Here is a 116589-nt window from a genome sequence, read left to right as displayed (position 1 = left end):
CATTTTGTATTCATGCCAAATATTCATTCAGTTTATCGATTGTAAATCAAGTACAAAAACATTGGCAAAATAAATATTTTAACATTAGAATATTATGGACAATTTTGTATTGATTTTATAAAGTAATTGGCAGATGAATGATATTCAAGTGAATTTAAAAAAAGATATTACAAAAAAAGGAGAATGAACTCGCCGGATGGATTGCAGCGTCAGCAATTGCTGTTCTCATCAATATGACGTCACGGGATGCCCAGCAATCCCGGTACTCGTCACTTATGTGTGAAAAAACATCCTCTCTTCTGCATTACCTAGCGCTACCAAGTGGTTCAAATATGTACTGCACCATGCTCGCTGGGTGCCATAAATTGATTCAGAATAAAAGTGTTGTTTAAAAATGACAAATAAGACGAATGGTACTTGAAATGTTGTTGTCTTTTTTGTTGTTCTATATTTTTCATACGAATTGATAGCAAGGTCCAATTTGTGGGCTACTGTTGTTTAGCGCTGCTGTGAGTTGAGCCTATAGGCTTTATTTTGGTAAGTGACCGGAAGTAGCCTCCGCTCTTCGAGGACAATTGGCTGGCTCCGCCAGTGGACGAGCGAAAAAGACAAGCACGGATGAACCAGAAGCATGAAAAACAAGCCAAATTAACTGCGGTAAGACGCATTATCTCACTTTTTACCGGAGCTCGACGACTAATTCGTTTCCGATCTCAACAAATGGCTAACTCGTGATGCTGACACTTGAGTGGAGGACGACACTTAAACTCGGCCCAATTTTAAACGTGTCCAATGTTGTCTCTTTTCTATACTTTTTGGAAGGCTTTTTTTTTTCTTTCGTTTGTAGAGTTTCTTTTGTTCCCGCCGCGTGCGGCTCGTTACCATGGAGAGCATCAGCCTCTCTCCCTCAAACACACACACACACACACACACACACACACACACGCATTCTTCATTGAAAAATCAGGAAAAAAGGCCACTTTTTTTCTTTTGAATTGCATTCAACTCAACTGTCAGGCATTTTTTGAATAGCACAACCATGAAACCAATCGATGAGACATTCATCACTCATCAGTGTTCAGTTACATTTTGACCTTATTGAGTTTTGGATCTGGCCATGTCTTGGTCTCGGATTGGCCCAGCCTGGTCTGGAGTGCAACACGACAAGTAGTTTGGATAATCGACAATTTGTGTGTGGTTAGCTGTGGAAAAAAAAAAAAAACAACCCAAAAAAACGATTCGACTCGGTAACTAGGTTTTGATTTGACCAAAATTGAGTTGCTAAATTTTAAAATGATTAGATCCCTAAAATTGTATTGCACCCCAAGTGTCAAGATTTGTATTGAATTGCCCTTCATGAGAGATGTGCATCAGATAGAAGCAGTTTGGCACCACTGAGGATTTGACATTTTTAAAAATTGAATGAACTAGATAGTTTGGGCTTTGGGCGGCCCGGTGGTCCAGTGGTTAGCACATCGGCTTCACAGTGCAGAGGTACCGGGTTCGATTCCAGCTCCGGCCTCCCTGTGTGGAGTTTGCATGTTCTCCCCGGGCCTGCGTGGGTTTTCTCCGGGTGCTCCGGTTTCCTCCCACATTCCAAAAACATGCGTGGCAGGCTGATTGGACGCTCTAAATTGTCCCTAGGTGTGAGTGTGAGTGCGAATGGTTGTTCGTTTCTGTGTGCCCTGCGATTGGCTGGCAACCGATTCAGGGTGTCCCCCGCCTACTGCCCGAAGACAGCTGGGATAGGCTCCAGCACCCCCCGCGACCCTCGTGAGGATCAAGCGGCTCGGAAGATGAATGAATGAGTTTGGGCTTTGAAAGAGGAAGTGGATACCTCACATTGCGTCATCTGCTCTCATCGCATTGCCAGCGAGATGCGGCGGCATGGAGGAGGCGGAGCAAAGCGTCTACGTGGCCCAGCTGAAGGCGGAGTTCGACAGCTGCGACACGGCCTCCTCGGGCTTCCTGGGGCCGCAGGAAGTGACGGCGCTGTGCAGGAAGTTGCATCTGGACGCTCACCTGCCGCTCATGCTGGACTCGCTGCTGGGACGAGGAGGAGGCGGGGCCTACGGCAGGGTGCGCTCACAGCACACCGACGCTCGTGACCTCGCGTCAAAGGCTTCACGGCCACCTGAAGGCTCGCAACCGGCAGACATGTTGATGGTTGTTTTCCAAAGCCTAAGCAGATGTTTGCAAATGTCTTATTTTGAAAAAAAAAAGGCTTCTTTGGAAGATTTACCGTCGTTCCAAAACATATTTGCAAATTGTCGTAAAGGACGACAAAATTGTAGAATATTGAGAGGCTGAAATGGCAAAGATTTGGCCGATCAAAATTTTTGTCAATGAATCACTGAACTTGTGGTCCTGTGAGGGGCGCTAACGGGGACCGACGTGCGTCTTGGACCCGCAGGTGGACTTTGAAGCGTTCAAAGACAGCTTTGTGGAGGTTCTGTCCCGCTCGCTGGACTTGACGTCCGACGACGACGGCAGCAGTTACCCGCAGCCAGGTGAGGAGCGCCGACGGCAATCGCCGCGCGTCACGTCACGGCTTCGTTGACCTTCTGCGCCCGCGTTTGCGTGCAGTTGCCGTCGACGACGACGAAGTGAAGCCAAAGTTCACCAAGGGCAAAAAACGTTACGGCCGCCGCTCGCGTCCCGACGTGACGCCGTCGCAAACGTCGGCCGGCTCGCCGGCGCCCGGCGGCGACGGCGCCCGGACCTCGCCGACGGGTCTGCGCGGGTCCAAAGTCCGCCGAGCCGCCTCTCTGGACAGTGTGGAGGTGAGGCGTTGTCATGACAACAAACACACAGCAGGTTACGTTTTTTTGGTTTGTTGCGGTTCAACACAACATGGCGGTGCCTTGAGATACGAGATGAATTCATTCCGTCAGCTTGCTTGTATCTCAAATCATTTCCCCACTGGAATGAATTCAAATGCCATTCAGCCCCTCCCCCCCAAAATTTTTCTTCACAACGTTCTTTAGAATGAAGAAAAATAGCACTTTGTGCTTGATGAAACAATTCCGTAACAACAGAAATCCTCCATTTTCTGAGCCGCTTCTCCTCACGGCGTACAGGAAACGGCGCGGCGAGGAAGGTCGGCGCCGGCGGTTCACGCCTCCCTTTTTGGCTTCGCTTCAAATCAAAAGCTTGCAGCTTTCGTGTTCGGCCCTCTTGACATTCCACACGTCGCATTCCTCAAGTTGCGCTGCAGATGTTTGGCTTTCCGCGCCGATTCGCCCCGCCCAAAAAAAAAAAAGGCTTTGGGATGGGGGCACAGCATTCCGCTCTTTGGACAACTTATTCAAAAAAAATCTCAAAAATGCGAAGAATCCCAAAAGTTGTTTCATCAGCTCTCATTCCACCGCTTTGACTCATCCAACCGGATGCAATTTTGAGCAGCTGGCAAAACGGGAGCATTTTGGCACGCAGTCGCACACAATGCGACACGGATGAATTCACTCGTGTTCAATGTCAACGTTCCCTTTCTAAAAGACACAAAAGAGGAATTTCCGCACCGCTTCGCTGCTCGTTCTTCCGATGGGCACATGAACGCGTGTTGAACATGTGACCTTTGACCTATTCCTCAAACGGGTGGATGAACTTGCAGCGATCGACGTGTGAACGTGCTCCGTTTTGTCTGCAGAGCTTGAAGTCGGATGAGGAGGCGGCAAGTCCCGAGCGCGGCTCCTCGGCAGACTTTCAGCCAAAAGGTGTTTCTCATTTTCTTCCCTTTTCACTTCCGGTGAGCGGCGAGGGGTCAAAATGTCCTTTTGTTCATTTTCGAGTCATTGACCACAAATGAATGGATGACAGATGACACAAATGCCGCTTCCGAGGAAGAAGCCGAGGAGTCGGGGTGTGATCACCTGATTGGTCGAGAGCCGGGCACTCAGGTCAGGCCGCGCCCACCGGCAGACGCGGGGGACGCTCCAGGCTAATGCTATGCTAACCTTTGAACCCTGTAGGTGCGCCACAACTCGGAGCAGGTCACACTTGCGCACTTCCAGAACCTTCTGTGTGGCTCCTCCCCCATCTGCTGCTCTACACCGCACAGGGTCAGTCAGTCACACCTCCTCGGATCAAATTAGAGAACTCGGTTCCGGACCGTGGCAGGGGCGAGCGGCGTATCGTCACTCAGTTTGACATCGCGTCGCAATTGACAGCTTTCAGTTTCAGGAAAGTCCAAATAACATACCAGCAACGAAATTCGTTCTAGATGAGACGGCGTCCTCCAAGAAATGCCACGGCTTAGTTTCCTCGGCACACCTGAAAACCGTCATCCAATCACAGCTGTCAGTCAAGCGGGCGATCGAGTGGGCGGGGCAGGCGGAGTGCACGGGCTCGGCAGGTGGACGGGCAGCTGCTCAAACGAGCCCTTTTGCGTCATGGCGGGCTGTGCTTTTTAAAAAAAAAAAAAAAAAGGTTCACCAGGACCTGGACCTCCTTCCGCTCATGTCAGGTGACCTGACGGCCAATCCTCTTAATCCGGGTCACGTGACACCAGGCGGGTAGAGGAACATGTCGTTAATCTGTCGTTAATCACGTGCTTGTCTCAGTGAAAGGTGTCGTGGTGATTTCTGACCGCCGTCTTCCGAATGCAGACGCCGGCAGCGCCGGAGGTCGGGTCGCGACCGGAGGATGGCTTGGCGCACCGCACCTCGCCGTCGCTGTTGACGGCCACGCCAGATCCTAAAGTCCTCAGCCGGCTGGATGACGGCTCGGGTTGCACCAGTCCCGAGAGATTGGTCGCTCTTTGGACCGACGAGGGCGTCCGCGACGCTCGTGATATCCTCCAGGTCAGTCCGGACGCCCTCACCGTCCGCTATCCGCGGCGCTGCCGTGACACACACACACACACACACACACACACACACACACACACACGAGTGACCCCCGCTTTGGACTTTTGTCAAGATGCGAGACAAAGTTCATTCGGGCAATTTCTTTCTTCTTTTTTTTTTTAAATTTGACTTGTGAGAGCAAACTTGAGGTCTGAACATATTTTCTTCATCCTCAGTGAGAAGTGACTCCTATTGGTGAGTTGAAGTTCATTAGCAGGAGGAGTCTAAATTCAGCCTGGCTCGTGTCTGTTATGCTGCCTCCCAGTGGCCAAGTTGGGCACAGCAACAACAAATTGAACGAAGGCATTCAAACTGTTGAATTCTTTACATTGGATTGAATTAGCTTGTTCCACTGTGTTTGGATAAAGTAGAATATGCCAGGGTTTTAGTTTTGTTTTAGTTTTAGTTTAGTTTTTGATTTTAAGGACAGTCTGGAGTGCACTCATTCATTCCAGTGATTTACTTGGGTGGACCCAGAACAAATTCAACTCCTACGCTAAGGTCAAGATGGTGAGAAAGGAAGGAAAATCTCAAGCCCGATTATTAAATCCTTGACGAGAATTCCTTAATCCGGATCAGCTGCAAATGGACGGCGGCACTTTGAACAGTGGGAAATGTGCAATTCTCCATTTTCTTCGGCTGAGGTCGATTTGTTTGCGCAGACGCTGGACTTCCCTGCGGAGGAGCGGGTGAGTTTGTGCGAGCTGACGCTGGCCCTCGACAACGAACTCCTGGGCAGCGGCAACGGAATCCACCGCGCGGCACTCATCAGCTACAAGAATGAAATCCAGCACCTACGGTCAGTCGGTCTGCCACCCGGTCGCCATCCCGGCGGCCTTCGCCGACGTGGTGGTCACGGCCGCGCCGCGTGCTTTCAGGGAGTGTTGGGAGCAGGCGCGCGGCGAGCGCGACAAGGCCAAAGCAGACCTGGACCGGGCCGAACGCAGGAACCTGCAGTTGCTGCGCGAGGCGGACGAGCGACTCGCAGGCACGGAGGCACTCAGCCGGACCAGGATCAGGTGAAGTAAAGTCGCACTGCTATTGGTCACACGTGCTTGACGTCGCTCCGTGATTGGCAGAGAGCTGGAGCAGGACTTTCGGGAGCGTCTGACGGCACAGCGCGGCCAAGCGGAGCAGGAGAGCGACGCTGCCGCGCAACAGCTGGAACAGGAACGCCGAGAACTGGGACGGCAACTGAGCGCGCTCGAGGCGCGGGAGGCGGACCTACGGGAGGAGCTCGCTGCCGCCGCGCAGGTATCAGTCATTGAGTTTTTAAAAAAGGCGTGCGCGGCGAGCTACAAATTGAGGTTTTCCAGCTATGAGGTTTGCTCTATTTTTATTTTCCGGTTTGTATCGAGAGCCCAAATTCCACCCGGGATTCCGATACGCCGCCACTTAAGTGAAGAGAAAATTCATTTTCACTTCGAAGTGACTTGAAGTGCCCCCACAAGTTCTTGTTCGGCATCCTTCAAAATCCAAGTGATCATTATTGTTCCTGTTCCGCTCAGGAGAAGGCTCATCTGGAGGAGGAGCTAGGGGACCTAAAGCACAGGCTGAGTGAGGCCGAAAACGGAGCCCAACGTCTGCGAGACGACTTGAAGCAGCTGCTGCACCACAAGGTGACGCAATAAATAAATAACGTTCCCAAAATAGAGAGAGGGGGGGGGGTCGTCAAGGACAGCGTACTGTGCAGTGCGACATATGGCACCTAATCTTGGTCTTCAACTCCAAAACTGTGCTGATCGCCAATCCAAAGTGACACAACGGCACCATCTACTGGCATGTGCTCGTCAATCGGGTTACACGAGTATGTTGTCGTCATCATGCGGCCTCTTTGTCCCTCCCCCCGGTAAACGTGACAGTGAGGTTGCCGATAAGTAAACGAGACTCACCCGCGGTATCGGGTGTCCTCTCATCAAAGATGGAGGAGGACTGGCCCAGATGACCTTTCATCTGCTCTCCCCTCCCATTGGCAGTTTGGCGGCTTGGACGACGTCGGCGTGGCACTCCACCCCGAAGACCAATTCGCGCGACTCCTGCAAGAGTCCGAGCGCCGGTGCAGAGTAAGAAAAGAAGTGCACGGTTTTTCTTACTCTCCTTGCCCTCGCTGACTTGAGCGTCCTTTTCGTGATGCGTTCAGGAGCTGCGGGACAAAAACGACGAGCTGTGCGTCGAGTTGGAGTTGCTAAGGAGTCACAAGAAGAGCCACGGGAAGTCAGTCGAGCGCGCCGTCACGCTAAGCCGAGCTGAACCGGCGTCTTCCGGCGAGTCCGAATCTGGTGAGTCCATTTCTTCGGAAAATTTGTGGCTGTCCCAAATGCGGCGGCCATTTTAGGGAAATCTCGTCCTATCGCTAATTCTACTGACTGAAGAGCAGTCGTCATTCCTGCTTCCACAAAAGGATTTTTAGCGGGCAGTATCTCGGGCCTCGGGTTGAAGTATCATTTTTTTTTTTGGGGGGGGGGCACCACAACTCGGCTCATCACTCAAAAAGACACCGACAACACACTTTGAATGCAACTAAGTGGCGTCATCAGAAACTGGATTCTAATTCCTGCTCAGCCAGTTGGATGGGATGCGCACACACTCACACACACACACATGCACACACACACACACACACACACACACACACACACACACACACACACAGAGACGTTGGCGTGATTGAGCGTCCTAGTTGCAAACAGTCTCTCGTGGCTTCTGTTGAGGATGACGTCCGATGAACAACATTTGACCTTTCCAGACGATCAAGACATGAAGCACCGCTCACCTTCTCCCGGTCGCGCCGCAGTCACTCCGGATGACGCGGGTCAGTTCTTCTCACCTCGTCTTTCCTTCACCATTTGCGTAGAAAGCAGAAAAATGAGTAAGCGCTTGACTTTTTGTGACCGCTCGCTTTGACAGTGGCGGCCGTCAGCATCGAGACGGAATTTGCGGTGGAGAAGCTGAAGGCCAAACACAAGCAGGAGATCCAGCAACTCAACGTCCAGATGGAGACGCAGGTAGGACGCAAGCGCTCGGGTCACGCGCTGGAGCTCCGTGTACAGCGGCGTTTGTTTCCTCTTCCTCAGGTCAACTACTACGAGCGCAGTCTGGACAGGATGAGGCGGAGCATGGAAGTGGAGCGCAAAGACATCGCTCAGGCCTTCAAGGTGAGCCGCATCTCCGTTCCTGCGACGCCTGAGCCGTCGCTCGATGTGTCCTCGACGCGTCCTTGACCTTCCAGATGGAAATCAGCGAGCTGGAGGATCAGAAGGCCGAGGCGGAGCGTCAGGCCAAGATTCTGAAGGAGGCGCTGGATAAACTTCACGATGGGCTCCAACATGGCAGCTGGTCTTCGGAGATGGAGCGCAGGTGAGGCAAGACGTCCGGGCGTCCGGCGCCGCGTTCTCGGATGCGACGCGTCAGGAAGCGGGCGGCTGGCTTTCCCAGGATGCAACGGGAGCGAGCCGACTCGGAGCAGAACTTTGCCCGAGAGATCGGAAACTTGGTCCAGAGGCTGAGCGCTGACAAGGACCAGTTGGAGGCGGAGCTTAAACTCAAGATGGACCAGGAAGTCATGAAAGTCAGGTGGGTGCTTTTCCAAAACGGCCATCTTTGTTTTGTTCTTCACTTTTTTGTTTTTCTTCCTTTCTTTTTTTTAAAAAAAGTGTGCTCCTTTGTTTCTTGTGTGCTCTGCTGTGTTTGTTTCTTCTGGGTTAAGCTCACGTTGTAGCATCGTGAGCAGGGAGGAGGCGGCGCTGGAGCTCTCGCAGATGAAGCTGCATCACGCCGAAGGTCAGCGACGCCTGCTGCACCTGCAGAGACAGCAGCAGCAGCTCCGGCAACAAAAGACCTGCCTGGAGCGGGAGAAGAAGAAGAAGAAGAAGATGGAGGAGAGAAGGCTGCAAGAGAAGGAACTTCTCCAGCAAGAAAAGAGAACGCTGGAGGAGGAAGAGAAGGAAATGATACGGATGGAGGACCAAATGAAGAAAAGGACCCTGGAGGAGCAGAAGCATGACCGGGAGGAGCCAATCTGGCCGCAGAAGCTCGAGGACCAGGAGGTCGTCCATCCGGAGGCCGGATCTTGTCCAGGGGAGCGGGCCGCAGAGCCCGACGTTCTCCGCGTGGGGCTCCTGCGGGAGGCTCTGAAGCGGGAGCGCGCCACCGTCTCGCTGCTGCGCTCCAGCCTGGCCCGGGAGAAGGAGGAGGTGGTACGTTTGAGCCTGGAGAAGCGCGGCTACATGACCATGGCGGACCAGCTCTCCGCTCAGATTGTGGAGATGGAAGAGGAGATGGAAGCCCTGCAGGAGGACGCCAAAGTCGGACTCGAAAGCTTTGACAAGCAGAAGATGAAGAAACAACTATTGGAGATGGAAAACCTGGTTGTTCTACTCCAGGACCTGGACCGAGACCGCGAGGCTCCCCCGAGGTTTGTGGAGCATCCATGCCGCTCCCTCCGATTGTAATCTCCATGATCATGCGATCACGCCATGGCTGCCCCCCCCCCAGAATGCACCTGGGCTCGCCGCATCTGCAACAGATTCATCGCCATCATGATCATCACTAACCCAATCGCCAGCATGGACATCTTCGAGCTTCATCTTACACATGCGTTTGCTAATTTGTTGCCGTACCTGCGTGCGTGCGTGCAGGACTCATCTGGAGGAGGCGCACTCTGACAACGCCGCCCTGCAGGAGCGTCTTTGTGCCCTGCAGCAGGAAGTTGACAAGCTGGACGACGAGGTTGCCAACAAAAGGCCGGTGACCTCCGAAGCTTGACAGACACCGCTCGCGGCTAATCGCGCGCCGTCTTTGACGAGGTGGTTTCTCGGCTAATGGGGTCCTTTGACGCGCTTGTTCCAGGAGGAAGTTGAAGGAGATGGAGCAGCATCGTGAGAGCAGCAGACAGGAAGTGGAGAGGCTACATCAAGAGGTGAGGAAAAAAGCGTCCCAGGAAGCTCTGAGCCACGATGACGCGTGATCTCTGCCCCTCGCGTGCATGTCAGACGGCGGCGTACCGACAGGAAGTGGTCAGTCTGAGCGGTAGAAACGCTGAGCTGAGCGCCGCCAACGCCGAGCTGAGCGCGCGCCTGCAAGAGCGCCAGGAAAGACACGAGGCCTTGGTGAGGGGAGAGCGATCCTCCAACGCTCAGGCACGCGGCCTGGGCACTCCTTTCACAATAAAACCCGCCGCTTCCTGTACTGTCTTCAGGTGCGGCAACTGCAGGAAGAGGCGCAGCTTCAGCGGGAGCAGACGCTACGGCTGGAGGAGGAGCTTCGCGGCTGCAAGCGCAAGGTTGGACGGCCAGCGTCTTATGGCATCTTTTGGTGGGCTGCCGAGGACCCCACATGCATGTCATCGAACGCCGTCCTACGTCTCAGGTGAGCGAGATGGAGGCGGAGCTTAGCGCGGCTGCGGCCGAGAGGCAGAGGGTGAAGGCGGAGCTCCGGAGAGAAGACGCACTTGGCGGTGACACGGCAGAGAGGAGGCGCGACGCTTCCGGTGTTTTCACATTTCAGGCGGGACATCCGCCCCGGGACGCGCCCTCGTCACGCCGGGACGACGAGAAGCTCGGCCACGCCCAGGAAGTGACCGACCTGCGCAGGAAGCTGCAAGATTCCCACAGGAAGGTCAGGATGCCCGAAACGCGTACTGCGCCATCGTGGAATGTTGGTGGCTTCGCTTTTCCCAACATCAAGTCAGCGGCATTTTCGCCCAAGTATTTCGAAGTCGGTGGTTTCAACGCACGCGTCCGGTTTGGTGGCAGGCGCAGGAGTCGGAGTCCAGCAACAGGAAGCTGATGAAGGACAACCAGGAGAAGGACGCGCACAATCGGCAGCTATTCCAGCAGGTTAGAGTGCGCGTTGGCGGGCGCGCGCATGCGCGACCGTCTGATGCGCGCGTGCCTGTTCAGGTGCAGCAGCTGCTCCAGGATCAGCAGAAGCTGAGCAAGCAAGTGTCGCGTGCACAAATGGCCCAGGCGCAGGCCGAGGGGCAGGTCAGACGACCGCCTTCATCATCGTCACCATGATCGTCATTGCCATGTTAACCCTTCCCCCCCCCAGGCTGATCTGGTGCGGCAGGAAGGGGCGGGGCTCGGCGAGAAGGCAGAGCAGCTGCAGGCTCAGCTGCAGGAGGAGCAGAGGCGGAGTCTGCGGCTGGAGGAGGAGCTACACCTCTGCGCTGGCCAGAGCTCCGCCCTCATCGGCCTCAAGGAGGTGAGCGGCTTTCCCCGAGAACTAACCGGCCAGCGAGTAGCCTAGCCACGTGCTAACTAACTAGCGGGTGTGCAACCTAGCCGTGTGCTAAGCGCTAACGGATGACCATTTTGCCGATTTTCTTGGGAACTGCATTGGCTTCGCACTCGGGACTACCTTGCGGTTGTGTTCAGGAGCAGCACGAGAAGGCGCTGGCGGCGGCGCAGCAGAAGACGCAGGAGCTGGAAGTCAAGCTGAAGGCATCTCGCGTCGTCCTCAACGAGAAGGTCCAGCAGCTCCAACAGCAGGTCAGTCGCTCGTCTTTCCAACGCAACGTGACGAGTGCTTGTGGGATTTTAAATAAACGTTCCAAGAGGTTTCGCGGCGGATATATATTTCTTTGCATACTACCAATCCGAAACACGTCGCCGTCCATGCGGTTTTCTGTGCTTCGCCCGCCCGCGCCTTAACATCATTCATCTCGTCCGCAGATGGCGAAGAACGTCAAGTCCAGCGTGATGTTAAAGGAGCTCTACGTGGAGAACTCGCAGTTGATGAAAACGCTGCAGCAGACTGAACGGCGTCACAAAAACGCCCAGCAAGACAAAATTGTGCTGGAGGAGAAGGTTGGCGCCCTCTACCGGCTGCTCGAGGAAATCGTGCCGGCCGCGCTCAACGTGTAGACGTGGATGGTGGTGGATTGGTGACCCGATGAGCCCTTTTTTTGTCGTTTCCGCATCGCAAAAAAGTTCTGATTTAGTCGTCACGTTGACAATGCCGTTCCAAGAAATTTGTTTTGGTGGTCAACGCCATGTAGGGCCTGCACCTGTATCAGGTGGCTTCCCAACGCCATCCCGGATATTCTTCTTATTCCTCAATTTGGGTTTCGACAGAATTCCACATTTGCTACTCTTTCATTCCTAATAAAACATTGAACAACAAGGAAAGTCTGCATCTATCCCTTTGCACCAAATATTTACGCCTAAGCCACAACTTGCTCGTTTAATTTCACATATGCTGGGTGGCCAGACAAGTTCATACAAACAGGATGGCAAACAGCTGCTGCACTTTGCTCGGCTACGCCCCCTTTTGGTCGCGGAAGAGAAGTGCAAGTGGTCGCTCAGTGGACGACGTGCTCCAGGATGCCTTGACGAATCAAGTGCTCGCATTTCCAGCGTGGCAGGAAGTGCTGTGGACAAAATGTGTCATGTGACTTGTCACTTCCTGCTACTGCCTTGACAGGAGGGAGGGGGGGAGGGGGGAGGAGCCGGGTTGTGACCTGACCTGACTGTTTTTCTTGAGAAGCACGAGCGTCCCGTCGTCGATCTCCAGCTCGCCGTGGTCCTTCACGCACCTGACCTGACGATCCAGGAAGACGTCAGCCGCGCTTGTGCAAGAACTCGCCGGAAACATGCGACTGGAGCCGTTTCTGAAGCCACAGGCTGCATCCTCCAAAGGCCTCGTTTCGGCCATAGGACCCACGCGAATTGTCTTTCTCAAATTTGGCGTCACGCGGCCGTCATAGGAAGCAGCCTGTGAATTTGGACGCGGTCTTTTTGTGCACGTGCTAACCTGGATGTAAAGACTCTTGGGCGGCCTCATGTCCTGCGTGACGTCCAGTCCGCCGCCTCCGCCCAGCGAGCGCATGAATGAGGCCAGCGATTTTTTATAGCGCGTGAACCACTGCAACTGCGCACACGAAAGCCACGGACGGGGGTCAGGAAACGGCGGTTGCAAAAGCCGCACGAGGCTCGCCGGCTCACCTCCTCGGCGCTCATGTGGAAGCGCACGTTGGCGGGAAGCACGCTGCCGTATTCCCAGCGCAGCGCTCGGATCCGCAGCAACCGGTCGTACCTGAGGACGCGCTCGTGTCACCGGGAGGGAAGATGCTCACTCACAGGCGGTCGTGGAGGACGACTTGGCACTTTTTGTTTACTAGTTTCGGCCACTTTTCAGATGAGCCGAGCGACACAATTGCTTACTTTGGCATTTTAAAACATTTGGCAACTTTTAGCCTCCAAACACCAAATTGTGAATCGTGTGAGTTGAAATAGGACAACTCCAGCTGGAGATGTGGAATATTTTTTTAGAAGCGATCATTCGAATTGATCATCCCATCGAAAAGTTATTTTGCATTCAAGGTTAATGACAAAAAATTTTTTCCACTACTCGACTACTGCGATGCTTACAAGTAGGCGCCGACGCAGCGTTGGTTCCTCAGCAGGCAGCAGTGACGCAGGCGGATGGAGGGCAGCAAGTCGGCTCTGTGCTCGCTTTTGGTCTCGTTTCTGCAACGCAAGCACGTCCGTCACACGCAAGTGGCACAAGTTGCCCGCGCCAAGAGCCGAGACGTACACGTCAGTCTGGTTGTGTTCGTAAAGTGCCTCCATCTCCTGCAGCACCTGTCGCACGCCGTCCTCCTGCTCACACGCACGCGGGACAACAGGGACCGAGTCACACACACACACACACACACACGCACACACTTCGACGCGGCGGCCTTATTTTGTCTCACGTTGAAGGCGGGAAGTTGTCCGTCGCTGATCCGCTGAAGCTCTCGAATGAGCTCGACGGCTTTCTCGCAGAACATCCTGGACGAGCGCAGGGTCACAGCACACGTCGGCCCACGAAAATAAACATAAATAACGAGGAGAAAGAAGACGGCAAGCAAGCAGAAACAGCTGACGTTTGCCTCTAGCGCCAAAAAATAGTACTTCCGGCCTGGTGGTCACGTGATGCGACGGATGCCGCTTCGGGACAAACTTTGCGAATTTGCAATAGAGGCTGTCATACGACACCAAACGTCATCCGAGATGATAACCGCCGTCTTCGTTCTAATTGTTTTAATATAAGGTGAGACTTCTTGCGAGTCCAAACACGCCCGATGAATGTAATAGGCACATTTTAAGAAAACACAAAAAGACACGTGACGACTGCCACCATCGGAGCTGCTTTTCCGTCTTGTGTCGCTATCTTCTTTGTTTTACTTGTTGTTGTTTACTTGTTTTACCTCGAACGCTTTGAGGTCGGAACAAAGACGATCCCACTGGGATTATCGTACTCCGACTTCCCACTTTTCACGAACGCAGCAGCGGTCGCGGTTTTTTTTTCTCCCCACTTTCCACCGAGACAGTGAATGCGGCAGCGGTGGTCGTTGATTGGCTGTCCCTCATCCGCTCGCTGCGCTCTTCAACGCCCGGACTCAGTCGCCCGCCGTCAGGCCAAGACGAGTGCCGGTCGCCCGGCGTCCGCCAGCCGCTCCTCCTCCCTTGGCCCCCCTCCCTCCCTCTCTCTCCGTCTGATGCTCGCTTTGCAGACATGCGGAAGCGGAGATCGTCGTCGACGACCGTGGAGCAAGAGGAGGGAGACGAGGCGCTCGAGGACGCCCCCGAGGAGACATCGCGGCCCGCGGCCTATTCGATGTCCGACATGAAGACATTCGCCGGGCCACGCAGGTTCCGTTCCCATTTTGCAATTTGCCGACGCTCGCTCGCCCGCTTTGCTGTGATTTGGCTTTCAAACTGCGCAACAAGATGGTTATGTAAAGGTCACGTATTCTATAGAAGAAGAAGTAAGAAGTCGAAAGAAATTGATCCGAGGTGGCCGCGCGTGTTAAACATTTCCAAACGGACGTTGAGTGGCTCTGGATGAGCTCCAGCACGGTGCTGTTCAGACTCGTTTGCTTTTATGGCCGAGCAGGTCGGACCAGCCCGCAGCCAGCGGCCTCTTCATCACATTGGCCACCTTTCAGCCAGCCGCGCGTGCAGGAAAACACAACTCAGTGAACCTCACGTGACAAATCCAATGAGCCCCGATCAAGCGCTTGCTCGCCACTTCTCGTCGACATCATCCCTTCATCGCCGCCGTCTGTCAAAAAGCACTTTTGTTTCGACCTTCTCTTTTGCTGTGTTCCAAGTCCAAGACCAGCATTACAGTACAGTAAGGTAGTAGGGCTAAGCGTTCATCCCAAAAAAATGACATTCGGGCGTTTATTGCGTCGTGCGAGCCACCATAATCGTAAATGTGGTTTGAAGGGTAACACTGTGCCCAAACATGGGGGGGGGGGCAACTCTTGACCAAATATTTCACCTTGAGGTGAAGACAAGTTGACAACTGCAGCATAGCTCCCTTGCAAACGTTCTTCATTTTAATCTCTCGTAGTCTGCAAAACTCTGGCGCTAATTGGATTTACCGTGCACGTGTCAAGTGGATGATGGGGGGGGGGGGGCGGGGGGGTATGAAGCAGTCAAGTAGACGCCAAAGGCTAATGGCTGTGATATTGCTCACTTTTCTTCAAAGCGGAGGGCCGTCATATCTGCATCATCCGTCGCCTTTTGAGAATCACAATGCTAACCGTTAGCACGTCGGCGCTGTTGTCTATGATAGGTTAGCATGAACTCGGCAGGCCCGTTCCGAGGGTCCAAAAATCTGTCAGGCGGCGGGCGTGTCTCAATTCCTTCTCGTGACAAAGACGCATCGCCGGCTGACCTTTTGACCCGCGCTCCGTCCCGTGACTTTGTAGGCGTGGCCCCGCGTCCAAGGTGAGGCGCGCGGCCAAGTGGCTGCTGATGCTCTACGTGTGCGTGCCCTTCGTGGTCAAGCTGTGCCCGTCCATTCAGGCCAAACTGGTCTTCCTCAACTTCGGTAAGTCCGCCGACGGCCGTCGTCGGAGGCCGCTCCGCGTCACCGCCCTCCCCTGCCCTGTCGTCCCCCCCCCCCCCCCCCTTCAGTGAGGGTCCCCTTCTTCCTCGATCTCAAACGACCTTCGGACGTGGGCCTCGACCACACGCTCAACTTCTACCTGCGGCCGCAACAGAAGCTCCGCATCGGAGTGTGGTGAGAACGCGCCTGCGACGTGATGCTTTATGTCTATCTCGGCCGACTGGTGGGCATGCGCAGGCGCACGCCGTAACGTACGAATCCACCTCACGCGTCCGTGTGTCAGGCACACCGTTCCAGCAGACATGTGGAGAGAAGCCGGCGGCCAAAGCCAAGAATGGTTTGAATCGGCACTAAGCTCCGCCCACCCAGCCATCCTCTATCTCCATGGAAACACAGGGACCAGGTTACGCAGGCGCAGGCGCAAACACACACACACACATACACTGTTGTTTGGGCGCCGGGGTGACACCTCACATGGTTTGTGTGTGCAGAGGCGGCGACCATCGAGTGGAGCTGTACAAGGTAAGCTGACCGTCGGCCGCCGTGGCTTTCGCCGGATGGAGGATAAGGCGCCCCCGCCTGTCTTCTTTCAGGTCCTCAGCTCATCCGGCTACCACGTGGTCACCTTCGATTATGGAGGTGAGAAAACTCCTAGCGCCATGTCCGTCGCTGGGGCCTTCCTTCACGCTCGGCGTTCGCACGCAGGCTGGGGCGACTCGGACGGGTCGCCGTCGGAGGGCGGCATGACGGCGGACGCTCTCTTCGTGTACCGCTGGCTGAAGGAGAGGCGGGGTCAAAGCCGAGTGTACATTTGGGGACACTCGCTGGGAACGGGGTAAACGGCGTGCTCCCAACAATGCCGCGCACCCACTGAAGCTGCCCCCCTCCCTCCTCACTTGTCGTGGCTTTTGTGTTCCAGCGTCGCCACCAACCTGGTCCGGCGATTGTGCGACGGAGGTAAGCCGCGCACGCGTCGCAGAGCCGTACCTGAGCCGGTTGAGACTTGCAAGCCAAAAGCGCTTCAATCCGTCCAATGAGGTGGCCACCTTTGCAGGAAGTCCTCCGGACGCTTTGATCCTGGAGAGTCCTTTCACCAACATCCGCGAGGAGGCCAGGAGTCACCCCTTCGCCACGGTAACAACGCCCCACGCGGCGCCACACCGCGCCCACGGGTCAAGCGGCGCGACGCTCACGCGAGCATCCGCCTTGTCGTCGTCAGGCGTACAGATACTTGCCGGGCTTTGACTGGTTCTTCCTGGACGCCATCACCGCCAACGACATCCGCTTCGCCAACGACGACAAGTCAGTCAACTCCAACCTTTCCGCGGGCACATCTTATCAAGCCGAATAGTAAAATGGATTCGGAAGTATTTGTCGATTAGTCGATGAATCGCAGAGCATTTCCTTGACGTGAGCAGCCTCTAGTGGACTCGGGAGGAAGTGCGGCTGAAGTGATCAGGCCAGATTGTTGGGATTTTTGTTTGTTCAGTGTGAATCACATCTCGTGCCCCGTGTTGATTCTCCACGCCGAGGACGACCACGTGGTTCCTTTCCACTTGGGCAAGCAGGTAGGACGGCGGCGGGCGGTGGGCGGAGTCACGCCCGTTTCCAATGTCACATGCGCTGCGTCCGCAGCTGTACGAGGTGGCGAAGCGCTCCAGAAGCCTGAGCGGACACAAAGTGGAGTTTGTGGCCTTCCCGGCGTCGTTGGCCTACAGGCACAAGCTCATCTACAGCAGCCCCCGACTGCCCCGCATCCTCAGGTAGCCGCGCTCGCAAAAGACAGTCAGGGTACGAAAAAAAAACATTTATTTGATCTAGGAAGATGATAACTTTGGGGTTCCAGAGAGACATTATACATTTGTGCAATTTTTTTCCTCACACAATTTAGACGGTGGAAATCTTTTCATCTTTTGCAATTTCTCATCAGCCGTTTGGCCAGACGGTTTTCGTTGTCCCTCCTGCAACACCCCCCCACACCCCGATTCAAAGAAGGGCCAACTGTGCTATGTTGCGCCGTGGCCAAAACTCTTCATTCATTCATCTTCCGAGCCGCTTATTCCTCACTAGGGTCGCGGGGGGTGCTGGAGCCTATCCCAGCTGTCTTCGGGCAGTAGGCGGGGGACACCCTGAATCGGTTGCCAGCCAATCACAGGGCACACAGAGACGAACAACCATTCGCACTCACACTCACACCTAGGGACAATTTAGAGTGTTCAATCAGCCTGCCACGCATGTTTTTGGAATGTGGGAGGAAACCGGAGCACCCGGAGAAAACCCACGCAGGCCCGGGGAGAACATGCAAACTCCACACAGGGAGGCCGGAGCTGGAATCGAACCCGGTACCTCTGCACTGTGAAGCCGACGTGCTAACCACTGCGCTACCGGGCCGCCCTGGCCAAAACTCAGTTAAGAATAAAGTTTTTAGTATTCACCTTTTTTTTTTTTGTCTTCCAGGGATTTCCTGGACACCCCCCCTCCCGAGAAAGACTAATCCACCCCCACCGCAGTCGCACACACACTGTTGAAGATTTGGCGTCGGCGTGGTTGCGGCGGCATCCGGTTTTGCTCAAGCGGCCGCGGCAAACGTCAACGTTTTAATGTGATGATGGTGTTTCACTTGAACGCTGAATAAAATGTTTCCCGTTTGCGGCGTGGCCTCCGTGACACCCCCACAACCTCACAAAATATTTTGTTTCGTGGCGCCAGCGTACGCTCGGCTCACTTGAACCCACTTGAACGTTCTCCCAGGCCGCTGCGTGGCATGCAACAAACCCGACAGGCAATCGCGTTGCCGAGCGCGCGAAGGTCAGGAGGATCCCGAGGCGGCTCGGGAGTTTTGGCCGCTGCGCGCCGGGTCTGCGGGGGTCCCCTGGTAGATGATCTTGTTTTTCATACCGTGCTGGATCATCCTCTGCTGCGCTCGCTGCCTGGCGTTGCTGACGCGGCAGTAGCACCTGCGCAGACAGGCGGCAGCGCGAGGCACTTCCTGTCAGCGGCGTCTGCCGACGAGCTTTCATCGCGACGGACGGGCCGACTCACCAGGAAGCAAAAGTGGCGAGCAGGAAGCCCCCCGCACCCACGTCGAACGACCTCTTCACGCGACCTGCACACATGCCGTTGGCGCATCATCATCATCATCGGCGGCGTACGGGCGGGCATGCGTGCGTGCACCTACTTGTGGCCAAAAAGTGCAGGAGGCCGGCAGCCAATGAGGCACCGGCACCGTGAAGAACTGCCTCCCGTGCGCAAGGCGTCTTTTCCACGTCGAGGATGCCCAGCAGACGGTAGCCCTGCGTACACACAAACGTTCATACAAAGAAAAATATACATGGAATGAATAAAATCACTTTTTTTGCTTTGGTCCCTCACAAGTAAAAAAAAATGGCCATTTTGGCCTTTTTTCAACTTCACAACACAAATAAAAAAACGGCACAAAGGCAACATTTTTTCCCTCATTTGTTTGAACGGAGATCTTTGAGATGCTGGATCCTAGTTTGAAACCCTACCTTCAAATACGAACCATTGTTTTGGATCATATCTCTAGTTTCAAAACTTAACTCTAGTTTGAAACCCTACCCTAAAAGTAAGCCCGCGTCCCCCATTTGAAACTGCATCCGAGTTTACAGTTCTACCAATAATTTAAAACTCAATCCCCACTTTCAAACCTTACTTCGGAAAGGTGAATGTGTTTGACGTTTGAAGAGAAGTGGAATGATGTTGAGATGTTTGTCCTATCAGGATGCCAATGCTAAAGAGCTAGCTACGAGAATGAGGCTAATGCTGACCTTTTGCGTGCTCGTCCCTTGCTCGTCTTCGTCTTGGGACATTTCAACTGACGCGCGCTACCTGCTTGCTGAACAGAACTTCCTTCAAGCCGACACGTTGAGCGGAAAGAAGACAATAAAAAAATCCTCGGACTGAGACTCGACCTTTGCAGGCGTTACGCAGAGGCGCCATTAGTTTTCAGGTCCGACTCGTCTGTCGGCCGACAAGGAACGCTATAAGCAACTTTTGGTTCCGCTTCACGTCTCAACGTCTCAACATTTCGACCTGACTTCATTGATTTACTTCTTGTTTGAAAACTATCGTTTTGCCACGTCACGAGATGATGTCATCGTAGGATACGTTCGTACATTTTCGTCGATTTAAGGAGAAAATTTGTCCAGGCGTTACGCAGAGGCGCCATTAGTTTTCAGGTCCGACTCGTCTGTCGGCCGACAAGGAACGCTATAAGCAGCTTTTGGTTCCGCTTCACGTCTCAACATTTCGAGCTGACTTCATTGATTTACTTCTTGTTTGAAAACTATCGTTTTGCCACGTCACGACATGATGTCATCGTAGGATACGTTCGTACATTTTCGTCGATTTAAGGAGAAAATCTGTCCGTCCATACGCAGGTGGCCGTCCCATCACTTTTCATTACAGAATTATCGTGGGCTGCTTTTGGCTCCGTCGCAGCAAAATTCGCACAGTTCAACGCTTTTTAATTCCTTGTTGCCACAAATCATTTACACGCCAATGAGTAATGACTATCACGATGTTGTGCTAATACGTAGAAACATCTTTTTTGTTGATTTGGTGAGAATAATCGTCCGGATTCAGAAATAATTATTTCCTGTTTGTTTTGGGTGTCACGGTGAGCATTCATCAGTTTTCATACACGGACACACGCACGCGATAAAATGAGGTGACGATGGTCCAGATAAAGAAAAAGACACGTTCCCATACCGGGAGTCGAACCCGGGCCGCCTGGGTGAAAACCAGGAATCCTAACCGCTAGACCATATGGGACATACGTCGAGATCATAAAATAGTTATAATAATTATTATTTAGTATTAAATTGCGCAGCAGTTACTTGGTGGCGTCCCCTGCGTCTTACATTTGTGATGATAGAAAATGTAATCGCGACGTCATATATCACATCTGCTCCAAACCCGTTCAAACACTTCGGTTGCTTCCGGACCAGTCAACAGTGCGCAGTGACCCAAAACAACAACAAAAAAAGGCGGTGTGCCACTCTTGTGTGCCACAAATGGTGTATTTTGTCCGCTCCTTGGCTGGAGTGCCCCCCTAAATAGACACTAATGTCATGATGACGAAGAACGACAAAGTCGAGTTACCTTGCAAACAAGCCCGCTTCCTGCTTTTCCTTTTATGTCTTTTTGGCTAGCAAGACAATTTCAACGTCAATGTGGTTCGCTGTTTTGGGGGATTTTGAACGTTATTTGGTGTGTCTCACGGTTTAGGTATTGGTGTTAATTGGGTTGTCTCTTCTTGACGTCATTTTTAGTGTTCGTCGACGTCATCTTCGTGTCAGTCAGATTTCGTGGCACGGTGGACAAGGGGTAAGTGTTTTTTTTTTCTTTTTCTGGGTAGCTTCTGTTGTTTTTGAATGTCGTTGACCGGGGAGAGCAGGTGGGGGTTCTAAGATATGACATATTTGATTTCATTGAATGTTCTTTGAAGGTCCCCCGACGGGAGCCGCGCCGGTGGCATCGACCCCCTCAGCGGGAAAGACCGGCGGGTGCGGGCCGTGGAGGAGCCGGGGGCTGGGCGGCGGATCGGCGTCGTCAGCGCTGCCGGCACTGGCGGCTCTTGCGATCCTGCTGAGGGCGCCCTCGTACGGCGAGGGCAGGTAGACCATCAGGAAGACGCCGTCGTCGGAAGCGGAGCTGGGCAGCTGGCTGCGAATCGACGACAGCAGGCGGCATTTACTCTCGGGGTCGCGCAGGTCTTCCAGCGCGATGACGTCGCCCAATCTCAGGCCCCGCCTTCGCCGCCACAAGGCCACGCCCACCAAGGTGAGGAAGAACACCAGGGAGGAGACGGTTGCCAGGACGACGGTGCCCGCAGGGCCCCAGCCGGAGGCGCGCGAGTCCTCGCCCGAACTATGCTGGGCCTGCACACACGTGATTTCATTTGGTCAGGTGACGTCATCGGTAGATGGGAAGCTTCCGTGAATTCATTCATTCGATCAGTAATTGTCACATCAATGAATGGAGTCATTATACTCTTTTTTTCACCCCTCGCCCTAAAAAAACCGTAATGGCTCAACTTTCTTATTGTGGTTGTTTTGTTTGTTTGTTTTTCATTGTCCAATTTCAAGAAAGTTCGTCAAAAATATGCGCTAAAACGGCCTGCAATCACTTGGTGAAGTGTTTCTTCTTGTCAGAGTCAGTGGCGGCTGTTGTCCCGCAGAGGGCGCTGCGAGTCCACTCGAATAGACGAAGTGCTAAATCAACGTCAATTACATGAAGCTCAATAATCAGTTAAATATTTCCAGAGTCATGATGTCTTCATAGTAAATGTTAAAAAACGACTCCAATAGACAGTGGGCATGCGTATATCGTGTAATGTAGCTCGTTTTTTTTTAACACATTTGGAATGTTATGACTCGTATATTTTTATTGACCAGCAAGCAAACCGGCGCCACGGTGAGCGACTGGAAAGCACGTTTGCCTCGCGGTGCAGAGGTCTTGGGTTTGACTCCAGCCCACCCGGGCCATCCTGTGTCATGTTTACATGTTCTCTCCGAGCCTGCGTAGGTTTTTATCCGCGAATGGTTGTTTGTCTATATGTGAGCTGCAATTGGCTGGCAACCAAAGATGACTGGGATGGGCTCCAGCACGCCCGCGAGCCCACCGAGGATAAAGCGGATTACAAAATGGATGGATGGATCAAGTTTAATTTATATAATATTATATATATATATATATATATATATATATAATATTATATAAAACGAGTCTCCACATTTCTTATACTTTTATGCTTTATTTGGAATAAAGGAATATTGATATTTTCATTTTTTATGTTGACCTACCAAAGCTTGGGTAAACTAATAAAGATTTTATCATGCGTTTTATCGGTCTGATGTCGTTCCACTTGTGACCGAATCTAACCCTTGAAAAAGCTGGCGTGCTTGAGGGGAAAAAGAGGAAGAATCGGAATCAGTGCAAAACAATCGAGAAAAGTTTTCTTGCATCTTTTGCATCTTTTTTGAAATTACGTACATTTTTCACCAACGCGTTTAAAACATTCAAACTACTTCGTGGTATCAAGCAAACGGTCCTCCCAAAAGGAGTGAGCAAATTCATTTTTCGAATGTTCCTCGTCATTTCCTACGTTTACATTTTAATGTCGTTTCGTTAGCCTAAGAGCAAGACTGCCCGAGTCACGTTTGCGACTTCTCAAAACTCAAACAACGTACTCGGCCGCCTCGATTTCACTTTTGCGGATGACTTACAAGACAAAAAAAAAAAAAAACAAGTGTGGGCCGAATTTAGTGCCGCGACGAGGTTTGGCATCTTTCTTGAATTGCGACACATTCGGGAAGAGTTGCCCTACTCACGTCGCTGTTCGCCTCAGTGGACGTTCCGCTCGACCAGTCCAGGGAATCTCGCCCGGCGGGTCCGAACTTGGTCCAGCTGCTATCCAGAAGATTCCTCATGGGGCCCGATTGCTGGCCGGCGGCCGCCGCTGGCGTGGTCGTGGAGCCGTCGACGCTTCAACGCGTGCGTGTGAGCTGCGCCCCGCCGGCGGCCAGCATATGTATGAACACTCCTGTGCGCGCGCGCGCGTGCGCGTGCCAACCCTAGTCCGGATGGGGGGGGGGGGGGTGTGAGTCTGTGCCTTGCCGTCGACGTGCAGCTTTGACTCCGGTGGTGCCTCGAGATACGAGTCACTTCATTTATTCTAGTTTGCGTGACTTTTGGATGAAATGAATGTGTGTGTGTGGGCGCATTGGAGCCACGCCCACGATTTAAGACTCTAATTGTGTTGGTCGTCATGATGACGTCATCCACCTGGTGCTGTGTGATTGCTTTGGAAAATTTACTTTTTAGTTTTTTTCCGCGTTTCGCATCGTAAAACAAAAAAAAAAGACGAATGAGGTTTTTTTCCCCCTCCCTTTGCGCCTTTCGTTTAATCCCGACGAGCGAAATAAAAGGAAAACAAGCAAAAGAATGGGAAGCGGCGAGCCGCCTCAAAGCTGCTTAACGTCCAAGATGAGAAACTTTTGAGATGATCCACTCGTGTGGAAATCTCCAATCCCACAAAGTCAAGGGAGGATTGCCGGCGGCGGCGGCGACTGTACGCGCACACGCGCGCTTTGCGTGGCCTACTTCGTGCCACGCAAACACGGCGGACGGGCGCATGGAGATGAATATTGAGGGCGAGTTGAGTGGAGTTGATTAGCGAAGGTCATCGCCGCTCAGCTCTCTCGCTCCGTTCCAATAACATCGACATTCAACGGAGCGAGGGGGGAGGGGGGGGGGCGAGCTGCGGTTGCTGCTGGGTGCTTCATCACAAGACCTTTAATAGCACAAATAAAAGAACTTGACGCAAATCCATCAAGAAGAAATAAAATAAATAGGTGGATACGGATCGATATTGATCAATTAGCAACAAACACACTGCGCAGATTGTAGTCTTCATCGTCCTCATCAACATCTTTGGCTGATTTTGGGGCCTGGCGGGCAGGCTTCACACTGCGGGCTGTCGCGTTGGCGGGAAGCTAGCAGGACGTTAGCCGCATGGCGCGAAAGCCGGCGCGGCGTCGGGCTAGACGAGTTCACGCCACGATGTCATAGAGTCTTCCCACGCGTCCCAGCCAATCGCAGAGGGCCTGGCGGACGGCGCCGTCGGTGATGTGCAACGCCAGCTGGCACACGCTTGGGTAGAGCGCCGGCTGAAGCGCCACGAAGGCCGCGTCCGAAAGCTGCAGGACCTGATGCAGCGCCGTCGCCACCATGTTGCTCCACGCCTGACGGACGGACAGACATACACACGGCATCGGGAACGCATTTATTACGTTAAGACGTCACAAGATTTCACACGTTGGACAAGAAACAAGATGTGAAATCACAACATGTCACGTAGCGTCTGAGAAGTCGGGATCTCGCATGACGGCGGCCACGTGACATGCTGCCCGCCCCCCGCGCGGCGCCGCTAACCTGTATCTGCGCATGCGCGTCACTCGCGGCGACGTGCCCGTGAGAGCTGACGGCCGAGCCCGATCTGGACCTGAGGACTTCGGCGCCGGCGCTGTGCGAGTGTCTGAGGGGCGTGGCCTGCGTCTGCTGGTTCCACGCGTGGCCACGCCCCCCTTGCCATCTGTCATGCTGCTGCTGCTGTTTCCTGTGTTTGTACTGGTTCAGCAGCTTGGCCAGGCTTTTGTCGGTCGCCATGGAGACCAGCTTGGTCCCGGTGCTCTCCCACCAGTCCTTCCCGCCGCCGGGGAAGCTGGCGGGAACGCTTCCCGTGCAGCTGAACGACCAAGAAAATCCATTTGCAGAAAACGCAAGGGAGGCGGGGCATGACAATTCTCACGTCTCGGTTTGAGGCGGGAAAAGCCACGCGACACGATCAAGTCTCACCTGAATGCCAGACTGCGTGCGGGCGTGTCCGCCGGTGAGGGCGCCGCACTGGTGCCGAGGCGGCCCGTGTGACACGTGACCGCGCCTTCCTCCGAGGGCGTGTCCCCCCCCGCCGACGTGGGCGTGGACGATTCGGACGGGAAGAGCGGCAGGAAGAAGGTGTGGCGCTCGCCCGCCTGCGAGGACGGCGGCGGCGGCGGGGGCGGGGTCGGGGCGGCGCTGGCCGCGTCCTCCTCCAGGTCTCGATGCATCTGGATGTAACTGGCGCACACGTCGGCAATCAGCTTGTGAAGACGCTTCACCAGCCACGCCCACTCCGCCACGCCGCTACTGCCCAGCGCTGCCGGGGCCACGCTCAGGGACGACATGGCGGCTCGCCACTGATGCCGGTGGTCGCGCCCGCGTGGGGGGCTCACCTGCGTGTGGGTTTGCAAACGCCGTACTTGGTTTGAAGCAATTTTTTTTAATGTGTGTGTGTGTGTGTGTGTGTGTGTGTGTGTAGCACCTGCGCCGTCTCTTCAAAGATGTCTTCGTCCTCCGAGGACGCCGACCCGGGTCGGGAGGAATCCGAGCTTCCGTCGTCATCCTCGTAGAGGATCTTCTTGACCTGCCGCAAAAGGCACAACGTGTTTAACGGGAAGAGGAGGCGTGGCCTAATTAAAAAAAAAAAGGGGCGGTACCTGCTGGGCCGTCATGCCCTCGGCCTGACTCAGGACGGCGGCGAGCAGCGCCTGCACGTAAAGTTTGAAGCTCATGGCCGCCTGGCGGTACAGATTGGCCGCGCCGCACACGCCCGACACCTTCATCAGCAGGTACTTCAGACCCGGACGGGTGTCAAAGTCGCGCGCCGTCCTATGCGCAGAAGTAACACCGAAGAAGAAAATAACACGTACGTAAATAAACGGCTCGCGAAAAGAGCCGTCACGTCACATGGCGTGAAGCCCCGCCCACCTGTAGGAGTCAAGCAGCAGGTCGAGGATGATTGACAGGTTGGTCATAGACACGTAGCGCAGGAAGCCTGCCACCGGACGCGCGGCTGGTTCAGAGGTCACCGGGGTCACCCTCTCATGCCCGTCGGGCTGCATGATAAACTCCTTGGATCGGCGGAGGGAGCGATCGATCGATCAATCAATTCATCAGTGTGTGTTGTTGTTGTTGCGCCTGCTGCGTGTTAAAGGGTTGGGCATCGTTTGAATTTGGGTGATCCCGGTTCCTCGATTGGACGCCGTTTCTGAATGATACTCGGGACGTCAGTTCAGCAAAGCCACTTGAAAATGTCAACGATTCCAACTTGGATCCCGATTCCAATCGATTATCGCTGCCCAACCCTTTTGCGTGTACACTCCGTACCTCCAGCAAGATGTCCGAAAGGTTCTGCAGAAGAACCTGATGTGACAACAGGCTCACCACCACGTTACGGAACGGCACACTGGAACAGGCAGTCAAAGGACAGCACGATTAGTTCGGGGCCTTTGGTGGCGTAAAATGAAAAAAAATAAAATAAAATTTTTAAAAAAGCTTACCCAACTTTCCTAAAAGCAGCAGAAGGAAAAGTCAAATATTTAGACAATCATGTCGGATTTCATTCATACAGAGTGGGGGGACCAAAGTGCGCCGCCACACGCAACCAAGCACACGCAGCTTCGCGAGCGTAAACTTGAGCGACGAGTGCCGGGCGTTGGTGGGGAACTCGAGCCAACCCGGCTACAACAAAGTCAACGCTACTCACAGCCATATATTCTTTATCATCTGCATAGAGCAGATGATATCAGCGGCGTATTGATGAGCTGAAATGTGCGGCGATGCGTGAGCTGGAGGGCACACGTCCCCTGACACCGCCCCCCGGTGGACAAGGTGCGCGTGCGCATGAAGTCACCTATTGCGAGCGTGTCCGTTGGCGTGACGCTCCGGCGGCGGCTCGATGATCAAAACGCAGGACTGGGCGTGCTCAAAACCGTCCTTGTTGCTGGGCGTCTTGGGCGAACATTGGCCGTCCAACATGAACACCTGCCGTGGAGATTTGAACACGCGTCGCATCAGCGGCAATCCGGTGGGCCTGACGTCGGCTTTCAAGTTCTTTCCGAGACGACGGAAGCATACTACTGCCGCACCGGGAAAAAAAAAAATACCCCATAAGCATCACGTTAAAAGACAGAAGACGGAGAGAGAAAGAAAGAGAGAGAGAAAAATAGGACAGAGGCAGGGCCGGGTCTAGGCTTGGGCAAAAGGGGGCCTGAGCCCTCCCAAATAAATCTTGTGCCCCGCCCACCCCCACCAAACGACATATTTTTTATGATCTCAAGCCTTCCTCCTCCACTTGTCACTGTGTTAACGTCTCGGTTATTACGATTTTTTCAGTTGACGCGACGGCAGGATCCCTGGGACTTTGTTTTGGACCTGTTTTTACAACAGTCTTATCTCGCAGACCTAAGCAACTGGTCGCAGTAACCTCCTCGGGCAATTAAAAATAATATCTAAAAAAAAAATTCAAGCGTATTGTAGTTTGTTGTAGTTTAAAAATATTAAATATTAAATTAATATTAAATATTAAAAGGTTTGTGCGCCTGAGTGACCCAAAGGATGCTGTTGAGGGCAGGAGAATTTGTGACCTGCTGCGCCATGGCTCGGATCCTCCAGTACTCGGCCTCCGCCGAGGGCGACGAGGAAGGAGCGGCCACCTTCACTTCGCAGGCGTCGCCGCAGAAACTGTCCGAGCCGCTCCGGAAACACGACACGAGCTTCTGCAAGCACACGTCGCATATCGAGTTACGTCGCAAAGACGCGCCAGCGCGCCGCCCTGCGTTTCGTCGACGCAAAGCGATAACAAGACGCCGCCCGCTTGTGTCAACGTGGCCTCATTCCGAAATGGCGTGCGCGTCGGGGCAGATGTAAAACACGTAAGCGGCTTTACGGCTTAGAGCCACATCTGTGTGTGTGTGTGTGACCTCACAAATACAGTCTTACAGGAATGTGTGTGTGTGTGTGTGTGTGTGTGTGTGTGCGGGCGGGGTGTGGGGTTGTTCACACGATGCTTTTGACCTCGTCCTTGGGGATAGACGCGCGTGTTGGCAGGCCGCACACGCAGGCGGTGAAAAATGGTAATGTCAAGTGCTCTTCAAATCAAACTCCATCACCCACAATGCTTTGCTTCTCTTCACTTTGTGTGTGTGTGTGTGTACCTTGACAGGCTGCAAGGTAGCAGAGAAGGCATCCTGCAGGGCACAGCAGGCCAACCTCCACATTTCCTCGGTGAAAAGCGGACCCACCGTCACCAGCACGTACCTACGGCCGACACGCCGTCAATGTCCAGGCACGTCCGTCCGTCCGTGTGTGTGTGTGTGTGTGCGTGCTTGTATGACTGTTCTTGTGAGGACCACTGTGATTATAAGACCAACGTAGTGAGGACATTTTTGACAAGTGAGGACATTTAGGCCAGTCCTCACAAGTTTTTCATTCTAAAGTGTGTGTGTTGAGACCTGATGCAGGAGCAGCCCACTCTGGAGATGGTCTCCGCCGCTTGCGACACGCACGACACCAACAGCCCGAAGAGCTCCTTCAACATCACGTTGATCCAAAACTCGCAACCGACGTCTGACAAGGCGACGCGACAAGAGTTAATTTCGAAGGCTCCCGTGAGAGCGTGAGTGTCTCCAAAAACTTTTTGTTTGGAATTTGCAATCTTCAGGAACAGTAGCGGAGGCAGCGACGTGTCATGTCGCCGTGCGTCACCTGCGTTTATGAAGGTGGCCACGTGCTCCACCACCAGCTCGCAGCAGAGGCCGATGGCGTGTTTGAAGTTGGCGGCGGCCACGTCCCAGTAGGAGTGGTCGCCGCGGCTACGCTGCAGCCACAGCGACATGACGGGTAGCAGCAGCTGCACCACGGCCGAGATGGCAAAGCCCGGACCTGCCGGAAACAAAACTTGGGATGTCAAACGTCACCTTTGTTTACAGCCGTGACAGCGTGAAAGCGTTTTCCTTTTTTAGGGAGGAAAAGCCCTGAGCAAAGGTCACCTGGCACGACGGCGACCTCTCGCAGCAGCAGGAACAGCGTCTCCAGGGTGGGCGGCTGATGCTGGCGGGGACAGTTGGACACGGCGGCCGTCAGCTGCTCCAGAAGAAGAATCCACACCTGGATCAGACCTGAGGGATGGCGGCTGCGTGTTAGGCGGGACGGAGGGGGCGTACGGGGAGGGGGGGGCCCTCGCCGACGCTCACCCGTGCCGTCGTCAAAGTCCCGCAGGACGCCGTCCAGCACGTCCTGAGCGCCAGCCGACAGCTCGTGCGACACGACGGGCAGGCTGGCGAGCCGCGCCCCCAGGAAGACGGGCTTGGAGGGCATCTTGTAGATGGTGGCCAGCAGCTGCCACCAAGGAAGAGTGAGGTGGGGGGCCAGGGGGCGGGAGTCACCTGACCGACAGGCCAACGGGAAGCCGCTCACCTGGGAACATCTGCGCAGGTAACCGAGTGCCGGCAGGCACAGGTCCAGGGAGCTCCGAGACGATGCAGGCGCACACTCGCCAATCTCCTTGTCGTCGCACTCACCTGCCCCCCACCCCCAACCCCCAAAATTAACTACGCACGCGCGGATCGTACGCCCGCTCGAGAACATTTGCGAGTCGGCGTGTACGTCGGCCTACCTAAACCTTTGACGAACTTCATGAGGCACATGATGTAGTCGGTGGCGGCGTTAGCGAACACCTGGATGTTGTCCGTGTTGATGAAGGCCTCAAAGACGTCAAAGACGGGCGCGCGGCGCTTGCCTGCCGACCACACGAGACACGCCGTGGGGGACGCCGTCCTGCGGGCACAACCCTCACAGGGATGGGGGGTGGGGGGCAAGGCTACGTACCCGCTTCATATTCTGCCAGCAGGTAGTCTTTGGCCTCCATCTTGGCGCCGTGGGCGGTCCTGAGAGCGCTGAACAGCGGGCGCCAGCCGGACAGGATGCGAGGAGAGCACATCTCCACCAGCTCGCCGATTGACGTCACCACCTGGACGCCGCCAAAGCAATCATCGCGACGCATCCACAAATGCGGCGTAGCGTAGCCTTCCCGATAAAAAGTGCCCCCCAATCAAGTTACGAGCCAGCTAACATGGCTAGTAGCCCGGTCCTGTCGCTAGTACGGTCTGCCATAATCTTAAAAAAATGTCAATATTCAAACTGGGAAAACTCAATGTAAAGAATATTTTCTTCTTCTTTTGGACTTTTTGAAATTGTGCCTTAGCTGGTAATAAATACTTCACCTTCTCTGGCATGTCTGTGCTTTATTTGAGTCACCTAGGAAGCTAACTAGCCTGCTAGCCAGGCAGTAAGAACGCTAACTAGCCTGCCCGGTAACCAACTGCTTTGCTAACAGGCTTTCCAATTAGCCTTCTAACCAGGCAGCAAGAATGCTAACCAGCATGCTAGGTAATCAACTGGTCTGCTAACAGGCTTTCCAACTAGCCCGCTAACCAGGCAGTATGAACGCTAAACAACCTGCTAGGTAAGCAACTGGTCTGCTAACAGGCTTTCCAACTAGCCCGCTAACCAGGCAGCAATAAGGGCAAAACAGGCTTTCCAACTAGCCCGCTAACCTGGCAGTATGAACGCTAAACAACCTGCTAGGTAAGCAACTGGTCTGCTAACAGGCTTTCCAACTAGCCCGCTAACCAGGCAGCAATAAGGGCAAAACAGGCTTTCCAACTAGCCCGCTAACCAGGCAGTATGAACGCCAAACAACCTGCTAGGTAAGCAACTGGTCTGCTAACAGGCTTTCTAACTAGCCCGCTAACCAGGCCGCGCTTGGGGTCACCTGATCCTGGACGTCGTCGTCGCACAGCTCCAGCTGCATGATGTGCTCAAATGGTCTGAAGAGCGCCTCGTTGAAGTGGAAGTGAGAAGGCTCCGTCCAGCCGCTCAGAACCTCGGTCAGGACGTCGTGGATGAAGGAAACCGCCTTCTGGGACACGCGCCGCTCTTTGTGACACGCCGCCTGAAGAGGGGGGGCAACGCACCCACACGCAGACATGCGTGCACATACACGTCGATGAAAATATTCTGCGTGCTAATGTGTCCCTGAGCAACGTTACCACGGCAACAATGTGGCGGAGGTTCCCTTTTACCTCGACCAGGTGCGGCGCCACCACACTCCAAGCCCTCATCTTGTGCAGCAGCGGCCTGCTGTCGTTCCGGACGATTCTCAGCATGGCCTCGCCCAGACGGAAGAGGTGCAGGGAGCTCGGAAGCTCCAGCGTCGACTTGGCTTCTCCTGTAAAAACAACTCCACACTTAAAACAACAAAATCACGTCGTGGATTAAAAAAATCCAATGATCCGTTTGTATCAATCAATTTGTGGAGAAAGCAAATGAAATGACACCGACGACATGATGACATTTTGTCTGCTTGAGGGATTTGCTTGTCTTTTTTTCTCCTGATGGCAAAAAAGTTAGTTTTTCCCCCAGAATTTACTTTCACCAAAATATTTTTGCGGCGCTTTATCTCCTACTAGCTGGTGCGCAGCCCTCCGGGCGGCTCATCAGCTAGTTCCTGCGGAAGGCTGGTAAGGTGGGCCTTCGGCCCACAAAAGTGTTGTTGCTTGGTTCAACTTTTTGTTCATCTTCATTGCTTATCGCGAAAATAAAGAGATGTTTATTCATTCATTCATTCATCTTCCGTACCGCTTGATCCTCACTAGGGTCGCGGGGGGTGCTGGAGCCCATCCCAGCCGTCCCCGGGCAGTAGGCGGGGGACACCCTGAATCGGTTGCCAGCCAATCGCAGGGCACACAGAAACAAACAACCATTCGCACTCACACTCACACCTATGGACAATTTAGAGTGTTCAATCAGCCTGCCACGCATGTTTTTGGAATGTGGGAGGAAACCGGAGCACCCGGAGAAAACCCACGCAGGCCCGGGGAGAACATGCAAACTCCACACAGGGAGGCCGGAGCTGGAATCGAACCCGGTACCTCTGCACTGTGAAGCCGACGTGCTAACCACTGGACTACCGGGCCGCCCGAGATGTTTAGCTCTACTAAATAACTAACAATTTCATTGCAATGCTTGTGGGTAGACAACATTTTTTCGCTAAGATGCCCGCGCGATCGTAGTGAGCCACTGCCTGAGCAGCGCAGTGGCGGCGCGGTGAAGTAGGTACGTTTTGAAAAGGGACAGACGGAAGGACAGACCGCGTGCGGGACGACGCGCAATATATATATATACACATAGAAGAAGATAAAGCGGCGCGAAATTTATTTATTTATTTATTTTTAAATCAAAATGTGTGCAAAGAGTCAGAGTGTGTGAGCACGCAAGCGAGCGCACGCATACCGGGCATGGCGAGCGAGTAGTCCCCCGTGTCGGTGACGGAGTGGAAGAGTTGACACTGAGATGCTTTCCTCAGCTCCTGCAAGAAGCCCACCAGGGACGCCAGGTTCAGTTTGTGCGCCGCTTCTTCAAACAACCTGAAACGCGCACACGCGGAGACACGAGATGAGGCCCGCCCGCACGGCCCTGTCATGCGCAGGAGGAAAAGCAGGAGGCGCTGTGAGCCCAAAGGAGCGAGACGCTACACCTAATATCGGAAGGAGTTCCTGGTTTGAACCCCGAAATTTCAGATTCTTTCTCGACGGTGTCTTTGGACTCAACTTCAATTGCATGCATGTCATTTATTGACGGAATTATGTGGAATTCACAGAGAAGATGTAGTTAGGTTTACTGACAAACCCCGCACACAAATGCCACGAGTCACGTCGCGGGTGCGAGGAAAAACGACCCGCTAGATGATATTCGAAATGATAGTTGCGGACAGGCAGAAGAACAATGTCGTTTGGGATGTCTTCAATCATCTGCGACACATATCCAGTCCAGCTGTTATGTGTCAAGAGGACAGCACACACGACCCATCGGGGACGCACGCCATGAGGGGGGCCGCACATTAGGCCTTGTGTTTGCTCCATCTGCTCCGAACGAGCAGAGCCGGTTTTTTTTTTGCTTTGCAATCACTTCCAAAACAAACACACACACACACACACACGGAATGATTAGAAATCTCTGTCCGTGTGTGAGCGCGCGTGCGTGTGTGTGTGTGGGAGGGGGGGGGGTGGTTGTCACTGTTGGCGGGAGAACACAAATCAGAGCTCCGCAAAGCAAATCCTGCGCTCTTGTGCTGCCATCTGGCGGAATTGAAGCGCCATTGCAAGTGAACGCGCTCATATCAGGATGTTTTTTTTTTTTTTTTTGCATTTTGCTTTGTTTTGATATTGGGAAAAATGGTTTGGGGGAGAGGGCGAAAACGCGGGGGCGCAACGCCTCACCTGTCGGCCTGCGTGGACAGCATGCAGACGGCCTTGGCGGCGCTGGGTCCGGTCAGCAGGCTGCCCCCTTTGAGGTCCAGAGCGCACCCGCCTCCTCCGCCGCCTTGGACCACAAGCTCCCGGATGGTGGAGGGGCGCGTGAGAGGCGGCGTCGGGTCAGGCTGCGGGGCGTCGCCTTCCGCTCGGGCCTGGCCGACAGGCTCCGGGAACCGACCCGTGAGCGCCCCCTGCCGGCACCGCTGGGCAATGCTGGCCCGCGACGGCCCATGTTTCGTGGCGCTGAAGTGCGTGTGCTCCAGAGAACTGACGTACTCCGTCACCCTGACACACAGAAACACACCCAAACACGTGTGGCCCATGTGACACGGTGTCACACGACCGGGGTCAGAGGTCATTCGGCATCACCTGAAGACGTGCGTCCAGCACTCGTGGTTGTGGCTGCCCATCTCCAAGCCCACATTCAAGATGGCGTCCATGCACAGCACGTGCGCCGTGTGCAGGCGAACGCCCGCCGGCCGCGACATCTGCTCCAGACGCTGTTTCACTACACACGCACGCACGTTTAGTCGCCGTTGCTGCTGCTGTGTGATGGGTGCTGGGTGATCACCTTGCGAAATGGCGTCCCCCGTTTCAGGCCCCTCCCTCTCATCGCGGTCTTCCTGCACGCAGGAGGCGGCGGCCATTTGGGCCAAGGCTGAGGCGCAGTTGGCGGCCACACCTGAGCCCACACAAAAACATCTTGGTGATTGATGGCTTTTGATGCGGCGCGTGCGCCCGGACGCCATTTGCGCCCGCGAGCGCAAATGGCGAGAACGCGGCGGCCCTCACCCAGCGCGCAGCTGAGCGCGGCCGCCTGCCTCAGTCCGTCCAGACTGAGACAGATGGCGTCTCGCTCGCGCTGGCCGTTCTCTCTGGCGAAGACCAGCGGCATCTTGGAGCTGCCGGCGGCGCGGCCCGTCAGCGGCGTGGACAGGACCTCCATCAGCTGGCTCCACACGCCCGTCAGCAGGAAGCGCGACAGCACGGCGCCTTGAGGAGAACACCGACGATGACGCGCTGTGACCACGGACAATGTCAGCGACCCGTCAATCAGTTGACCCGTCCCGGGTACGCACCCGCCATGACGGCATCGCCGCCTGCTCTGTCGCAGGAGGGAGGCGATTGGTTGAATCTCCTCATCAGCTGACCGCCAATCGCGCTGCTGCCCAGACCGTCCATATCTGAGGGGAGGGTTGGAAATTAGATTTTGTGTGTGTGTGTGTGTGTGTGTAGGGACGGCTGACTTATGTCGTGTGCGCTACCGTTCAACATGTTGATGAATGGCGGCATTCTCCCGTCGGGCGCCAACCCATAGCCTGCCTGAGCCAGCAGGTCGAGTTCCAGAATCTGATGGTAGACCTCCTCGATCCACACCTGAGACAAGACCACCAGCACGCCGCTGCTCTGGATCGCACGCGCAAACTCCTTCTGCCCCCCCGGAAAGGAAACAGGAAAGGGACATGCAAAAAAATAACAAATAAAAATCAAGCGGGGCGGCCCGGTAGTCCAGTGGTTAGCACGTCGGCTTCACGGTGCAGAGGTACCGGGTTCGATTCCAGCTCCGGCCTCCCTGTGTGGAGTTTGCATGTTCTCCCCGGGCCTGCGTGGGTTTTCTCCGGGTGCTCCGGTTTCCTCCCACATTCCAAAAACATGCATGGCAGGGCTGGTTGAACACTCTAAATTGTCCCTAGGTGTGAGTGTGAGTGCGAATGGTTGTTCGTCTCTGTGTGCCCTGCGATTGGCTGGCAACCGGTTCAGGGTGTCCCCCGCCTACTGCCCGGAGACGGCTGGGATGGGCTCCAGCACCCCCCGCGACCCTAGTGAGGATCAAGCGGCTCGGAAGGTGAATGAATGAATGAAAAATCAAGCGGTAGTCGCAAAAAGGAAGTGGAGGAAGTGCGCGGCGACCCTCACCAGGCCCAGAGCAGGAGGCAGCGCCCTCCGCTGGTAGAAGTTGCACTTGCACAGTTTGAGGTTGAGCAGCAGCGCGTAGAAGGACAACAGGTAGATGCCGTCGGCGTTCATCAGTGACTGACAGCTCAGCGTCAGCCCCGCCTCCACGGCCGCTGAGGGGATCCTGCCTATCAAGCGCACGCTTGGTTCAGTGCCAATCTTGACCGCGCGCGCGTGGTACATCAAGCGGAAAACGGGAAGCGGACGCACAAGCCACGTCGGCGCACAGTCCGGCGCAGAAGGTGCGCGCAAAGTCCTGCAGGAGTCGGTCGACTTGGGCGGCGTCGGCGTCCGGGGCGAGGAGTCCCGGCAGCAGTGAGGCCAGCGAGCGCACAAAGAGGCGGGCGCCGCGCTGGTCGGCTTCCCGGTGGCGCAGCAGCTTGAGCGAGAGCGCGGCCGCCGTGCGCAGCGAGCGGCCGGCCGGCGCGTCCGACGGACTGGGCTCGTCGTCCTCGTCGCCCGGCGACACGTTGTCGGAACCCACGTCCGACACGTCGGAACGGCACGAGTCCTTCTCGGCCGCCATGGAGTAGTGGTCGCACGAGTCCAACTCTGTTCGAGACAAGTCCTGCTCCTCCACGCTGAAGATCCGAGAACAGGTTTTCATTTGAACCTCAAAGACGCTTCACACGCACGCGGATGTCGAGAGCTTCACCTGAAGTTGCTCTCGCTATAGCGCGAGGCGGGCGCCTGGTGCGTTCTGATTCTGGACTCCACCGACAGGAAGTTGGTGATGTCAGGATATACGAGGGCGTGGCTTCTTTGGACCACATCGGGCGGGACCACGCCCGCCTCCTGCCGCAGGCGCGCCTCCTCCTCGTCTTGCTCCGCCTCCTCCTGATCAGGGGCCGCGCGGGGCCGCGAGTCCGACGCGGTGCAGCCCGTGTCGGTGGTGATGCTAATGCTCACGCTAACGTCGGGGCTGCGCTCCGCCGCGGCATCCGAAGGCTCCCCCTCGGAGGAGAGGATGTGTCTCTGCCACAGGAAGTCGGCCTCGTTCACTTCCATGGACGCGCGAGACGACTCCGTGCCGTCCTTCAGCTCGTCCATGCGGCCGACCACCAGACGGACCTGAACGCGGGGGCGACATCGGCGGCGTGACGTGGCGAGCCTCACGGAGATATTCGTCCATCATCCATCTCATCCCGCGCCGCACCTGCTCCGGCGTGAGGCCGCGTCCCTGCGACAGCTCCTCCAGCGCTCGCAGCAGAGCGCAGGCACACGACACGCTCCAGTAACACGCTTCCATGCCGCCCTTCGCGCACGCCTCCGTCATGCCGTCCATCACGCTGAAACCAGGCAACCAATCGGCGGACTTTGAGAAGATAAAGGCGGAGCTCGATCACGTGATGTCATTGTGGAATGTCATGTCGGTCATGTGACGCGGCCGCTAGGGCACGGGCCGGTTACCGCCGTGAAAAAGTTTCAATCGGCGCTAAAAGCAGGGAATGTTTAAAATTGAAATGAAAATTGAAATGATGAATTCTAAATCCTACTGACAGTCGCAGCAGGTCCAGGTGCGACTTCCTTTTGGAGAAGGATCGCTTCCTGCTCTCGGGCTCGGCCAGGCCCGGCCCGGCCAGGTCGAAGAGCCGCTGAGGACTTCCCACAATCTGAAAGCCGGCACGCCACGCATGATTTCACATGCTGACCTTCCAAGAAATTTGACGTCCCGTCACGCGACGTGCCCCACCTCCTTCATGATGCGTATGGCCTCCGTGCGGTGCTGCGGCGGCGGGTAGAGCAGGATCCGGTGGTAGAGCGACTGCAGCACGGGTTTCATGGACTCCACGCAGCTCACCAGGCGAACCAGCTCGGCCGCCACGTAGCACACGCTCCGCACCACCGGCGCGATCCTGGCGGGGGCGCCGGACGAGCAGCCCGAGCCTCGACCCTGGTCGGACACCAGTGCCGCGGCGGACTCCGTTTCCTGGCTGGCGCCTGTAAAAGGCGCCGATATCGTCAGACCGACAAACGGGACCCCCGATCGCTCACGGCGGGAACTTACCCGAATGGAGTCGCTCCGCATCTGGCGCCCCCGTGTGGCCGTGGTAGGAAGTGATGGTTTTGTCGTTGACCGGGTTTCCCATGATGGACACCAGGGACGGACACAGCTGCTTCCTGTTGGGGGGTGGCGAGGGGGCGGAGTCTCCGTCACGATGATACTTCCATGAGCCTCTGACATCACGGAAGTGTGTGAGTAAGCATGCGTTTGCGTATGCTCGTGAGCGCGTGTCTACCAGACGAGGTCGGTGAAGCGTCTGGACAGGTGCATTGTGGGAGGACAGGAGCTGAGCATGGACAAGATGCTTTCCAGGTAAAGAAGCTGCAGCAGCTGCTTGTCACTGACGGTCAACGCACAACATCAGTCGCACGCAATCGCAGTCCCTGAAAGCATCGTGGCTCCAAAGCCGCCACGCTGAAGACATTGCGCCGCTCCTCACTTACCAGTCCACCGACTCCAACTTGTCACAGAAGAGCGTCAAGACCATCACGACGTCGTCGCACAGTGCCTGGCTGGTGGGCGACACGTCTGCATGCATGCACAAACGCGCGCATAGACACACACACACACACACACACACACACACACAAAAACATGTCCGGGCCACACAAGTTATTCTTTAGAATGATTGGTGTATTGAGAATGTGGTTTGGGGGACAGGGTGGTACGTACCCCGTTTCTGCAGAGGCGGGGCACTCAGCTCTTCTCCATCTGCTCCCTGTAGACGATGCATCACATTTTTTAATTGGAGCTGCTTTCCCAACAACCCTAAACGCACCACAGTGGGCCCCTTCACAGTGTTTTTTTTTTTTAGGGGGGGGGGCATCAATACTTTTGTAAAAGATGGAGCGACAATTATTATTATTGCCTTCAAACTCTGTGACACGATATGCGTGTGTGTGTGCTTGTATGACTATTCTTGTGAGGACCACTGTGATTATAAGACCAACGTAGTGAGGACATTTAGGCCAGTCCTCACAAGTTTTTCATTCTAAAGTGTGTGTGTGTGTGTGTGTGTGTGTGTGTGTGTGTGTGTGTGTGTGTGTGAAACGACATGACCTCTTGTCTGTGTCGCAGCTGCAGTGTCAAATCTCCAAGAATCTGACTGAGGGTGGCTCGGACTGCCGTGTTGATGCTGCGCTGATGACAGTTGGATGCGTATGTATCCATGCACACCTACGTGCACAACCATTCACAGTTCACACACACACACGCACACACACACAATGTGTTTAGAGTTTCCATGGCGTCACAAGCTACCATGGTGAACACATTAAGTTGAGCAGGGCGCTCCATTGTCAAGCTACAGAGGAAAAAAAAACACACACACACAGAATCACATCAAAGCCACATCCTCAGCCACACACACTCACCCACACACACACACACGCACACGCACGCACGCACACGCACAGCTCACCTGTTAGCACAGCACATGAAGTGTGTGGTTGGTTACCTGAGCGATGCGTAGGATGGAGTCTCCATTGATGTCAAAGTTTGGCGAGTAGGTGACGCACAGGAGAACCTGCAGGGGGCGCAGCAAGAAAATTATAAGATGGAGGAACGGCGGTGGGCGGCAGCGTTGGGGCGAGGGAACATTCCCACCTTCATGACCTCCACTTGCAGGTCCTCGTGCAGCGCTGGCGTCACTCGCAGCGCCGCCAACATCTGACTCACCAGCTGACTTTCCACGGGCTCCGCCTCCTCGGCCTTCCCGCTCACAAAGCGGTCCTCGCACAGGAGGTTCTGATGGAAAGATGCAACCGTCAATCGCGACGCTTTCAAGGCGGGGGGGATGGACACGTGACGCCTAAACAGGAAGCACCTGCATGCCGCTCAGCGCCGTCTGGCCCAGTTTGACGTTCTTGGACTCGAGCGCAATCTGGAGCGGCAGAAGACAGCGCGCCCTGCAGGCCAAACCCGACAACAACATGAGCACCTCATCCATCACAGAATGAACATGACAACATCTGACAGTCACGTGTCAGGAATTATGTGACATCACGTGATATGTGATAGCATGGAAGGTGAATCTACAATCCGGTGTTGTGAATTCACCACATGGTGTGATGTCACGGAAGATCACGTGACAGCAAGTGAAGCGGATTTTGTCTGTCGGTTTTGTCACCGGGGACCCGCAATCAATAATTCCTGTTTGATGACATCAAATGAGTTCAAGTGTTCTTACCGCAGCTCTGCAAGCGATAGCTTGGCTGATGCATTGTGGCACTGGAGACTTTCTGTGGGGGGGTGGGACAAAGAAAGAAAATTCTATGTCTTTGTACTGTATTTACAGGTGCAACAATACATCTATTTGTTGGCAACTGATCAATTACAAACTCAACAACTATTTGGACAATCGAGTCATTGTTTTTTTTTTTTTTTTCAAAATAAACCAGCCCAGTTTGGTTTACACCATTTGTCTATTGGTACATCCGACAAAAATATGACCATTTTAGATGATGATCTCTTTTGTGAATAAATACAGAACTATACGCTTTATACAATTTTAATAGGCCCAAATAGTTCTTTTGCCGTCCGTCATGGCGGAGGGGGCGATCCTACGGATCTACATTGTAATATTGAACTGTTTTGTTTTTCCTGGTGTGGTATTAATACGCCTTGCAACTAATACCCATTTTAGGTATCTAGCTAATGGAGAGCCGGAGGAAGCACCCAAGCCATCACTAAACAAACAGTGAAATAATATAAATTCATTTAAAAAACAATTTGGGGTGGGGGGGGCACATTTAAATGTCAGATTTTCGATATCGTCTGTATGTACATAGCAGGTCTCCCAGTAATCCGCGACATTGCCATCAGCAAACAGCAGCAGGTGGATGCGCGTCAACCCACCCCCCCCCCCCCCCCCCCCCACACACACACACACAAAGCTAGAGGCTAGTTGGGGGCGGTCGTCACTCACCGGAGGCGAGCACGCAGGCGTCGCGGAGGCTTTTGTACTTGTGTCCGGCTGCGTCTTTGTGGAGCCTCTGTAGGATGTCCTCCATGGTGGCGTTGGTGTCACGCGGGGGGGCGGTGGGGGTCACACGGGGGTCGCTCGGTGGTCGCGCGCGGTGCGCAGCGCGGCTGTCAGCATCCCCCAGCAGGCAGCAGCAACCGAGGATGAGTCACGTTCACGTAGACGTCATAGGGCTGAAACCAGGAAGTGCTTTGTCCACTGGTTGGCCGCCTCGTCGACGTTTTCGAATTCTTTTTGTAATTTATATGGTTGTTACACCTTTCACGTCAAAGACGAACATGATGAACAGCATTAATTAAAGTCTCTATGTCCGCGAAATTCACACTGCTAACGCTCGACGATAAATTCCGACCAACCGGATGACGCGTCATTTGAGCGGAAGTGTGATTTTCTGTCCAAAGATATACTTTCGCAGTAAAGTATACTATACAATACAATACAATACAATACATGCTGATTTATATAGCGCTTTCACAACCGCGGCAGCTGTATACTGCAAAGATATACTTCGTTGGCGACGTCAATCAATGTCCCCAAATTCCAACGTTGGAATTTGACGTTGACAATGGCTGGCGATAAACCTCGTAGAGATTAGACCCGCAACTCGGATTTGTGTTGCAATGTGCTGAGAGGCCGCTTGGTGTCGCCGTGTCACCGCTAGACACGTTTCGGTTTGACAGCTCGAGAACTTCCCTCAAGTGGAGGGGGGGGGGGGTATTTTAATTGACTTAATGTGAACGCGTACATCGTCGTACGCGATTACAAAGTGACTTGATTTTTCAGGAATCGCGTGCATCCAATGTAGATGTTCACAGTAACTAAATGAAAAGGACTGTTTTTTTTAGTGCACAAATAAAATTGTGAAACGAAAAACCCACAATCGTTACTAAAATAACCGGAAGGTCAAGCGATGACGAGAACGCAAATCGTCTATGTAGGCGATTGTGTGTGTGTGTTACATCAAGAAAAGCGGAGAAGTCCTTTCATGATAAGACAAAAGTGTAGAAGAACAACGCAAGCATTTTTAAAAATTGTGAAGGACTTTTCCTTCTTGATGATTTTGCCTGAAACTCTGCTTGGTAAGCGAGTATTTGTCGTTCGTTACGCAGCAGCAGAGGACGAGGTGCGCGCACGCGTGCGCGCGGGTGCCACCGGCGCGTCCCGCCGTTCCCGCGCGCATTCTTCCTCCGCGCGCCTAAATGAGGAGGCTCGCGATGGCAGCGAGCAACTGGAGCAGCGCGATGATGGACGAGCGCCTCAACCCCGCCGCTGCCGCTGACCCGGGCGAGCCTCTGGCGGCGGGCGAGCCGAGCAACGGCAGCGGCTGCGCGCCGCTGACGACGGCGAGCCACGGGCGCGCCGGCAAGCTGCTGCTCGGCTCGGTACTGACGCTGATGACGCTGGGCACCATTGGGGGTAACCTGCTGGTGGTGGTGTCCGTGTGCGCCGTCAAGAAGTTGCGGCAGCCCGCCAACTACCTGATCGTGTCTCTGGCCGCCGCCGACCTGAGCGTGGCCGTGGCCGTCATGCCCTTCGTCAGCGTCACCGACTTGACCGGCGGGCGCTGGCGCTTCGGACGCTGGTTCTGCAACGTCTTCGTCGCCATGGACGTCATGTGCTGCACCGCCTCCATCCTCACCCTGTGCGCCATCAGCATCGACAGGTAAGAATCAGAATCAGAATCATCTTTATTGGCCAAGTATGTACAACACACAAGGAATTTGTCTCCGGTATAACACGCTGCAGGGCGGCCCGGTAGTCCAGTGGTTAGCACGTCGGCTTCACAGTGCAAAGGTACCGGGTTCGATTCCAGCTCCGGCCTCCCTGTGTGGAGTTTGCATGTTCTCCCCGGGCCTGCGTGGGTTTTCTCCGGGTGCTCCGGTTTCCTCCCACATTCCAAAAATATGCATGGCAGGCTGATTGAACACTCTAAATTGTCCCTAGGTGTGGGTGTGAGTGCGAATGGTTGTTCGTCTCTGTGTGCCCTGCGATTGGCTGGCAACCGATTCAGGGTGTCCCCCGCCTACTGCCCGGAGACAGCTGGGATAGGCTCCAGCACCCCCCGCGACCCTAGTGAGGATCAAGCGGCTCGGAAGATGAATGAATGAATAACACGCTGCACTAGCATCATCGTAAACAACAACAACAAGTAAGCGCCGCGTCAACGCTTGCCACGAGTTTGCCGCCGTCCAAAACGCAGGACGAGCAAGACAAGCTTGTTGCCATCTTCTATTCGAAGGGATCAGAGCCACGCTTATTTACATTTGGAATATTGGCGAGCAACCCACTTCACAACAATCGGATGACTGTTAAAACGAAGTCGCTTGAAAACGGCTTTCGGGCTGTTTGGCAGCCAAATGTTCTTGGAGGACATCAAAGATTGTGAAATTGACAAACAAGGCGTGAGTGTGTGTGTGTGTGTGTGTGCGCACGATGGGAACTTTCGTCGGCCTCGTGACGGAAGCGGTGGCTGACGCTGGGCTATTTTTGCGGCATTCAGGTACCTGGGCATCACCAAGCCGCTGACGTATCCGATGCGGCAGGACGGCCGCTGCATGGCCAAGATGATCGCGTGGGTGTGGCTGCTGTCGGCGTCCATCACGCTGCCGCCGCTCTTCGGCTGGGCCAAGAACGTCAACGACGGCCGCGTCTGCCTCATCAGCCAGGACCGGGGCTACACCGTCTACTCCACCGCCGTGGCCTTCTACATCCCCGTGTCCGTCATGCTCTTCACCTACTCGCGCATCTACCGCGCCGCCAAGATCAGCGCCGCCAAGCACGCCGTCGCCGCCTTCCCCCTTCGAGGCGACCACGGGTCCGCCGACTCGGCCAGCGTCAAGGACACCGAGGAGGATGAGGCCGATGAGGAGGTGAGGAATGGCCCGCCGGCTCAGCTAAAATTCCCAAAGGCTCTGGACACACCACTGGTCCATTCCGATTGGCTTGATGAATGAGTGGCAACGTAAGATGGCCGCCCCCAACCCCCGATGGCTTTGCGTCTCCTGATGGCAAGTAAGCGGCTTCGTTAGCCCATTCATATACCGTCCAAGTCGGTGGTTGGAGACTCACTCATTAAAAAGCGACAAACGGCAGAAAACGGGCGGTGGCTCCAAAAGGAGTCCTTCCCGACTGGCCTCGGTCACTTTGTTCGCATTAAAAGTCGCGTCTGCTTTTGTAATGGGGACATGAAACGATCGCATTTGAATCAGAAATCCAGATTGGGCATCATACAGTTAAGGAAAAAAAAAAAAACAACAACTTGCAAAGCGGTCCGACCAGAGGCAAGGTGTCGACAAACCCAGTGGATTTGGCTCCATTTTGGAGGCTCGGTCGTTTTGGGAGTCATCTCTGCGCCGTGTCAAATTTCCTGTCACAGAACACAAATGAAATATAAACGAGCACCTTGTTGTTCATTCCCGGTTTCTCCAAGACGAACCTCCAGCATCACGATCACCATCATCACCACGATAATGATGATCCTCAGCAGCAGCCGCCGCGGCGCCCGAGGAAGAACCAGGGTTCCATCTTCAGGCGTGAGCAAAAGGCGGCGGCCACGCTGGGCCTGGTGGTGGGCGCCTTCAGCGTGTGCTGGCTGCCTTTCTTCCTGCTATCCACGGCGCGGCCTTTCGCCTGCGGGGGGGCGTCGGCGGCGTGCGGCTGCGTGCCGCTGTGGCTGGAGCGCACGCTGCTGTGGCTGGGCTACGCCAACTCGCTCATCAACCCCTTCATCTACGCCTTCTTCAACCGCGACCTGCGCGCCACCTATGCTAACCTGCTGCGCTGCCGCTTCCGCAACATCAACCGCAAGCTGTCGGCGGCCGGCGTGCACGAGGCGCTCAAGATGGTGCGCGCTCGGCCGCCGGGCCCCACCCGCGCCCACCCGCTGCCCGTCACCTGACGACCGGCGATTGTCTTTTGGACGCGCAGAGGAACGTGTGACGACGACGGGCAACTTGGGACTCCTTGCCTACACGCTTGTCTTTTTTCCCCCTTTCAAAAAAAAAAAAAAAAAGGGAGCTACCGTCCCCAAAATGTCGGTTGTTTGTATTCTTTTGGTCCAATACACTCAGCTGAAAACGACGTCCTGTTCCTAAACTGTAAAATGTACTGAATTGTTCAAAACAAGGTCAACCGGCGCTAATCATCGTCCGACACTTCTTTCCTACCGATTTAATGTACTACATTGTACAATACATTACAATTAAATGTAATGTAATGTACTGGAGGAGGTGGGCAACAGAAGGATGCTAACTAAGCTAAAAGCTATGATGGCCAGTCCCCCCCAACCCCCTCCAGCCCACCCTGACAGCACTTGGTAGCTCCTTCAGCCAGAGACTGTTACACCCGCGCTGCAAGAAGGAGAGATACCGACGCTCATTCCTACCGACTGCTGTCAGGCTGATGAATAAAAAATAACAATCATAATACTAATAATAATTCAATGATGTGAAGGAAAATTGTAAATAGTACTGCGATTTATCCATTTGTGTTCATATTGCATTTAATTGAAAGATGTTTGTTGTTTTTTTTTCCCTCTTTCTCCTTTCTTCTTTCTACATACATTCTTGCTGCTGGAGGCTGTAAATTTCCCCAGTGTGGGACGAATAAAGGATATCTTATCTTATCAATAATAAAAAGGTGAAGAAAATTTCCAATCATTTGAGCGCCCCAACTTTTACGACGACGTCACGTAGTAAAACGCGTCCAAAAAGTTGACGACTGGCGCTATTCCTCCTTGTATTTCGACCGTGACGAAAACGAGTACAGTCGCAACAACAGGTTGCGGCGCGACCTTGCCCGCCCGGCTCAAGTTTGATGTGACCCGGGCTAAGTTAAACGAGGCCACCGTTGGGATTCCGATGTTTGGCAAAAACATGATTAAAAAAAAAAAATCACATCCTCTCTCAGCGGCGGCCCGGTAGTCCAGCGGTTAGCACGTGGGCTTCACAGTGCAGAGGTACCGGGTTCGATTCCAGCTCCGGCCTCCCTGTGTGGAGTTTGCATGTTCTCCCCGGGCCTGCGTGGGTTTTCTCCGGGTGCTCCGGTTTCCTCCCACATTCCAAAAACATGCATGGCAGGCTGATTGGACGCTCTAAATTGTCCCGAGGTGTGAGTGTGAGCGTGGATGGTTGTTCGTCTCTGTGTGCCCTGCGATTGGCTGGCAACCGATTCAGGGTGTCCCCCGCCTACTGCCCGGAGACGGCTGGGATAGGCTCCAGCACCCCCCGCGACCCTCGTGAGGATCAAGCGGTACGGAAAATGAATGAATGAATGAATGAACATCCTCTAACCAATTCATTTGAAAAATCAAATCAATAAAATGCATTTGTTTTAGTTTTTTTGGTATCCTGTAACACTCAAACAACAAACGTCTGAATGACAAGGAAACATCCTGTCCGTGCACGCCCACATGCGCCAGCCAGGCTTAGTTGGTGCTTTCCACCGCCAAAGAGCCAAGTAGGAGTGATGTCATGACATCATCGTAAAGCACTAAAAATATCAGCGCTTACGTCGACGTTTACTCACAACAGCGCCTGCGCTATTCATAATCATAATGGACGATTAGTATCTGCTATTGCGGTGGTGGAAAAAGAAAGAACTGCTGCGATCCTGGAAAAAGGGCCGTACGAGTACACAATTTAACCCGACCCCTGACTGGTAACTCTGATTTCCAGCTTAAGCCCGTTCTTTGTTTACCTATCAAAGTCCTCGATTAATTCAATTTCTTCAGGTGTGAGGAATGCAAACGTTCACTGGAATCTCTTACGTTCACGGCTGCTAGACGAGCGCGAGCGCGCAGGAGCAGCCACATTAGGGGAGTCAAAGGAGGAGCCAAGTGGTGAATTTTAATCGAACATTTTAATCCTCAAAACAAGCGTTCGTCAAAAACAAACCGGACGTGTTTAAAGTGCACAACCATTCAGCGATGCCATGAAAACCAAAACCGCTAATGAGTTAGCATCGTTTCGCGCTCAAACGACGAGTCAAATTGCACATCGACAATGAAATAAAGTGAACGGGCGCGTTAGCGTCAACGGTCGGACAGCGATCAAATCGGAAACGACTTCCGCGAAGTTCCTCTCGTGCGACGTTAGCTTAGCCTGGCTTAGCATGGAAGACTGCAAGACGGCGCTACGAACGTCGCCGCGCTCCTCCAGGGTGGCTAGCGAGGCGAGACCGACAACATGACGCGCAACTTGGTCAAGCGCAAACAACGGCATTATGGTGCCTTGACGCAATCATCCAACAGAACATGAACAAGCATACAAACGTGTGTGTGTGTGTTAGTTGCCAATTCTGGAACGAAGTCGTCTTTTGATGATGAGATGATCGCTTTGTTTGTCCTGGGTCACCAGGCTGGTACCGACCATCTGGAACGACAAGCAAGCAAACTCTTCAATGTAAGAGCACAAAAAGCCCCCCCCCCCGGTGCCCCCACATAAATATTTACGATGATGTGGGTGGTGTTTTGTGGGTTGTTCAGATATTTTGTCAATTCAAATATGTGCATTGGCTCTATTTGGGGGAAACGAGAAGAGTCATCCAAGTCCACAGGCGGTGGACCGTAACGTGCGGTATCTGGCAACATAACGTGTCGACGAACGCCGCGCGTGTGGAGTGAAAGGCTTGCGCGGGTATACCGGGTGCGCGGGGACGGCCATGGGGGAGGAGATGTCGGCGCTGAACAACTTCCTTTTGCTCTTCTTGCTTCTCAGGCCAATGGAGGACGAGGACGACGAGGCGCTCACCAGGCCCATCATCTTCTTGGCTGCCATCCCAAACCAAACGCAGCGTTACTTTAACGCAGGCATGTCCAAAGTCCGGCCCGCGGGCCAAATCCGGCCCGCGGTCGAATTTCATCCGGCCCTCGGCCCCCGTCATAAAATCAGTGCCGTCTGGCCCGCAGGTTGGGCGCAATGGAACACGTGTTGCATTGACTGAGGTCTCGTAGACTGGTGAGTGATGTTTCATAGAGTACTGCTTCCCTCTAGTGGCTAAATGAGTAATAGCATTCACTAAATGAGTAATAGCATTTTGACACTAGAGGGCATCACTCACGAGTTAACAAGACATCACTCCGTGTTTATATTGACTGATGTCATATGATTGTTGAAATTAAAATAAAAATGGAAATGTGAAACAGACTGTCTTACTAAAATTTGTTGAACAATATTGTTGTTCAATGTAAAGAATGTCAGCCAAGGTCGGCCCCCCGACATTTTACCACATAAAATCTGGCCCCCTTGGCAAAAGGTTTGGACACCCCTGCTTTAACGTCTCGTTTGGCACGTTGCGCGATGATGGACCGAGACGGTAGCGGAAAACGGAGGCGGAAGAGGAGGATAACGAAGATGAACGAGCGCAACAAGGGGAACGGATCATCCGGGGAGGAAAACCATCCCACGCGGAAGACCTCGAAATGGAAGACGGATGGAGGACGAGAAGCACTTTGAGGCGGAACGGAGAGAGGACGCGGTGGGCGTCGACTGACCTTTGGACCCGATGAGAGTGGGCGAACTTTGCAAGAAATCGCCGATCTTCTGCAGCGTTGCGTCTTTCCGAGTGCGGGCCATGCGGGAGCCGGAGGGCGCCAACGAACGAGACTGCTACACACACACACACACACGAAAACTTTGGGATTAAAACCTTAGAAGGGATGTTTCGCCATCAGAATGAATTGAGTTTTTTCCTCTTTGCTACTAGCTTCTGCCGTTGACGCCGCGCGCCGCTTGCGCTAACGACGCGGCTTCGAACCGAGAGCAGCTAGTTGGGCGCTGACAACATTTTCAAGTGGCCACTCTTCCAAAAAAAACAACTGGCAAAGAAACGGACGCAATCGGTGGCGCAATCGTCGGCAGATTGTTTTGCATGCGGAAGGCAAAGCACGAGTCGCAAAACAAGTCGGCCATTTTGTTTTTCTTTCCACACATCGGGAAACGTTTGACCCCGGAGGTACGTGCTTCCGAGCGGCAAACGTTTGGCCTGTGCAACTCAACATGAGAGGGCGCCTTCGAAAAACTGAAGGGAGCCAATTTTGACAAGACAATGACATTTGTGATGTCACGTGACGGAAATGTGATCATCCGCACAAGCAAAAGCGTGCGTGCGTCCGTCTGCTCATCACCTCCTCTTGGTGCTCGCTCAGTGTCGGCGTCACTTTAGCGTTTCTTCGATTCTCTGCCTCCACTTCATCCTGCGAACACACACACACACACACACGTTTTGTTGGCGCACATGCTGAAGGCAGCGAAGCTTCCAGTGACATGATCATGAATGGGGTGCATGGATGGGGCATGGGGGTGCAGGTGGGTGCGTGGGGGGGTCTTCCTACCTTCTTTAATCGAGTACGCAATATTGTCAAAGTGTGCCGCGGGTACCCAGAATGTGCAACGCTCTTCCGCGCACATCGTTGTTGTCAACCGTGTCGAATTAGAAAGAAGCTTCATGCTGCTAGCGCCGTGTGCTAAAGCTAATCCCTGGCAACGCTGCCGCTCTGCTTACATTTTGGCTTGGACACAAACGCGCTTGGCCCGCCGGGTTCTGGCCGAGGTGCCAAGTCACTCGGCGCGGGGGCGCGAAATTATGCTAATTCACGCAGAATGACTCGTTTCATTTCACACTTCACAGATGTCCTGGCGCTACAAAAAAAATGCACGCACGCACGCACACACACTGCAAGCAAGAATTTGGATGTATTGATTCATTTCGCTTAATGTGTCTTCTTTCTTTTCACACATTCCGAAGCTAAATATACAGGCGTGTGCGTGCTCGCGAGTTGAGATGTGAAAATAAAATGTGAACAGAGACGTAGATGATTCAAAATAATGTTTTGGTTCGGCGGCCTATCCCCGCCGTCTTCGGGCAATCGTCAGGGGGGACACTGTCCCATCGCCGATGAGCTCTTTATAGCACAGGCCTGCAAGCTACGCACGTTGTCCTTCAGGGAATCTTGTTGGCGACCTCGGACATTTATCAGACCGCTGCTTCGCGCAACTAGCGTGCGCGTGTTTGTTTGAGCGGCAGGTTATGAAATTTGGATGAGGAACATCCGGCACAAATGTCCCCCGAATTTGCATGTCGTGACTGGCAGATGGTGCGAGTTCTTATGATGATGATGGTGATGAGGAATAAATGACAACCACAAGGTTGTCGCTGAAAGTGAAAAGCAGCGACTGGGAAGGCGAATATTGAGATGGGTGTGATGATGAAGAAGATAAAGGGATGAAAAATAAAAAAAATACCTGGGGTTGATTTGTCGGACGTTTGCTGCGTCTAAAAATGTGACACTTGAGGTGGGTGGTTTGGGGGGGAGGGGAGGGGAAGCAAGTGAGAGTTGTTTAAAAGCTGCGTGGGGGAAAAAAAAAAAATCCAAACAGGAATATACAGTGTTCAACCCCCCCCACCCCCCCCAATGTCAATGTTTTGTGGCCGGCCAACTTGCCGTGGGTTCACATGAATGATTGCTGACAAAGGCAATAAACGTTAGCATCGCTGTACCAACATGACACATTGACAACACAGGCTGTGAGTTCTGATGTCCAAAGTGGAACGTGAACACGGAAAATGAAGAATAACATGTCCACACTCACGTACAGTAATCATTCTTTTTATGTGTGGGTTAGAAGACTGCCCCCCCCCCCCCACACACACACAAGCGTGCACGCTCAAAATGTATGTAGCTGATGCAATATATAACGGCAATAGTGGGAACTAAGCCTCTATTATTTTTTTTCTATGGTTGGATTCGGTTTTGTGCTTTGCGACGGTCGTTTGGTCTACTTGAAAGTGACTTGAAAGCGAACCACCTTCAAGGAATCCTGATTGCGGTCTGCAGATTTCAAAGCAGACCTTTCCTCAACTCGTGCAAGTGACTCACTCATCTGCTTTCGTCAGTGATTTTCGCAGAGGGTGAAGGAAATATGCGCCGGGAGTACAGTGATCCCTCGCTATTTCGCGGTTCGTTTATCGCGGATTCGGTGCGTCGTGGATTTTTTTTCAAACGTGGTTAGCACGTGGGCTTCACAGTGCAGAGGTACCGGGTTCGATTCCAGCTCCGGCCTCCCTGTGTGGAGTTTGCATGTTGTCCCCGGGCCTGCGTGGGTTTTCTCCGGGTGCTCCGGTTTCCTCCCGCATTCCAAAAACATGCGTGGCGGGCTGATTGAACACTCTAAATTGTCCCTAGGTGTGAGTGTGAGTGCGAATGGTTGTTCGTCTCCGTGTGCCCTGCGATTGGCTGGCGACCGGTTCAGGGTGTCCCCCGCCTACTGCCCGGAGACAGCTGGGATAGGCTCCAGCACCCCCCGCGACCCTCGTGAGGATCAAGCGGTTAGGAAGATGAATGAATGAATGAATATATAGATACATATACATATATATATATATATATATAACATGGAGTACAGTACTGTATATGTTGCTCTATGTGATTTGCAGCTTCTCACGGACTGTTTGCGAACTTAAATTAAAAAAAAAAAAAGTTTAACCTGTATATGTTAATTGGTCGCTACTTCGCAGATTTTCGTTTATCGCGGGTGGTTTTGGTCCGCATTACCCGCGATAAACGAGGGATTACTGTATTTATCGGAATAGAGGTGGCACCCAAACGTGACGTTTGCGTTGTATGCGGCGCCACGGTTCTCGGACGGAGGGGCGTTTCCCTACCTTGTCCATGTCGGCGCTCTTCCTCTTGCGGTTCGAACGTGTGATCTTGACGGTAATGGCGCTCGGGTCGCCCTGGCGCCGCAGCGCCATGCGGTTAGGCTGCAGCGGGCTGAAGGAAATCTCCATCTCGGGCTGCGGGAAGCGGCTGGAGCGCCCGTTCTCCGTGGAGATCTCCGACGATTCCAGCACGGACGGGCATCCCGACGAGCCCTGAGAGGCGATGCGAGGGGCAGCACGTTATCCACAGTCGCACAAGACGGCCAGGATATTTCACACATTCGACTTTTTCACGTGTTGCATGCAAACACGGTAGTTACGAGCGACCTTGACTCTATTATTTTTTTTTTCCCACGGCACTTTGTTAGTGTAGTTTTAGTGCGAGCACTGACCTTAGTGTCAGCGTCGTCCCGTCGGCCACCCGCAAGCTCGCCGTCCTCTTTGAGCGATGTCGTGTGACTTTCCGTCTCCGCCACGCCGCCGCCAGCCTGACAGAGAAGATGTTTAAGTGGAAGAAGGATGACGATGATGCCGAGGTCACGTCAAGGGCAGGAAGCGACGCCATTTTTAATGAATGCACGCTTGAGGAAGTGTCCGCTGAGGGATGGCAAATTATTTATTCCAAGAAGAAGCATTCTTTTTCTCATTGAAAAGACAAAGACGGCTTTACTACTCGCCGATTACAGTGGAAGCTAATTTTTCAACAGTCACAGTTTTTGGAACAAATTTTTTTCCCCCGCCCATCACTTTGCAGAAAAGCAATCACTGCAAAATGCTCAGCTGGCTTTGGCCTGACCACAGCATGAAGACAAACCCGAAAGAAAGGTGGCGGCGGCGGTTGCACTGACCTCTGGCGGCGACCGCTCGCTGTTGTCACGAAGCTGCTGGATGATTTTGTCTTTGTCAGCCTGGCTGGCGAGAAGCTTGTGAAGTTGGACCTCCAAGGCGGCGACCAGCGTGTCTCTCTCCTGCCTCCAGTTCACCATCATTTGCTCTTTGGAATGCAGATCCGCCTCCTGGACAAAGGTCGAGCAAAACAAAGGAATGCAAGGAATATTACATGACGACTCTCGACCGTGCCGATTTAAGACCAGGGCAGCTCACCAGCTCGGCCTGCCGGGCCAGGTAGCGCTCTCGGTCCTCCGCAAACTTCTTCATTTCCTGGTTGCGCTTGTCCTCCGCCTCCTTGATTTGACCAATCAGCGCCATCTTCTCCTCCCGCCACTTTTGACGTTCCGTCAGGTGCTTCTCCTCAAACAGCTTGGCGAGAAATCAGTAACAAGACAGTCGAAAATTGTTCTCAAGAATGCACCGGCAATGAGTCATAGGTTAAAATCTCTTGTTCTTTCAACTTTTAACATGGTTGACAAGGGGCGGAGACATGCGACAATTGGCACGGAGAAGCTTGGCGTGGTTCAAAGGCAGTCAAGGTGACATCCGAAGGACAGACGCTCTCATCTAAAGGCTCTACTCGGGCCACGTGGAGAGTTTTGTTGAAGAAAAAGACGGGAGCAGCAAACATCTGCCGTCGGCTTTTTGCAGCACAAGGTAAGCTGACGCTTGCGACTCCACCGTGATGTTGATCAAGAAACATCAAGAGCGGGTCGCGATCTGATTTTTACTGAACCCGGGCAGACTTTTCCACCATTCTGGGCACTCACACTTGGAAGGTTGCAATGCAGACAGGTCGAATAACACTTGAGGGGGGGGGTCATTCCCTGAAAAAGGAAGCTCGCTCTCTTGCAACGTGTTTTTGTAAATTTGTGCACTGTACCAAGGGGACCTTTAACTCTGGTGCAAGTTCACCTTATTAGTCGCCGTGTTAAACAAACATAAATATAATTTGACTGCACTACTTTTCAACAAACAATACGCAAACAGTTTCAAGAGCAAAATGAAACCGTCAAATGAATGGCTATCAGTTGAGAATTATTCATTCATTCATCTTCCGTACCGCTTGATCCTCACTAGGGTCGCGGGGGGTGCTGGAGCCCATCCCAGCCGTCTCCGGGCAGTAGGCGGGGGACACCCTGAATCGGTTGCCAGCCAATCGCAGGGCACACATAGACGAACAACCATCCACGCTCACACTCACACCTAGGGACAATTTAGAGTGTTCAATCAGCCTGCCAAGCATGTTTTTGGAATGTGGGAGGAAACCGGAGCACCCGGAGAAAACCCACGCAGGCCCGGTGAGAACATGCAAACTCCACACAGGGAGGCCGGAGCTGGCATCGAACCCGGTACCTCTGCACTGTGAAGCCCACGTGCTAACCACTGGACTACCGGGCCGCCCCAGTTGAGAATTAGTGATCATTAAAAAAAATAAAATAAAAAAACATTTACCTGTACCCAACAACTGAATTTTTAAAAAGTCCAGATATTTTTTCATCCATAAGGGATAATCATGATACAGCAAACGGTGTGTGTGTGTGTGTGTCCATTATATGCGGTCCATATGTTAAACAGTGGAGTTAGTAACCCTTTGACAGTCAATCAATAACTCCCCGCCGGTTACCGTCATGTTCTGGTGAGCGCTCATGGCTTCCTCTTTGGCCAGCTGCAGGTCACGTGACAAGGCCTCGGCGCATTGGCTCGCGTGGCCGGCGTTTTGTTTTCTCAACATCTCCTTCACTTTGTCCACCTCTGAGCAAAAACAAGACGGCAATGAGTGCTGTCATCTCATATTTTTGTTTTTTGCTCAGCAAGTTTGGAAGACAAGTTGCGACTCGACCCTCCCTGCGGCTTCAACAACGTGCGGCTGATTACAGATTTTCCTGAATAACTAACAAGCTGCTTATTTGTCACCGCAAATGTTCATTCAAAGGACTTTCAACATTGGACCACTTCCATTGTCAGTGATGTAACTTGCTCCAAGAGAATGTACAATTTTCAACTCAAACGTATTTTTCAAGCACTTTAAAAACAACCACCGCTGTATACAAAGTGCTGTACATGGATCATATATACAACAATAAGCAATGAAAAAAAATAATGAAGAACAAAGAAAGTAGAAAGGACAAAAACAGTCAAACTAATCATCAAGTCAGAGTCCTGTCGAGTCAAAATGCAAAGAATAGAAAGAAGTTTTGAGACGAGTTTTAAAGATGGGCAGCGAGGGGGCTTGTCGAATGTTCATTCCAAAGAAAGGGACCGGCAACGGAAAAGGCTCGTCTACTCTTGAGCCTCCGCTTAGTTCTTGAGACCTCTAATAATGTCTGAACCGCAGACCCAAGGCACAGGTCAGGTGGGGCCAGGCCATTTCAAGATTTGAGAAAAAAAATAATCATAATAAAAATCTAATAGAATCTAAATAAGAACTCTAAAATGTATTGGGAGGCAATGAAGGGATGCCAGAGTTGGAGCTATGAGCTCCCTCTTACGAGTAGCATCTTAAGAGGCGATCGGCGGCATTTTGGACCAACTGGAGACGCTTCATGGAGGATTGGCTGACTCCAAAGTCAAGTACATTACAGTAATCCAGCCAAGATGTGACAAAGGCATGAATGACTGTTTCAGAAAGGAGAGGCTTGACTTTAGCCAGCTGCGTAAGCTAAAAGAAGCAGAGTAGTTCGGAAGCCGGGTGCAAAATCGGCTTGCCAGTGGCGGGTCATTGTGATTTTCTATGAATGGGATAATTTGAAAACAAACACTGACAGAGAACCGTAGGAATGAAGAGCTGCAGATATTTGCCCATTTCCGAATTGTGACTATATCGTAAGAACATGTGAGGGTGATTTGAGCAAATGTGGGATTTCAGAAGTAAGTAGCCGTTCCACTGAAAAAGGTCCGGTGAGTCGTGCGGTCGAGGAAATGGTTCCGCTCTGCCCGTACGCCTTACCGTTATTGAGCTCCTGGATAAGGTGGAGTTTGTCATCCAGCATGCGCTCCATCTGCTCCTGCGTCTCCTCCTGCTCGGCGAGAGCCGAGCGCATATCGTCCACCAGCCGCTGTTTGGCCTCCAGCTCTGTGCGAGGTGGCAAGCGACAACCTTAAGCGGCGGGGCGGGCACAACAGGGCTACGCGCGAAACAAGGAGGGAGGGACGTACAGGGGCCACTGGGACCAAACACCATCACCTTCTGTCTTCTTTTCATTGAAATTCGAGAAATTTAGTGCCATGTAGGTCTTGATTTCCTCTCGACAGAATAAAAGCATAATAATAATAGCAGTGGAAGGAAATGCCATGTTTCCTTACAATGGAGCAGATACAGCGAGAACAACAGAGGCCCCAGTATTGAGCCTTGTGGAACACCACAGGACAGTGGGCAAGTTTGTGAGCTCAGTAAGAGTGACAGACATATCGTGTCCAGCAAGTGCTCCAGAAGATCAGATTGGACTGGATTTTTCATTTGTTGGAATCTGATGTGTCGTTTTCATAGCACTGTCCATCCTGTCGCGTACTCACCTTGACGAGCCTCACGGTACAGCCGCAGTGTCTCGGCATACTTGCTCTCTGCGGGCTGCTCCTGCAGGAAGGGAAAGAGAAAGCCCGAAGTAGGATACATCGTGAAGCGACCAAGGCAACTCACTAGATTCACTTTGTCATTTGACACACGGTCCCGGTTCTTTGCAAAGTCTTGTCGCGTTGAATATCGCACGCGCGACATGTACCGTGTCGTGCAACCAGGGAGTGGTCAAGGATTCGGAACCTACTGCCTTGAGTTGTTGGATCGTTCTGTCTCTGTTTGTGAGGTCTGACTGAAGCTGCTTCTTCAGCCTTTCCACGTCTGACAGCTTCTGTCTCAAGAGCCTCTCGTCCTCTTTCATGCTGGAGATCTGCAGGAAACCATCAACGCCGTCATTCCCCCCGTCGTCACATCGGACAACGACTGCGTTATGGTGTCCCACGTACATCTTTGTGGACCTGCTGCATCTGCTTCTTGTAGTCGGCCAGCTTTTCTCGGAGGTCGGAAGAGTCCTCTTCGTTCCTCTGCAGATTCGCACTCAGGCTCTGGACTTTGTCCGAGTCCTGCTTGGCAAGTTCCTTCAGTCTGGAACAACAACATTAGCGCAAAGAGTTAAGGTGCAGACTGTGGTTTCACACATCTCTTGGTTCTTCTCCTGGATTGCAGTCTGTCAGAAGGGCCCTTAAGAGGCCTTCAAATAAAAATAAAACGTGGCCTACTTGGCGATCTCGAGGGCTCTCTTCTCCAGCTCGGCGTCCTTCTGCTGGATGGCCTCGTGCGCCGCGGCCAGCAACTCCCGGCGCCGCTCGGCCTCCCTCTGCCGACACTCGTGGAGCGCCTGGACGTCGTCTTCGTCGCGACGCGCCTGCGCCTCCTGCAGCTTCTTCTGCAGAGCCGCCATCTGTGCCTCTCGCTCCCGCAATTTGCTCTCCAGCTCGTCGGCATTCGGCCCATCCGCCTGGTGATGAACGGCAAAATTCAAACCGGCCTCTGATCCGTGAACGTTTCCACGGTTTTGGTGGTCAGTGGATTGGATCTGGGGGATTGAGAAGCCTCCCAAGTAGTCCCCGCCGGGTTGTGGTTGGATTTATTTTCTTGTTGGAAAAATCCCCAAAGATGGTGGCCACTTGTCGCATTGCAAATGTAAGCTCACCTGTGGCTGGGACGCTTTGATCGGAGCTGCCGGCACGTGAAGTTGCTCCGTCTGGACCTCCTCATCTTTCAGCAGCGTCGCCGTCTTCTCTTCCTCTGCCTTCGAGGACGCCACTTGAGCCGCAAGCGCCACGTTTGCCCTGCCGAGGTCCTCTTCGGCCGCACATCTTCCGGCGCTTGCTTCTTGCAATTCCCTCTTCAGCCGCTCTGTCGTGAGCTCTCGCTCGCCGAGCTCCTGCCGGAGGCACCGACACGACGCTTCCCGTTCGCGCAGTTCACGGCCGACTTCCTCCAGCTGCTTGTCGGATGCTTCCTGGCCTTCGCGAAGCTGCTCTCGGAGATCTCGGACCATCCGGCGCTGCTCTCGGAACTCCTCCGCCGCGTGGCGGAGGCCGACGCTCTCTCGCAGCAGTTCAGACGAGAGCTTCTCGTGGGCCAGATCTTCTTTGACGGGCAGCGGATCCGATGTCCGGATCTCGCTCGCCGTGCTTTCTCGGGCCGTAGCTTTGCCGGGCCGCTGGCCGAGGGCGGCGCGAAGCTCTTGGCCGAGGGCGGCGATGTGCTCCTGGGCAGCGTGCAATTGAGTGGACGCTTGTTCTGCTCGCAACATCTCACTGGCGACCTGCGCTCGTTTCCACAAAAATCATTGTCACAGGTGTCATAGCAACGACCACCTCCTCTGATATCAAAGGCAGACATAATTTGCTCACCAGAAGTTTGCGATTGGGGGTTTTGTTGCGAAATTTCAGGATAAAGTGTGCCGAAGAGTGCAGGGAAGGCCAGAGCAAGAGAGCTCTTGCAATTTGACAACAAGGAGCCGAGAACAGGAAAATTCTCAACAGGTTTTTGACCTAAGAACATTTCCAGGGAATACCTTTCGGTGACTCTTCCAGTCTCTGGTGAGAAATAACGCTGTCCAATTTTTTCCCCCAACTTAAGGAATTTTGTAGTGCATATTCGATTCATCCTAAAATTTCACCCCGAATCCCCATTTGCCAAACTTGCTGAGAGATGCACATGTCACCTGCTGTTGGGAAGCCTTCAGTGCAGCAGTGAGCCTCGGAACCTCGTCGAGCAGCCTGCCAACTTCCTCTCTCCTGGTCCTCTGCCGCTCCGGCGTCGCGTCTTTGCTTCTTTTGGCAGCATCAAGGGCTGAGCAGGCGCCCTCCCGGGGCGTCCAGACTTCCTCTCGGGGTTCCTTGGCCTCGTCCAGGGCCGCCAGTGCTTTCGTCTGGCGGCGCAGCAGGTCCTGCAGAGCGGTCTTGGCCTCCTCCCTGGATTTGGTGACCTCCTGGAGTGCTTCTTCCGTGTTTAGGAGCTTCTTCTCCAGAGCGACGATGGTGTCCTCCTGGGTGGCTCGCTCTTCACGAAGGCCACCCAGCACCTCCTGAAGGCACCAATGTAGAAATTGTGGTGCATGACGACAGTTTTTTGCTAAAATGCCAACCTCAGACCTCACTTTCAGAATAAGGGTACAGCTGAACCACTAGACTGAAGGAAGGACGTGGTTTGATTGAATCATACGTGACCGGATGCACCATCCATTGTAACTAGATAAAATAGCAAAGCGTACTAATCATAATTTTTTTGAAAACAAACATAGCAATGTTGTAATCAAAAACGTTAATAAAATGTCAATGAATTGCACAGCCCTATCAGGAGGTCCTCACCTCGATGTTCTGTAACGAGCTTCAACAACACATAGCTGCTCATAACCCCCCCCCCTGCCCACCCCCAAGGAGCACGGACAACCTCCTCCGCTAGTACTCCTCACATGCAGTTCCTTCTTCTCCCGGCAGAGGGAGGCGTTCTCCTCCAAGGTGCGCTCGACCTCCGCCTGCAGCTCAGCCACTCGCTTCTCCAGCTGAAGCAGAGCCCGACATTTCTCCCGAAGCTCGGCCGCAAGCCTCGTCTTATCCTCCTCTGCCGCACTGCTCTCACCTTCATCGGATGACAGGAAGCGCGCGTGTGTGTGTGTGAATGCATACAAGGCCGATCAGAACTCCAGGTGGCGTCCCAAGCTTCCACAGTCCATGTGGAGCTTACCTGGCTTCATCGCGTTGCTCTGGAGTGTAGGTCCGTCCGACGTCGGTCTGTCTTCCAGCGGAGACGAGGAGGACGCTGACATTGACGCCTGGAAGGGGAGGAAAAAGCATACTTGTGAGCGCGCCCAAAACATATTTCGGATCCTGGCATCAATGCTGAGAAATGGCAGGGCCAAAGGCTGAAGGCTAAACCAGGCATTGCCCCTATCAATGCTAACATTGGCGTGTCAGTGGCATTTCCTGTGACATGTTAGCATGAAGGGCGGCCCGGTAGTCCAGTGGTTAGCACGTCGGCTTCACAGTGCAGAGGTACCGGGTTCGATTCCAGCTCCGGCCTCCCTGTGTGGAGTTTGCATGTTCTCCCCGGGCCTGCGTGGGTTTTCTCCGGGTGCTCCGGTTTCCTCCCACATTCCAAAAACATGCGTGGCAGGCTGATTGAACACTCTAAATTGTCCCTAGGTGTGAGTGTGAGTGTGGATGGTTGTTCGTCTATGTGTGCCCTGCGATTGGCTGGCAACCGATTCAGGGTGTCCCCCGCCTACTGCCCGAAGACAGCTGGGATAGGCTCCAGCACCCCCCGCGACCCCAGTGAGGATCAAGCGGCTCGGAAGATGAATGAATGAATGTTAGCATGAAGCTAACAAGCAGTTCACACACTGGTTGGTTTAAAAACAAGCAGCCTCACGATTCCATTTTAGTGGTGTAGGACGGCAGTAAAGAGATATTTGTAGTACCCCCCCATGGCACCTCACCTCGTGGTCCTCAGCCTCTCTGCAGGCAGCCATCTTGTTGGTCATCATCTTGAATATCTCCAGACGTTTCTCCGCTCGCTCCTCCAGGAGTTGCGTCTCCCTGGCCAGCCGCTCCCTGCGAAGGGCAAAGAGCAAGACGGGGCTTGACCTCGACGTCCTCGGAAGATAGGGCCGCCCACTCTGTTTCTCGCCAGGCTCACGTCCAGACAAACGGAAGGATGCGAGGACGTTTTCCGCCCAGCACTGGACAACAAAGTCTCACGTGAAGTCGTTCTGCATGTCTGCGAAGATCTGGCTGAACTCTCTGCTGACGTCCTCTCTGACACGAGTTTCCACCAGCATGCTCTCTGCTCGCTCCCGCTTCAGCGCCATTTGAAGACGTCTCAACAGCGCCGCCTGCTGCTAAAGAGGACATTGCATTTCCATTTTGTATTTTTTTTTTTTTTTGATCCAAGCCAAACTTTGAAAAATGTTTTCCTTTGGACTGAAGAACAAAGCAAAGGAAGCAGCTCTTCTCCCACACCTTAAAAATACTCGGCTGGAGAGAAGAAATGATACTTTGGTTGGCGAACCTGGTGTGTCATTTGACTGATGATGACTTGGTCCTCGATTTCTTCATGGTCTTCCTCCTCACTTTCATAGACCATGTCCTCCGCTGTAGTCTTTTCTTCGTCATCATCATCCTCCTGGCGATGATAAAGCTCACGTGTTAGCCAAAGGAGCCCCAAATGAGGACGAGGACGGGACGGCGCTGGCCACGCCCTTCCTGTCTCACCTGCACATCCTCCAGGCTGCTCTGCAAGCCAATCAGAGAGCCTCGCAGCGTTTTCCTGGCGCCTTTGTTGGGGTGCGGCTTGCGGGGTGGGAAGGGAGCGGCCCTGCTGGGTAGAAGCACCACCTGGAGAAGAGCATACTCCTGGATGCTTCATTGAGGAACTTTTTTGTCCCCCCCGCTAAAGCAACTCTAATTCCAGCTCGGGAACCGACAACACCAGCCATCTCATTCCCACATTGCTTTGCGGACGACAAGTAAAGGCGCCCTTCACCTTCTGCGCCAGGGCGGAGAACTTCAGGACTTGGAGCGTCTCGTCGTACGTGGACGCGCACTGGTTGACGTTGACCATCATGCACACTTTGCCTCGGCCGCAGAAGAAGGCCTGCAGGTAGTGCGTCAACTTGCTCTCGCGAAAAGGGACGTGCTGTGGCAGCCTGACCGGACACACGCGCCTGCGTTGACTCTCATCCTCTCTCAAAAGGACACAAACTCCCCCGAATTTGCAAGCGGGCACCGCACGGGGACGCCTCGTGCCTTTGCGTGCGACTGACTTAGCGTGTTGGTTGTGCCTGAGGGCGTTGATGCACTTCCCCAGGATGAGCAGCGACGCGTTGATGTTTCCGGCCTCCTTGAGCCGCTCTCCCCGGTTCTGAGTCTTGGCGCAGCGCTCCGAGCCGGCCAGGTCGCAAAGGCACAGCCTGCACGCCGACAAGCAAATGCGCGTTTAGCGGCACGTGCGCGGCGCGTTAGCTGCCGGCCCGCGCGCCACCTACTCGCTGACAGCGACCACTCGGGCACATTGGTCGTCCTTCATCCTCAGAATGCGGATGGAGAAGATGCTGTGACTGCAATAAAACAAAAACCATGCGGTCGAGTCACGACAATCGGAGACGTTTGGTTTTTACGAATATGTACGAATCGGTGTATATTTGCCGACAATTTCCGATTCGTTAATCTCGCCGACGTCAGTGAATGACTCCCGATTGAATCGGTCACTTATTATGACACAATTCCTGAAGATATCGCGCCGTGAGGCTGAGATATTTGTTGTGCGCGTTTAGAGCGTCCATTCATGATGTTTGTGTGTATGCGTGCGTGGTGGTGGACACACCTCCTGCTGGAAAGCTGGTTGATCCCAGTGGAGGAGAAGCTTTGGTTCTTCTTGCCAAGTTTCATGACTTGGTAGGCCTCGTGGGCGCTATCCACCTGCACCCAGCGCAGGTCTGCCGTGCGGATGACAAACGTTAGCGACGGTCGCGCGTTCTCTTAAACAAGAGAACGTTGAACGAGGCGCTCGCCGACCTTTGACGAAGGCGTTTCCTTTAACGTCCTGAGACAAGCGCAGGGGAGTCCTCCTGGCTGCCCCGCCGGGGGCGGCCAGGAGGTCGTGGATGTTCTCCTTGTAGATCTCGCAGAAGGAGACCCAAACGGAGAACTTGCTGTCAGCTTCCACTTGGAGACTCGGGTGGTCTTCCGCCGTCTGCCGGAGCAGCGACGAGCCTGTCGAAACAAGAGAAGCAAATGCGTGAGTTCACTTCACGGGTTTTTCCAGAGAGAAACGTCAGAAGATTTTCGTTGTAATGAATCGTTTTCCCAAATAAACCCCAAAATGCATGAAGGGGCCAGAACTTGCCTTGGAGGCGCATGGGGCCGCTGGAGCTCCCCACGCTGCTGCAGGCCTTGTCGTTCTAGAAGAGCAAACGGGAGCTTCAAGAGGCGCCGACAAGAAGCCGGCCAGGGCGTTACCTCTTTGAAGTGTTGCAGCAGGTTGTCCTTGAAGGCAGCTTCCTCGGCCCGCTGCTCCTCGCTCAGACTGACGAACTCACGGCAGCGTTGAGGTTTGACGCTGGGCCCGGTCGAGACCTTCCCCTCCATGCTGCTGAAGATGGCGTCCAAAGACCTGGGCAGGATGCCGGCGTCGCCATCCGGACCTGACGGGAGCGCCCGACGCATGAGGAGCCGTCCGCCGTAGTGGGGGAGAAGAACCGGAGGCGTACCCAAAAACGTGAAGGTTTTCCCAGCGTTAGTGACCCCGTAAGTGAAAAGCAGGGAATTCCCTCCGTGGAGAACATCTTGGACCAGATCCTTCACCGTCCCTTGGAACAACTCCCTCTGGGTGGCGTCTGGACCATACACCTGGACAACAACAACAATTTTCCACAACAGAATGTGGTAACATGGTACCCGTTTCTTCGTGAAAAAAAATATTTTTAAAAAATTCTATATTTTGGGGCGGCCCGGTAGTCCAGTGGTTAGCACGTCGGCTTCACAGTGCAGAGGTACCAGGTTCGATTCCAGCTTGTGTGGAGTTTGCATGTTCTCCCCGGGCCTGCGTGGGTTTTCTCCGGGTGCTCCGGTTTCCTCCCACATTCCAATAAAACATGCGTGGCAGGCTGATTGAACACTCTAAAAATTGTCCCTAGGTGTGAGTGTGAGCGTGGATGGTTGTTCGTCTCTGTGTGCCCTGTGATTGGCTGGCAACCGATTCAGGGTGTCCCCCGCCTACTGCCCGGAGACGGCTGGGATAGGCTCCAGCACCCCCCGCGACCCTAGTGAGGATCAAGCGGCTCGGAAGATGAATGAATCCTATATTTTGTTGGAGAAAAATGCTTTAATTTACCACACCCATTGTGCCAGGCGGCTAAGTGGTGCCGTCATGTCACTCAAGTGTTCCGTAAGCTGACCTGAGAGAAGCGGAAGCGCTGACCGGTGTGCAGGAAGGATTTGTCCCATTTGTCAGAGCTGAGGCGAGCCGTCGGCGGCGCGCTGGGAGGCCTCAGCAGGACTGTGTCCGGAGGCTCCACGGACACGCAGTCCTGCAGACAAACACGCGCGTTGACAAGTCGCGTCCGCGGCAACAGCTTTCGGCAGCCAAACGCTTGCGTGCACCTGCGACTCTCCATTTTGGGCCTCGGTCGCCGTGAAGGGTCGGACGCGGAGGTAGACCTTCACGTGCTCTCTGTCTTCCGAGATGCTGGGCTGCACCGCACCGCGTGCGCACAGCCAAAACACACGCACAGATGCCACACAAAGAATGAGTCTAACTAAAAAGAAGTGAACAATGGCGGTCCAAATGTGTTCCACTTCATCTGACATTTCCTCACAGGACCGGGATGCGGGCAGCATGTTGCCACAGTGGTTAACAAGTGTGCTTCGCAGTTGTGAAAGTCAGGATTTGAATCTTGCCTCAGAACCTTTTTTTCTGTGAGGATTTGTCTCCCCGGCGTCAAATGGGGTTTTCCTCCGAAATTCACAAAACATCTTTGCTCCAGTCCACAATCTCATTTGGCTCGAGGGGTGAATGTGAGTGCGAATGCGCGTTTGTCAGCATGAGCGCTGACATTGACTGCCAACCAGTCAGTTGATTGTCTACAAGTGCCCTGAAGCGAATGTGTGTCCATGTCCGGGGTCAGTACCTGAGTCAGCTGTGAGTCGCTGAGGAGGCTGCTATTGCTGCTGCTGCTTTCTGCCCATAAACTGTTGAGGTTTTCCCGGTCAAGCTGACAAGACTCCATCATGCTGTCACAACATGAAACACAGCATTTGCAAATTTTTATTTTACCACAACACAAATTTGACAAGCGAAAACCCTCAGACCAAACAAACAAATCAAAAATGGATACGCAGGTTCATTTTATGGCACCTTGTGGCAGTGAGCCAACGAGCATTTGACTTCACTGCCTGCCGTCACGAAATATCATTGGCTTAACGCGGAAGATGGGTGCAGAAGACGAATTAGAGTGGTATTTCCACCTACAAGTGATCCAACTAATGACGATCACTTGTAGCATCACCTGGAAAATGAAAGCTCTCCGAAGGATTGACTCCAACTAAAAATATAAAAATAAAAAATAAAATAAAAGAATGACTCCAACTCCAGTACTGTAACTGATTTCACGTACGAGGCCACGCCCCTTATAGGCACACATCCATTATACTACAACTAGGACATACACACAGTACAATTCGATTTTATAAAACAAGATGAATGAATGAATGAAAGTTTATTCCGTTAAATTCTCTTTATGCTTTACACAGTGCTGCGCTATTTTTCTTTGTCGTCAAAAATGGAAACACAAAACTGGAACACATTAATGGTATTTCAAAACATTTAGATTGGAAAATAATAGTTTCTGAGCCACACGACAGGTTCATTTTAAAATAACTACAGATGAGTCAATCGTAAACAACAATTGCGTGGTCGTCTGTTGAACAAAATCATTCCCAACAACGTAGGTTTACTAAAACTGTTTAAATCTCGAAGGTCTTGCTCGGCGGCGACAAATCTAACTTTTTTTTGCTACAAACCTGCCAACCTGGTGTAACGCACCAAGGTGACGTCATTTGCAAACGCACAAACTGCTAAAAAGCTAGCTTACTTTTTTCACCATTTTAGGGACGCAGAAAGACGATAGCGTCGCGAAAGTTTTCACACTCACCTGATACATCACCTTGACACATTATAGAGTATAAAGATATATCCAAAGAGAATTGTGGAAGAAAAGTCCGCAAAATTAGGTAAACGTCACACAAGAACGCTCGCACCCATCAGAAAATGACAACAGCAGTCAAGTAAACGGAATGGCGCTGCCGGTTTGAAACGAGCCAATCACAATCACACCTTTTCTTCTTTTACTCCGATTAGTTCACTTTAATTTGTGCTGCTGACCCCTAGTGGAAATATTTTGAAAGGCGCCACCAGCACTGTCGACCGAGCTGCTTGTCCCCATTTCAGTGTTTTTAAATTACATTTGCTTTTGAATTCGTGAAAGGTTATGAGGCTAAAAATAGTAAAAAAAAGATTAACTACTCTAGAGCAGCTCTCTGTGTCGCTCAGTCGTGCACTTTGCACATACAGTATTTGCACATCTATTTTTGTGAAAAAAAAATTACATTTTCCAAAGTTGTAAAAATGAGCTTGATTGGACATGGGAAAACGACAGCACATGGAATTTACCTAGATTAGGACGCTCTTCCACACCCTGTGATGAAAAAAAAGAACTTGACGAATATATTTGTTGGTGGCAGCAAAAGTTTGGAAGACCAGATGAAACTTCCATTTTCATTTTTATTTTTTGCAGAGGAGTGTCTTTCATTTTGAGATGGCCGCCAACATTCCGGGCATCATCGCCTTGGTCTTCTTCTACGCACTGGTCCTCGGCATCGGGATCTGGGCGTCAGTCAGGTCCAGGAGGTTGAAGCGCAAGCAGGTGGGCGGCATCCTGGAGATGTCGTTGCTTGCAAACCGTAACATCAGCCTGCTGGTGGGGGTCTTCACCATGACAGGTGAGCACCTTTCCAAGCAACTTTCCATCTTGTTCTTTTTTTTGTGTGTGTGTGTGTGTGGTGGTGTGTGGGGGTGGGGTTCCCCGCGGAGTCAATGTGCTTGTTGTTCTTCTTTCCCGGAGCCACGTGGGTCGGAGGCGGCATAATCGTGGGTATCGCCGAGATGGTGTACACACCCTCCATGGGCGTGGCCTGGGCTGCCACTCTCATGCTGGGATACAGCACATCCTTTATTATTGGTAAATATATATACACACACATTATATCTATACATATATTAAAAGGGAAAGCTAAAACTTTTCAGTCAGACCTTTTCAGACTTCTCAGATAGACACTGACTCCATTTATTTTGTCAACTGGCTGCATTGAATAGAAACACCTTTGCGGATAGATTTTTGGAGTAGATGTCGACTCAACTTAAACATGTACCTGATCCAGATGATTTTATTTCGTGCAGCTCCTTGGCAAAATAAAATGGAATGAATTCAGCAGAACTTTTACTTCAGCACAGCGGTTGTGAAAGGGCCACGCGAGAGGATAATGTGTGTGAAAGAAACGTGTGATATTTCCCGACGGCCGATTGCCAAGATGATGTTGGCTCTCCAACAGGCGGGCTGGTGTTTGCTGGGCCGATGCGCGCCACCAAATGTGTCACCATGATGGATCCCTTCCAGCGCAAGTACGGCAAAGGCCTGACGGCCGTCTTCAGCTCCATCTCGATCTTCCTCGACCTCTTCTGGGTGCCCGGCACCCTCATTGGCCTGGGTGATGCGCACGCAACGCATGCACTCGCACAAGTTTGCATCGTGCCACGCAGACACATTAACACACATGTTCCTTCTCACATATACCCACCGAAAAACGTACACACTGGCACACACACCAAGCGCAGGTGCAGCGTGTCCCCGTCGTGACATCGTGCGTGGTGTGTGTGCGTGCTTTCTTTCAGGCGTGACCATGAGCGTGGTCCTGGACATGTCGTTCAGCGTGTGCATCTGGATCTCGGCTTGCGTGGCCATCACGTACACGCTGTTGGGCGGCCTCTACTCGGTGGCCTACACCGACGTCGTCCAGCTGCTCCTCATCTTCTTCAGCCTGGTCACAAACACCCCGTCACCCTCCTCACTCACTCACAGACTGACCACTCATTCACTCATTGCGTGTGCGTGTGTGCATGTTTGTACAGTGGCTGTGCGTTCCGTTCGCGTTGTCCAATCCTCTCGTGACGCCCATCGGTTCCACGATGATGAACAACACGCTGCACGCGCCCTGGGTCGGCGACTGGAACGTCAGCAACATATGGATCCTCGTGGATAGCTTCTTCATGTGGGTGAGGGAGTTGAGGCACTCGCACAGGGACAAACACACATGCACACACGCACACAATCTCACACACGTGTGTGTGTGTGTGTGTTTGTGTGTGTGTGTGTGTGTATGTTTGTGTGGTGGTGGTGGTGGGGGGGGGGCTGTTTTCTCAGACTTTGGGCAGTCTGGGATATCAGGCCTTCCACCAGAGGACGCTGTCCATGTCGTCCCCATCCACCGCCAAGCGCGTTTGCTTCATCTCCGCCGCCGTCTTCATCGTGTTCTGCATCCCGCCGGTGCTGCTGGGGGCCGTGGGGGCATCCACGGGTGAGAGCGCCTTGAAAAATTCGGATGCATACACGGGCCGTGGCGACGAGACACATATCAGTTCTACTGTTTGTCCGTATAAAGTTGGGAAGGTCTGTATGTGTCACTTCATATGTTTGTGTAAAAGGGGCAAAGGTTAGTGTCAAAGGGGTGTGCTGTGTGTCAGTCTTATTTAGCCCTCGTAGTGCACCGCTTGCGATAAATGTAAAATGATGTCTTTGAATCAAAGGCAAAGGCATTCAGAAAAACACGAGAGACCTGAAACCTATGGAGGGGTCCGGCTGATAATTCTCAGGCATTGCAGCAATAATAAAAAACATTTTGATACTTTAACCTTCACAATTTACATATTTTGCGCCATAGAGACCCATTATAATTCAGATTTTTTAATTCATCGTAAACCTAATGTGTATACATCCATTTCACGCGATTTTTACGTCAATCGCTTTGTTTTTGCTTGGACAGATGTAAGCATGCCACATTGTTGGGTTGAGGTCATTCCAATTTTGCAACTTTACATGAACACGTCCGGTCGGGATTGTTAGTAGGGTTTGTTTGGGACCTCCAGACACAAGTTTTTTCTTTTGCAAAAAATAAAGAATAAAAAATCCCAAAGAACTAATAAAAACTATAGATGTATGGATAGCTTAGATGCCTTTGAACATTTTGAGTGTTTGAAAAAAAAAAAAAAGAATGTTTTTATAACACAAAATACATCATTACAAAAATTGTAAAATGCGTAACTTAAGGCCTTTTTAATTTGGAGCACACAAGGGTTAGTGACTATGTAAACAGGGCTGTGGATGGGTTTTTTTGTCTCCATATGTGGCCTGTCACTTACTGGTGACCAGTTACCGCCTTTCACCCGTAGTCAGCCGGGGATAGGCTCTCCTGTTCAGGATAAGCGCTGTTGAAACGGATGGATGGACCGGTGAAGTTGAAAGTGAGTTTTGTCTTCAGACTGGAACGCGACATCATACGGTTCTCCGTCCCCTTACGAACGTGACGAGGCGGCGCTGGTTCTTCCCCTGGTGCTGCAGACCCTGACGCCGTCCTACGTCTCCATCATGGGCATCGGCTGCGTCGCCGCCGCCGTCATGTCGTCGGCCGACTCCGCCCTGCTGTCTGCCGCCTCCATCTTCACCGCCAACCTCTACAACAGCATCCTAAGGCCGCAGGTGCGAAAGCCGCAAAAGTCAGCGTGAAAGGGCTTTGAGGCGGTGTTTTGAAACACTTCTGACACTCAATCGGTGTGAGTGTCAATTTTAATAGGATCGTTGGAGATAGGCAGTCAGAAATAACGACGAGACACTTCTGGCTACCAACAATAGGCACTTTATTGGTCCCACACAGAAATGATAACACAGTTCAAACAAGTTGTATGAAGCTAAAGAACTCTTACCGTATGCCATTAGGGTGGAGAGCCAACACCCTCAGCAGAGTGAGCTTCAATACGAGCTGGGCGTCCGTACGCTACCCGCAGCAGACTCCGCTAAAGGAGCATCGCTCCCCTCCTTTTATCCTCTAAAGTGTGTGCATCGGGAGGGGTGAGTGGCCATTCTCACCTCCCCCTACGCCACACTGTTTGTTGTGTAACCAAGTGGCATTCCACGAGAACATCTTGCCTTGTTCCCTCTTTTGCAAACAAGTTTCGACAATTCAGGAACATAGCAAAGCAAACTATGAAGTCGCTTAGGCATGCAAGTTATGCAGCTAGTTCAAGAGTTTATCTCACTTGCAATCATTTAAAAGCATTCCAAAGCGAGTTCAAGAGTTTATCTCTGAGAAGATAGACATTGATTAAAGAAAACATCACAAAATATCTTAATATACCAGGCGGAATGAATGCTGATCACATGTCTGGGAAAGGGAAATACTGATCCTGGAAACTAAAATACTGAAGTGGAAACGGTGAATTTGTGGTCTGGCAGGCGTCGGAGCGCGAGCTGCAGCTGGCCATCCGGGCGACGGTGGTGGTGGTGGGCGTGGTCGGGACGGCGCTGACCCGCCTGAAGGCCAGCGTGATCGTCTTCTGGATCGCGGGGTCCGAGATTGCCTACAACGTGATTTTCCCGCAGCTGCTCTGTGTCGTCTTCTTTCCCGTCACCAACACGTACGGCGCCATTCTGGGCGGCGTGGCGGGCTTGGCCGTCCGCGTGTTGAGCGGTGAGCCCCTGCTGGGCCTGCCGCCCGTGTTGCGCTTCCCGGGCGGTATTTGGGACCACCGTGCTGGCGTCTACGTGCAGTACTTCCCCGTCAAAACCTTGGCCATGCTCTGCTCTCTGGCTTCCATCTTGTTCTTCTCCTTCCTGGCGTCCCGGATCTTCCGCCACCGCCTGCTTCCTGCTGCCTGGGACGTTTTGCACGTTTTCCAGAAGCCCACCCCCACCCAGGACCCCGCGTGCGTGGAGAACAACGTCGACGCCACCGGGCCCATGTTGACCACTGGCTGCTGAGTCAGCAGACACTCCAAATTAAATTGACTTTATTGCCAACACACGCATGCACACACACACACACACACACACACAAAATGTATGAGCTGATTCAATACATAACGGCAATAGTGGGAACTAAGCCTCTTTCGTTTTTTATGGTTGGATTTGGTTTGGTGCTTTGAGGGCATCACGGTCGGGTGGTGTTTTGAAACACTTCTGATACCCAATTTGAATGAATATCAAGTTTTATAAAGGATCGTCGGAGATAGGCACTCAGAAATAACGACAAGACACTTGTGGCTATCAACAATAGGCACTTTATTGGTCCCACACAGAAATGATAACACAGTTCAAACAAGTTGTATGAGCTGGGCGTCCGTACGCTACCCGCAGCAGACTCTGCTAAAGGTGCATCGCTCCCCTCCTTTTATCCTCTAAAGTGTGTGCATCGGGAGAGGTGAGTGGCCATTCTCACCTCCCCCTACGCCACACTGTTTGTTGTGTAATCAAGTGGCATTGATCTCAATCAAGTTTTGACAATTCAAACAAAGCAGACTATGAAGTCGTCAAGGCAGGCTAAATAGTTTATCTCTGAAGTCGTCAAAGCAGGCTCCAGAGTCCATCTCTGGAATTGCTTAGGCAAGCAAGTCACCAAGTCATGCAATCATCTCAAAGCAGTTTTTTCACTGAGAAGCAATACTTTGATTAAAGAAAACATCACAAAATATCTTAATAAAGCAGGTGGTCTCCTTGAAAGTGACTTGGAGCGAACCACCCCCAAGGAATCAACTCGTGCAAATGACTCCCTCATCTGTCTTGGTCAGTTCTTTTCGCAAAGGGTGAAGGAAATATGCCCGGGAGTATTTGTCAAAGGAGAGGTGGCACCCAATTATTTTTTTGTGGCGCCACATATATCGACATTTGCGTTGTATGTGGCGCCACGGTCACAGACGGAGGGGCGTTTCCCTACCTTGTCCGTGTCGGCGCTCTTCCTCTTGCGGTTCGAACGCGTGATCTTGACGGTGACGGCGCTCGGGTCGCCCCGTGTTGGATTTATTATTTTTTAGTAATCATACATTCGCGTATTATTCGATTGATTCTCGCGTCGTCAATTTACGCTCGCAAAGAAGAATGTTTCTGCCTGTCATGATAGTTTGATTTTGCTTGCAAAGAAGAACGCTTATGCTTTCAATAAAGATATATCCTTTATTATTTACTCACATCTGTAATCATTATATATTCTTCATTATATGCTCACTTTTGCTTGCTGTACTGTGTGAAAAGTTAGGGTCACAACCACCTTTCCGAGGACGTGGTTGCGAAGAGATAACTGTTAAGACTAAACAGTGAGCAAGGGCGAACAGTGAATGGAGACATCAACACCAGCTGCAACGTGATGTTAATGTGACATTTGCGCACAAGTTTCCCAATAAATGAGGAGGTGAAGGGGGAGATCGTTAGGGTTATGTGCCGAGAACTGAAACCGAACGCTTCTCCTCGTTCCCTCCTGGTACCAGAATCGAGTCTCCTGTCTCCTCCTTTTGGTTATTCCTGAGTGTCAAATTGGACCAACCTGACAACACGTCCGGTCGGGATTGTTAGTAGGGCTTGGGTGGGACCTCCAGACACAATTTTGTTTTCCCTTTTGCAAAAAATAAATAATAAAAAATCCCAAAGAAATAATAAAAACTATATATGTATGGATAGCACAGATGCCTCTGAACATTTTGAGTGTTTGAAAAAAAAAAAAAAGAATGTTTATATAACAGGGCGGCCCGGTAGTCCAGTGGTTAGCACGTCAGCTTCACAGTGCAGAGGTACCGGGTTCGATTCCAGCTCCGGCCTCCCTGTGTGGAGTTTGCATGTTCTCCCCGGGCCTGCGTGGGTTTTCTCCGGGTGCTCCGGTTTCCTCCCACATTCCAAAAATATGCATAGCAGGCTGATTGAACACTCTAAATTGTCCCTAGGTGTGAGTGTGAGCGTGGTTGGTTGTTCGTCTATGTGTGCCCTGCGATTGGCTGGCAACCGATTCAGGGTGTCCCCCGCCTACTGCCCGGAGACGGCTGGGATGGGCTCCAGCACCCCCCGCGACCCTAGTGAGGATCAAGCGGTACGGAAGATGAAATGAAAAAAAAAAAATGAAATCACGTTGAAAATAACTGTTTCTAAAGTTTCCTCCATCAGTATTTGTTTCAGCCCCCACCCACCCCACCCAAAAAAAATAAAATAAAACGCTAGCCTAAAATGAATTTTCAGCTTACTGTTGCATCGCTCCAACCGACTGCCAACATTTCACATGACAGCCCTCCGCTGTCATGTGAAATGGCGCTGGCTGGACGTTGCTGAATTTTGCCTATATTCCCCCCACGCCCTCCGCCCAAAAATATCTCTATTTGTTTTGCTTGACCTTTGCCACACCTTTGTCCAGGAGACAGAGCTCGCGTTCCAAAGAGCAAATGATGGTGAACTGGAGGCGGGAGAGAGACAAGCTGGTCGCCGCCTTGGAGGTCCAACTTCACAATCTTCTCTCCAGCCAGGCTGACAAAGACAAAATCATCCAGCAGCTTGGCGACAACAGCGATAGAGTATAAGGCGCGCCTTGGAGATTCATTCAATTTTAACCCTTGTGTGCTCCAAATTAAAAAGGCCTTAAATTACGCATTTTACAATTTTTGTAATGATGTATTTTGTGTTATATAAACATTCATTCATTCATCTTCAGTACCGCTTGATCCTCACTAGGGTCGCGGGGCGTGCTGGAGCCTATCCCAGCCGTCTTTGGGCAGTAGGCGGGGGACACCCTGAATCGGTTGCCAGCCAATCGCAGGGCACACATAGACGAACAACCAACCACGCTCACACTCACACCTAGGGACAATTTAGAGTGTTCAATCAGCCCGCCCAGGAATGTGGGAGGAAACCGGAGCACCCGGAGAAAAGCCACGCAGGCCCGGGGAGAACATGCAAACTCCACACAGGGAGGCCGGAGCTGGAATCGAACCCGGTACCTCTGCACTGTGAAGCCGACGTGCTAACCACTGGACTACCGGGCCGCCCTGTTATATAAACATTCTTTTTTTTTTTTTCAAACACTCAAAATGTTCAGAGGCATCTGTGCTATCCATACATATATAGTTTTTATTATTTCTTTAGGATTTTTTATTCTTTATTTTTTGCACAAGGGAAAACAAAATTGTGTCTGGAGGTCCCACCCAGGCCCTACTAACAATCCCGACCGGACGTGTTGTCAGGTTGGTCCAATTTGACACTCAGGAATAACCAAAAGGAGGAGACAGGAGACTCGATTCTGGTACCAGGAGTGAACGAGGAGAAGCGTTCGGTTTCAGTTCTCGGCACGTAACCCTAACGATCTCCCCCTTCACCTCCTCATTTATTGGGAAACTTGTGTGCAAATGTCACATTAACATCACGTTGCAGCTGGTGTTGATGTCTCCATTCACTGTTCGCCCTTGCTCACTGTTTAGTCTCGACAGCTATCTCTTCGCAACCACGTCCTCGGAAAGGTGGTTGCGACCCTAACCTTTCACACAGTACAGCAAGCAAATGTGAGCATATAAAGAAGAATATATAATGATTATAGATGTGAGTAAATAATAAAGGATATATCTTTATTGAAGGCATGAGCGTTCTTCTTTGCAAGCAAAATCAAACTATCATGACAGGCAGAAGCATTCTTCTTTGTGAGCATAAATTGACGATCGAATAATACGCGAATGTATGATTACTAAAAAATAATAAATCCAACACGGGGCGACCCGGGCGCCGTCACCGTCAAGATCACGCGTTCGAACCGCAAGAGGAAGAGCACCGACACGGACAAGGTAGGGAAACGCCCCTCCGTCCGTGACCGTGGCGCCACATACAACGCAAATGTCGATATATGTGGCGCCACAAAAAAATAATTGGGTGCCACCTCTCCTTTGACAAATACTCCCGGGCATATTTCCTTCACCCTTTGCGAAAAGAACTGACCAAGACAGATGAGGGAGTCATTTGCACGAGTTGATTCCTTGAGGGTGGTTCGCTCCAAGTCACTTTCAAGGAGACCACCTGCTTTATTAAGATATTTTGTGATGTTTTCTTTAATCAATGTATTTTTTTCTCAGTGAAAAAACTGCTTTGAGATGATTGCATGACTTGGTGACTTGCTTGCCTAAGCAATTCCAGAGATGGACTCTGGAGCCTGCTTTGACGACTTCAGAGATAAACTATTTAGCCTGCCTTGACGACTTCATAGTCTGCTTTGTTTGAATTGTCAAAACTTGATTGAGATCAATGCCACTTGATTACACAACAAACAGTGTGGCGTAGGGGGAGGTGAGAATGGCCACTCACCCCTCCCGATGCACACACTTTAGAGGATAAAAGGAGGGGAGCGATGCTCCTTTAGCGGAGTCTGCTGCGGGTAGCGTACGGACGCCCAGCTTGTATTGAAGCTCACTCTGCTGAGGGTGTTGGCTCTCCACCCAAATGGCATACGGTAAGAGTTCTTTAGCTTCATACAACTTGTTTGAACTGTGTTATCATTTCTGTGTGGGACCAATAAAGTGCCTATTGTTGGTAGCCAGAAGTGTCTTGTCGTTATTTCTGAGTGCCTATCTCCGACGATCCTTTATAAAACTTGATATTCATTCAAATTGAGTATCAGAAGTGTTTCAAAACACCACCCGACCGTGATGCCCTCAAAGCACCAAACCAAATCCAACCATAAAAAACGAAAGAGGCTTAGTTCCCACTATTGCCGTTATGTATTGAATCAGCTCATACATTTTGTGTGTGTGTGTGTGTGTGTGTGTGTGCATGCGTGTGTTGGCAATAAAGTCAATTTAATTTGGAGTGTCTGCTGACTCAGCAGCCAGTGGTCAACATGGGCCCGGTGGCGTCGACGTTGTTCTCCACGCACGCGGGGTCCTGGGTGGGGGTGGGCTTCTGGAAAACGTGCAAAACGTCCCAGGCAGCAGGAAGCAGGCGGTGGCGGAAGATCCGGGACGCCAGGAAGGAGAAGAACAAGATGGAAGCCAGAGAGCAGAGCATGGCCAAGGTTTTGACGGGGAAGTGCTGCACGTAGACGCCAGCACGGTGGTCCCAAATACCGCCCGGGAAGCGCAACACGGGCGGCAGGCCCAGCTGGGGCACACCGCTCAACACGCGGACGGCGAAGCCCGCCACGCCGCCCAGGATGGCGCCGTACGCGTTGGTGACGGGAAAGAAGACGACACAGAGCAGCTGCGGGAAAATCACGTTATAGGAAGTCTCGGATGCCACGATCCAGAAGATGACCACGCTGGCCTTCAGGCGGGTCAGCGCCGTCCCGACCACGCCCACCACCACCACCGTCGCCCGGATGGCCAGCTGCAGCTCACGCTCCGACGCCTGCCAGACCACAAATTCACCGTTTCCACTTCAGTATTTTAGTTTCTAGTATCAGTATTTCCCTTTCCCACACATGTGATCAGCATTCATTCCGCCTCAAAGCCCTTTCACGCTGACTTTTGCGGCTTCCGCACCTGCGGCCTGAGGATGTTTTTGTAGAGGTTGGCGGTGAAGACGGAGGCGGCAGACAGCAGGGCGGAGTCGGCTGACGACATGACGGCGGCGGCGACGCAGCCGATGCCGATGATGGACACGTACGAGGGCGTCAGGGTCTGCAGCACCAGGGGAAGAACCAGCGCCGCCTCGTCACGTTCGTAAGGGGACGGAGAACCGTATGTTGTCGCGTTCCAGTCTGAAGACAAAACTCACTTTCAACTTCACCGGTCCATCCATCCGTTTCAACTGCGCTTATCCTGAACAGGAGAGCCTATCCCGGCTGACTACGGGTGAAAGGCGGACTACACCTGTCACGTTCCGTGCCTGCCTGCAGGGGGCGGGTTTTCTTTTTCCCCGACTGCACACCTGTTGTTAATCTCGGGATGATGATGCTTCCTTTATTAGGAGACTCCGGCAGTTTACTCACTGCCGGAGAATTCCATACCGTGCCATATTGCTCCCGCGCTCGATCTCGCTTTTGTCAATTGACCAGTTGCCTTTTTGCCTTGCGGCCGTTACCCTTGTTATTCGCGTTTTGCTCCTAGATTTAGTATTGCTCTTATTTCCGCCAAATTCAGGTCCTCCTCGCGTCGTGTTGTTTTCCGCGAGCGTTTTCTGTTATAGTACCCTTCTTGTTATTTCCTGGTCCTTATTTGACCAGCGTTTTGTGTTACCGTTTTTCCCTGTCGGGCTCTTTCTGTTTTTTTTTTGTCATTAAAGACAATTTTTCGTTGACAAGATTTTTTCGTTGTCTGTTCTCCGGGGATCCAACCTTTATTTTCATTGTTCTGCACGAAGCGATAGTTATCGCTTCGGACAGAACGTGACAACACCCTAAACTGGTCACCAGTCAGTGACAGGCCACATATGGAGACAAAGAAAAACATCCACAGCCCTGTTTACATAGTCACTAACCCTTGTGTGCTCCAAATTAAAAGTGCCTTAAGTTACGCATTTTACAATTTTTGTAATGATGTATTTTGTGTTATAAAAACATTCTTTTTTTTTCAAACACTCAAAATGCCAGCCAGGCTGACAAAGACAAAATCATCCAGCAGCTTGGTGACAACAGCGATTGAGTATAAGGCGCGCCTTGGAGATTCATTTAATTTTAACACTTGTGTTCTCCAAATTAAAAAGGACTTAAGTTACGCATTTTACAATTTTTGTAATGATGTATTTTGTGTTATAAAAACATTTTTTTTTTCAAACACTGAAAATGTTCAGAGGCATCTGTGCTATCCATACATATATAGTTTTTATTAGTTCTTTGGGATTTTTTATTCTTTATTTTTTGCAAAAGGGAAAAACAATTGTGTCTGGAGGTCCCAACCAAGCCCTACTAACAATCCCGACCGGACTGAATTATAATGGGTCTCTATGGTGCAAAATATGTAAATTGTGAAGATTAAGGTATCAAAACGTTTTTTTATTATTGCTGCAATGCCTGAGAATTATCAGCCGGTGATGTCATGAAATCTAGGCGATTTTAGAACCCCTCCATAGGTTTCAGGTCTCTCGTGTTTTTCTGAATGCCTATGCCTTTGATTCAAAGACATCATTTTACATTTATCGCAAGCGGTGCACTACGAGGGCTAAATAAGACCGACACACAGCACACCCCTTTGACACTAACCTTTGCCCCTTTTACACAAACATATGAAGTGACACATACAGACCTTCCCAACTTCATACGGACAAACAGGAGAACTGATATGTGTCTCGTCGCCACGGCCCGTCTATGCATCCGAATTTTTCAAGGCGCTCTCACCCGTGGATGCCCCCACGGCCCCCAGCAGCATCGGCGGGATGCAGAACACGATGAAGACGGCGGCGGAGATGAAGCAAACGCGCTTGGCGGTGGACGGGGACGACATGGACAGCGTCCTCTGGTGGAAGGGCTGATATCCCAGACTGCCCAAAGCCTGAGAGAACAGAGGCCGACCCCCCGCCCCGCCGCCCCCCCCACACAGACACATGCATACACACTTCAGTACTTGCGTGGCCTGACAAGTGGCATGTTAGTCACTCATTGCATGTGTGTGTGTGCGCGTCAAGTCAAGTCAAGTCAACAGTATTTATAGAGCACTGTCAAACAGCCATCGCTGCATACAAAGTGCTGTACATGGAGCGATTTAACATACACAATAAACAGTAAGACGAATCGGTAATAAAGGCGGTAGAAAGCACCAAGCAGTAAAATCAAGAACAAATCTAAGTCATGCTGAGTCGAACGCCAAAGAATACAAGTGGGTTTTGAGGAGGGCTTTAAAGATGGGCAGCGAGGAGGCTTGCCGAATGTTCAGTGGGAGGTCATTCCAGAGAGAGGGACCAGCAACAGAAAAGGCTCGATCCCCTCTGAGCCTCAGTTTAGTCCTTGGTACTTCTAATAATGTCTGGTCCACAGACCTGAGGCGCCGGGCAGGTGTGTAGGGTCGGATGAGCTCAGAGAGGTAAGGTGGCGCGAGATTATTCAGAGATTTCAAAACAACGAGAAGGATCTTGAAAATAACTCTAAAATGAATGGGGAGCCAGTGAAGGGATGCCAGAGTAGGAGTTATATGCTCCCACTTACGAGTACCAGTCAAGAGGCGAGCAGCGGCATTCAGGACCAGCTGAAGGCGCTTAATGGAGGACTGGCTGACTCCAAAGTACAGGGCATTGCAGTAATCCAGCTGGCATGTGACAAAGGCATGAATTACTGTCTCGAAGTGTTCATGTGAGAGGAGAGGTTTTATTTTGGCCAGCTGTCTAAGGTGAAAGAAGCTGGATTTAACAACGGCACCAATTTGCCGATCGAGTTTGAAATCACTGTCCAGTTTAAGGCCCAAGTTTGAGACCGTTGATTTCAGATAAGGAGACAGGGGGCCCAAGTCTACAGGATGGAATGTACAAGGGCCACTGGGATCAAACAATATCACCTCTGTCTTCTTTTGGTTGAATTTCAAGAAATTTTGTGCCACCCAGGATTTGATTTCTTTCAGACAGGATAGGAGTGGCCTTATTGAGAAGGCGTCTTTCTTGCTCAGTGGGACATAGATCTGGCAGTCATCTGCATAGCAGTGGAAGGGAATACCATGTTTCCTTAAGATGGAACCCAATGGGAGCAGATACAGCCAGAACAGCAGAGGCCCCAGAATTGAGCCCTGTGGAACACCACATGACAGGGGAGCAGTGCGTGACTCAGAGCAGCCAAGGCTGACACAAAACCACTTAAGAGCACTGCCGCCAATGCCCACCAAGTGCTGCAAACGAGTCAGCAGAATACTGTGATCCACTGTATCAAATGCTGCAGTTAAGTCCAATAAAACCAGACACACGTGGTCTCCAGAGTCATTTGCCAGGAGGATGTCATTAGAGACGCGTGTGTGAGATTGTGTGCGTGTGTGCGTGTGTGTTTGTCCCTGTGCGAGTGCCTCAACTCCCTCACCCACAGGAAGAAGCTATCCACGAGGATCCATATGTTGCTGACGTTCCAGTCGCCGACCCAGGGCGCGTGCAGCGTGTTGTTCATCATCGTGGAACCGATGGGCGCCACGTGAGGATTGGACAACGCGAACGGAACGCACAGCCACTGTACAAACATGCACACACGCACACGCAATGAGTGAATGAGTGGTCAGTCTGTGAGTGAGTGAGGGGGGTGACGGGGTGTTTGTGACCAGGCTGAAGAAGATGAGGAGCAGCTGGATGACGTCGGTGTAGGCCACCGAGTAGAGGCCGCCCAACAGCGTGTACGTTATGGCCACGCAAGCCGAGATCCAGATGCACACGCTGAACGACATGTCCAGGACCACGCTCATGGTCATGCCTGAAAGAAAGCACACACACACACCACGCACGATGTCACAACGGGGACACGCTGCACGTGCGCTTGGTGTTTGTGCCAGTGTGTACGTTTTTCGGTGGGTGTATGTGAGAAGGAACGTGTGTGTTAATGTGTCTGCGTGGCACAATGCAAACTTGTGCGAGTGCATGCGTTGCGTGCGCATCACCCAGGCCAATGAGGGTGCCGGGCACCCAGAAGAGGTCGAGGAAGATCGAGATGGAGCTGAAGACGGCCGTCAGGCCTTTGCCGTACTTGCGCTGGAAGGGATCCATCATGGTGACACATTTGGTGGCGCGCATCGGCCCAGCAAACACCAGCCCGCCTGTTGGAGAGCCAACATCATCTTGGCAATCGGCCGTCGGGAAATAAAAAGCTCGCACACTTAATTTACGTGTTTGTTTCAAACTGACAATGTGTAGTTTTCAGCAAAAACCAGGAAATATTATCTGCCAAACTGCCACATGAACTGAGAGGAGTTGCGTTCACTGCCACCGTACAATGCCTGGATCTCCAATTTTTGCTCACGTGTCAAAGGAAAAAAACAGATCTCATATGATGTCTCAGACCTCAACGCCTGTTGTGAGTCACTTTTATCTCAAAGCACCACTGCATAGCCCTTTTATATTGATTAAATTAGCTAAGTGCAATAGAAATTATAATCATCATTATTATTACAAATAATAATATATGTATAGATATCATGTGTGTGTGTGTATCTACTGTATATTTACCAATAATAAAGGATGTGCTGTCGCCCAGCACGAGAGCGGTAGCCCAGCCCATGCCCATGGAGGGTGTGTACACCATCTCGGCGAGACCCACGATTATGCCGCCTCCGACCCACGTGGCTCCGGGAAAGAAGAACAACAAGCACATTGACTCCGCGGGGAACCCCACCCCCACCCCGCACCACACACACACACAAAAAAAAGAACAAGATGGAAAGTTGCTTGGAAAGGTGCTCACCTGTCATGGTGAAGACCCCCATCAGCAGGCTGATGTTACGGTTTGCAAGCAACGACATCTCCAGGATGCCGCTCCTCTGCTTGCGCTTCAACCTCCTGGACCTGACTGACGCCCAGATCCCGATGCCGAGGACCAGTGCGTAGAAGAAGACCATGGAAATGATGCCCGGAATGTTGGCGGCCATCTTGGAATGAAAGACACCCCTCTGCAAAAATGGCGTGGGAGTTTCTTCTGGTCATCCAAACTTTTGCTGCCACCAAAAAATATATTCGTCAAGTTGGTGTTTTTCCAACGGAGGGTTTGGAAGAGTGTCCTGATATAGGTAAATTCAATAAAAGACGCTGCGGCTGTACCATGAAGCTCATCAAGGTGAGTACGCGACAGGATGGACAGTGCTATGAAAACGAAACATCAGATTCCAACAAATGAAAAATCCAGTCCAATCTGATCTTCTGGAGCACTTGCTGGACACGATATGTCTGTCACTCTTATTGAGCTCACAAACTTCCCCACTGTCCTGTGGTGTTCCACAAGGCTCAATCCTGGGGCTTCTGCTGTTCTCACTGTATCTGCTCCATCTGAAGTTCCACTGCTATGCGGACGACTGTCAGATCTATGTTCCGCTGAGTTTTCTCATTGAGGCCACTTTTATTCTGCTGAAAGGAAATCAAGACCTGCATGCCACTAAATTTCTTGAATTTCAATGAAAAGAAGATGGAAGTGATGGTGTTTGGTCCCAGTGGCCCTTGTACGGACAAGATCAGTTCCCGGCTCCTCAGGACCTACTCTGACCAGCTGTGTAACATTGTCCAGCACATCTTCAACCTGAGCCTGAAGTTGGGCAGAGCTCCACAGCTGTGGAAAACTTCGTGCCTGGTCCCAGTGCCCAAGACCCCCCACCCTAAGGAGCTGAACAGCTACAGACCTGTGGCGCTGACGTCTCACCTGATGAAGACGCTGGAGAGACTCATCCTCGCACACCTTCGACCGCTGGTGAGCCCGTCACTGGACCCGCTGCAGTTTGCCTATCAGCCTGGCATCGGCGTGGAAGACGCCATTATCTACCTCCTCCACTCAGTGCTGTCACACTTGGAGAAGGCTGGGAGCACTGTGAGAATCATGTTCTTTGATTTCTCCAGTGCCTTCAACACCATCCAGCCCAATTTGCTGGGAGGCAAACTGGAGAACGCCGGAGTGGACCACCATCTCACAGCATGGATCATAGACTACCTCACAAATCGGCCGCAGTACGTGAGATTGCAGAGCTGTGAGTCGGACGGGCTTCTCTGCATCACTGGAGCGCCGCAGGGGACTGTTCTGGCTCCATTCCTGTTCACCATTCCTGTTCTACACCTCGGACTTCAGACACGTCACTCAAAACTGCCACCTTCAGAAGTTCTCCGATGACTCTGCGATTGTTGGCCTCATTACAGAAGGGGACGATCGGGAGTACAGGGGACTGACAAAGGACTTTGTGGACTGGTGCCAGCAGAATCTCCTCCAGATCAACCCTCGGAAAACTAAGGAGTTGGTTGTGGATTTCTGCAGGAAAAAGTCCTCACCAGCACCGATGAACATGCAGGGTATGGACATAGAGAGGGTGACCTCCTACAAGTACCCTGGTGTTCTTCTGAACGACAAACTGGACTGGTCTACAAACATGGACACCCTGATTAGGAAAGGACAGAGCCGACTCTTCCTACTCAGGAAACTGAGGTCTTTTGGGGTTCAGGGGTCACTCCTTAAGACGTTCTATAACTCGGTGGTGGCCTCGGCCATCCATTATGGCATTGTCTGCTGGTCAGGCAGCATCTCAGCCCGGGACAGAAAGAGACTGGAGCGACTGGTCAGGAAGGCCAGTTCTGTCCTGGGTTGCTCCCTTGACACTCTGGAGGAGGTGGGCAACAGAAGGATGCTAACTAAGCTAAAAGCTATGATGGCCAGTCCCTCCCACCCCCTCCAGCCCGCCCCGACAGCACTTGGTAGCTCCTTCAGCCAGAGACTGTTGCACCCGCGCTGCAAGAAGGAGAGATACCGACGCTCGTTCCTACCGACTGCTGTCAGGCTGATGAATAAAAAATAACAATCATAATACTAATAATAATTAAATGATGTGAAGGAAAATCGTAAATAGTACTGCGATTTATCCATTTTGTGTTCATATTGCATTTAATTGAAAGATGTTTGTTGTTTTTTTCTCTTTCTCCTTTCTTCTTTCTACATACATTCTTGCTGCTGGAGGCTGTGAATTTCCCCAGTGTGGGATGAATAAAGGATATCTTATCTTATCTTACATCCCACCCTGCGGACTTGGGTCCCACGGTTCCTTATCTTATGGCAACAGTCTCCACCTTGGGTCTTAAACTGCACCGTGATTTGACATTGGACTGGTAAATTGGTGCCATTGTTCAATCCAGCTTCTTTCATTTTAAGCAGCTGGCTAAAATAAAGCCTCTCCTTTCTCAAAAGCACTTTGAAACAGTCATTCATGCCTTCGTTACATCTCGGCTGAATTACTGGAACGCACTTGATTTTGGAGTCAGCCGATCCTCCATGAAGCGTCTCCAGTTGGTCCAGAATGCTGCTGCCCGCCTCGTGACTGGTACTCGTAAAAGGGAGCACATAACTCCTCCTCTGGCATCCCTTAGACTTGATATACGATATTTGCTCCATGTACAGCACTTTGTATAACAGCAGTTTTTCAGTGCTTGAGAAATAGGCCAGAGTTGAGTTGAGAATTGGAGCTATTTCCATAATTTGACTGGCAATGGGTGTGGTCCAATGTTGAAAGTCATTTGAATGAACATTTGCGGTGACAAATGTTAATTTTCATTCGATATATAGGATCAAGTAAACTCTGTCAATAGCCGCACCTTTTTAAGCCGGAGGGTCAAGTCGCAACTTGTGCAAACTTGATTCGCAAAAATAATGAGGTGACAGCACTTGACGCCGTCCTGTTTTTGCTCAGAGGTGGACAAAGTGAAGAAGATGCGAAGACAGTGTTCTTGACCTGTCTGCATTGCAACCTTGCAAGTGTGAGTGCCCAGAATTGTGGAAAAGTCTGCCCGGGTTCAGTAAAAATCAGATCGCGACCCGCTCTTGATGTTTCTTGATCAACATCACGGTGGAGTCGCAAGCGTCAGCTTACCTTGTGCTGCAAAAGACCGACGGCAGATGTTTGCTGCTCCCGTCTTTTTCTTCAACAAAACTCTCCACGTGGCCGAGTAGAGCCTTTAGATGAGAGCGTCTGTCCTTCGGACGTCACCTGGACTGCCTTTGAACCATGCCAAGTTTCTCCGTGCTAATTGTCGCATGTCTCCGCCCCTTGCCAGACATGCGACGCGATGACGGGAGAAGAGCTTTTAACCCATGACCGGACCGAAAGCGCCACCTGGCCGGGAAGGCTGAGCTGGTGAGCTGCCCTGGTCTTCCATCGGCATGGTCGAGAGTCGTCACGTAGTATTCCTTACATTCCTTTGGGTGTTGTTCCCCCCCCCCACCTTGAATGTTGCATCGCTGTCACCAACTGGTATTTTCCTTCTGCTGCAATTTGAAATGCCGCTTGCTGGACGTTGTCAACGTTGCTGAATTTTGTCTGCATTGTCTTACCCGCCCTCCACCTCCCAAAAAAATTTTGTTTTGCTCGACCTTTGTCCAGGAGACAGAGCTCGCGCGCCAAAGAGCAAATGATGGTGAACTGGAGGCAGGAGAGAGACACGCTAGTCGCCGCCTTGAAGGTCCAACTTCACAACCTTCTCTCCAGCCAGGCTGACAAAGACAAAATCATCCAGCAGCTTGGTGACAACAGCGATAGAGTTGTTGAAATTAAAAAGGCCTTAAGTTACGCATTTTACAATTTTTGTAATGATGTATTTTGTGTTATAAAAACATTCTTTTTTTTTTCAAACACTCAAAATGCAAGCCAGGCTAACAAAGACAAAATCATCCAGCAGCTTGGTGACAACAGCGATAGAGTATAAGGCGCGCCTTGGAGATTCATTCAATTTTAACCCTTGTGTGCTCCAAATTAAAAAGGCCTTAAATTACGCATTTTACAATTTTTGTAATGATGTATTTTGTGTTATATAAACATTCATTCATTCATCTTCAGTACCGCTTGATCCTCACTAGGGTCGCGGGGCGTGCTGGAGCCCATCCCAGCCGTCTCCGGGCAGTAGGCGGGGGACACCCTGAATCGGTTGCCAGCCAATCGCAGGGCACACATAGACGAACAACCAACCACGCTCACACTCACACCTAGGGACAATTTAGAGTGTTCAATCAGCCTGCTATGCATATTTTTGGAATGTGGGAGGAAACCGGAGCACCCGGAGAAAACCCACGCAGGCCCGGGGAGAACATGCAAACTCCACACAGGGAGGCCGGAGCTGGAATCGAACCCGGTACCTCTGCACTGTGAAGCCGACGTGCTAACCACTGGACTACCGGGCCGCCCTGTTATATAAACATTCTTTTTTTTTTTTTTTCAAACACTCAAAATGTTCAGAGGCATCTGTGCTATCCATACATATATAGTTTTTATTATTTCTTTGGGATTTTTTATTCTTTATTTTTTGCAAAAGGGAAAACAAAATTGTGTCTGGAGGTCCCAACCAAGCCCTACTAACAATCGCGACCGGACGTGTTGTCAGGTTGGTCCAATTTGACACTCAGGAATAACCAAAAGGAGGAGACAGGAGACTCGATTCTGGTACCAGGAGTGAACGAGGAGAAGCGTTCGGTTTCAGTTCTCGGCACGTAACCCTAACGATCTCCCCCTTCACCTCCTCATTTATTGGGAAACTTGTGTGCAAATGTCACATTAACATCACGTTGCAGCTGGTGTTGATGTCTCCATTCACTGTTCGCCCTTGCTCACTGTTTAGTCTTAACAGTTATCTCTTCCCAACCACGTCCTCGGAAAGGTGGTTGCGACCCTAACCTTTCACACAGTACAGCAAGCAAACGTGAGCATATAATGAAGAATATATAATGATTATAGATGTGAGTAAATAATAAAGGATATATCTTTATTGAAAGCATAAGCGTTCTTCATTGCAGGCAAAATCAAACTATCATGACAGGCAGAAACATTCTTCTATGCGAGCGTAAATTGACGACGCGAGAATCAATCGAATAATACGCGAATGTATGATTACTAAAAAATAATAAATCCAACACGGGGCGACCCGAGCGCCGTCACCGTCAAGATCACGCGTTCGAACCGCAAGAGGAAGAGCGCCGACACGGACAAGGTAGGGAAACGCCCCTCCGTCCGTGACCGTGGCGCCACATACAACGCAAATGTCGATATATGTGGCGCCACAAAAAAATAATTGGGTGCCACCTCTCCTTTGACAAATACTCCCGGGCATATTTCCTTCACCCTTTGCGAAAAGAACTGACCAAGACAGATGAGGGAGTCATTTGCACGAGTTGATTCCTTGAGGGTGGTTCGCTCCAAGTCACTTTCAAGGAGACCACCTGCTTTATTAAGATATTTTGTGATGTTTTCTTTAATCAATGTATTTTTTTCTCAGTGAAAAAACTGCTTTGAGATGATTGCATGACTTGGTGACTTGCTTGCCTAAGCAATTCCAGAGATGGACTCTGGAGCCTGCTTTGACGACTTCAGAGATAAACTATTTAGCCTGCCTTGACAACTTCATAGTCTGCTTTGTTTGAATTGTCAATACTTGATTGAGATCACTGCCACTTGATTACACAACAAACAGTGTGGCGTAGGGAGGGATGAGAATGGCCACTCACCTCTCCCGATGCACACACTTTAGAGGATAAAAGGAGGGGAGCGATGCTCCTTTAGCAGAGTCTGCTGCGGGTAGCGTACGGACGCCCAGCTCGTATTGAAGCTCACTCTGCTGAGGGTGTTGGCTCTCCACCCTAATGGCATACGGTAAGAGTTCTTTAGCTTCATACAACTTGTTTGAACTGTGTTATCATTTCTGTGTGGGACCAATAAAGTGCCTATTGTTGGTAGCCAGAAGTGTCTTGTCGTTATTTCTGAGTGCCTATCTCCGACGATCCTTTATAAAACTTGATATTCATTCAAATTGGGTATCAGAAGTGTTTCAAAACACCACCCGACCGTGATGCCCTCAAAGCACCAAACCAAATCCAACCATAAAAAACGAAAGAGGCTTAGTTCCCACTATTGCCGTTATGTATTGAATCAGCTCATACATTTTGTGTGTCTGTGTGTGTGTGTGTGTGTGTGTGTGTGTGTGTGTGTGTGTGTGTGTTGGCAATAAAGTCAATTTAATTTGGAGTGTCTGCTGACTCAGCAGCCAGTGGTCAACATGGGCCCGGTGGCGTCGAGGGTGTTCTCCACGCACGCGGGGTCCTGGGTGGGGGTGGGGGTGGGCTTCTGGAAAACGTGCAAAACGTCCCAGGCAGCAGGAAGCAGGCGGTGGCGGAAGATCCGGGACGCCAGGAAGGAGAAGAACAAGATGGAAGCCAGAGAGCAGAGCATGGCGAAGGTTTTGACGGGGAAGTGCTGCACGTAGACGCCAGCACGGTGGTCCCAAATACCGCCCGGGAAGCGCAACACGGGCGGCAGGCCCAGCAGGGGCTCACCGCTCAACACGCGGACGGCCAAGCCCGCCACGCCGCCCAGGATGGCGCCGTACGTGTTGGTGCCGGGAAAGAAGACGGCACAGAGCAGCTGCGGGAAAATCACGTTGTAGGCAATCTCGGACCCCGCGATCCAGAAGAGGATCACGCTGGCCTTCAGGCGGGTCAGCGCCGTCCCGACCACGCCCACCACCACCACCGTCGCCCGGATGGCCAACTGCAGCTCACGCTCCGACGCCTGCCAGACCACAAATTCACCGTTTCCACTTCAGTATTTTAGTTTCCAGGATCAGTATTTCCCTTTCCCACACATGTGATCAGCATTCATTCCGCCTGGTATATTAAGATATTTTGTGATGTCTTCTTTAATCAATGTATATCTTCTCAGAAATAAACTCTTGAACTCGCTTTGGAATGCTTTTAAATGATTGCAAGTGAGATAAACTCTTGAACTAGCTGCATAACTTGCATGCCTAAGCGACTTCATAGTTTGCTTTGCTATGTTCCTGAATTGTCGAAACTTGTTTGCAAAAGAGGGAACAAGGCAAGATGTTCTCGTGGAATGCCACTTGGTTACACAACAAACAGTGTGGCGTAGGGGGAGGTGAGAATGGCCACTCACCCCTCCCGATGCACACACTTTAGAGGATAAAAGGAGGGGAGCGATGCTCCTTTAGCGGAGTCTGCTGCGGGTAGCGTACGGACGCCCAGCTCGTATTGAAGCTCACTCTGCTGAGGGTGTTGGCTCTCCACCCTAATGGCATACGGTAAGAGTTCTTTAGCTTCATACAACTTGTTTGAACTGTGTTATCATTTCTGTGTGGGACCAATAAAGTGCCTATTGTTGGTAGCCAGAAGTGTGTTGTCGTTATTTCTGACTGCCTATCTCCAACGATCCTATTAAAATTGACACTCACACCGATTGAGTGTCAGAAGTGTTTCAAAACACCGCCTCAAAGCCCTTTCACGCTGACTTTTGCGGCTTTCGCACCTGCGGCCTTAGGATGCTGTTGTAGAGGTTGGCGGTGAAGATGGAGGCGGCAGACAGCAGGGCGGAGTCGGCCGACGACATGACGGCGGCGGCGACGCAGCCGATGCCCATGATGGAGACGTAGGACGGCGTCAGGGTCTGCAGCACCAGGGGAAGAACCAGCGCCGCCTCGTCACGTTCGTAAGGGGACGGAGAACCGTATGATGTCGCGTTCCAGTCTGAAGACAAAACTCACTTTCAACTTCAACGGTCCATCCATCCGTTTCAACAGCGCTTATCCTGAACAGGAGAGCCTATCCCGGCTGACTACGGGTGAAAGGCGGACTACACCCTAAACTGGTCACCAGTCAGCATATGGAGACAAAAAAAAACATCCACAGCCCTGTTTACATAGTCACTAACCCTTGTGTGCTCCAAATTAAAAAGGCCTTAAGTTACGCATTTTACAATTTTTGTAATGATGTATTTTGTGTTATAAAAACATTCTTTTTTTTTTTTTTCAAACACTCAAAATGTTCAAAGGCATCTAAGCTATCCATACATCTATAGTTTTTATTAGTTCTTTGGGATTTTTTATTCTTTATTTTTTGCAAAAGAAAAAACTTGTGTCTGGAGGTCCCAAACAAGCCCTACTAACAATCCCGACCGGACGTGTTCATGTAAAGTTGCAAAATTGGAATGACCTCAACCCAACAATGTGGCATGCTTACATCTGTCCAAGCAAAAACAAAGCGATTGACGTAAAAATCGCGTGAAATGGATGTATACACATTAGGTTTACGATGAATTAAAAAATCTGAATTATAATGGGTCTCTATGGCGCAAAATATGTAAATTGTGAAGGTTAAAGTATCAAAATGTTTTTTATTATTGCTGCAATGCCTGAGAATTATCAGCCGGTGATGTCATGAAATCTAGGCCATTTCAGAACCCCTCCATAAGTTTCAGCTCTCTCGTGTTTTTCTGAATGCCTTTGCCTTTGATTCAAAGACATCATTTTACATTTATCGCAAGCGGCGCACTACGAGGGCTAAATAAGACTGACACACAACACACCCCTTTGACACTAACCTTTGCCCCTTTTACACAAACATATGAAGTGACACATACAGACCTTCCCAACTTTATACGGACAAACAGTAGAACTGATATGTGTCTCGTCGCCACGGCCCGTGTATGCATCCGAATTTTTCAAGGCGCTCTCACCCGTGGATGCCCCCACGGCCCCCAGCAGCATCGGCGGGATGCAGAACACCATGAAGACGGCGGCGGAGATGAAGCAAACGCGCTTGGCGGTGGACGGGGACGACATGGACAGCGTCCTCTGGTGGAAGGGCTGATATCCCAGATTGCCCAAAGTCTGAGAAAACAGCCCCCCCCCACCACCACCACCACCACACAAACATACACACACACACACACACACACACACACGTGTGTGAGATTGTGTGCATGTGTGTTTGTCCCTGTGCGAGTGCCTCAACTCCCTCACCCACAGGAAGAAGCTATCCACGAGGATCCATATGTTGCTGACGTTCCAGTCGCCGACCCAGGGCGCGTGCAGCGTGTTGTTCATCATCGTGGAACCGATGGGCGTCACGAGAGGATTGGACAACGCGAACGGAACGCACAGCCACTGTACAAACATGCATACACGCACACGCAATGAGTGAATGAGTGGTCAGTCTGTGAGTGAGTGAGGGGGGTGACGGGGTGTTTGTGACCAGGCTGAAGAAGATGAGGAGCAGCTGGACGACGTCGGTGTAGGCCACCGAGTAGAGGCCGCCCAACAGCGTGTACGTGATGGCCACGCAAGCCGAGATCCAGATGCACACGCTGAACGACATGTCCAGGACCACGCTCATGGTCATGCCTGAAAGAAAGCACACACACACACCACGCACGATGTCACAACGGGGACACGCTGCACGTGCGCTTGGTGTGTGTGCCAGTGTGTACGTTTTTCGGTGGGTGTATGTGAGAAGGAACGTGTGTGTTAATGTGTCTGCGTGGCACGATGCAAACTTGTGCGAGTGCATGCGTTGCGTGCGCATCACCCAGGCCAATGAGGGTGCCGGGCACCCAGAAGACGTCGAGGAAGATCGAGATGGAGCTGAAGACGGCCGTCAGGCCTTTGCCGTACTTGCGCTGGAAGGGATCCATCATGGTGACACATTTGGTGGCGCGCATCGGCCCAGCAAACACCAGCCCGCCTGTTGGAGAGCCAACATCATCTTGGCAATCGGCCGTCGGGAAATATCACACGTTTCTTTCACACACATTATCCTCTCGCGTGGCCCTTTCACAACCGCTGTGCTGAAGTAAAAGTTCTGCTGAATTCATTCCATTTTATTTTGCCAAGGAGCTGCACGAAATAAAATCATCTGGATCAGGTACATGTTTAAGTTGACTCGACATCTACTCCAAAAATCTATCCGCAAAGGTGTTTCTATTCAATGCAGCCGGTTGACAAAATAAATGGAGTCAGTGTCTATCTGAGAAGTCTGAAAAGGTCTGACTGAAAAGTTTTAGCTTTCCCTTTTAATATATGTATAGATATAATGTGTGTGTGTGTGTGTGTATATATATTTACCAATAATAAAGGATGTGCTGTATCCCAGCATGAGAGTGGCAGCCCAGGCCACGCCCATGGAGGGTGTGTACACCATCTCGGCGATACCCACGATTATGCCGCCTCCGACCCACGTGGCTCCGGGAAAGAAGAACAACAAGCACGCTGATTCGGTGGGGGAACCTCACCCCCACCCCGCACCACACACACACACAAAAAAAAATTAGAAGATGGAAAGTTGCTTGGAAAGGTGCTCACCTGTCATGGTGAAGACCCCCACCAGCAGGCTGATGTTACGGTTTGCAAGCAACGACATCTCCAGAATGCCGCTCATCTGCTTGCGCTTCAACCTCCTGGACCTGACTGACGCCCAGATCCCGATGCCGAGGACCAGTGCGTAGAAGAAGACCATGGAAATGATGCCCGGAATGTTGGCGGCCATCTTGGAATGAAAGACACCCCCCTGCAAAAATGACGTGGGAGTTTCTTCTGGTCATCCAAACTTTTGCTGCCACCAACAAATATATTCGTCAAGTTGGTGTTTTTCCAACGGAGGGTTTGGAAGAGTGTCCTGATATAGGTCAATTCAATAAAAGACGCTGCGACTGTACCATGAAGCTCATCAAGGTGAGTACGCGACAGGATGGACAGTGCTATGAAAACGACACATCAGATTCCAACAAATGAAAAATCCAGTCCAATCTGATCTTCTGGAGCACTTGCTGGACACGATATGTCTGTCACTCTTATTGAGCTCACAAACTTCCCCACTGTCCTGTGGTGTTCCACAAGGCTCAATCCTAGGGCTTCTGCTGTTCTCACTGTATCTGCTCCATCTGAAGTTCCACTGCTATGCGGATGACTGTCAGATCTATGTCCCGCTGAGTTTTCTCATTGAGGCCACTTTTATTCTGCTGAAAGGAAATCAAGACCTGCATACCACTAAATTTCTTGAATTTCAATGAAAATAATACGGAAGTGATGGTGTTTGGTCCCAGTGGCCCTTGTACATCCCACCCTGCGGACCTGGGTCCCACGGTTCCTTATCTTATGGCAACAGTCTCCACCTTGGGTCTTAAACTGCACCATGATTTGACATTGGACTGGTAAATTGGTGCCATTGTTCAATCCAGCTTCTTTCATTTTAAGCAGCTGGCTAAAATAAAGCCTCTCCTTTCTCAAAAGCACTTTGAAACAGTCATTCATGCCTTCGTTACATCTCGGCTGAATTACTGGAACGCACTTGATTTTGGAGTCAGCCGATCCTCCATTAAGGGTCTCCAGTTGGACCAGAATGCTGCTGCCCGCCTCGTGACTGGTACTCGTAAAAGGGAGCACATAACTCCTCCTCTGGCATCCCTTAGACTTGATATACGATATTTGCTCCATGTACAGCACTTTGTATACAGCAGTGGTTGTTTTTCAGTGCTTGAGAAATACACCAGAGTTGAGTTGAGAATTGGAGCTATTTCCATAATTTGACTGGCAATGGGTGCGGTCCAATGTTGAAAGTCCTTTGAATGAAAATTAATATTTGTCACCGCAAATATTAATTTTCGTTCGATATTCAGGATCAGGGAAAATCTGTCAATAGCCGCACCTTTTTAAGCCGCAGGGTCAAGTCGCAACTTGTGCAAACTTGATTCGCAAAAATAATGAGGTGACAGCACTCGACGCCGTCGTGTTTTTGCTCAGAGGTGGACAAAGTGAAGAAGATGCGAAGACAGTGTTCTTGACCTGTCTGCATTGCAACCTTCCAAGTGTGAGTGCCTAGAATTGTGGAAAAGTCTGGCCGGGTTCAGTAAAAATCAGATCGCGACCCGCTCTTGATGTTTCTTGATCAACATCACGGTGGAGTCGCAAGCGTCAGCTTACCTTGTGCTGCAAAAGACCGACGGCAGATGTTTGCTGCTCCCGTCTTTTTCTTCAACAAAACTCTCCACGTGGCCGAGTAGAGCCTTTAGATGAGAGCGTCTGTCCTTCGGACGTCACCTGGACTGCCTTTGAACCATGCCAAGCTTCTCCGTGCCAATTGTCGCATGTCTCCGCCCCTTGTCAGACATGCGACGCGGTGACGGGAGAAGAGCTTTTAACCCATGACCGGACCGAAAGCGCCACCTGGCCGGGAAGGCTGAGCTGGTGAGCTGCCCTGGTCTTCCATCGGCATGGCCGAGAGTCGTCACGTAGTATTCCTTGCATTCCTTTGGGTGTTGTTCCCCCCCCCCCCCCCCTGAATGTTGCATCACTGTCACCAACTGGTAATTTCCTTCTGCTGTAATTTGAAATGCCGCTTAATGGACGTTGTCAACGTTGCTGAATTTTGTCTGCATTGTCTTACCCGCCCTCCACCTCCCAAAAAAATTTTGTTTTGCTCGACCTTTGTCCAGGAGACAGAGCTCGCGCTCCAAAGAGCAAATGATGGTGAACTGGAGGCAGGAGAGAGAAACGCTGGTCGCGGCCTTGGAGGTCTAACTTCACAACCTTCTCTCCAGCCAGGCTGACAAAGACAAAATCATCCAGCAGCTTGGCGACAACAGCGATAGAGTATAAGGTGTGCCTTGGAGATTCATTCAATTTTAACCCTTGTGTGCTAAAAATTAAAAAGGCCTTAAGTTACGCATTTTACAATTTTTGTAATGATGTATTTTGTGTTATAAAAACATTCTTTTTTTTTTTTCAAACACTCAAAATGCAAGCCAGGCTAACAAAGACAAAATCATCCAGCAGCTTGGTGACAACAGCGATAGAGTATAAGGCGCGCCTTGGAGATTCATTCAATTTTAACCCTTGTGTGCTCCAAATTAAAAAGGCCTTAAGTTACGCATTTTACAATTTTTGTAATGATGTATTTTGTGTTATATAAACATTCATTCATTCATCTTCCGTACCGCTTGATCCTCACTAGGGTCGCGGGGGGTGCTGGAGCCCATCCCAGCCGTCTCCGGGCAGTAGGCGGGGGACACCCTGAATCGGTTGCCAGCCAATCGCAGGGCACACATAGACGAACAACCAACCACGCTCACACTCACACCTAGGGACAATTTAGAGTGTTCAATCAGCCCGCCCAGGAATGTGGGAGGAAACCGGAGCACCCGGAGAAAACCCACGCAGGCCCGGGGAGAACATGCAAACTCCACACAGGGAGGCCGGAGCTGGAATCGAACCCGGTACCTCTGCACTGTGAAGCCGACGTGCTAACCACTGGACTACCGGGCCGCCCTCAACGTGATTTATTATGTTTAATTCTGCATTTCTATTACTATGCGAAACATGCTCAACTCTACATGGCTCCAAGGAGCCGACAGTTGACGATCAGAGGAAACCAACCGAGGCGACCCTTCTGCATTTCTCAAGATATGCTGACTTGACGTATCAAAAGTGATCATCAGGCTTAGGCACTTGCTGAGGATGTGATGAAAATGTCAACATCACGCACTTTGGAGTGAAAGCTCAGGTGTGGCCAGTTTGCTGAGATCCCAAAGTTCCGCTTCGTGGCCTCACCTTCATGTAGCCTAGCAGATAAAAAGAGAGGGCATAGGGAGGGGCTGCTTTAGGACAGCTGGGAGAGATGTGCGCAGCCTTCCTCCGACTCTCCTCGCAAACAAATACGACAAAGAGACGTCTCCTCTCTTCCTTTCTATAAATGGATAATTGTCCATTTTTATTGTAAACCTGACAAACACCCAAAGGAACGCAAGGAATATTACGTGACGACTCTCGACCATGCCGATGGAAGACCAGGGCAGCTCACCAGCTCAGCCTTCCCGGCCAGGTAGCGCTTTCGGTCCGGTCATGGGTTAAAAGCTCTTCTCCCGTCACCGCGTCGCATGTCTGACAAGGGGCGGAGACATGCGACAATTAGCACGGAGAAACTTGGCATGGTTCAAAGGCAGTCAAGGTCTCATCCGAAGGACGGATCCTCTCATCTCAATGCTCTACTCGGCGACGTGGAGAGAAGCAGCAAACATCTGCCGTCGGTCTTTTGCAGCACGAGGTAAGCTGACGCTTGCGACTCCACCGTGATGTTGATCAAGAAACATCAAGAGCGGGTCGCGATCTGATTTTTACTGAACCCGGGCAGACTTTTCCACCATTCTAGGCACTCACACTTGCAAGGTTGCAATGCCGACAGGTTGACAACACTCTGACCCGGGTGCGGGGGACGGGGGCTCGGGGGGTGGGGCGGGTGTCATTCCCTGAAAAAGGAAGCTCCCGCTCACGATGTGTTTTTGTAAATTTGAGCAATATACCAAGGGGACCTTTAACTGTTTTAAGGGAGCCTGGGTTGCTCCCTTGACACTCTGGAGGAGGTGGGCAACAGAAGGATGCTAACTAAGCTAAAAGCTATGATGGCCAGTCCCTCCCACCCCCTCCAGCCCACCCCGACAGCACTTGGTAGCTCCTTCAGCCAGAGACTGTTACACCCGCGCTGCAAGAAGGAGAGATACCGACGCTCGTTCCTACCGACTTTTTTTCAGGCTGATGAATAAAAAATAACAATCATAATACTAATAATAATTAAATGATGTGAAGGAAAATTGTAAATAGTACTGCGATTTATCCATTTTGTGTTCATATTGCATTTAATTGAAAGATGTTTGTTGTTTTTTTCTCTTTCTTCTTTCTTCTTTCTACTTACATTCTTGCTGCAGGAGGCTGTAAATTTCCCCATTGTGGGACGAATAAAGGATATCTTATCTTATCTTATCTTAACTCTGGTGCAAGTTCACCTTATTAGTCGCCGTGTTAAACATAAATACAGTTAAACTGCACTACTTTTACAGGTGCAGATATTTTTTTCATCCATAGGGGAAATAATGATGCAACAAAAGGTGTGTGCGTGTGTGTGTGTGTGTGTGTGTGTGTGTGTGTGTGTGTGTGGAGCTAGTAGCCCTTTGACAGTCAATCAATAACTCCCCGCAGGTTACCGTGATGTTCTGGTGAGCGCTCATGGCTTCCTCTTTGGCCAGCTGCAGGTCACGTGACAAGGCCTCGGCGCATTGGCTCGCGTGGCCGACGTTTTGCCGTCTCAGCATCTTCTTCACTTTGTCCACCTCTGAACAAAAACACGACGGCGATGAGTGCTGTCACCTCATTATTTTTGCGAAGCAAGTTTGCACAAGTTGCGACTTGACCCTCCGGCTTAAAAAGGTGTGGCTGTTGAAAGATTTTTCTTGATCCCGAATATCAAACGAGAATTAACATGTTCATTCAAATGACTTTCAACATTGGACCACACCCATTGCCAGTCAAATTATGGAAATAGCTCCATGAGAACGTACACTTCTCAACTCAACTCTGGCGTATTTCTCAAGCACTGAAAAACAACCACCGCTGTATACAAAGTGCTGTACATGGTGCAAATATCGTATATCAAGTCTAAGGGATGCCAGAGGAGGAGTTATGTGCTCCCTTTTACGAGTACCAGTCACGAGGCGGGCAGCAGCATTCTGGACCAACTGGAGACGCTTCATGGAGGATCGGCTGACTCCAAAATCAAGTGCGTTCCAGTAATTCAGCCGAGATGTAACGAAGGCATGAATGACTGTTTCAAAGTGCTTTTGAGAAAGGAGAGGCTTTATTTTTGCCAGCTGCTTAAAATGAAAGAAGCTGGATTGAACAATGGCACCAATTTACCAGTCCAATGTCAAATCACGGTGGCATGCAGGTCTTGATTTCCTCTCAGCAGAATAAAAGTGGCCTCAATGAGAAAACATAGATCTGACAGTCATCCGCATAGCAGTGGAACTTCAGATGGAGCAGATACAGTCAAGTCAAGTCAACAGTATTTATAGAGCACTTTCAAACAGCCATCGCTGCATACAAAGTGCTGTACATGGAGCGATTTTACATACAAAATAAACAGTAAGACGAATCGGTAATAAAGGCGGTAGAAAGCACCAAGCAGTAAAATCAAGAACAAATCTAAGTCATGCTGAGTCGAACGCCAAAGAATAGAAGTGAGTTTTGAGGGAGATACAGTGAGAACAGCAGAAGCCCCAGGATTGAGCCTTGTGGAACACCACAGGACAGTGGGGAAGTTTGTGAGCTCAATAAGAGTGACAGACATATCGTGTCCAGCAAGTGCTCCAGAAGATCAGATTGGACTGGATTTTTCATTTGTTGGAATCTGATGTGTCGTTTTCATAGCACTGTCCATCCTGTCGCGTACTCACCTTGATGAGCTTCATGGTACAGCCGCAGCGTCTTTTATTGAATTGACCTATATCAGGACACTCTTACAAACCCTCCGTTGAAAAAACACCAACTTGACGAATATATTTGTTGGTGGCAGCAAAAGTTTGGATGACCAGAAGAAACTCCCACGTCATTTTTGCAGGGGGGTGTCTTTCATTCCAAGATGGCCGCCAACATTCCGGGCATCATTTCCATGGTCTTCTTCTACGCACTGGTCCTCGGCATCGGGATCTGGGCGTCAGTCAGGTCCAGGAGGTTGAAGCGCAAGGAGATGAGCGGCATTCTGGAGATGTCGTTGCTTGCAAACCGTACCATCAACCTGCTGGTGGGGGTCTTCACCATGACAGGTGAGCACCTTTCCAAGCAACTTTCCATCTTCTAATTTTTTTTTGTGTGTGTGTGTGGTGCGGGGTGGGGGTGGGGTTCCCCGCGGAGTCAATGTGCTTGTTGTTCTTCTTTCCCGGAGCCACGTGGGTCGGAGGCGGCATAATCGTGGGTCTCGCCGAGATGGTGTACACACCCTCCATGGGCATGGGCTGGGCTACCGCTCTCACGCTGGGTGAAAGCACATCCTTTATTATTGGTAAATATACAGTAGATACACACACACACATGATATCTATACATACACACATACATACATTGACACGTGAGCAAAAATTGGAGATCCAGGCATTGTATGGTGGCAGTGAACGCAACTCCTCTCAGTCCATGTGGCAGTTTGGCAGATAATATTTCCTGGTTTTTGCTGTCCAACAAAACAGAAAACTACACATTGTCAGTTTGAAACAAGCACGTAAATCAAGTGTGCGAGCTTTTTATTTCCCGACGGCCGATTGCCAAGATGATGTTGGCTCTCCAACAGGCGGGCTGGTGTTTGCTGGGCCGATGCGCGCCACCAAATGTGTCACCATGATGGATCCCTTCCAGCGCAAGTACGGCAAAGGCCTGACGGCCGTCTTCAGCTCCATCTCGATCTTCCTCGACCTCTTCTGGGTGCCCGGCACCCTCATTGGCCTGGGTGATGCGCACGCAACGCATGCACTCGCACAAGTTTGCATCGTGCCACGCAGACACATTAACACACACGTTCCTTCTCACATACACCCACCGAAAAACGTACACACTGGCACACACACCAAGCGCACGTGCAGCGTGTCCCCGTTGTGACATCGTGCGTGGTGTGTGTGTGTGCTTTCTTTCAGGCATGACCATGAGCGTGGTCCTGGACATGTCGTTCAGCGTGTGCATCTGGATCTCGGCTTGCGTGGCCATCACGTACACGCTGTTGGGCGGCCTCTACTCGGTGGCCTACACCGACGTCGTCCAGCTGCTCCTCATCTTCTTCAGCCTGGTCACAAACACCCCGTCACCCCCTCACTCACTCACAGACTGACCACTCATTCACTCATTGCGTGTGCGTGTGTGTATGTTCGTACAGTGGCTGTGCGTTCCGTTCGCGTTGTCCAATCCTCTCGTGACGCCCATCGGTTCCACGATGATGAACAACACGCTGCACGCGCCCTGGGTCGGCGACTGGAACGTCAGCAACATATGGATCCTCGTGGATAGCTTCTTCTTGTGGGTGAGGGAGTTGAGGCACTCGCACAGGGACAAACACACACGCACACACGCACACAATCTCACACACGCGTCTCTAATGACATCCTCCTGGCAAATGACTCTGGAGACCACGTGTGTCTGGTTTTATTGGACTTAACTGCAGCATTTGATACAGTGGATCACAGTATTCTGCTGACTCGTTTGCAGCACTTGGTGGGCATTGGCGGCAGTGCTCTTGATTGGTTTAGGTCCTATCTAGCTGACAGGACCTTTTGTGTCAGCCTTGGCTGCTCTGAATCACGCACTGCTCCCCTGTCATGTGGTGTTCCACAGGGCTCAATTCTGGGGCCTCTGCTGTTCTGGCTGTATCTGCTCCCATTGGGATCCATCTTAAGGAAACATGGTATTCCCTTCCACTGCTATGCAGATGACTGCCAGATCTATGTCCCACTGAGCAAGAAAGACGCCTTCTCAATAAGGCCACTCCTATCCTGTCTGAAAGAAATCAAATCCTGGGTGGCACAAAATTTCTTGAAATTCAACGAAAAGAAGACAGAGGTGATATTGTTTGATCCCAGTGGCCCTTGTACATTCCATCCTGTAGACTTGGGCCCCCTGTCTCCTTATCTGAAATCAACGGTCTCAAACTTGGGCCTTAAACTGGACAGTGATTTCAAACTCGATCGGCAAATTGGTGCCGTTGTTAAATCCAGCTTCTTTCACCTGAGACAGCTGGCCAAAATAAAACCTCTCCTCTCACATGAACACTTCGAGACAGTAATTCATGCCTTTGTCACATCCCGGCTGGATTACTGCAAAGCCTTGTACTTTGGAGTCAGCCAGTCCTCCATTAAGCGACTTCACCTGGTCCAGAATGCCGCTGCTCGCCTCTTGACTGGTACTCGTAAGAGGGAGCATATAACTCCTACTCTGGCATCCCTTCACTGGCTCCCCATTCATTTTAGAGTTATTTTCAAGATCCTTCTCGTTGTTTTGAAATCTCTGAATAATCTCGAGCCACCTTACCTCTCTGAGCTCATCCGACCCTACACACCTGCCCGGCGCCTCAGGTCTGTGGACCAGACATTATTAGAAGTACCAAGGACTAAACTGAGGCTCAGAGGGGATCGAGCCTTTTCTGTTGCTGGTCCCTCTCTCTGGAATGACCTCCCACTGAACATTCGGCAAGCCTCCTCGCTGCCCATCTTTAAAGCCCTCCTCAAAACCCACTTGTATTCTTTGGCGTTCGACTCAGCATGACTTAGATTTGTTCTTGATTTTACTGCTTGGTGCTTTCTACCGCCTTTATTACCGATTCGTCTTACTGTTTATTGTGTATGTTAAATCGCTCCATGTACAGCACTTTGTATGCAGCGATGGCTGTTTGAAAGTGCTCTATAAATACTGTTGACTTGACTTGACGCGCACACACACACATGCAATGAGTGACTAACATGCCACTTGTCAGGCCACGCAAGTACTGAAGTGTGTATGCATGTGTCTGTGTGGGGGGGGCGGCGGGGCGGGGGGTCGGCCTCTGTTCTCTCAGGCTTTGGGCAGTCTGGGATATCAGCCCTTCCACCAGAGGACGCTGTCCATGTCGTCCCCGTCCACCGCCAAGCGCGTTTGCTTCATCTCCGCCGCCGTCTTCATCGTGTTCTGCATCCCGCCGATGCTGCTGGGGGCCGTGGGGGCATCCACGGGTGAGAGCGCCTTGAAAAATTCGGATGCATAGACGGGCCGTGGCGACGAGACACATATCAGTTCTACTGTTTGTCTGTATAAAGTTGGGAAGGTCTGTATGTGTCACTTCATATGTTTGTGTAAAAGGGGCAAAGGTTAGTGTCAAAGGGGTGTGCTGTGTGTCAGTCTTATTTAGCCCTCGTAGTGCGCCGCTTGCGATAAATGTAAAATGATGTCTTTGAATCAAAGGCAAAGGCATTCAGAAAAACACGAGAGAGCTGAAACTTATGGAGGGGTCCGGCTGATAATTCTCAGGCATCGCAGCAATAATAAAAAAACGTTTTGATACCTTAATCTTCACAATTTACATATTTTGCACCATAGAGACCCATTATAATTCAGTCCGGTCGGGATTGTTAGTAGGGCTTGGTTGGGACCTCCAGACACAATTGTTTTTCCCTTTTGCAAAAAATAAAGAATAAAAAATCCCAAAGAACTAATAAAAACTATATATGTATGGATAGCACAGATGCCTCTGAACATTTTCAGTGTTTGAAAAAAAAAATGTTTTTATAACACAAAATACATCATTACAAAAATTGTAAAATGCGTAACTTAAGTCCTTTTTAATTTGGAGAACACAAGTGTTAAAATTAAATGAATCTCCAAGGCGCGCCTTATACTCAATCGCTGTTGTCACCAAGCTGCTGGATGATTTTGTCTTTGTCAGCCTGGCTGGCATTTTGAGTGTTTGAAAAAAAAAAAGAATGTTTTTATAACACAAAATACATCATTACAAAAATTGTAAAATGCGTAACTTAAGGCCTTTTTAATTTGGAGCACACAAGGGTTAGTGACTATGTAAACAGGGCTGTGGATGTTTTTCTTTGGCTCCATATGTGGCCTGTCACTGACTGGTGACCAGTTTAGGGTGTTGTCACGTTCTGTCCGAAGCGATAACTATCGCTTCGTGCAGAACAATGAAAATAAAGGTTGGATCCCCGGAGAACAGACAACGAAAAAATCTTGTCAACGAAAAACTGTCTTTAATGACAAAAAAAAAACAGAAAGAGCCCGACAGGGAAAAACGGTAACACAAAACGCTGGTCAAATAAGGACCAGGAAATAACAAGAAGGGTACTATAACAGAAAACGCTCGCGGAAAACAACACGACGCGAGGAGGACCTGAATTTGGCGGAAATAAGAGCAATACTAAATCTAGGAGCAAAACGCGAATAACAAGGGTAACGGCCGCAAGGCAAAAAGGCAACTGGTCAATTGACAAAAGCGAGATCGAGCGCGGGAGCAATATGGCACGGTATGGAATTCTCCGGCAGTGAGTAAACTGCCGGAGTCTCCTAATAAAGGAAGCATCATCATCCCGAGATTAACAACAGGTGTGCAGTCGGGGAAAAAGAAAACCCGCCCCCTGCAGGCAGGCACGGAACGTGACAGGTGTAGTCCGCCTTTCACCCGTAGTCAGCCGGGATAGGCTCTCCTGTTCATGATAAGCGCAGTTGAAACGGATGGATGGACCGGTGAAGTTAAGCTGCACGTTTCGTCTTCAGACTGGAACGCGACATCATACGGTTCTCCGTCCCCTTACGAACGTGACGAGGCGGCGCTGGTTCTTCCCCTGGTGCTGCAGACCCTGACGCCCTCGTACGTCTCCGTCATGGGCATCGGCTGCGTCGCCGCTGCCGTCATGTCGTCGGCCGACTCCGCCATGCTGTCTGCCGCCTCCGTCTTCACCGCCAACCTCTACAAAAACATCCTCAGGCCGCAGGTGCGGAAGCCGCAAAAGTCAGCGTGAAAGGGCTTTGAGGCGGAATGAAAGCTGATCACGTGTGTGGGAAAGGCGGGACACCATACTGAAGTGGAAACGGTGAATTTGTGGTCCGGCAGGCGTCGGAGCGCGAGCTGCAGCTGGCCATCCGGGCGACGGTGGTGGTGGTGGGCGTGGTCGGGACGGCGCTGACCCGCCTGAAGGCCAGCGTGGTCATCTTCTGGATCGTGGCGTCCGAGACTTCCTACAACGTGATTTTCCCGCAGCTGCTCTGTGTCGTCTTCTTTCCCGTCACCAACGCGTACGGCGCCATCCTGGGCGGCGTGGCGGGCTTGGCCGTCCGCGTGTTGAGCGGTGTGCCCCAGCTGGGCCTGCCGCCCGTGTTGCGCTTCCCGGGCGGTATTTGGGACCACCGTGCTGGCGTCTACGTGCAGCACTTCCCCGTCAAAACCTTCGCCATGCTCTGCTCTCTGGCTTCCATCTTGTTCTTCTCCTTCCTGGCGTCCCGGATCTTCCGCCACCGCCTGCTTCCTGCTGCCTGGGACGTTTTGCACGTTTTCCAGAAGCCCACCCCCACCCCCACCCAGGACCCCGCGTGCGTGGAGAACACCCTCGACGCCACCGGGCCCATGTTGACCACTGGCTGCTGAGTCAGCAGACACTCCAAATTAAATTGACTTTATTGCCAACACACACACATGCGCTGAATGTGTCTTCATTCTTTTCACACATTCCAAAACTGGATATACAGGCGTGTGCATGCGTGCATGAGTTGCGATTATATGAAAATAAAATGTGAGCAAAAATGACGACAATTGAATTTTTTTTTTCATGCCAGTCAAACTAAAATCAGGACTTTGTTGGCCAACGACAGGCGGAGAGCAACCGGTGGGTCACAGCCAATCTCATCATGGTTGACAACAACAGCATGAGTGTGCGCGTGAACATGCCATCTGGAGCTGTTTGTGCACAGGATGGCTATTCGGAGTGCAGAAAGGAGCAAAGTTTTGCTTGGGCGGTGCGACAACCCCAGTTCACAAGACTTGCCACATGCCAGCGGGTGCCATCGCTCTTGTTGTTCTTCCCCGCCAAAGTTCTCCGAGCACGGATCTGCGCTGCTTACTTGAAGCACTCAGAAGGAAAATCACGGTCAAAGGAAGGTCCCGAAAAATTGGAAACGCGCAATTGCGCCGACGCGTCGAGATATATACCCATTCATTTTCCGATCCGCTTTACCCTCCGGAGGGTCGCCGGGGGTGCTGCAGCCTAACCCAGCTGTCTTCGGGCAGTAGGCGGGGACACCCTGAACCGGTTGCCAGCCAATCGCAGGGCACACAGAGACGAACACCCATCCGCGATCATAGTCACACCTAGGTACAATCTGAAGTGTTCAATCAGTCTGCCATGCTTGTTTTTGGAATGTGGGAGGAAATCGGAGTACCCCGAGAAAACCCTCGCAGGCCCGGCGGAGCAGAATATGCAAACTCCACACAGGATGTTCAGAGCCGGGATCAAACCCACGAGAGAGCTGAAACCTATGGAGGGGTTCTAAAATCGCCTAAATTACATTACGTAACCGGCTGATAATTCTCAGGCATTGCAGCAATAATAAAAAAACATTTTGATACCTTAATCTTCACAATTTACATATTTTGTACCATAGAGACCCATTATAATTCATATTTTTGAATGCATCGTGAACCTAATGTGTATACATGCATTTCACGCGATTTTTACGTCAATCGCTTTGTTTTCGCTTGGACAGACGTAAGCATGCCACATTGTTGGGTTCAGGTCATTCCAATTTGGCAACTTTAGGTGGCGCTAGAGGATCGCAAACGAGTTTGCCTTTTTGCAGGAGGCTTCAAAGCAATGCATTTTACATGAACACGTCCGGTCGGGATTGTTAGTAGGGCTTGGTTGGGACCTCCAGACACAATTTTTTTCCCCTTTTGCAAAAAATAAAGAATAAAAAATCCCAAAGAACTAATAAAAACTATATATGTATGCATAGCACAGATTACTCTGAACATTTTGAGTGTTTGAAAAAAAAAAGAATGTTTTTATAACACAAAATACATCATTACAAAAATTGTAAAATGCGTAACTTAAGGCCTTTTTAATTTGGAGCACACAAGGGTTAAAATTGAATGAATCTCCAAGGCGCGCCTGAACTCTATCGCTGTTTTCGCCAAGCTGCTGGATGATTTTGTCTTTGTCAGCCTGGCTGGAGAGAAGGTTGTAAAGTTGGACCTCCAAGGCGGCGACCAGCGTTTCTCTCTCCTGCCTCCAGTTCACCATCATTTGCTCTTTGGAACGCAAGCTCTGTCTCCTGGACAAAGGTTGAGTAAAACAAATTTTTGGGGGGAGGTGGAGGGGGGGGGGTAAGACAATGCAGACAAAATTCACCAACGTTGACAACGTCCATTAAGCGGCATTTCAAATTACAGCAGAAGGAAATTACCAGTTGGTGACAGTGATGCAACATTCAGGGGGGGGGGGGAGGAAACAACACCCAAAGGAATGCAAGGAATACTACGTGACGACTCTCGACCATGCCGATGGAAGACCAGGGCAGCTCACCAGCTCAGCCTTCCCGGCCAGGTGGCGCTTTTGGTCCGGTCATGGGTTAAAAGCTCTACTCCCGTCATCGCGTCGCATGTCTGGCAAGGGGCGGAGACATGCGACAATTAGCACGGAGAAACTTGGCATGGTTCAAAGGCAGTCAAGGTGACATCCGAAGGACAGACGCTCTCATCTAAAGGCTCTACTCGGCCACGTGGAGAGTTTTGTTGAAGAAAAAGACGGGAGCAGCAAACATCTGCCGTCGGTCTTTTGCAGCACAAGGTAAGCTGACGCTTGCGACTCCACCGTGATGTTGATCAAGAAACATTAAGAGCGGGTCGCGATCTGATTTTTACTGAACCCGGGCAGACTTTTCCACCATTCTAGGCACTCACACTTGCAAGGTTGCAATGCAGACAGGTCAAGAACACTGTCTTCGCATCTTCTTCACTTTGTCCACCTCTGAGCAAAAACACGACGGCGTCGAGTGCTGTCACCTCATTATTTTTGCGAATCAAGTTTGCACAAGTTGCGACTTGACCCTGCGGCTTAAAAAGGTGCGGCTATTGACAGATTTTCCCTGATCCTGAATATCGAACGAAAATTAATATTTGCGGTGACAAATATTAATTTTCATTCAAAGGACTTTCAACATTGGACCGCACCCATTGCCAGTCAAATTATGGAAATAGCTCCAATTCTCAACTCAACTCTGGTGTATTTCTCAAGCACTGAAAAACAACCACTGCTGTATACAAAGTGCTGTACATGGAGCAAATATCGTATATCAAGTCTAAGGGATGCCAGAGGAGGAGTTATGTGCTCCCTCTTACGAGTACCAGTCACGAGGCGGGCAGCAGCATTCTGGACCAACTGGAGACGCTTCATGGAGGATCGGCTGACTCCAAAATCAAGTGCGTTCCAGTAATTCAGCCGAGATGTAACGAAGGCATGAATTACTGTCTCAAAGTGCTTTTGAGAAAGGAGAGGCTTTATTTTAGCCAGCTGCTTAAAATGAAAGAAGCTGGATTGATTGATTGGTGCGGCCGACACAACCTCGGGCTGAACACGCTCAAAACTGTAGAGATGATCGTGGACTTCAGGAAACATTCTTCTCCTCAGTTGCCCCTCACACTATCCAACTGCCCTGTGTCAACCGTCGAGACCTTCAAGTTCCTGGGAAAATCACAGTCTCCCAGGACATGAAGTGGGAAGTCAACACCATCTCCATCCTGAAAAGGACCCGGCAGCGGATGTACTTCCTGAGGCTGTTGAGGAAGCATGGCCTGCCACAGGAGGTGCTACGACAGTTCTACACTGCAGTCATCGAATCAATCCTGTGTTCTTCCATCACGTTTTGGTTTGGGGCCGCCACAAAAAAGGACAAAATCCGACTTCAACGGACAGTTAGGACGGCAGAAAAAATCGTTGGCACCGCCCTACCCACTCTTGAGGACTTGCACACTGCAAGAATCAAGACAAGGGCACGGAAAATCCTCCTGGATCCCCCGCACCCTGCCCACCACCTTTTTCAGCCACTCCCCTCAGGCAGACGCTACAGATCCATGCGCACCAAATCCAGTAGACACTTAAACAGCTTCTTCCCTCTAGCCATTAACTCCTTAAACAGTCACTGACAGTCACTCTTCTTGCACCACAAAATGGTACTTCAAAACTAGTGGTTACTCTAAAATGGTTCAATGATTTTGTTGTTTACGATGATACTAGTGCAGCGTGTTATACCGGAGACAAATTCCTTGTGTGTTCTACATACTTGGCCAATAAAGATGATTCTGATTCTGATTCTGATTCTGATTCTGATTCTGAACAATGGCACCAATTTACCAGTCCAATGTCAAATCATGGTGCAGTTTAAGACCCAAGGTGGAGACTGTTGCCATAAGATCAGGAACCGTGGGACCCAGGTCCGCAGGGTGGGATGTACAAGGGCCACTGGGACCAAACACCATCACTTCCGTATTATTTTCATTGAAATTCAAGAAATTTAGTGGTATGCAGGTCTTGATTTCCTCTCAGCAGAATAAAAGTGGCCTCAATGAAAAAACTCAGCGGGACATAGATCTGACAGTCATCCGCATAGCAGTGGAACTTCAGATGGAGCAGATACAGTGAGAACAGCAGAAGCCCTAGGATTGAGCCTTGTGGAACACCACAGGACAGTGGGGAAGTTTGTGAGCTCAATAAGAGTGACAGACATATCGTGTCCAGCAAGTGCTCCAGAAGATCAGATTGGACTGGATTTTTCATTTGTTGGAATCTGATGTGTCGTTTTCATAGCACTGTCCATCCTGTCGCGTACTCACCTTGATGAGCTTCATGGTACAGTCGCAGCGTCTTTTATTGAATTGACCTATATCAGGACACTCTTCCAAACCCTCCGTTGAAAAAACACCAACTTGACGAATATATTTGTTGGTGGCAGCAAAAGTTTGGATGACCAGAAGAAACTCCCACGCCATTTTTGCAGAGGGGTGTCTTTCATTCCAAGATGGCCGCCAACATTCCGGGCATCATTTCCATGGTCTTCTTCTACGCACTGGTCCTCGGCATCGGGATCTGGGCGTCAGTCAGGTCCAGGAGGTTGAAGCGCAAGCAGATGAGCGGCATTCTGGAGATGTCGTTGCTTGCAAACCGTAACATCAGCCTGCTGGTGGGGGTCTTCACCATGACAGGTGAGCACCTTTCCAAGCAACTTTCCATCTTGTTCTTTTTTTTGTTTGTTTTTGGTGTGGTGGTGTGTGGGGGTGAGGTTCCCCCACCGAATCAGCGTGCTTGTTGTTCTTCTTTCCCGAAGCCACGTGGGTCGGAGGCGGCACAATCGTGGGTCTCGCCGAGATGGTGTACACACCCTCCATGGGCGTGGCCTGGGCTACCGCTCTCGTGCTGGGCGAAAGCACATCCTTTATTATTGGTAAATATACAGTAGATACACACACACATGATATCTATACATATATTATTATTAGTAATAATAATGATTATAATTTCTATTGCACTTAGCTAATTTAATCAATATAAAAGGGCTATGCAGTGGTGCTTTGAGATAAAAGTGACTCACAACAGGCGTTGAGGTCTGAGACATCATATGAGATCTGTTTTTTTCCTTTGACACGTGAGCAAAAATTGGAGATCCAGGCATTGTATGGTGGCAGTGAACGCAACTCCTCTCAGTCCATGTGGCAGTTTGGCAGATAATATTTGCTGTTTTTTGCTGAAAACTACACATTGTCAGTTTGAAATAAGCACATGAATTAAGTGTGTGAGCTTTTTATTTCCCGACGGCCGATTACCAAGCTGATGTTGGCTCTCCAACAGGCGGGCTGGTGTTTGCTGGGCCGATGCGCGCAACCCAATGTGTCACCATGATGGATCCCTTCCAGCGCAAGTACGGCAAAGGCCTGACGGCCGTCTTCAGCTCCATCTCGATCTTCCTCGACGTCATCTGGGTGCCCGGCACCCTCACCGGCCTGGGTGATGCGCACGCAACGCATGCACTCACACAAGCTTGCATCGTGCAATGCAGACACATTAACACACACGTTCCTTCAGAATCAGAATCAGAATCAGAATCAGAATCAGAATCAGAATCAGATTCAGATACAGAATCAGAATCAGAATCAGAATCATCTTTATTGGCCAAGTATGTAGAACACACAAGGAATGTGTCTCCGGTATAACACGCTGCCCGAGTATCATCGTAAACAACAAAATCATTGAACCATTTTAGAGTAACCAGTAGTTTTGTAGTACCATTTTGTAGTACAAGAAGAGTGACTACGTCAGTGACTGTTTAAGGAGTTAATGGCTAGAGGGAAGAAGCTGCTTAAGTGTCTATTGGATTTGGTGCGCATGGATCTGTAGCATCTGCCAGAGGGGAGTGGCTGGAAAAGGTGGTGGGCAGGGTGCGGGGGATCCAGGAGGATTTTCCGTGCCCTTGTCTTGATTCTTGCAGTGTGCAAGTCCTCAAGAGTGGGTAGGGCGGTGCCAACGATTTTCTCCGCCATCCTAACTGTCCGTTGAAGTCGGATTTTGTCCTTTTTTGTGGCGGCCCCAAACCAAACCGTGATGGAAGAACACAGGATTGATTCGATGACTGCCGTGTAGAACTGTTGTAGCACCTCCTGTGGCAGGCCATGCTTCCTCAGCAGCCTCAGGAAGTACATCCGCTGCTGGGCCCTTTTCAGGATGGAGATGGTGTTGACTTCCAACTTCATGTCCTGGGAGACTGTGATTCCCAGGAACTTGAAGGTCTCGACGGTTGACACAGGGATGTTGGATAGTGTGAGGGGCAACTGTGGAGAAGAATGTTTCCTGAAGTCGACGATCACCTCTACAGTCTTGAGCGTGTTCAGCCCGAGGTTGTGTCGGCCGCACCAGAGCTCCAGCGTCTCCACTTGTTGGCAGTACGCAGACTCGTCGCCGTCTTTGATGAAACCACTGACCGTGGTGTCGTCTGCGAACTTTATGAGTTTGACAGCTGGATCTGTTGAGGTGCAATCGTTTGTGTAGAGAGAGAAGAGCAGTGGCCAGAGGACACATCCCTGTGGGGCTCCAGTGCTGGTGGTGCGTATTGATGATGTTGTTGCTCCCAGTCTCACCCGTTGTGTCCGTCCCGTCAGGAAGCTGAGGATCCACTGGCAGATCGTAGGGGACACACCGAGGTGGAGTAGTTTGGGGGTGGGGAGTTCCGGGATGATGGTGTTGAACGCAGAGCTGAAATCCACAAACAGAATCCTTGCGTAGGTCCCTGTGCTGTCGAGGTGCTCGAGGATGTAGTGCAGACCTATGTTGACTGCGTCTTCCACAGACCTGTTTGGCCGGTAGGCAAACTGGAAAGGGTCTAGCAGGGGTCCAGTCACGTTCTTTAGGTGGTTCAGCACAAGGCGTTCAAAGGACTTCATGACCACAGACGTCAGGGTGACAGGCCTATAGTCGTTCAGTTCCGATGTTGCCGATTTCTTGGGAACTGGGATGATGGTAGACTGTTTGAAGCAGGATGAGACCTCACACAGCTCCAAGGATCTGTTGAAGATTTGTGTCAAGACCGGAGCCCACTTTGTCGGGCCCCGGAGCTTTCTTGATCTTTTGCTGCTTGAAGAGCCATCTCACGTCCTGTTCGTGGATCTGTAGTGGAGAAAAAGAGGGTGGCGGGGGGGGGGGGGGGGGGTAGAGTGGTTTCTGGTAGAAGTGGGTGTGTGGGGGAAATGGGGTGTACTTTTCAAATCGGCAGAAAAACCTGTTTAGTTCATTAGCAAGACCCTTATTGTTCACTGTTTGGGGGGATGGCATTCTATAGTTAGTGATTGCTTTCAGGCCATTCCATACAGATGTTGAGTCGTTAGCAGAGAACTGGTTTTTCAGCCTCTCTGCATAGCTTCTCTTTGCGATGTTAATTTGTTAATTTCCTTTGTCATTGGTTTCGGGTGTCTTTGTACAGTGCCCGATCTCCACTTTCGGTGGGTAACTTCTCACATACCCCCACGAAAAACGTACACACCGGCACACACACCAAGCGCACGTGCAGCGTGTCCCCGCCGTGACATAGTGCGTGGTGTGTGTGCGTGCTTTCTTTCAGGCGTGACCATGAGCGTGGTCCTGGACATGTCGTTCAGCGTGTGCATCTGGATCTCGGCTTGCGTGGCCATCACGTACACGCTGTTGGGCGGCCTCTACTCGGTGGCCTACACCGACGTCATCCAGCTGCTCCTCATCTTCTTCAGCCTGGTCACAAACACCCCGTAACCCCCCTCACTCACTCACAGATTGACCACTCATTCAGTCATTGCGTGTGCGTGTGTATATGTTCGTTTAGTGGCTGTGCGTTCCGTTCGCGGTGTCCAATCCTCACGTGGCACCCATCGGTTCCACGATGATGAACAACACGCTGCACGCGCCCTGGGTCGGCGACTGGAACGTCAGCAACGTATGGATCCTCGTGGATAGCTTCTTCATGTGGGTGAGGGAGTTGAGGCACTCGCACAGGGACAAACACACACGCACACACGCACACAATCTCACATACGCACACACACACATGCAATGAGTGACTAACATGCCACTTTTCAGGGCATGCAAGGACTGAGGTGTGTGTGTGTGTGTGTGTGCGCCTGCGTGTGGTGGGGGGGACGGGGGGGGGGGGTGTCGGCCTCTGTTCTCTCAGGCTTTGGGCAGTCTGGGATATCAGTCCTTCCATCAGAGGACGCTGTCCATGTCGTCCCCGTCCACCGCCAAGCGCGTTTGCTTCATCTCCGCCGCCGTCTTCATCGTGTTCTGCATCCCGCCGGTGCTGCTGGGGGCCGTGGGGGCATCCACGGGTGAGAGCGCCTTGAAAAATTCGGATGCATAGACGGGCCGTGGCGACGAGACACATATCAGTTCTCCTGTTTGTCCGTATAAAGTTGGGAAGGTCTGTATGTGTCACTTCATATGTTTGTGTAAAAGGGGCAAAGGTTAGTGTCAAAGGGGTGTGCTGTGTGTCGGTCTTATTTAGCCCTCGTAGTGCACCGCTTGCGATAAATGTAAAATGATGTCTTTGAATCAAAGGCAAAGGCATTCAGAAAAACACGAGAGAGCTGAAACTTATGGAGGGGTTCTGAAATGGCCTAGATTTCATGACGTCACCGGCTGATAATTCTCAGGCATTGCAGCAATAATAAAAAAAACATTTTGATACCTTAATCTTCACAATTTACATATTTTGCACCATAGAGACCCATTATAATTCATATTTTTGAATGCATCGTGAACCTAATGTGTATACATGCATTTCACGCGATTTTTACGTCAATCGCTTTGTTTTTGCTTGGACAGATGTAAGCATGCCACATTGTTGGGTTGAGGTCATTCCAATTTTGCAACTTTAGGTGGCGTCAGAGGATCGCAAATGTGTTTGCCTTTTTGCAGGAGCCTTCAAACCAATGCATTTTACATGAACACGTCCGGTCGGGATGGTTAGTAGGGCTTGGTTGGGACCTCCAGACACAATTTTTTTCCCTTTTGCAAAAAATAAAGAATAAGAAATCCCAAAGAACTAATCAAAACTATATATGTATGGATAGCACAGATGACTCTGAACATTTTGAGTGTTTGAAAAAAAAAAGAATGTTTTTATAACACAAAATACATCATTACAAAAATTGTAAAATGCGTAACTTAAGGCCTTTTTAATTTGGAGCACACAAGTGTTAAAATTGAATGAATCTCCAAGGCGCGCCTGAACTCTATCGCTGTTGTCAACAAGCTGCTGGATGATTTTGTCTTTGTCAGCCTGGCTGGCATTTTGAGTGTTTGAAAAAAAAAAGAATGTTTTTATAACACAAAATACATCATTACAAAAATTGTAAAATGCGTAACTTAAGGCCCTTTTAATTTGGAGCACACAAGGGTTAGTGACTATGTAAACAGGGCTGTGGATGGTTTTTTTTGTCTCCATATGTGGCCTGTCACTGACTGGTGACCAGTTTAGGGTGTAGTCCGCCTTTCACCCGTAGTCAGCCGGGATAGGCTCTCCTGTTCAGGATAAGCGCAGTTGAAACGGATGGATGGACCGGTGAAGTTGAAAGTGAGCTGCACGTTTTGTCTTCAGACTGGAACGCGACATCATATGGTTCTCCGTCCCCTTACGAACGTGACGAGGCGGCGCTGGTTCTTCCCCTGGTGCTGCAGACCCTGACGCCCTCGTACGTCTCCATCATGGGCATCGGCTGCGTCGCCGCCGCCGTCATGTCGTCGACCGACTCCGCCCTGCTGTCTGCCGCCTCCGTCTTCACCGCCAACCTCTACAAAAACATCCTCAGGCCGCAGGTGCGGAAACCGCAAAAGTCAGCGTGAAAGGGCTTTGAGGCGGAATGAATGCTGATCACGTGTGTGGGAAAGGCGGGACACCATACTGAAGTGGAAACGGTGAATTTGTGGTCTGGCAGGCGTCGGAGCGCGAGCTGCAGCTGGCCATCCGGGCGACGGTGGTGGTGGTGGGCGTGGTCGGGACGGCGCTGACCCGCCTGAAGGCCAGCGTGGTCATCTTCTGGATCGTGGCGTCCGAGATTTCCTACAACGTGGTTTTCCCGCAGCTGCTCGGTGCCGTCTTCTTTACCGGCAGCAATACGTACGGCGCCATCCTGGGCCTAGTGGCGGGCTTGGCCGTCCGCGTGTTGAGCGGTGAGCCCCTGCTGGGCCTGCCGCCCGTGTTGCGCTTCCCGGGCGGTATTTGGGACCACCGTGCTGGCGTCTACGTGCAGCACTTCCCCGTCAAAACCTTCGCCATGCTCTGCTCTCTGGCTTCCATCTTGTTCTTCTCCTTCATGGCGTCCCGGATCTTCCGCCACCGCCTGCTTCCTACTGCCTGGGACGTTTTGCACGTTTTCCAGAAGCCCACCCCCACCCAGGACCCCGCGTGCGTGGAGAACACCCTCGACGCCACCGGGCCCATGTTGACCACTGGCTGCTGAGTCAGCAGACATTCCAAATTAAATTGACTTTATTGCCAACACACACACATGCGCTGAATGTGTCTTCATTCTTTTCACACATTCCAAAACTGGATATACAGGCGTGTGCATGCGTGCATGAGTTGCGATTATATGAAAATAAAATGTGAGCAAAGATGACGACAATTCAAATTTTTTTTTCATGCCAGTCAAACTAAAATCAGGACTTTGTTGGCCAACGACAGGCGGAGAGCAACCGGTGGGTCACAGCCAATCTCATCATGGTTGACAACAACAGAGTGTGCGCGTGAACATGCCATCTGGAGCTGTTTGTGCACAGGATGGCTATTCGGAGTGCAGAAAGGAGCAAAGTTTTGCTTGGGCGGTGCGACAACCCCAGTTCACAAGACTTGCCACATGCCAGCGGGTGACATCGCTCTCGTTGTTCTTCCCCGCCAAAGTTCTCCGAGCACGCATCTGCGCTGCTTATTTGAAGCACTCAGAAGGAAAGTTGTAGCACCTCCTGTGGCAGGCCATGCTTCCTCAGCAGCCTCAGGAAGTACATCCGCTGCCGGGCCCTTTTCAGGATGGAGATGGTGTTGACTTCCAACTTCATGTCCTGGGAGACTGTGATTCCCAGGAACTTGAAGGTCTCGACGGTTGACACAGGGCAGTTGGATAGTGTGAGGGGCAACTGAGGAGAAGAATGTTTCCTGAAGTCCACGATTATCTCTACAGTCTTGAGCGTGTTCAGCCCGAGGTTGTGTCGGCCGCACCAGAGCTCCAGCAGCTCCACTTGTTGGCGGTACGCAGACTCGTCGCCGTCTTTGATGAGACCGATGACCGTGGTGTCGTCTGCGAACTTTATGAGTTTGACAGCTGGATCTGTTGAGGTGCAATCGTTTGTGTAGAGAGACAAGAGCAGTGGCCAGAGGACACATCCCTGTCGGGCTCCAGTGCTGCTGGTGCGTATTGATGATGTTGTTGCTCCCAGTCTCACCTGTTGTGTCCGTCCCGTCAGGAAGCTGAGGATCCACTGGCAGATCGTAGGGGACACACCGAGGTGGAGTAGTTTGGGGGTGAGGAGTTCCGGGATGATGGTGTTGAACGCAGAGCTGAAATCCACAAACAGAATCCTTGCGTAGGTCCCTGTGCTGTCGAGGTGCTCGAGGATGTAGTGCAGACCTATGTTGACTGCGTCTTCCACAGACCTGTTTGGCCGGTAGGCAAACTGGAGAGGGTCCAGCAGGGGTCCAGTGACGTTCTTTAGGTGTTTCAGCACAAGGCGTTCAAAGGACTTCATGACCACAGACGTCAGGGCGACAGGCCTATAGTCGTTCAGTTCCGATGTTGCCGATTTCTTGGGAACTGGGATGATGGTAGACTGTTTGAAGCAGGATGAGACCTCACACAGCTCCAGGGATCTGTTGAAGATTTGTGTGAAGACCGGAGGCAGCTGGTCAGCGCAGACTTTCAGGCAGGAGGGGGACACTTTGTCGGGCCCCGGAGCTTTCTTGATCTTTTGCTGCTTGAAGAGCCGTCTCACGTCCTGTTCGTGGATCTGTAGTGGAGAAAAAGAGGGTGGGGGGGTAGGTAGAGTGGTTTCTGGTAGAGGTGGGTGTGTGTGGGAAATGGGGGTGTCCTTTTCAAATCGGCAGAAAAACATGTTTAATTCATTAGCTAGACCCTTATTGTTCACTGTTTGGGGGGATGGCATTCTATAGTTAGTGATTGCTTTCAGGCCATTCCATACAGATGCTGAGTCGTTAGCAGAGAACTGGGTTTTCAGCCTCTCTGTATAGCTTCTCTTTGCGATGTTAATTTCCTTTGTCAATTGGTTTCGGGCATGTTTGTACAGTGCCCGATCTCCACTTCTAAATGCGGCCTCTTTCTCTTTCCTGAGTTGCCTGAGTTTGGGAGTAAACCATGGCTTGTTATTGTTGAAGGAGCGGAAGGACTTCGTTGGTACACACATGTCCTCACAGAAACTGATGTACATTCTTGTAGAGCTAGCTTTGCTTCATCTGTCCATTTTTTCAGTCTTAATAACCGGTTTAACACATTTGAGTTTCTGTCTGTATGAAGGAGTCCTATCGAGCTTTTATGGCCTGTGGGACCCCAGAGGCAGCGGACGGGTATCGACTGACCAAGTGGAACGCAGCTTCTGTGGTCGCCGAGGCAAAAACCCGAGCATGGGAAGAGTTCGGTGAGGCCATGGAAGCCGACTTCCGGACGGCTTCGAGGAAATTCTGGTCCACCATTCGACGTCTCAGGAGGGGGAAGCAGTGCACCACTAACACTGTGTACAGTGGGGATGGGGCACTGCTGACTTCGATTCGGGACGTTGTGAACCGGTGGGAAGAGTACTTCGAAGACCTCCTCAACTCCACCAACACGTCTTCCTTGGAGGAAGCAGAGTCTGAGGACCCGGAGGTGGGCTCTTCTATCTCTGTGGTTGAAGTCACCGATGTGGTTAAAAAGCTCCTCTGTGGCAAGGACTCGGGGGTGGATGAGATCCGCCCAGAGTTCCTCAAGGCTCTGGATGTTGTGGGGCTGTCCTGGTTGACACGCCTCCGCAACATCGCGTGGTCAACGGGGAGAGTGCCTCTGGATTGGCAGACCGGGGTGGTAGTCCCTCTTTTTAAAAAGGGGGACCGGAGTATAAGTTGGTTAACCAGATTGCTGCCGGTTGGGAATCCATTTTCATTTGGGTTACCCCTAATAAGAATGTTGACAGGATCAACTACCTCCACTACAATGTCCAGAAGCTCGGAAATTTTTACTGAGGAAGCCGTTTTGGCTATAAAAGAGCAATTGGCGGCCACATCCCTGATGGCGTTTCAGAACCGCATCGCGGTTGATATGCTCTTGGCAGAGACCAATGGAGTATGTGCGATGTTTGGTGACCAGTGTCGTACGTTCATACCTAACAACACAACGCCTGATGGCGCCCTCACCAAGGCCATTGAAGGCCTCCGCACCCCGAATCGCAAAATAAGGGCCCATTCCGGCGTGAATACGTCCTTCTGGGCAGAGTGGTGGAATAAGGCCTTCAGAGAGTACAAGGATTTGGTGTTTTATGTACTAATCTCTTTTGCTCTTTTTGCAGCTGTCTAGACGTGTGGATGTTGTTGCATTCCCTGTATCAGAGTGCTGCTTATCCGGCTTATTACGAAAGCTGTCGCGCCCACAACGTCTAAAGTGAATGAGATGTATCCTCCGTTGTTGTTTGATGGCAGTGATTCTGAGGTTGATTATGCCTCTTCGGGAGATGACGTGATTTCGTTTCGGCATCAGGGGGTCATGGATGGTTTTTCGTCATTTTGCTCCCTGCCCCTAGGTGTAACTATGTTTGCGTGTGCGGCATGACTCCACTGAATAAAGTCCGTCGGGAAGGTTCTGTGTGATGATACGAGCAAATGTAGGAAGAACAGGGGGGAATGTTGGATTTATTATTTTTTAGTAATCATACATTCGCGTATTATGCGATCGTCAATTTATGCTCGCAAAGAAGAATGCTTCTGCCTGTCATGATAGTTTGATTTTGCTTGCAAAGAAGAACGCTTATGCCTTCAATAAAGATATATCCTTTATTATTTACTCACATCTATAATCATTATATATTCTTCTTTATATGCTCACTTTTGCTTGCTGTACTGTGTGAAAGGTTAGGGTCACAACCACCTTTCCGAGGACGTGGTTGCGAAGAGATAACTGTTAAGACTAAACAGTGAGCAAGGGCGAACAGTGAATGGAGAAATCAACACCAGCTGCAACGTGATGTTAATGTGACATTTGCGCACAAGTTTCCCAATAAATGAGGAGGTGAAGGGGGAGATCGTTAGGGTTACGTGCCGAGAACTGAAACCGAACGCTTCTCCTCGTTCACTCCTGGTACCAGAATCGAGTCTCCTGTCTCCTCCTTTTGGGTATTCCTGAGTGTCAAATTGGACCAACCTGACAACACGTCCGGTCGGGATTGTTAGTAGGGCTTGGGTGGGACCTCCAGACACAATTTTGTTTTCCCTTTTGCAAAAAATAAAGAATAAAAAATCCCAAAGAACTAATAAAAACTATATATGTATGGATAGCACAGATGCCTCTGAACATTTTGAGTGTTTGAAAAAAAAAAAAAAAGAATGTTTATATAACACAAAATACATCATTACAAAAATTGTAAAATGCGTAACTTAAGGCCTTTTTAATTTCAACAACTCTATCGCTGTTGTCGCCAAGCTGCTGGATGATTTTGTCTTTGTCAGCCTGGCTAGAGAGAAGGTTGTGAAGTTGGACCTCCAAGGCGGCGACCAGCTTGTCTCTCTCCCGCCTCCAGTTCACCATCAT

The 116589-nt window shown here is 51.4% G+C and overlaps 9 protein-coding genes, 1 long non-coding RNA gene and 1 other non-coding gene across 26 annotated transcripts; 5 read left to right on the top strand and 6 right to left on the bottom strand.

Annotated features, from left to right (window-relative positions):
- Positions 1 to 547: 547 nt before the first annotated feature.
- Positions 548 to 11977, top strand: ninl (ninein-like). The gene is made up of 30 exons (XM_052079802.1): positions 548 to 657; positions 1874 to 2079; positions 2414 to 2510; positions 2587 to 2783; positions 3650 to 3716; positions 3820 to 3899; positions 3972 to 4061; positions 4608 to 4802; positions 5510 to 5646; positions 5726 to 5866; positions 5927 to 6101; positions 6356 to 6466; positions 6824 to 6910; positions 6988 to 7126; positions 7594 to 7659; positions 7755 to 7852; positions 7922 to 8002; positions 8077 to 8204; positions 8283 to 8420; positions 8578 to 9261; positions 9485 to 9589; positions 9696 to 9765; positions 9839 to 9955; positions 10045 to 10128; positions 10215 to 10463; positions 10601 to 10684; positions 10748 to 10831; positions 10899 to 11051; positions 11225 to 11338; positions 11522 to 11977. Exons 2-30 carry the CDS (start codon positions 1888 to 1890, stop codon positions 11711 to 11713), a joined length of 4155 nt encoding a protein of 1384 aa, XP_051935762.1. The 5' UTR covers positions 548 to 657; positions 1874 to 1887; the 3' UTR covers positions 11714 to 11977.
- Positions 11978 to 12005: 28 nt separating this feature from the next.
- On the bottom strand, positions 12006 to 14298 carry gins1 (GINS complex subunit 1 (Psf1 homolog)). 2 transcript variants are annotated; one of them, XM_052079792.1, is made up of 7 exons: positions 14149 to 14298; positions 13386 to 13450; positions 13220 to 13318; positions 12794 to 12884; positions 12603 to 12719; positions 12315 to 12389; positions 12006 to 12219 (listed from the first exon to the last, which is right to left on the bottom strand). In XM_052079792.1, the coding sequence occupies exons 2-7, from the start codon at positions 13418 to 13420 to the stop codon at positions 12151 to 12153; spliced, it is 486 nt and encodes a 161-aa protein (XP_051935752.1). In that variant the 5' UTR covers positions 13421 to 13450; positions 14149 to 14298; the 3' UTR covers positions 12006 to 12150. The 2 variants fall into 2 exon arrangements, with proteins under 2 accessions (XP_051935752.1, XP_051935751.1); XM_052079791.1 differs by lacking the exon at positions 14149 to 14298 and adding an exon at positions 13546 to 14128.
- Positions 14299 to 14335: 37 nt separating this feature from the next.
- abhd12 (abhydrolase domain containing 12, lysophospholipase) lies at positions 14336 to 18340 on the top strand. The gene is made up of 13 exons (XM_052079779.1): positions 14336 to 14485; positions 15553 to 15674; positions 15761 to 15866; positions 15976 to 16095; positions 16184 to 16214; positions 16286 to 16331; positions 16398 to 16527; positions 16612 to 16649; positions 16747 to 16826; positions 16912 to 16994; positions 17182 to 17260; positions 17328 to 17455; positions 18150 to 18340. The coding sequence occupies exons 1-13, from the start codon at positions 14349 to 14351 to the stop codon at positions 18184 to 18186; spliced, it is 1137 nt and encodes a 378-aa protein (XP_051935739.1). The 5' UTR covers positions 14336 to 14348; the 3' UTR covers positions 18187 to 18340.
- A 159-nt stretch (positions 18341 to 18499) lies between these two features.
- Positions 18500 to 19700, bottom strand: LOC127610066 (cytochrome c oxidase assembly protein COX20, mitochondrial). Its single transcript, XM_052079799.1, has 4 exons — positions 19481 to 19700; positions 18871 to 18985; positions 18735 to 18798; positions 18500 to 18649 (listed from the first exon to the last, which is right to left on the bottom strand). The coding sequence occupies exons 1-4, from the start codon at positions 19520 to 19522 to the stop codon at positions 18502 to 18504; spliced, it is 369 nt and encodes a 122-aa protein (XP_051935759.1). The 5' UTR covers positions 19523 to 19700; the 3' UTR covers positions 18500 to 18501.
- A 714-nt stretch (positions 19701 to 20414) lies between these two features.
- trnae-uuc (transfer RNA glutamic acid (anticodon UUC)) lies at positions 20415 to 20486 on the bottom strand. The gene has a single exon. It is a non-coding gene; the product is annotated as a tRNA-Glu (tRNA).
- Positions 20487 to 20897: 411 nt separating this feature from the next.
- On the top strand, positions 20898 to 22383 carry LOC127610073 (uncharacterized). The gene is made up of 2 exons (XR_007964729.1): positions 20898 to 21041; positions 21163 to 22383. It is a non-coding gene; the product is annotated as an uncharacterized LOC127610073 (long non-coding RNA).
- Positions 22384 to 23986: 1603 nt separating this feature from the next.
- arfgef3 (ARFGEF family member 3) lies at positions 23987 to 40780 on the bottom strand. Of its 2 annotated transcripts, XM_052079669.1 has the most exons (42): positions 40300 to 40780; positions 39562 to 39613; positions 39199 to 39280; positions 38979 to 39119; positions 38830 to 38898; positions 38433 to 38549; positions 38046 to 38091; positions 37817 to 37901; positions 37609 to 37713; positions 37377 to 37489; positions 37062 to 37309; positions 36869 to 36981; positions 36525 to 36657; positions 36024 to 36439; positions 35579 to 35949; positions 35330 to 35496; positions 34678 to 34843; positions 34492 to 34596; positions 34205 to 34405; positions 33984 to 34094; positions 33782 to 33920; positions 33377 to 33697; positions 32391 to 32524; positions 31181 to 31326; positions 30871 to 31050; positions 29925 to 30066; positions 29713 to 29835; positions 29514 to 29617; positions 29291 to 29435; positions 29087 to 29215; positions 28803 to 28979; positions 28550 to 28664; positions 28253 to 28355; positions 27683 to 27814; positions 26950 to 27080; positions 26424 to 26502; positions 26025 to 26167; positions 25754 to 25925; positions 25579 to 25680; positions 25074 to 25489; positions 24651 to 24963; positions 23987 to 24460 (listed from the first exon to the last, which is right to left on the bottom strand). In XM_052079669.1, the coding sequence occupies exons 1-42, from the start codon at positions 40382 to 40384 to the stop codon at positions 24269 to 24271; spliced, it is 6564 nt and encodes a 2187-aa protein (XP_051935629.1). In that variant the 5' UTR covers positions 40385 to 40780; the 3' UTR covers positions 23987 to 24268. The 2 variants fall into 2 exon arrangements, with proteins under 2 accessions (XP_051935629.1, XP_051935628.1); XM_052079668.1 differs by having other exon boundaries at positions 33782 to 34094.
- A 504-nt stretch (positions 40781 to 41284) lies between these two features.
- On the top strand, positions 41285 to 44384 carry LOC127609918 (5-hydroxytryptamine receptor 7-like). The gene is made up of 3 exons (XM_052079487.1): positions 41285 to 42019; positions 42857 to 43226; positions 43787 to 44384. Exons 1-3 carry the CDS (start codon positions 41556 to 41558, stop codon positions 44252 to 44254), a joined length of 1302 nt encoding a protein of 433 aa, XP_051935447.1. The 5' UTR covers positions 41285 to 41555; the 3' UTR covers positions 44255 to 44384.
- A 1781-nt stretch (positions 44385 to 46165) lies between these two features.
- On the bottom strand, positions 46166 to 64734 carry LOC127610532 (kinesin-like protein KIF20B). Its single transcript, XM_052080777.1, is given in 35 exon segments — positions 46166 to 46727; positions 46998 to 47125; positions 47849 to 47963; positions 48482 to 48550; positions 49599 to 49643; positions 51019 to 51228; positions 51408 to 51503; positions 51864 to 52031; positions 52120 to 52275; positions 53534 to 53661; positions 54857 to 54982; positions 55423 to 55483; positions 55671 to 55793; positions 55870 to 56008; positions 56143 to 56381; positions 56577 to 57197; positions 57600 to 57962; positions 58350 to 58516; positions 58622 to 58709; positions 59373 to 59487; positions 59635 to 59774; positions 59945 to 60085; positions 60088 to 60270; positions 60419 to 60581; positions 60699 to 60845; positions 60921 to 60992; positions 61259 to 61370; positions 61450 to 61647; positions 61781 to 61835; positions 61894 to 62078; positions 62145 to 62283; positions 62832 to 62963; positions 63037 to 63126; positions 63564 to 63666; positions 64587 to 64734. Coding segments are annotated over 34 exon segments (5103 nt in total). The 5' UTR covers position 63666; positions 64587 to 64734; the 3' UTR covers positions 46166 to 46640.
- On the top strand, positions 52272 to 112314 carry LOC127610499 (high affinity choline transporter 1-like). 2 transcript variants are annotated; one of them, XM_052080712.1, is made up of 16 exons: positions 52272 to 52563; positions 65229 to 65433; positions 65556 to 65672; positions 66043 to 66198; positions 66383 to 66531; positions 66620 to 66763; positions 66912 to 67065; positions 101016 to 101233; positions 106287 to 106491; positions 106614 to 106730; positions 107135 to 107290; positions 109395 to 109543; positions 109632 to 109775; positions 109980 to 110133; positions 111405 to 111622; positions 111742 to 112314. In XM_052080712.1, the coding sequence occupies exons 2-16, from the start codon at positions 65250 to 65252 to the stop codon at positions 112264 to 112266; spliced, it is 2790 nt and encodes a 929-aa protein (XP_051936672.1). In that variant the 5' UTR covers positions 52272 to 52563; positions 65229 to 65249; the 3' UTR covers positions 112267 to 112314. The 2 variants fall into 2 exon arrangements, with proteins under 2 accessions (XP_051936672.1, XP_051936673.1); XM_052080713.1 differs by having other exon boundaries at positions 111485 to 111622; positions 111742 to 112086.
- Positions 73360 to 92148, bottom strand: LOC127610510 (high affinity choline transporter 1-like). Of its 13 annotated transcripts, none has more exons than XR_007964879.1 (10): positions 91878 to 92097; positions 90261 to 90465; positions 90024 to 90140; positions 89488 to 89643; positions 89155 to 89303; positions 88923 to 89066; positions 88637 to 88790; positions 87431 to 87648; positions 85950 to 86677; positions 73360 to 73574 (listed from the first exon to the last, which is right to left on the bottom strand). XR_007964879.1 is itself a non-coding variant. In XM_052080728.1 (10 exons), the coding sequence occupies exons 3-10, from the start codon at positions 80030 to 80032 to the stop codon at positions 74373 to 74375; spliced, it is 1647 nt and encodes a 548-aa protein (XP_051936688.1). In that variant the 5' UTR covers positions 80033 to 80053; positions 82997 to 83118; positions 92001 to 92091; the 3' UTR covers positions 74339 to 74372. The 13 variants fall into 13 exon arrangements, 10 of the variants coding, with proteins under 10 accessions (XP_051936688.1, XP_051936696.1, XP_051936695.1 ...); XM_052080728.1 differs by lacking the exons at positions 73360 to 73574; positions 85950 to 86677; positions 87431 to 87648; ... (4 more) ...; positions 90024 to 90140; positions 90261 to 90465 and adding exons at positions 74339 to 74897; positions 75032 to 75249; positions 76825 to 76978; ... (4 more) ...; positions 79849 to 80053; positions 82997 to 83118 and having other exon boundaries at positions 92001 to 92091; XR_007964878.1 differs by lacking the exon at positions 73360 to 73574 and adding an exon at positions 85050 to 85332.
- Positions 112315 to 116589: the final 4275 nt, after the last annotated feature.

Source organism: Hippocampus zosterae, chromosome 11 (assembly GCF_025434085.1).
Source record: "Hippocampus zosterae strain Florida chromosome 11, ASM2543408v3, whole genome shotgun sequence".
NCBI classification, from domain to species: domain Eukaryota; kingdom Metazoa; phylum Chordata; class Actinopteri; order Syngnathiformes; family Syngnathidae; genus Hippocampus; species Hippocampus zosterae.
Note: the sequence above shows the minus strand (reverse complement) of the source record. Positions and strands in the feature narration are given on the sequence as shown.

Bases quoted from the DNA above. Each gene is read 5' to 3' on its own strand.
- LOC127610510 (XM_052080736.1), bottom strand. From the start codon at position 90,444: ATGGCCGCCAACATTCCGGGCATCATTTCCATGGTCTTCTTCTACGCA. The intron at 90,141-90,260 runs GTGAGCACCTTT...TCTTTCCCGGAG, and splicing joins GGGGGTCTTCACCATGACAG to CCACGTGGGTCGGAGGCGGC. The intron at 89,067-89,154 runs GTCACAAACACC...ATGTTTGTACAG, and splicing joins TCCTCATCTTCTTCAGCCTG to TGGCTGTGCGTTCCGTTCGC.
- gins1 (XM_052079791.1), bottom strand. From the start codon at position 13,620: ATGTTCTGCGAGAAAGCCGTCGAGCTCATTCGAGAGCTTCAGCGGATC. The intron at 13,319-13,385 runs GTACGTCTCGGC...CTTGCGTTGCAG, and splicing joins GAACACAACCAGACTGACGT to AAACGAGACCAAAAGCGAGC. The intron at 12,720-12,793 runs GTGAGCCGGCGA...TCGTGTGCGCAG, and splicing joins TCCACATGAGCGCCGAGGAG to TTGCAGTGGTTCACGCGCTA.
- arfgef3 (XM_052079668.1), bottom strand. From the start codon at position 40,384: ATGGAGGACATCCTACAGAGGCTCCACAAAGACGCAGCCGGACACAAG. The intron at 38,092-38,432 runs GTCATGTCGTTT...CATCGTCTACAG, and splicing joins AGCTGCGACACAGACAAGAG to GGAGCAGATGGAGAAGAGCT. The intron at 32,525-33,376 runs GTGAGGCGTTGC...TGCGCGTTTCAG, and splicing joins CTGTCCACGCAGGCCGACAG to GTTGTTTGAAGAAGCGGCGC.
- LOC127610066 (XM_052079799.1), bottom strand. From the start codon at position 19,522: ATGTCCCAAGACGAAGACGAGCAAGGGACGAGCACGCAAAAG. The intron at 18,986-19,480 runs GTCAGCATTAGC...GTGTGTACGCAG, and splicing joins AAGGGACGAGCACGCAAAAG to GGCTACCGTCTGCTGGGCAT. The intron at 18,650-18,734 runs GTGAGTCGGCCC...CTGTCTGCGCAG, and splicing joins CTCGCCACTTTTGCTTCCTG to GTGCTACTGCCGCGTCAGCA.
- LOC127610499 (XM_052080712.1), top strand. From the start codon at position 65,250: ATGGCCGCCAACATTCCGGGCATCATCGCCTTGGTCTTCTTCTACGCA. The intron at 66,532-66,619 runs GTCACAAACACC...ATGTTTGTACAG, and splicing joins TCCTCATCTTCTTCAGCCTG to TGGCTGTGCGTTCCGTTCGC. The intron at 101,234-106,286 runs GTGCGGAAGCCG...CCATTTTTGCAG, and splicing joins AAAACATCCTCAGGCCGCAG to AGGGGTGTCTTTCATTCCAA.
- LOC127609918 (XM_052079487.1), top strand. From the start codon at position 41,556: ATGAGGAGGCTCGCGATGGCAGCGAGCAACTGGAGCAGCGCGATGATG. The intron at 42,020-42,856 runs GTAAGAATCAGA...TGCGGCATTCAG, and splicing joins TGCGCCATCAGCATCGACAG to GTACCTGGGCATCACCAAGC. The intron at 43,227-43,786 runs GTGAGGAATGGC...GGTTTCTCCAAG, and splicing joins AGGATGAGGCCGATGAGGAG to ACGAACCTCCAGCATCACGA.
- abhd12 (XM_052079779.1), top strand. From the start codon at position 14,349: ATGCGGAAGCGGAGATCGTCGTCGACGACCGTGGAGCAAGAGGAGGGA. The intron at 16,332-16,397 runs GTGAGAAAACTC...GTTCGCACGCAG, and splicing joins GGTCACCTTCGATTATGGAG to GCTGGGGCGACTCGGACGGG. The intron at 16,827-16,911 runs GTAACAACGCCC...TGTCGTCGTCAG, and splicing joins GGAGTCACCCCTTCGCCACG to GCGTACAGATACTTGCCGGG.
- ninl (XM_052079802.1), top strand. From the start codon at position 1,888: ATGGAGGAGGCGGAGCAAAGCGTCTACGTGGCCCAGCTGAAGGCGGAG. The intron at 8,421-8,577 runs GTGGGTGCTTTT...CATCGTGAGCAG, and splicing joins CAGGAAGTCATGAAAGTCAG to GGAGGAGGCGGCGCTGGAGC. The intron at 10,685-10,747 runs GTTAGAGTGCGC...GTGCCTGTTCAG, and splicing joins ATCGGCAGCTATTCCAGCAG to GTGCAGCAGCTGCTCCAGGA.